The 128187-nt window shown below is 46.7% G+C and overlaps 1 protein-coding gene across 1 annotated transcript; it reads right to left on the reverse strand.

Moving 5' to 3' along the window:
* Positions 1–18982: 18982 nt before the first annotated feature.
* On the reverse strand, positions 18983–88166 carry AIFM3 (AIF family member 3). The gene is made up of 21 exons (XM_077835342.1): positions 88153–88166; positions 87509–87561; positions 85399–85612; positions 78419–78528; positions 76328–76437; positions 75595–75639; positions 74175–74271; positions 71623–71735; positions 66860–66946; positions 64011–64102; positions 55762–55892; positions 53771–53886; positions 53218–53289; positions 52141–52204; positions 45445–45521; positions 42699–42816; positions 38954–39052; positions 35892–35967; positions 26336–26440; positions 19847–19867; positions 18983–19022 (listed from the first exon to the last, which is right to left on the reverse strand). Exons 1-21 carry the CDS (start codon positions 88164–88166, stop codon positions 18983–18985), a joined length of 1854 nt encoding a protein of 617 aa, XP_077691468.1.
* Between the last annotated feature and the right edge of the window lie 40021 nt (positions 88167–128187).

Raw genomic sequence — 128187 nt, forward strand, 5'->3', positions numbered from 1 at the left:
GGGAACAAAATAAAACCACAGCCATATGAAGAGTTGTTAGGTTGTTTGATCATCTCAAAGATTCTACTGTCCATTGAAGTCAGTTGCCTTGTAGGAAGAGAGGTGCTAGAATAGTTGTAAATAACATTCCACACAAAGATGGACTACAAGCCATCAGGAACACTATCCCCGATAACATCACGGCAAACCTGGTGGCTGAACTTTGTGACTTTGTCCTCACCCATAACTATTTCACATTTGGGGACAATGTATACCTTCAAATCAGCGGCACTGCTATGGGTACCCACATGGCCCGACAGTATGCCAACATTTTTATGGCTGACTTAGAACAACGCTTCCTCAGCTCTCGTCCCTAATGCCCCTACTCTACTTGGGCTACACTGATGACATCTTCATCATCTGGACTCATGGCAAAGAAGCCCTTGAGGAATTCCACCATGATTTCAACAATTTCCATCCCACCAACAATCTCAGCCTGGAACAGTCCACACAAGAGATCCACTTCCTGGACACTATGGTGCTAATAAGCGATGGTCACATAAACACCACCCTATACTGGAAACCTACTGACCGCTATTCCTACCTACATGCCTCCAGCTTTCACCCAGACCACACCACACGATCCATTGTCTACAGCCAAGCTTTACGATACAACCGCATTTGCTCCAACCACTCAGACAGAGACAAACACCTACAAGTTCTCTATCAAGCATTCTTACAACTACAGTACCCACCTGCTGAAGTGAAGAAACAGACTGACAGAGCCAGAAGAGTACCCAGAAGTCACCTACTACGGGACAGGCCCAACAAAGAAAATAACAGAACGCCACTAGCCATCACCTTCAGCCCCCAACTAAAATCTCTCCAATGCATCATCAAGGATCTACAATCTATCCTGAAGGACGACCCATTACTCTCACAGATCTTGGAAGACAGGCCAGTCCTTGCTTACAGACAGCCCCCCAACCTGAAGCAAATACTCACCAGTTACCACATACCTCACAACAGAACCACTAACCCAGGAACCTATCCTTGCAACAAAGCCCCTTGCCAACTGTGCTCACATATCTATTCAGGGGACACCATCATAGGGCCTAATCACATCAGCCACACTATCAGAGGCTCGTTCACCTGCACATCTACCAAAGTGATATATGCCATCATGTGCCAGCAATGCCCCTCTGCCATGTACATTGGTCAAACTGGACAGTCTCTACATAAAAGAATAAATGGACACAAATCAGATGTCAAGAATTATAACATTCAAAAACCATTCGGAGAACACTTCAATTTCTCTGGTCACTCGATTAGAGACCTAAAAGTGACAATTCTTCAACAAAAAGACTTCAAAAAACAGACTCCAACGAGAGACTGCTGAATCGGAATTAATTTGTAAACTGGATACAATTAACTTCGGCTTGAATAGAGACTGGGAGTGGATGGGTCATTACACAAAGTAAAACTATTTCCCCACCCTCACTGTTCCTCAGACGTTCTTGTCAACTGCTGGAAATGGCCCACCTTGATTATCACTACAAAAGGTTTTCTTCCCCCCGCCCCCACTCTCCTGCTGGTATTAGCTCATCTTAAGTGATCACTCTCCTTACAGTGTGTATGGTAACACCCATTGTTTCATGTTCTGTGTGTATATAAATATCCCTACTTGTATTTTCCACTGAATGCCTCCGATGAAGTGAGCTGTAGCTCACGAACGCTTATGCTCAAATAAATTTGTTCGTCTCTAAGGTGCCACAAGTACTCCTTTTCTTATTGCGAATACAGACTAACACGGCTGCTACTCTGAAGAAAGCAGCATTTTATGTGTCTCTCTGTATGCGCATGTAGTTAGTACTGTAAGTCTAAAGAGTGCCATCTGCTGGCACAAACATGAGGTCTGCAGTATCTATTTCAATAGCTTCCACCCCACCATCAACTTCAGCCTGGACCAAGCTACACGGGAGGTCCACTTCCTAGATACCACAGTGCAAATAAGTGATGGTCACGTTAACACCACCCTGTCATAAATGTAAAGGGAAGGGTAAACCCCTTTAAAATCCCTCCTGGCCAGAGGAAAAATCCTCTCACCTGTAAAGGGTTAAGAAGCTAAAGGTAACCTCGCTGGCACCTGACCAAAATGACCAATGAGGAGACAAGATACTTTCAAAGGCTGGGAGGAGGGAGAGAAACAAAGGGTCTGTGTCTGTTGGTATGCTGCTTTGCCGGGGATAGAACAGGAATGGAGTCTTAGAACTTTTAGTAAGTAATCTAGCTAGGTATGCGTTAGATTATGATTTCTTTAAATGACTGAGAAAAGAATTGTGCTGAGTAGAATGACTATTTCTGTCTGTGTGTCTTTTTTGTAACTTAAGGTTTTGCCTAGAGGGATTCTCTATGTTTTGAATCTAATTACCCTGTAAGGTACCTACCATCCTGATTTTACAGGGGTGATTCCTTTACTCCTATTTACTTTTATTTCTATTAAAAGTCTTCTTGTAAGAAAACTGAATGCTTTTTCATTGTTCTCAGATCCAAGGGTTTGGGTCTGTGGTCACCTATGCAAATTGGTGAGGATTTTTACCAAACCTTTCCCAGGAAGTGGGGTGCAAGGGTTGGGAGGATTTTGGGGGGAAAGACATGTCCAAACTGCATTTCCCAGTAAACCCAGTTAGAGTTTGGTGGTGGCAGTGGTTATTCCAAGGACAAAGGATAAAATTAATTTGTACCTTGGGGAAGTTTTAACCTAAGCTGGTAAAAGTAAGCTTAGGAGGTTTTCATGCAGGTCCCCACATCTGTACCCTAGAGTTCAGAGTGGGGGAGGAACCTTGACACACCCATACTGAAAACCCACCGACCGCTATGCCTACATTCATGCCTCCAGCTTCCATCCCGGACACACCACACAATCCATTGTCTACAGCCAAGCGCTGAGGTACAACCACATTTGCTCCAACCCCTCAGACAGAGACCAACACCTATAAGATCTTCACCTAGCATTCTCAAAACTACGATACCCACACGAGGAAATAAGGAAACAGATCAACAGAGCCAGACGTGTACCCAGAAGCCTCCTGCTGCAAGACAAGCCCAAGAAAGAAACCAACAGAACTCCACTGGCCATCACATACAGTCCTCAGCTAAAACCTCTCCAGTGCATCAGTGATCTACAACCCATTCCTGGACAATGATCCCCCACTTTCACAGGTCTTGGGAGGCAGGGCAGTCCTCGCCTACAGACAACCCGCCAACCTTAGGTATATTCTCACTAGCAACGACACACTGCACCATAGTAACTCTAACTCAGGAACCAATCCATGCAACAAACCTCAATGCCAACGCTGCCCACATATCTACACCAGTGACACCATCACAAGTCCTAACCAGATCAGCCACACCATCACCTACACGTCCACCAATGTAATGTACGCCATCATGTGCCAGCAATGCCCCTCTGCTCTGTACATTGGCCAAACTAGACAGTTCCTACATAAAAGGATAAATGGACACAAATCAGATATTAGGAATGGCAATATACAAAAACCTGTAGAAGGACACTTCAACCTCCCTGGACACACAAGAGCAGATTTAAAGGTAGCCATCCTGCAGCAAAAAAACTTCAGGACCAGACTTCAAAGAGAAACTGCTGAGCTTCAGTTCATTTGCAAATTTGACACCATCAATTTAGGATTAAACAAAGACTGTGACTGGCTTGCCAACTACAAAAGCAGTTTCTCCTCCCTTGGTGTTCACACCTCATCTAATAGAAGAGGGCCTCATCCTACCTGACTGAACTAACCTCGTTATCCCTAGCCTGATTCTTGCTTGTATATTTACACCTGCCTCTGGAAATTTCCACTACATGCATCGGATGAAGTGGGTATTCACCCACAAAAGTTTATGCTCCAATACGTCTGTTAGTCTATAAGGTGCCACAGGACTCTCTGCTGCTTTTACAGTATCCATATACTAGACTACAGAATTGTCACTCCGAAGCCCAAAATGTCTGTTGAGTCAGTCTGAAGTGATAGAAACAGCAACAAGAGTGAGAGCTCTTCTCATTCATAATATTGTTGCCTGTTTTAGATTTGAGTGGCTGGTCAAATGTTGGGGCTTTAGGGATGTTCCAGGTGGAAGCAGAATATTGTCTTTGATGCAGTCGTGTTTACTTACAAGGAACGTACAAAGTCCTTCTTCTCTGAGCACAGGACAAAATGAACGGTTCCTTACAGCCCCAAGCATCTTTAGCAACACACCAAAAAGAACAGGAGTACTTGGGGCACCGTAGAGACTAACAAATTTATTAGAGCATAAGCTTTCGTGGGCTACAGTCCATTTTATCGGATGCATAGAATGGAACATATAGTAAGAAAATATATATATACACATATAGAGAAGGTGGAAGTTGCCATACAAACTGTAAGAGGGTAATTAATTAAGATGAGCTATTATCAGCAGGAGAAAAAAAACGTTTGTAGTGATAATCAAGATGGCCCATTTAGACAGTTGACAAGAAAAAAGCTCTCTCTAGCTTTTACCAGGAATACTCGGCTTTCTTGCTTTTTGCCACTTCCTCCTCTCCTCTAGCCCCTTGTCTGTTCCGAGTTTCTGCACACACACACACGTGCACACACTCCCACCTTAGCCCACATTGGTGGTAGTTTCCGGGCTGATTCTATTTGACTTGTTTCAGATGTGGCCCCTGAACTGTCTCTTACAACTCTCTCAAGTGAAGGGTGTGTTTACACGTCAGTCTGGACGAGGTTTCTAACGCAACCCATAACAAGGTTTAACTCAGCTCACGACAGTATCAGCAGGTTCAGATATCACTGGGTTTTGCAGTCTGCTAGGTTCCAATTTTTAAGTTCTCAGCCATTTGACTTTACGCATTACACCCCTGTGGTGTACAGCTACAGTAATGCATGTACCTGTGCTAGGACAAGAGTCCTCCACCATTGTGGTATCAGAGAACTCAGCCAATCACCATCATTACTCTACAGCTAATTTGCATGCAACAATTTCATTGGTTGTATGAGGGCGACCAGGGCTGGCTCTAGGCACCAGCAAAACAAGCAGGTGCTTGGGGGGCAAATTTCGAGGGGCCGCATTCTGGTGCCAGCCAGGCCACCCCTAGAAATGTGCCCTCGCCGCCCCAGCTCGCTTCCGCACGCTCCCCTGAGCGCACCGCCACCACTCCGCTTCTCCCCCGTCCCTCCCTCCCAGGCTTGCTGCGTGCAGAACAGCTGTTAACCCTGGGAGGGAGGGAGGAGAAGCCGAGTGGCGGCATGCTTGGGGGAGGCGGTGGGGGTGGAGTAGAGGTGAGCTGGGGTGGGGAGCGGTTCCTCTGCCACCCCCCATTACTTCCTGCACTCCCCCCACTCCCCTGAACGTGCTGCCTCTCCCTTGCCGGGGGAGGGGGAAGAAGCGGAGTGGCGGCGTGTTCACGAGAGCAGGCGGAGCTAGGGCGGGGGAGCCACAGGAAGCAATTGGGGGGGCAAATGCGGCACATCCGGGGAGGAGGCAGGGCCGAGGATTTGGGGAAGGGGTTGGGGATGGGCACGAAAAAAAAAGTGGGGGCGGCCAAAATTTTTTTTGCTTGGGGTGGCAAAAAGCCTAGAGCCGGCCCTGAGGGTGACTGCACAGTTTATAGATTACGTGGCTCAACTGCCACACCTGTGTGCCCAACTGCCGCCCACACAAATCAACACAAAGAAATCTCCCAGCACAACCCCTCTCACACACACACAAACATCAACACAACCTCACACAATAATGCCAAATATCACTCTGAAGTCTAGAATGTCTGTAGGGTCAGAGTGAAGTGATGGAAACAGCTACAAGTAAGGTCAAGGGCTCATTTTGTTCACAGTATCATCAGTGTGACAACCCGTTCCTCCCATCCAGCCCCCAGATGAACAGATGTCACATATATAGACAGACCTGGTGACTCTTTATTTGGTACCACTGCTGCCACCATTCCAGTATTCACTCCTTGTCTCTTCAAAAAGAAAAGCAGGACTTGTGGAACCTTAGCGACTAACACATTTATTTGAGCATCAGCTTTCGTGCATCCAATGAAGTGAGCTGTAGCTCACGAAAGCTTATGCTCAAATAAATGTGTTAATCTCTAAGATGCCACAAGTCCTGCTTTTCTTTTTGCAGATACAGACTAACATGGCTGCTACTCTGATCCTTGTCTCTTGTAGGCTTTCACTTAAGGGTTTTAGCATTTTCTCCCCAGGAACTGGAATCCCAGAGATGCACTCTAGCAGGTGGTAATTATTATGTGGCATCACTTTGAGAAGCAGCAGTCAGGTGTCTAAATAACTTAGTAGCACATATCAGACTTAGCCTGAGAGCTAGTGAAAATAACATCTTATTTATTACAATAAGAACAAATCTCATCTAATATGGAACTAGAAGCATTAAAGAAATAGTTCTATACACAGAAACTGCTCACAGATGTCTATGTCAGTCTGTCTTGAGTCTTAATTATTTACAGATCTACAAACTTTGTGCCATGACCTGTCTGTCCTGAATAAGACTCTAGGGACGTACTCTGTGCAGATAGCCACTCCTAATGCCACAGCCACACTGTTGTTTTTAGTGTACTAGCTCAATCAGAGCTAGCGTGGGTACGTGTCAGTGAGCTGGGAATTATAGCTCCAGCACCAGTGTAGACGGTAACCTTAGAATCCCTTTCAGCACCTAACTCTCCCCATACAATACGTTGGGAGCTTGGCTGCCTAATTCAGGCTGTGAATCCCACTGGACAGTAGGGTGCTTAGATGTTAGGTGTTGCAATGCCTACATACCTTTGTGCATCTAACCCTAGTAAGCTCTGCAGTGAAGGGACTGTCTATCACTGTAGGTCTGTACAGTGTCTAGTGCAATGGGACCCTGTTCTTCATGGTTTCCCTCCTAGGGTAGATGTGTGAGGCCGTGCTCAGTTATAAGGTTTGTGAAGTGCAGAGAGCTACTCCTATGAGCCAGCTGCAAAGCTTACTAAAGGGTAGGAAGGACAGCCCAGTGGCTAGGAAGCTGACTTGGGAGATGTAGAATCAGTTCCCTGCTCTGCCACAGATGCCCTGTGTGGCCTTGGTCTTGTCATTTAGGGCCAGATTTGTAAGGTATTTAGGAACCTAGTGGGATTTAAACATTTTTTTTTAAAATACCACCAGGCACCTATGTCTATAGGAGCCCAAACATCTCACAAATCTGGCTTTAACACTCTGTCAACCTCAAAGAGCCATCAGTTACATGGAAGGTGAAATAACCAGGATGATAAACCTGGTTCGCTCCCAGAACAGATCAGATAATAAGTGGACCATGTGAAAGGAAAACAGAGGTGTGGTGGGTTGCCCTACCCGCACTGCAACCTAACCTGGGACTCAGATTCAGGGAAGATGCTATCAGAGGTGATTTGAAACCAAATACAGCAAGCTGTTCTGGTCCAACTTCAAAGAGGGAATCTAGCTGCAGGATAGGGATTTATATTAGCTCAGTTCTGAAGACGCTGTCTTCCTGCAATGCTGGAAAGGAAAATCCCTGCTCTTTTAAAGTAACTCTGGCGGTTACTAAATCAGGCTTTCCAAAAACTCTTTATCCAATGTTTTATTAAAATGTCCTTGTTATTTTTAGATTACTAGGTTTTAAAGCCAGAAGGGAGCATTCTGATCATGCAGTCTGACCTCCTGTACATCACAGGGCCAGAGAATTTCACTCAGTGATTCCTGCATCACCCCCAGTACATCATGGTTGAGCTAGAGCAGACCTTTTTGAGGAAAAAAAAAAACCCCTCCAACATTCATTTAAAGATTCAGGTGATGGAGAATCCACCAAGTCCCCTGGTAATCTGTTCCAACAGTTAAAATACACTCTGTACAGAAATGGCAATTTCCTGCAATATTCTTGAAAAAACATTATTGAATTGAGGTCCAATGCACTAAATGCAAAGTTTAGGTATTATTGTGCCTCAGGCTTGCAAGTAACCTCTCTGGGGGGAAGATGGCATATAAGGCCTGGCTGATCAAAGGACTATACTGAACAAAATGCCAGACAAGAATGGACTTTTGGGGCAAACAAAGTCAAGAGGTTTGCTTGGGGAAATCTCCATGGGGAGGTGAATGCCAATCCCCACTCCACACTGTTATGCAAAATCCCAGCCTTTAGAAGCTACCTTGTGAAGAGTGAGCCCCTGTTAACTGATCACCTGTTTCATGAGGCCAAAATCAAAGCCACAAGCTGCATCAAGGAAAGAGATACCTGTTCATGTTGGTTCTGGTTCAGAATCAGAGATAGTTGTGAACTTGTAACCATAGGCAAAACCCATTGTGGGTTTTGAAGGACTGACACCTACTAGGTTGGAGTTATGGGGGAGTGTCATGGGTCAGGTACACCGGATCAAAGGGCATCAGGTTGTGGGAGGATCAAAGTAGAGATTTAGTGGCCCAGTGGCCTGAGGCCATGCAGCTGCCCCTCGGTGCAGGGCAGCGTGGCCCGAGCAGCTATGGTCAGTAGGACAATCCTTCTGCTGTGCAGTTCACCCCTCTAGGTGTCAGCTGCCCCAGCGGCAGGGCAGGGGGACCCAGGCCCACCACGCTCCACCAAGCGCGTCTACAATCAGTCTCGTCACTTGGTACCTTAGTCCTGATCCTTAGGTCGCTTCCTCTCCTTCCTTCCAAGGCTGGTAGTCTCATGCCCTCTGCTGTCTCTCCGGTGTTGGCAGAGACAGTGCTTCACTGGAGCCTCAGCCAGGTTGGCTTCTGGAGCTCTGGCAGTCTCCCTCAAAGGACCTGCAACACACATCTGTTCTCACTAATGGCCAGCCTAGACTGACCTGAGCTACTCCCTTTTATACTCTGGTTCCAGCTAGAGCATGCACAGCAGGGGCATGGCTGCCTCCAGCCACAGAGTGTGGTTAATCCCTTCTGAACCAGTTCAGGATAAGTACACCCCATCACAGGGTGATCTCTGGTAAGCTTATTAGCATGAGGGTATGTTCCTTTATTGCTTTATTATGTTTTCTTTGTAATGTTTTCACCTTAATAAATATGCTTGCTTAAAAAAGAGCTGTGTGGTAACTTGTAACTGGTGGCAATTACACTACTTATAGCCCTCTAAGAGCAAGCAAAGCACAGACACTGGTCTATTTAGGCAATCTGGCTTGCTGGGAATATCACAGTGCAGGCAGGGAACCATGCAGTCTGGGAAAAACCGCAATCATGAGGGAGAGACACATGGGTCTCTACTGAAAAGAAGTGATGACTGAAGAGCTGGGAGCTTAGAGCAGGTGCCCTTGTGGGACCAGACAGGGGGAATACACGTGCAGTTGCCCTGGCCTGTGACACACTCATTAAAACTTTGCCACGTTTATTTCCAAATTGAATTTTCCTGACTTCAACCTCTAGCAGTTGAATTTTGTTAACTCTTTGCTGGACTAAACCAGTATTGTTCTCCGAGCGGCGGCGAACCAGCTGAGCAGCGGGGGACAGCAGAGCAGCTCACAGCAGGAGTTTGCCTGGGACTGGTAAGTATCCGAGTGTGTGTTTGTTTGCTTGCCGAGGAAGTATCCGAGCGTGTGTTTGCTGGGAGGGCAGTGTGAGAGCCTGAGTGAGTGTCTGATTGGCTGCTAGCCTGCAGGGGGCGGGCATTAGGGTGTCTGTTTGTTTGCGTCAGGGAAGCCTGGCTGTTTAAAAATAGCCAGAGCTTCGCGAACCAGCTGAGCAGCGGGGGACAGCAGAGCAGCTCACAGCAGGACTTTGCCTGGGAGTTTGCCTGGAGTGAGCCCAGTGAGGCTTACATCTTGCAAACTGCTCTGAGGAAGCTCGTAGTAGGAAGGTGATATGGAAGGGGGGAGGTTCAGCTGTTGTGACCTGCACTGGATGTGCCATGTTTGTCTTTCTTCCACAGGACAGAAGCGACTTTGTCTGTACAAAGTGCAAGCTGGTCTCCATATTGGAAGAGAAGATTGAAGGTCTGGAGCAACAGATAACGACCCTGCGTTGCATACGAGAAACTGAGGATTTTCTGGACAAAACTCAGGATAGGCTTCTACGGGCACAAAGCTCTAAAGATATAGAGCAGGTTGCACAGAGGAGCCAAGAGGCCAGTGAAGAAGCTTGGCAACATGTGACCTCCAGAAGAGGTAAGCGGAATGTCCGGGTTCCAGTAACACAGACACAGGTAACTAACCGCTTTCATGTTCTCTCCGCAGGTACCATTGCGGAGAGTGGACCAGATGATATGTCTGGGGCGAGAAAGCAGAAGGAGACTCCGCTGGTTGGAAGGCATGAGATGCAATGTCCTGAGGTTGGGGGTTCCACGACCACCACTCCCAAGAGGAGAAGGCGGGTGGTGGTGGTCGGGGACTCTCTCCTCCGGGGGACTGAGTCATCTATCTGCCGCCCTGACCGGGAAAACCGAGAAGTCTGCTGCTTGCCGGGGGCTAAGATTCACGATGTGACGGAGAGACTGCCGAGACTCATCAAGCACTCGGATCGCTACCCCTTCCTGCTTCTCCACGTGGGCACCAATGATACTGCCAAGAATGACCTTGAGCGGATCACTGCGGACTACGTGGCTCTGGGAAGAAGGATAAAGGAGTTGGAGGCGCAAGTGGTGTTCTCGTCCATCCTCCCCGTGGAAGGAAAAGGCCTGGGTAGGGACCGTCGAATCGTGGAAGTCAACGAATGGCTACGCAGGTGGTGTCGGAGAGAAGGCTTTGGATTCTTTGACCATGGGATGGTGTTCCATGAAGGAGTGCTGGGCAGAGACGGGCTCCATCTTACGAAGAAAGGGAAGAGCATCTTTGCCAGCAGGCTGGTTAACCTAGTGAGGAGGGCTTTAAACTAGGTTCACCGGGGGAAGGAGACCAAAGCCCTGAGGTAAGTGGGAAAGCGGGATACCGGGAGGAAGCACAGGCAGAAATGTCTGTGAGGGGAGGGCTCCTGCCTCATACTGGGAATGAGGGGCGATCAACAGGTTATCTCAAGTGCTTATATACGAATGCACAAAGCCTTGGAAACAAGCAGGGAGAACTGGAGGTTCTGGTGATGTCAAGGAACTATGACGTGATTGGAATAACAGAGACTTGGTGGGATAACTCACATGACTGGAGTACTGTCATGGATGGTTATAAACTGTTCAGGAAGGACAGGCAGGGCAGCAAAGGTGGGGGAGTAGCACTGTATGTAAGGGAGCAGTATGACTGCTCAGAGCTCCGGTACGAAACTGTAGAAAAACCTGAGTGTCTCTGGATTAAGTTTAGAAGTGGGTGCAACAAGAGTGATGTAGTGGTGGGAGTCTGCTATAGACCACCGGACCAGGGGGATGAGGTAGATGAGGCTTTCTTCCGGCAGCTCATGGAAGCTACTAGATCGCATGCCCTGATTCTCATGGGTGACTTTAATTTTCCTGATATCTGCTGGGAGAGCAATACTGCGGTGCATAGACAATCCAGGAAGTTTTTGGAAAGCGTAGGGGACAATTTCCTGGCGCAAGTGCCAGAGGAGCCAACTAGCGGGGGCACTTTTCTTGACCTGCTGCTCACAAACCGGGTAGAATTAGTGGGGGAAGCAAAAGTGGATGGGAATCTGGGAGGCAGTGACCATGAGTTGGTTGAGTTCAGGATCCTGACGCAGGGAAGAAAGGTAAGCAGCAGGATACGGACCCTGGACTTCAGGAAAGCAGACTTCGACTCCCTCAGAGAACGGTTGGCCAGGATCCCCTGGGGGACTAACTTGAAGGGGAAAGGAGTCCAGGAGAGCTGGCTGTATTTCAAGGAATCCCTGTTGAGGTTACAGGGACAAACCATCCCAATGAGTCGAAAGAATAGTAAATATGGCAGGCGACCAGCTTGGCTTAATGGTGAAATCCTAGCGGATCTTAAACATAAAAAAGAAGCTTACAAGAAGTGGAAGGTTGGACATATGACCAGGGAAGAGTATAAAAATATTGCTCGGGCATGTAGGAATGAAATCAGGAGGGCCAAATCGCACCTGGAGATGCAGCTAGCGAGAGATGTCAAGAGTAACAAGAAGGGTTTTTTCAGGTATGTTGGCAACAAGAAGAAAGCCAAGGAAAGTGTGGGCCCCTTACTGAATGAGGGAGGCAACCTAGTGACAGAGGATGTGGAAAAAGCTAATGTACTCAATGCTTTTTTTGCCTCTGTTTTCACTAACAAGGTCAGCTCCCAAACTGCTGCGCTGGGCATCACAAAATGGGGAAGAGATGGCCAGCCCTCTGTGGAGATAGAGGTGGTTAGGGACTATTTAGAAAAGCTGGACGTGCACAAGTCCATGGGGCCGGATGAGTTGCATCCGAGAGTGCTGAAGGAATTGGCAGCTGTGATTGCAGAGCCATTGGCCATTATCTTTGAAAACTCGTGGCGAACCGGGGAAGTCCCGGATGACTGGAAAAAGGCTAATGTAGTGCCAATCTTTAAAAAAGGGAAGAAGGAGGATCCTGGGAACTACAGGCCAGTCAGCCTCACCTCAGTCCCTGGAAAAATCATGGAGCAGGTCCTCAAAGAATCAATCTTGAAGCACTTGCATGAGAGGAAAGTGATCAGGAACAGCCAGCATGGATTCACCAAGGGAAGGTCATGCCTGACTAATCTAATCGCCTTTTATCATGAGATTACTGGTTCTGTGGATGAAGGGAAAGCAGTGGATGTATTGTTTCTTGACTTTAGCAAAGCTTTTGACACGGTCTCCCACAGTATTCTTGTCAGCAAGTTAAGGAAGTATGGGCTGGATGAATGCACTATAAGGTGGGTAGAAAGCTCGCTAGATTGTCGGGCTCAACGGGTAGTGATCAATGGCTCCATGTCTAGTTGGCAGCCGGTATCAAGTGGAGTGCCCCAAGGGTCGGTCCTGGGGCCGGTTTTGTTCAATATCTTCATAAATGATCTGGAGGATGGTGTGGATTGCACTCTCAGCAAATTTGCGGATGATACTAAACTGGGAGGAGTGGTAGATATGCTGGAGGGGAGGGATAGGATACAGAAGGACCTAGACAAATTGGAGGATTGGGCCAAAAGAAATCTGATGAGGTTCAATAAGGATAAGTGCAGGGTCCTGCACTTAGGATGGAAGAATCCAATGCACCGCTACAGACTAGGGACCGAATGGCTAGGCAGCAGTTCTGCGGAAAAGGACCTAGGGGTGACAGTGGACGAGAAGCTGGATATGAGTCAGCAGTGTGCCCTTGTTGCCAAGAAGGCCAATGGCATTTTGGGATGTATAAGTAGGGGCATAGCGAGCAGATCGAGGGACGTAATCGTTCCCCTCTATTCGACATTGGTGAGGCCTCATCCGGAGTACTGTGTCCAGTTTTGGGCCCCACACTACAAGAAGGCTGTGGATAAATTGGAGAGAGTCCAGCGAAGGGCAACAAAGATGATTAGAGGTCTAGAACACATGACTTATGAGGAGAGGCTGAGGGAGCTGGGATTGTTTAGTCTGCAGAAGAGAAGAATGAGGGGGGATTTGATAGCTGCTTTCAACTACCTGAAAGGGGGTTCCAAAGAGGATGGCTCTAGACTGTTCTCAATGGTAGCAGATGACAGAACGAGGAGTAATGGTCTCAAGTTGCAGTGGGGGAGGTTTAGATTGGATATTAGGAAAAACTTTTTCACTAAGAGGGTGGTGAAACACTGGAATGCGTTACCTAGGGAGGTGGTAGAATCTCCTTCCTTAGAGGTTTTTAAGGTCAGACTTGACAAAGCCCTGGCTGGGATGATTTAACTGGGAATTGGTCCTGCTTCGAGCAGGGGGTTGGACTAGATGACCTTCAGGGGTCCCTTCCAACCCTGATATTCTATGATTCCTTGTGTACGAAATTACAGACAGTGATCAAGTCACCTCTTAGCCTTCTCTTCAATACACTAAGGGTTAGGGAACCAGAAGGTAAGCAGTCTTGCCTAGTGGTCAGAGCAGGAGTCCTGGTCAGGGAACAGCACTGAGGGACAGCATTGACAGATTTATCTGCCAATGACCAGAGCCAGGGGTTGAGACAGAACCAAAGCTGAGGGCTGGAGCTGGGATCAGATACCAAATGTCAAAGCCAAGGGTCAAACCGAGAGCTGGAGTTAGAGGTCATAGCCAGGATATGACAGACTAACACGGCTGTTACTCTGAAATAGCCAGGATTGGTAACCGATGGTCACCAGTGAGCTGTAAGGCCAGGAGCTGGAGGAGAGGCAAGGATCAGGGGCACGGTGGGAATGGGGAGTGAAGGCAGGAGTGAGGCAGGAGCCAGGAGCAGAGCAGGAATCAGGAACAGGGTTGGGTGCAGAATGCAGGCACGAGCAGGGTCCAATGCAGAAGCAGGAAATCACCTAGTAGCTCAACTTCCTGTGCCTTTTTCTGGCTTAAACAGCCTGCTTGGACCAACTGGTGGAGCTGGGTGATCCTCCAATCAGGGCTCCCATGTGTGGTGCCTTGGATGAGGCTATAGTCCTGCTAGCTCCTGGGACCCCCACATTTCAGCAGACATTGGGTGGTGGCCAAGATGCGACAGCTGTCTGGGGATGCGCAGGCCTGCATTTGAGACCCAGGGCATTGCATCCATTACACTGAGCTCCTTTAATCTGTTTTCCAGACTCTAAGTCACTCTTGTAGTTCTTCTCTGGACCCGCCCCAATTTTTCAGCAACCTTCTATAACTGGGCATTGTATACAGGCTGTGGTCTCACCAGGGCCTTACACGAAGATCATATAATGTCCCTACTTCTCATTGATATTCCCTCTTCATACGTCTAAGGCTCGCATTAGCCTTCTTAGCCACAATATCATACCCGAAATGAGCACGTATTCTCCTTTTCAGCCACTGCTTTCCAGGGTACAGTCCCTCCACCAGTCAGCATTCCTAGATGCATGACCTTGCATTGTGCTGCATTACAGCTTCTATTGCTTGCTTGCATCCAGCTTATCGAGCAATACAGATTTCCCTCTATCAGGGACCTGTTCTACTCATTATTTGCCACACACCCCAATATTTGTGCCATCTGCAGACTTTGCCGGTAGTGATTTTAAGTTTTCTTCCATATGACTGACAAAGACACTGAATAGCGTTGGGCTGAAAACTGATCCATACAGGACCCCACTAGACAGACCCCACTCTTTGATGACTCCCCATTTGTAAGAAAAGCTCCTTGGCAGGAAAATGGAAGGGTAGAGGATCTGGGGGTAGCTTAATGGTAGGCAAATAAATGACAATAATAATCTGCTGGAAGTTTGGACTTTATTATTCAGGTTATATTTATATTCATCCATGCAGAGCACTAGATGAATATGCAGATTCTCCCTATAAGTGTCTACAGTGAGGAAAGGAAGATTAGCCAACTATAATCAGAACATTTGTCAGTACAGATGATGACAACAATAGATAAGACGTCTCCTCATCTCCCTTCTCACACAGATCCTCACACACTGCCCGCTCCTCCCCTCACACTCCTCCTACAGTTCACAGTCACTCATTACCCTCTCAGGAGGGGCTTCATTATAATCATTCTAATTATTGCTAATTTAAAAATTCTGAAAGGAACAAAAGGAAAAAGGGAAGGAAGGGAAAGAAAGGCACCATGGGAGTGCCCCACTTGAATGCCCTATAACTGATTACAGTCAGGCAGGATATAATGTCGACCTGGGCCTGACTCTCTCACATTGTGTTGCACCTAGTTCCTGTTAAATCCAATGGCAGCTGTGTGTATGTAACTGCAGGAGAATCAGCTCAGAGATCTGTTCATTATGCATTGCAAAGTGCTGATGGCATTCACAATAAATAAGATTGTCAAAGTCCATGCACATCACTGCGTGTTAAGCTTGGATTCTCTTTCCATGCCATACACAATTGCTTCTTCCTCAGGGTAGGTTTTGGCAGCTCTGTTTTGCACAGTGATGATGATGATGATGCTATATATCGCCCACTAGCAGAACACTATTCTTTGAACAGCAAACGGATCTGGTCAAAAAAGGAAAAAACACAATTTCACAACAAATTTATTTTGGTTTGAAATGAAACCTTTTCCAGTTTTCAGGAACTTTGTGCATCGTTTCAAATCAAAGTTCTATCTAAATTTTTATCAAAACCAATATTGCCCTTATGTTTTGCCAAAACCTGACTTTTCGATAAACAAAAAATTTTGATTAAAAAATGTCAGTTAAAAATTTCTCCCAAAATTCCAGCGAAAATGAACAATTTCAATAATGACAATGTTTGTGACATATTTCACATGGGGAAAGAGGCTATTTTTTCAATAGAAAACCTTTTATTTAAAAAATGGTTGTCCATCTTTGATAGCAAAGAAGAACAAATGGCAATATTTTCAAATGTTGATGCCTACGGTTTGGCACCTAAGTGAGATTTTTTTTTCAAAGGCACAGATGGGACCTTTCACTTGTAAATGGGCAGGTCCCTGCTTTCTTGTTGAAAATCTCCCCCTTCAGAGATCTAATGCTGGCCACAGTTCCTGCCCCAAGGAGTTGAGCATCCACATACACTTCCTGTGGCCTGGTGGACCAGTTTGGTGTGAGAAGAAATGAGTATCAATGTGTGTGGGACAAAGGTGGGAAGGGGCTGGTGAGTACAGCTAATGGAAGCAGGGGCAAGGGGTGCTTTGCTTCTTTATTTTTATTCCCAAGAGCCCTTTGAACAAGGCCAAGCCGGTGAGCCGAGGAGACCAGAAAACACATGGAAGAGGCAGACAGTGGGAAGTTGGAAAACCCAAGCAGGATAAAGGATAATTAGTTATTGACAAGCTGAGAGAGGTAGTTTGTAACTTGGGGAACACAGAATAATTAGCTATGAGGTAGAAATCAGGAGGAGAAGTTAGTGAATCCAAAGAGGAAGAGGACGCTGCAGACCCTGGAGCAAGAAGGGTCTGCTGGGCAAGAGGACAACAGCAGAGACACCCCCAGAGGAGGGCACTATGCCTGGCCAGAGCTAATCCCCAGGACAGCTAGGAGGTGCCACTAGCAGGGAGTATACCCTGTGACAACAACACAGTTCACTAGAGAACTCTCTGCCACAAAATATCATTGAGTCCAAGGATTTATCAGGATTCCAGAATGGACTTGACACTTAAGGATAATGAGAATAACACTGGTTACATCAAACAGGATAAATAATATGTAAGATATAAACTCTCCTGCTTCAGGGCATAAAGTATGATGGATTGATAGGATTTGGGAGGAAATTTTCCTCAGGGGCAGGTTATTTCAAAACTGTCCGTTATAGGATTCCAGCAATTTTCTCTGAAGCCTCTGGGCAGTGGGTACTGACCGAAACAGAATGCGAGACTACGTGGGCATTCTGAAGTGATGTGGCAATGCCTTTGTTCCTAAAAGGGGGATAATAAAGCAAGACACTGAGAAGGTAGGTTTAGCGCTGCCACTGAATGACAAGCAGAATAAATAATAGATGACAAGGCACAGTCAGAAATCTCATTCAATAGCTACTTTGCCCCACTTTCCAGTAGGTAGGATGACAGCAGCAGGATGACTTATGCAAAACAATTAAAGAAGAAGGGAGTGTTCATGAGGCTGGATCAGGCAGAAGCAAGTTAAAGGGACCAGGATGACTAGATCTGTATTCAAAACAGGATGCTCTGAACATTCACCCTGGGATGCTAAAGGAATAAGCTGAAATGGTATCAGAACCATTGGCAATTATACCGGAGATCTTCTGGAGATCACAGGGCTTGTTCTGGACCCACTTACATTGATGTAAATCAGGAGTAACTCCATTGGAGTTGCACCAGCATCATTCCAGTGTAAGTGAGGTCAAAACTGGTCCCTGGGGAACTGGTAAAGACTGAACCTAGCCCAGGTGTTTAAGAACTGAAAAAGGGAGACCCAGGTCTTTACAGAACAGGGAGTTTAACTTCAACACCTAGCAACTGACTGCAATTAACACAGGAGTCAGACTATACATTCCAAGGATACCTGCTGGGCTCATGCTCCAAAAACAGCTGTGTCGACATTGCTTGGACTGGAGATCGGGGAGCCCAAGTTTCAGTCCCAGCTGCAGCGGTGAAGCACTGTCTACACAGCTGTTTTCAGTGCGCTAGCCCCACAAGCCGGGGAGTCTGTCGACCTGGGCTGGGAGGCTTGCTCCTGTGAGCTGTGTACCTCAGGAGCTCTGTGCTTACGGCTGAAGGCGTGGACAAAGGTGAAGCTCTATGACTCGGACTGTGCAGGTAAGGATCTGAATGGGAGCACGTGGATGTGGTTGAAACTGTGTAGGTGAGGATGACACTGGGGGTGGAAAGCGAACCTGGCTGAGGAGGATGCAGGGGGGCAAGCAGTTGTGTGAGGGTGTCTGGGAGAGTGTGGCAGGGAGGGGGTGTTGGTGCAGGTTGGAGAGCGATGCAGGGTGTTGGTGAGGTCATGCTTGGATGTGAGTGGAGTGTGGGTGAGGGGTAGGCTAGTTGGGTGCGTATTATGGGTGAATTCGGGAGCATGGGGTGCAGTGAAAGGCTGTGGCATTGTTTGTAGGGGGAGCAGATGTGTCCCAGGGTGGGTAACTTTAACATGCTGACCAGGATGACTAGTTTGCCCTGTTTTTGCAGGCGGTCCCTCCCTACCAGAAGAAAGTGAAGGTAAGCTCCATTCTACTCTCCCCATGCCCCAGCAGGGTTCATGGAGAGATGCAGCTGTCGGTGCTAGAGCGTATGTTTGCTTCAGACTCTGAAGGCCCATGCAGGTCAGCGCTTTCTCAGGGATCCTGTGTTCTCCTTGCATTTCCATAGGATTTTTAAACTCTGCAGAGCCCAAGCATGCGGGCTGCCACTGGTGCTTCAGAACCACCGGCTGTGTGTACAGAGGGCATTGGTGGGAACATAAATGTTCAGTGAAAGATGCTTCAACGTCTGAGGGAGGCAATGACTCAGCTGACTAGATTTGCATTTAGCAGCGGAGCCTCCTGGTCATCCCAGTCTCCTCTCTGGCAAGTGCAGCCTCAGCAGAAATCAGTTCCTTCCCATGTTAAGAGCCTTTTCCAGTTAACCAAGACATGTCTCCAGTTCTAAGGCAAAGACAAAAGCAGGACAACAGGATTAACCAGATCTGCTCACCTAGTGTTTCTGAGTTTGCTTTCTGCACCGGCCAGGATTGCTAGCTATCATGCAGCTCCAGTTTCTCTGCAGCAAACACCCTCTCTTCACTGAGTTTCCTGCAACCCTGCTGGAGAAGCTGGGGCAAAATATTGATCTGATATAGCCAAATGCAGTGAGGGGAGCATGTCCAGGCTTTGTGTCATTAAAGTCTTGTCTATATCCCAAGTTGCACTGGTTTAAATAAAGGTGTGATTTTTTTAAAAAGTGATTTAGTTAAACCAGTACAAAACCCTGTGTAGAGGCTCTTAATTCAACTGAAATTTGGTTTAGGTTGTTTTAGCTGAAATTGTTAAAAACCAGGTTTAAACTGAATTCCGAATGGCCACACAGGGTTTTGCACTGGTTTAATAGAATCAGTTGTTGAACCAAGTTACAGGTGAACCAGTGCAACTGTGAATATAGACCAGGCCCATTGGTCTAGCGGTGCAGTGGCCCAGATTCATGAACATGCACAAGCTGAGGAATGAGCACTATTGTGAGTACACTTTAGCAAATCCGGCCCCATGTGTCCAAACTCCCTTTCCACAGAAGCAATAGATTTATCAACTGCTCTATGCAGAGGGAACAAACCACAGTCAAACCACTTCATTCAGTCAAACACAGTAAATAACATTTCTGCAGGAATTAGGAACATCTCCCAAACCAGGGCTTCAGAGGCTGATAACTTAAAATCTGTCACTTTAACCCTCCATTGCTAATATGTGGCAAGTTCAAGACACAAAAGGAAACATACTTGCCATGACGAACTAAAAGCCTTAAATACGTGTATGCAGCAGGAAAACAAGGAGAGAAAGTTCGGTTAGTATTAAGTGTCCTGTTCCTGATGCATGGCAGGGCCAAGAGTCCTCTCCCAGCTCCACCCCTACCCCCAGGAGGGGCAGAGAACAGGCTGTGGCTCCTGACAGGTTGAGCAAAAAGCAGCCTTTGCACTCTGTGGCCAGAGCAGTGAGACTGCTTTCTATGCTCTGCAGGCAATGAGGGCAAAATGCCAGACTCCCCACTGTGGGAAGGGTCACTGCTGACCATGATGTGGCACATCGCAGGCCCCAGAACCTTACCCACCCACTCCTGAAATAGACCCTTAACCTCTGGCTGCATGACTGAAGTCCTCAAATCATGGTTTAAAGACGTCAAATTCCAGAGAATTCTCCATTTACGCTAGTTTAAACCTGCAAGTAACGTTTACCTTTCAACATGACATTTTTCACCTCTGGTGACTGAAGGAATGTAAACTTTTTTAAAAAAAAAGCTTCAGCAAAAATAAGTTGGACACTTTTGAGGACAAAGAAAGGGGCGGGCGGGGGGGGGCGGGGAGGAGACACATTTTGGCCATTATAAAAATGCAACTTTTTGTTAAAGCCCTAGCTCCTTAGTGCTTTGAGCCAGAAATCAAAATTTGTCAGTCTGGTGTGATTTGGGGCATATCCATTTCAGTGTGGTGGAGTTAAAGGGTTTATATACGCTGCTGGATTTTCATTCAGTAGAAATCAATCTTCCAATATTTTCTTGGCATCCCCTATGCAAGTTGAGTGGAACTTAGGTCTGCCTTCAGAATGCTCCCCCTTCTCCTAGGGGTACGCACTGTGCCACATTCCATTCATGGTCCATCCACATGCTGTTTATATACAGGCTCCCTCCTCAGTCACTGTGGTTTGGTCAGTGCACAGGCAGGGATCCTGCAGGACTGGGCCTGCATGGCTAATTTCCCCTTGAGGCTATCAATGTGTAAATGTGATGGATGATGAATAGTGACTGAGCCCTGGTCTATACTACGAGTTTAGGTCGAATTTAGAAGCGTTAGATTGATTTAACTCTGCACCCATCCACACAACGAAGCCATTTTTGTCAACTTAATGGGCTCTTAAAATTAGTTTCTGTACTCCTCCCCAATGAGGGGATTAGCGCTGAAATCGACATCGTCGAGTCGAATTTGAGTTAGTGTGGACGCAATTCGATGGTATTGGCCTCCAGGAGCTATCCCACAGTGCTCCATTGTGACCGCTCTGGACAGCGCTCTGAACTCGGATGCACTGGCCAGGTAGACAGGAAAAGCCCCACGAACTTTTGAATTTCATTTCCTGTTTGGCCAGTGTGGCAAGCTGATCAGCACAGGTGACCGTGCAGATTTCATCAGCAGAGGTGACCATGGAGTCCCAGAATCACAAAAGAGCTCCAGCATGGACCAAGCAGGAGGTACTGGATCTGATCGCTGTATGGGGAGATGAATCCGTGCTATCAGAACTCCGTTCCAAAAGATGAAATGCCAAAATATTTGAAAAAATCTCCAAGGGCATGAAGGACAGAGGCTATCACAGGGACCCACAGCAGTGCTGCGTGGAACTTAAGGAGCTTAGGCAACCCTATCAACAAACCCAAGAGGCAAACGCCCGCTCGGGGTCAAAGCCCCAGACATGCCGCTTCTATGATGAGCTGCATGCAATTCTAGGGGGGTGGCCCTACCACTGCCCAACTCCTGTAGTGGACTCCTGCAAGGCGGGAGACTCACGCAACAGGATGAGGATTTTGGGGACGAGGAAGATGATAAGGAGGGGGAGGTTGAAGATAGCGCACACCAGGCAAGCGGAGAAACCGTTCTCCCTGACAGCCAGGAACTGTTTATCACTCTGGATCCAATACACTCCCAACCCAGGCTCCCAGACCTTGAAGGCGGAGAAGGCACCTCTGGTGAGTAAATATAATATAAATGTAAATATAATACGCGGTTTAAAAGTAAGCGTGTTTAATGATTACTTTGCCCTGAAGACTTGGGATGCATTCGCGGCCAGAACAGCTACTGGAAAAGTCTTTTAACGTGTCTGGGGATGGAGTGGAAATCCTCCAGGGACAGCTCAATGAAGCTATCCTGGAGGTACTCCCAAAGCCTTGGCAGAAGGTTTCTGGGGAGGGCAGCCTTATTGTGTCCTCCATGGTAGGACACTTTACCACGCCAGGCCAGTAGCATGAAGTCTGGAATCATTGCATAAGAAAGCATGGCAGCGTGTGGTCCCAGTGTTCTCTGGCATTCAAGCAACATCTGTTCTTTATCTCTCTGTGTTATCCTCCGGAGAGTGATATCATTCATGGTCACCTGGTTGAAATAGGGGAATTTTATTCAAGGGACATTCTGAGGTGGCTGTTCCTGCTGGGCTGTTTGCCTGTAGCTGAAAAAAAATCATCCCCACTGTTAGCCACGTGGTGGGGGGAGGGGTGAAGCGATCATCCCAGAGAATTGGATGTGTGGGGGGATTAGTTGGGTTTGTGCTGCACGTTAACCTGAAAACATCAGCCCCTCCTTTTAAATGGCCAATGTATCTTTTTCAATTTTAATCTCCTTTTTTTCCCTCCCACAGCTGCAAATGTTTCAATGCTGCAACTAGCATCTCTGTCCCAGAGGCTAGTGCAGATAAGAATGCAAAAAAAATGCACTCACGATGAAATGTTCTCTGAGCTCATGCAGTCCACCCAAACTGAAAGAGCCCAGCAGAATGCATGGAGGCAGACAATGGCAGAGTTCAGGAAAGCACAAAATGAGCGTGAGGACAGATGGCTGGAGCAAGAGGAGAGTATGATGAAAGGAGGCAGGATGCAATGCTGAAGCTACTGGAGGATCAAACTGATATGCTCCGGCATACAGTTGAGGTGCAGGAAAGGCACAGACCGCCACTGCAACCCCTGTGTAATCAACCACCCTCCTCCCCAAGTTCCATAGCCTCCTCACCCAGACACCCAAGAATGCGGGGGAGGGGCCTCCGGGCACCCAACCACTCCACCCCAGAGGGCTGCCCAAGCAACAGAAGGCTGGCATTCAATAAGTTTTGAAGTTCAGTGTGGTCTTGTCCTCCCCCCCCTTTCCGGGCTACCTTGGCAGTTATCCCCCTATTTGTGTGATGAATTAATAAAGAATGCATGAATTTGAAACAACAATGACTTTATTGCCTCTGCAAGCGGTAATCGAAGGGGGGAGGGGAGGGCGGTTGGCGTACAGGGAAGTAGAGTGAACCAAGGGGGCAGGTTTTTATCAAGGAGAAACAAACAGAACTGTCACACCATAACCTGGTCAGCCATGAAACTGGTTTTCAAAGCTTCTCTGATGCGCAGTGTGACCTGCTGTGCTCTTCTAACCGCCCTGGTGTTTGGCTGCGTGTAACCAGTGGCCAGGCGATTTACCTCAACTTCCCACCCCACCATAAATGTCTCCACCTTACTCTCATAGATATTGTGGAGCACACAGCAAGCAGTAATAACAATGGGAATATTGGTTTTGCTGAGGTCTAACCGAGTCAGTAAAGTGCGCCAGCGTGCTTTTAAACGTCCAAATGCACATTCTACCACCATTCTGCACTTGCTCAGCCTGTAGTTGAACAGCTCCTGACTACTGTCCAGGCTGCCTGCATACTGCTTCATGAGCCATGGCATTAAGGGGTAGGCCGGGTCCCCGAGGATAACTATAGGCATTTCAACATCCCCAACGGTTATTTTCTGGTCTGGAAAGTAAGTCCCTTGCTGCAGCTGTTCATACAGACCAGAGTTTCTGAAGATGTGAGCATCATGTATCCTTCCCGGCCATCTGATGCTGATATTGGTGAAATGTCCCTTGTGATCCACCAGTGCTTACAGCACCATTGAAAAGTACCCCTTGCGGTTTATGTGCTGGCTGCCTTGGTGGTCTGGTCCCAAGATAGGGATGTGTGTTCCATCTATCGCCCCACCACAGTTAGGGAATCCCATTGCAGCAAAGCCATCCACTATAATCTGCACATTTCCCAGAGTCACTACCCTTGATAGCAGCAGCTCAGTGATTGTGTTGGCTACTTGGATTACAGCAGCCCCCACAGTAGATTTGCCTACTCCAAATTGATTACCGACTGACCAGTAGCTATCTGGCATTGCAAGCTTACAGAGGGCTATCGCCACTTACTTGTGAACTGTGAGGGCTGCTCTCATCTTGGTATTCTTGCACTTCAGGGCAGGGGAAAGCAAGTCACAAAGTTCCATGAAAGTGCCCTTACGCATGCGAAAGTTTCGCAGCCACTGGGAATCATCCCAGACCTGCAACACTATGTGGTCCCACCAGTCTGTGCTTGTTTCATGGACCCAGAATCGGCATTCCATGGCATGAGCCTGCCCCATTGCCACCAGGATGGCCAAATTGCCGGGGCCCGTTCTTTGAGAAAAGTCTGTGTCCATGTCCTCATCATTCTCGTCACCACGCTGCCATCGCCTCCTCGCCTGCTTTTGCAGGTTCTGGTTCTGCATATACTGCATGATAATGCGCGAGGTGTTTACAACTGCCTCATGATCTGAGTGGGCTCCATGTTTGCCGTCTGGTATGGCATCTGCAGGAGAGCAGAGTTGCAGCAGAAGCAGGAGCCCATGAGAGACAACATGGAAAAATTCACTATCGAGACAAGAGCAGGAGAGCAAAGTGGCAGTGGAAGTGGTGGTTCGATGACGAAGTTAGCAGTCCTACTGCACCGTCTGCTGAAAGCAGTATGGTGCCTGCACAGAAAAAAGGCGCAAAACGATTGCCGTTGCTTTCACGGAGGGAGGGGCGACTGACGACATATACCCAAAACCACCTGCAACAATGTTTTTGCCTCATCAGGCAGTGGGAGCTTAACCCAGGCATTGGGAGCTTAACCCAGAATTCCAATGGAAGGCGGAGACTGCAGGAACTCTGGGATAGCTACCCACAGTGCAACGCTCCAAAAGTCGATGCTAGCCTCGACGCACTCCGCCAACTTAATGTGCTTAGTGGGGACACACACAATTGACTGTATAAAATCGCTTTCTAAAAATCAACTTCTATAAATTCGACCTAATTTTGTAGTGTAGACATAAAGGCAGGGAGGCAAGGGACAGTGCATGGGGGAGGATTAATGAGTTTAGTACAGAGGTGGGCAAACTACGGCCCGCAGGACCGTCCTGCCTGGTCCCTGAGCTCCTGGCCTGGGAGGCTCATCCCCAGCCCCTCCCCCGCTGTCCCCCTACCCCCGCAGCCTTAGCTCACTGCACCCCCAGCACAATGCTGTGGGCGGGGGGCTGCGAGCTCCTGGGGCAGCTCAGCTGAAGAGCCCAGCCTGACCCAATCTCTGGGCTGCGTGGTGGGTGGCTGGCTCCAGCCGGGTGGGGCGTGGCTGCCTGACCTGGTCTCTGGGCTGCGCGGCGGGTGGCTGGCTCCAGTCGGGGGGGCGCGGCTGCCTGACCCGGTCTCTGGGCTGCGCGGCGGGTGGCTGGCTCCAGCCGGGGGGGCACGGCTGCCTGACCCGGTCTCTGGGCTGCGCGGCGGGTGGCTGGCTCCAGCCGGGGGGGCGCAGCTGCCTGACCCGGTCTCTGGGCTGCGCGGCGGGTGGCTGGCTCCAGCCGGGGGGGGCGCGGCTGCCTGACCCGGTCTCTGGGCTGCGCGGTGCAGTTGCCTGTCCTGGTGCAGCCGCGCCGCCAGCCACTGGTGCTCCAGGCAGCGCGGTAAGGGGGCAGGGAGCGGGGGTGTTGGATAGAGGGCAGAGGAGTTTGGGGGGTGGTCAGGGGCATGGATAGTGGTCGGGGCGGTCAGAGGGCGGTGAACAAGGGAATTGAATGGGAGCAGGGGTCTGGGGGGGCAGTCACGAAGGAGAGGAGTGTTGGATGGGGCGGCGGGGGGCAGTTAGGGTCGGGGGGCAATTAGGGTTAGAGGGTCCGGGGGCGGTCAGGGAGAAGGGGTGGTTGGATGGGGCAGGAGTCCCGGGGGGGCAATCAGGAAGGAGAGGGGGGGTTGGATGGGGCGGGGAGGTCCAGGGGCAGTCAGGGGACAGAGAGTGGGAGGGTAGATGGGGCAGGGGTCCCGGGGGGGCTGTCAGGGGGGTTGGATAGGGGGCAGGGGCCTGGCCACGCTTAGCTGTTTGGGGAGGCACAGCCTCCCTTAACTGGCCCTCCATACAATTTCAGAAACCCGATGTGGCCCTCAGGCCAAAAACTTTGCCCGCCCTGGTTTAGTGGGACTGGAGGAATGAGTGTGTTTAGGAAGTACAGCTGACAGTAGCAAACAGCAGTGGATATGTATGGGTTGCCACTTGTCATTCACCTGAACTAAAATGGGATGAACCATTGCTTCTAGCCCAGGCCGTGTTTCTGCTCTAGCACCTGCCGGCTGATGGATCACTCACCCATTTGGTTTTGATTTTATTTGGCCCGATTTATGTCACAATGTTTGTATGTTCAGTTGTCTTTAGCAGCTTCTACTTACTCCACATCTCGTTTTCTGATCACTCTCCCAGAGGCCATGACCTCAGCGACTTTGGACACAATTGGATCATAGTTCATACTAGCCACAGCAATCACCTCCTCGTTCCTACAACAAAGATCAGAGGCATGAAGGAGACACTGTGGGTAGTGAAGTGAATGGCTTTAGATGGACACTTTTTTCCTTCACAAAAGGGTAAACTTGATGGAACCACCAGGGATTATGAATTTATAATCTCTTCCCAGCTTCAGGAGCCCCCTTTACCCCATGTGCTTCCTACCTCAGGCAACAGCACCTGGCAAGGGAGAGCGGTCAGTGAGCAGCGTGCAGGCAGGCACTGGTAGGAGCCCTGGCTCCATGCCTGGTCCCAGCTTTGCCCATGGGACAGCATAGCTACACCCTGCCCCTAGTCAGGGCAGTACGGTCTGACCCTATGGCGCTCTGACGTGGCTTTAAATACTAAAATAACCCAAAACATTTTTTTGAGGTGGAAAAAAAAATGTCCAGCTGCCTCTGGAGAAAGAGGGCAGAACTTAGACAACATGATAGATATTGTACTAAAGATGTGATGCCTTCTAGTATGCATAGAAATCACAGTGCTGCGGGTGGTGGGAAAATTAGGTGAATGTGATTCTAGCCTTTTATTTTCTTTGCCGGTATGTTAAAAAGTGCCTAGAAACAAAGTGAAATGGTTCATTGCAAGTTGAACAAAATGGTTTGTCAACTTTTTCCAATCATCACATTTTTTCAGAGATTTTGGATTAGGTCTGGTTGAGCTGAAATGTAAAAAAAAAAAAAAAGCTTTTTTAGAAATGCCAGCAAACTGAGAAATCATTTATTCTCCCAGCTCTAATAAGGACCACACCTAATAATGTACAATGGTTTTTCACTGCTAAAAAGAGTTGGGAAATGTCATACAGACAAAGAGACATGCAGTCTGTGCAGAGCACTTGAGCCTAAATCAAAATGAACCCGTGCAGCATTCAAGTGACTATTACGCTTCTGACAAGACTACAGAGTGTTCATGACTTCTCTGAGACCTGCAAAGCCATTTGTGAATAGAACAGCATGAAAAGCAATGCAATCCCTGCCCAGAGTAAAGTAAGAAATATTCCAGTAAGAGGGTCCTTATGTATCAAAGTGCAGGGACGGAGTGACGATGAAGTACTTAAAACTCATTGATTCACCAGAGTGGTAACAACAATAGGGATAGAAGAAAAATCAGCTGGATTTAGATACTTTTGAAAATCCCCATCATCCACCTATTTAGCTCGTTGAAAAGAAGCATAAGAGGTGACAAGTACCTAGATTAAGGATTCTGACATCAAACAGCTCTTTAATCTAGCATAGTCAGAACAAAGGTCCAATGGCTGGAAGCTGAAGATCTACAAATTCATACTAGAAATATGGCACTATGGCAAATTGCTGGCACTTCTATGATGGGTCTTGTGCTTTCTCTTCTGGGGGGGGGGTGGTTCAGGGCACGATTTCTTGCCCCTGAACTAGGGTATTAACTGCCCCACTAGTGTCCTAGAGGAGGGGAGTGGAGAGGGAGGGACCTGGGCCCACCCTCTACTCTGGGTCCCAGCCCAGGGGCCCTCGGGATAGCGGTAAACCACTAGAACTAGCGGTTCCTTCGCCTGGGCTACTTCCCTCTCCTGCCCTTCAGCTTGTGGGGCTTCCTGCTCTCCCTCTGCACAAACCAGGTGTCCCTTTACCTAGGGTCTTGATCTTCTTAGCCCACCGCAGCACTTCTCCAAACTCGCCTTTGCTTCCCTCCAAACTGCTCTCTGCTCCAACACCAATCCACTCTGCTTCAACTCCTCCCCTTGTCTGATTGAAGCAGGGGGTTTTATCATGTGAGTGGCTTCAGGTGCTTTAATTGGCTTCAGGTGCTTTAATTAATTTATAGCAAAGTTTCTTCCCTCTACAGGGAATAAGGCTCCCTTCTAACACTCTCCTGCTGCCCTCTGGCCATGCTGTATCACACACACATTTTTACCAGTGAGCGTAATTAAGCTTTGGAAGAATTTACCAAGGGATCTGGTTAATTCTCCAGTTCTTTGCAAGTGTCCCACAGGAAATCGGACATTGAATGGGATGATGGATAAGCTTGAAGAGGCAGTTGTTGATGCTATTGAGCTGAATAACATTCTGTTTTGAGATCTCAAATACACTGATGGCGTTGTCCTGTTGGCTCAGTTGGGTGAATTGCTGCAGCCAGGCAAGAAGTAGTGCATACAGGTCTGATTATTAATCTGGATAAAATTCAGTCCTGGCCCCTGCTATCAAGCATTCTCCAACTCCAGATTTCAACCAGCTCACTATTAACCAGTCCAGACTAGACATCGAGCAGGTGGCAACTGGCAAATACTTGAAGTGTCACAGACAGTGCTGGAGGTTGCTCAAGAGAGGTGGGCACTTGTATAGCAGCAGCTGCTGCCATGTTTCAGGCCCTTCATCAGCCTCTGTTGCAATGTCATGACATTAAACTTGCTACAAAGCTGTGGCTCTATAGAGCCACGGTTCTACCCACTCTGTTGTACGCCAGTGAAACGTGAGTGCTGAGGAAGGCTAATGAGCATTTGATTGATGTTTTCAGTTCTTATCGTCTTCATCAGTTTCTCCTTATTAAGAGGCAGGACAAGATCAGAAATGAGGATATTTGAAGCTGAACCCAGCAATGGCTTCCATCAGCAATGGTTTGGTTTTGGTGACTTTCTTGGCACAGACATGTTATTAGGATAGAAGACCAACAAATCACGAAGTGTGTTTACCCAGGAATGCCACTACTCAGCTAGTGGTCATGTGGTCACCTGAAGCTTTGGTGGTGCGATAAGATTGCCAGTGATGGGCATAAACTGAACATCCAGCCAGCCTGCAAGGTGGCGCTTGTTCTTCAAGGAGGTCATGTCCCTTTGGGATTTGCCATGATGGTGATGATGACAGGAAATGCGGGAGGGGCTTCAGGAAGCCACTTATACCTACTGGATTCTGAAGGTGCATCTGCACTGGCCGGGCACAACAGTGCAAAGTTTCAGGGCTGCTGTAACTTTCACCAAGTGAAACTTTCACCAAGGTCCTTATGGGACCTTGTACCAGTTATGCATTGGCCTGGTGAAGTAATCTCCATCCGTACCCCTCTCACTCTCAACACCCCTCAGCCCCCATCAGAATGTTAATGGTCATTGGTCTAGGAGCCAGCTATGACATTTTATGCCAGGTGAGAGCTCCCCACCACTCGAGATTTTCTTAGCCAACTAGCTGAGGCCAGAGTATGCAGGTGGCAACAAAATGGTTTGAACATGAGGAGAGCATCTGGGCCTTTAAACCAAGATTGGATGCCATTATGAAAGATACCCCCTACCTCAGCCACTAGTTACTGGGCAGGATGCAGGAATCACAGAGTGAAATTATCTGGCCTGTGTTAAGCAAGAGAGCAGACCAGTTGATCAGAATGGTCCTTTCAGGCTTTAACATCCCTGAGCCAGATTCTTAACCCGTGTAAATGGGCATAGCTCCAGTGAAGTCATACTTCAGTCACCAAACTGTCTCTCTTCTCCCACCTCAACAGCATGTTTGCAGCAATCACTTTAAAAACTATGTTGAAAAATGATTTTTTAAACACAGTAGAAACTAGTGTGGACAGGCCTTAGAAGAACAGCAACAGAGCCTGATTAACCTACATTAGACTCCAACACTACTCCCATACCTCCAGGTGTCACAGCAATGACACCCAGATCTGTGTTGTACACAATCTTGGGTGAAAACCAATAATCCTCAAGCAACTAATCCAAACACTAGCAGGCTAGTACCCTGCCTGCTGGGAATGCCAGACAAGTTACAAACTAGTTTGTAAACAATTAATTCTGGGAGACTATCTCACTACAGAGAATGTAGTCTCTTATCTAAATATCAGATCAATGTACAAAACTAGAAGTAGATACTGACACGTATAAAACTTCTGGAATGTCACGGGCACCTAATTACGTAGCTGAGATGAAAGGTAAGAATGAAAAATGACAATTTCTACTTCACTGTTCAAAGACAAGGAAGTAAGAGAGAGACACTATCAATCAGCGAGGGTAAAAGATTTGCTATTCTGAAGCAAGGAATAAACTATGTATATATTTGGGAGAAAGAAAAGAGATCGCACAAACACTTTCCAAATAGGTAGCCTATCGTTGACTGAGAATTGGTTGACTGAGAATGATTGAGACAATGGCAGAACCATTATCAATGGGGAAATCCTATTCTAGACTCACACACTTGAATTATTAACTTTGGAAACATTTCTAGGTCTTGTAATGTCAACAAAGTTATGTACAACTAGGTCCTTTTATGGTGTCTCAAAAAGGACATCCTAAATACGTGTCACTTTTGAAAATCTTGGCCATAGTGCGGTATGGGCAGGAGAAACTATAAGAAATGCCTCTTAACAAAATCAACTGGGGCACCATTTCTGAAACTGGGGTGTGGAAGAATTAGGAAACAAGGTCCACACACAGAGGACATGAAATCCTGATGGATCTCCACCACCTTTGCAGCATCATTCTTCCCTTTCCAACAGGAGCCCTTCAGTGGGGTTGGGGAATCTGTATGTGGGGATGGGATTGGCTGGAATGGGAGGGTATGAGTTTGGGGAAACAGGGATTACTACTGTGGAGGAGAGGTTCTGGGGAAAGGCAACAGCAATGATCCTTCATGGTGGATCCTCTGGGACAATAATCAAGAGATTCCGCAGGGTGAACTGTATGGAGGGCCCTTTCTTCTATGTTTCCTCTCCTGGGGGTGATCTAGCACCAACATATTTGGTGATAAGAAACCAATCTCCTTTGTGACAAGAGCACTTCAACCTTTGCTCTAGCAACACCAACCAGGGGTCCTGGAACAATGTGTATAGTGGGGGTGCTGAGAGCCATTGAACCAAACTGTAAACCCTTGATATGATGGAAACCACTTCAAGTCAGGGGGTGCTGCAGCACCTCTAGTTTCAGCACCTATGGCACCAACAGGGGCTTTGCTTGTGCTGGTGCCCTGGCTTTTGTAGCCCTGTAACTGTGGGGTAACAGGCAGGTTTGGTGTTTGTGGGTTTTTTTTTTTGTTTGTTTTTTTTTTACCAATTGTATAATTTCTTCTTCAATCTCTGAAAAAATAATGTTAGTTTAATTGTGAAACTGAGCGATGAGAGCAGGCCCTGGAACGTAAGCCATCCGCATTTCATTGCAATGAATTAGACAGGGGAGATCAAAGGGCAAAAGGGGCCCTTGGTACCTTTCCTTGGTACCTTTGACTAGTGGTAGAAGAAGTCAGAGGAGAGTCAATTTATGACAGTGGCCTCTCTCCCAACACCAGCACTGAACCATACTGAGTTGCCATCAAAGGTTAGAAAGAAGAGACTTTTTCAAGCACCTAGAAATAACTCCTAGGGCCTGAGAGGCAAAGACTGCCCTTGATTCCAAGTAATTGGATATAAAGAGATAAAGAGAAGGTGACACTAGTCCCAGGCTTGGAAGAACGCCAGACTGATTAACCAGTGCAGCCCCCCCACTAGCTAGAGCTGTTCAAAGTTACCTCAAGGACTCTATGCAGGTGATCATCCTATTATAGAAAAGCCAGTTCCTGTGGGCTTTCCTAAGTCTCAGAATAACACTCATACTTTTAGCAGCAGACTCCCACTTTCTATCTGGTTTACTTAAGGCTTATTTACAACCTGTAATATTTACATTAAGGTTGGCCAGCAGGCTCTGTTCAAGCAGCTCTCCTTTCTGTGACATTTCACTGCTCAAAATCCTTTGCCACTTCCTTGCTTTACTGAGTGTTGAACACAAAGTGATGAATCAATTACCATAATAACATGCTGTCATTATTCATATTAGCTATCCGTAGCTTTTCATCTTCAAAGTACTTTACAGATGTTTAATTAAAGAGATTTGACATTTCCTTCCTAATTAGGGATGGAATAAATACCAAAATATGCCAAATATTTTCCTGCGGTATTGAAGGGGAGGAATATAATGAGGCTTCAAAGAAAGCCCCATTTTGAGCTTCAATATGTGAAAGAATGATGTCACCATACAACTTTTATTGAGCACTCCTGGAATTGTGCATTCAGTTCTGACCACTTCACTAGCAGAGAGATCTTGACAAACTGGAGACTGTTCTGAGAAGAACAACAACAACGATCATGGGGTTGGAGGAACTGGTTAAAGGACTTATTTGAAAAGGTTGAAAGAGCTATATGTGTGTAGGTCAGCTAAGGAGTAGCTAAGGAGGAACATAAGTCTGTCCATATTAGTATGACCAGATAGCAAGTGTAAAAAAATCAGGACGGGGGTGGGGGGTAATAGGAGTCTATATAAGAAAAAGCCCCCAAAATCAGGACTGTCCCTATAAAATTGGGACGTCTGGTCACCCTAGTCCATATCCGAAGTAGAGTTGGTAAGAAATGTTTTGATGGAAGAATTTTCTGTTGGAAAATGCAATTTCATTGAAATAAAAATGGTTTTTGGGAATGTCTCAATTTCAACAAAGTTTTTGATGAGAAAAGTCTAAACAAATCGTTTAGACTTTTCTTATTTCATTTAAGTGTCAAACTGTTTCATTTTGATAATGTAAAACTGTTTCTTTCCAACTTTATCATTTCAATGCATTTTGTTTGAACCATTATAACAAAATGTTAATGTTAATATTACATGTTTATATATTGTATTTAATATATATAATTGTGAAGGGTCATGCACTCACTCTGCTGGGGAGGAAACCAACGAGTTCTTCTGGGCTTATTCAGCACCTGTAAGTCTTGCTCTGCCTGGAGGGGAAAGCTTAAAAAGCGAAAACTTGCCACAGGATGGGGTGGTGAACTGGAAGAAGACTGATACACCTCAGAGACTGCTGACAACAGAGACAGATCAGCCAAGAGGGAGACAGTTGCAGGCCTCACTGCTCCTGAAACTGCATTGACCACTTGTAAAGCAGGATGCTCCAAGAGGAGGGGCTGGAGGTAGACCCTAATTAAAGACAAAGACTAGTTGATAAGCCAAGCCCCAAAAGGGCTGACTCCAGAAAGATTGCCAAAGAGAGGGGCCGCAATTGCCTTTAAATTCTTTCACTCTATTCCCTGTTCTTGTAAAGGAAAGAGAGAGAAAAGGAGCTCTCTTCTGTTGGTTTTGCTAGGAGAACCCCTCAGCTGGGGGAGGGCATTAGAAACACCTAGACATTTAAATGATATGGGAATCAAAATGAATCAAAATGATAACGTTGGAAAGAAACTTTTTTTCACATTATCAAATGGAAACCATTTGAAGAGGGGTCTGGCAGAGATCCACGGGAGCCCCCGCCCCCACAATGATATATTTTATTGCATTGACATTGTCAGAATGGAATGTTTTTATGTTTCCAAATGGAGTTTCTTAACATTTTCATTTCATGGGAAATTTCTGAAATTTCAGTTTTTTATTCCGATTCAGAATGAAAACAAATTTTAAAGGGTTGAAGTTTCCCACCGAACAGAAATTCCATTTTCTGACCCTCGCTAGTCTGACAGGTGTGAAGCGCGAGCAGGGGGAAGGCCTATTGTGAGTGATAGACAGGGGGAGAAGGAGGAGATCTGGGATGATGCAGTCCATCACTAATTTCTAGGATTCTGTTATATGTGGAGCAACATTCTACCCTCTCCATCACCACCATCAGCTCTTCACTCCCTTTCTGCCCTGTCCCAGGCCCTCCCCTGTGGGCCAGTGGAAGTGGGGTCCACTTTGTAATCACAGTGTTCTTAGGTGAACCCAGGTGCTATGCCTGCCCTTAGCACTGACTCTGTGAGGGGAGCACTATCTGAGAGATTGTAATGGTTGCAGAGCCTGTGGCCTCCCAGAGAACTCAAGATGCAAAGGAAGGACTTAGTTTTCATTCTCTCTCTCACTTTTCCTTGTTAAGTGCCTTGTAAACACAACTGAGGCCCCCCCCCGACCCCAGCCAGGCTGGCACCTGGAGCCCGGCTGGGGAGCTCAGGCAGCTGTGGGGCACCAGGCCCCCCACCCGGGGAAGGTGCAGGGTCCACAGCTCCCCACAGCTGCCCATGCAGCTCTTACTATGGCCAGGTCAGATAAGAGCTGCGCAGGCAGCAGGGGGGAGCCATGGACCTTCCTGCCCTGGGCCAGGGGGCCCCCGGGTAGGGACATGGGCCGGGGGCTGCTCTTGGCTCCCCCACCCCAGTCAGATGGACGGTCTGCGGCTCCCAGCCCGCTCCAGCTTCCGGCTTGGCCAGAGGTGGGGCTTTGGGTGAAAGACACGGGACAGGGCACTGAAGGGGTGGGGCCCCCTGGCCCCCTCATTTTTGGGAAGGCTCCGCTGCCCCTGCAGTGCAGCCCCTAACTTTTAGGTGCCCTGCCACCTTGTGCAATTCACAACTCTGAGTTAGGTGCCTAGGCCCCTTGCACAAAGCATGGGGAGAATTAAGTATCTAAGAAAGTGTCCCCATGCTCCCAAAGGGATTTAGCCACTTAAATCTGAGCTGGAGGTACGTGAATGGGGCACCTATGCCAGGTGGAAAGCAGGGGTGATGGTTCCCCACTTACAATCTTTAGCCCAGGATGTGGGAGACCTGGGCTCATATCCCCCCACACTGCCTGATGTAGAGGAGGAAATTAAGGTCCCCCACCCCTCAGACGAGTGCCTCAAATGTATAAATAATTATCTATCCACTGGAGCAGGGGGACTGAAACCTGGACCTCTGACAACAGTGCCCTAATAGAGTCCCACAGACCCCAATGAATAGTTAGTATTTATATATAGTGGAAGTGTGTCCACTGGAGAGACTCAGCAAGCCTTGTTCTTGGCTACCCTATAGCCCAGTGGTTAGGGCAGTCCTCTGGGAGGTAGGAGAAAAGTTCAAATCTCTGCTCCATATGAAGCAGAGGGGGGATTTGAACCCAGCTTTCCCTCATCCTGGGTCTGTGCTCTAACCACTGAACGTAAGGGGACACCTCCTTCTCCAGTGTCCTCTCAGCATGCCTATTGCATCAGGCCTTGGAGGCAAGATCCGTGAGAAATGCCTAGTTGCAAATCCCACTGGGGCTTAGGTGTGAGGTAGGTGCTGACCTGCTGGGAGATGTCAGGAATGAGGTGGCTCCGTGAAGGACCAGCTGCTGAAATGGAGGTGCCTTGGGGACTTCAAAGGTGGGAAATTGGTGCCTACAGGCCAGTGGCAACTAAATGTTGGATGGAGATGCCTAAAGTGAGTTAGGCACTTAAATCACGCTTAAGAATCTCACCCATTGCACCTAATCCACCCTCCCGCTCTGAGGTCTACGTTGTGCTGGGCATGCCTAGAGAACATTCATCGTGCAGAACAGACTGAACCTAGTGCCCTCATGCAGCATTGGCCTCAAAACTCCTCTGATTTCAGATGTGTCTTTTTATTAATGCACAGCAACCTGAATCCTTGGAGGGGGGAAACCTGATGGCTAGTGACTTCAGCAGAAATATTTCCTTCTACTCTAACTGAGCAGACAGATTAATGTCCATGTTGGGATATCTCAAAGGGAAGAGAAACACTTACTTGGTGTAAAATGCCACAAACTTCAGTTCATCTAAATCACCTTGAAAGACGACATCATCAAATCCTTCCCCATGGCCTGAAAAACAGGGGAAATGTCAAAGCAGTGCAGGAGACAGGATTCTGCTCCCTTTGCCCTGGTTCCACATTACACAATCTTATGTGCACACAGATACACACACAGGCGAGCACCTACGGATGTAGACACCCCCCACCCCTTTGTGTGGCACTGCTCTGGATTATAACACATGCCATACGGCGGTGGTCTGTCTTACAGCCACAACCTCTTTTTGGACGACAGTCTACAAACCATACACACCATGTGCTGGAGTTGGTGTGACAGTCGTAAAATCCCAGCATTCTTTGCTCAGCCATCTCCCAAATGATTCAATCATAGTGCTATGGGAAGCCACAGTCTGTCCACTAAGAGCTAGAGTCAGTAAGGAATTAAGTGCATAAGTGTCACTTTAGGTGCCTAAATCCCAGAATCTGGCCCCACTGGGATTCACACAACCACTGCTCAGCTGCCACCAAACCCTGTAGGCTCCTAAAATTGCTCAGTACCCATGTTTCTGCCTCTGGGCATGTGTACTGCAGCACCATGCTGGGTGTCCAGGGAGAAGGAAGAAGACCTCCCCCATAACTTTTAGCCCAGTGGTGAGGGTACTCAGCATTTCTATAGGAGACCCTCAGTTCAAGTCACCCCCTATGCCTGTGGGTGGGAGCAAGGAATTGAACAGGGATCTGCCACCTCTCAGGTGAGCGCCTATCACTGTGGTATGGGATAGTTGGATGTGGGGCTCCCTCAGTGTCTCCGGTTGAAGCTGTTGCACTGAGGACAAACAAGGAAAGAGTCACTGGGACAGAGGGAGTGTGTGTTTTTTGGATAAGATCCTTGCCAAATTCCAGACAGCACTCACAAGCCCCTGTTTGTTCTCTGAGTGAGATTGGCCACATATTTCTTGACTGCCTAACTTTTTGCTGGGTTGGGAAAAAACTGGCTGTTCTGAAATCTCAGCAGAACAGACTGGGAGGGTAGAGGGACTTTTCGGTTGATTTGGTGTGTTAATATTTTGAGTGAATGTGGTGATAACGATGCTTTAGTGATCCATGTGTAATGTTTGCTTAAGACACATTTTGCTTTCATATTCATCGTTTGGTGTATATATTACAATTTTATAACACTTCTAAATCGTTTTAATGTAATTTTATGTGAATAAAGGTGTTTTTCATTTCTCTCTCTCTGTCTCTCCCTGGACCAGTGATTGGTTCATTAATTATCCACAGAAGCAGCTAGTCCCTCCTGCCACTTGCGCTGCTCACGCTACATGTCTATTTTTAGCACACTAACACTCAGCAAGCTAGCACAAGTATGTCTAGCTGGAAATGCCACCTTCCAGCACCAGCATAGATGTACCCTGACTGATGCAGGAGGCACTGGAGGTTCAGAATAAGGTTATGAGCATAAGGATCTCAGCGGGATAAACCAACAATATCAGGTGACTAAAGAGAGAAGGCATAGCTGAGAGAGAACATAGCAAAGAAACTGACTTCTTGATCTGAAGGCCAGTTCTGTTCTAGCTTTGGTGTACTTCAGAGAGGCCTTGGGGCTCCTCTAACCTATACTTGCTGACTCTGGCTCCAACTGGCCAGTACATGAGCGAAGAACGGCCAGAGCAAAGTAGCACATTGGTCCCCTATGCTAGAGGCTGCAGGGGGTGGTGAAGGAGCCAGCTAGCTATTCTAGCTCTATCTCTGCTGGGGATTGCTTCACAGTGAGGGAAATTCAGTGGCTTTCTAGCCCCCTTGTTGAGGCTAAATGGGAAGAAGAAGAGACTCAGACCCAGAAGTGATGTCCAGATTAGCACAGTGGTTATCTTCCCTATTTGGACGGGCTCGGACCTCCCACCAGTAGAATCTACTGCCAAGCCGTTGAACAGGCAAATTTACCTTCACGTGTTATTCAGATGTTTTAGAATGGGCTTACCCAGTGCTATGTGTGCAGGTATGAAATATACAAACGATGTGGTAACTCAGGCTGGCATTTTGAATTCATGCACAATATGGGTCCCAGGAAAACTTCACACTATAAATACATTTTCCATGATGAAAAAAAACAAAACAAATCTCTTGTATCATCTGACCTGGGACCACAGAAACTGAAACGCCTCAATCGTCAGGATCATATGATTATTTTAACTTGTTTGGAATTCTTTTAAATTAAACTTTAACTCTGAATGTTGTGGCTTTATAATGCTTCTTTTGGACAACACTGCCGTCATGTATTTCACTTGAAATATGCACTCTTCACTTTAACTCCCTGTTAGCATAGTTTTTGTCTGGGAATTCTCTCAGAACTCCTCATGTTCACACATCAGCAGTGCCAGCCATGGGCGCCCACGGGAAGAAAAATAGCAGGTGCTCAGCACCGATCAGCTGTTCAGCGGCTGGTGGGAGGCACTTGGGGAAAGGGGCAGAGCAGGGGCGGGAAGAGACAGGGCGAGGGCAGGGCCTCGGGGGTGAATTGAGGGCGGGGCCTCGGGATGGAGCGGGGGTGAAGCACCCACCAGGAAAAATAAAACTCAGCGTCTGTAATACCAGTCATCACAGTCCAGCTACCTCACCCCTCAGCTTGGTTACCCTCACACCCTCATTGGGTCCAGGTGCCATTTCCAGTTCAGGCACTGCCCCCTGAAAGAGTTTCGGGCGTTGCCCCTCCCCCGAGTCAGATTCAGCTGTCACCCATCACCCCTAGCCAGGTTTAGGGATTGCCCCTACGCCTCAGCCAGGGACAGGCATCTCCTCCCCACTGAAGGTCGGGCCCTGCCCCCAGTCAGGTTCAGCACTGCACCCTCAAAGCCATCTCCCGTTTGTAAATCTTGGGACGCTGGGGTCTCCTCCTGTTCCCACAGTAGCACGTGTGGCATTTTTTCCTAAAGCGCAGACATCGGTTGCTGGTGAGACCCCTCCAGGGAGCTGGGTGTTATCCCCCCAAGACTTCTCTAAGGCTTCTGTCCGGTTCAAGAGGCTGCCTTGCTCCTCAGGCTCACATTAATATGTCTGACCTGCATATCGTATGCTCTTCCCAAACACAGCCGTCCATAGATACGGGACCGTGTTGATCTCCATGCCATGGGCCAGCATGTTCAGAGCTGCTATGCGGCCTAGAAAACCAAAGAAACAGAGTGTAAGAAAGGAAATCGTGTGGGAGTCTTGTCACATGCTCTGGGCCTCGGCAGGCCCAGAGTACTCGGATTGCACCCAGGGCTTTGGGATGGTTTAGAGCCTTTTGCTACCAATTGCTCTAATCACAGTTTAAGTGGAGTCTAAGGCCTGGTCTACAGTATGTGGTTATTTTGGAATTAGCTGAGTTACCTTGAAATAAAACTGGTTCCGTCCACACGACCAAACCAGTTTTTTCGATTTAAAGGGCTCTTTACCCCGATTTCTGTACTCCACCTCGGCAAGTGGAGTAGCTCTAAAATTGAGATCACAGTTACCGGTACTGTGGACGCAAATCAACGATATTGGCCTCCGGGAGCGATCCCAGAATGCTCCCTTGTGATCGCTCTGGACAACACTCTGAACTGCGATGCACTAGCCAGGTAGGCAGTAAAAGCCCTGGGAACTTTTGAATTTCCTGTTTGGTCACCATCAGTACAGGTGACCATCAGCACAGTCCACCATCACAGGAGACCTTTCACCTTAGACTAAAAAACTCCCATCAGACAACCAAGCAGAGGGACGACAGCAGAAGTTACATGAACCACAGTGCTAGCAAGGTCATGGTGAAGCCCCTCAGTTACCTGCCTTCAAAGGAAGGCTGTGTGGCTCTTGTTCACATATAGACCCTTAATCTGCACGTTTAGAGGGTGCCCTCCCACCTCCAAGAAGACTGGCTATCAGTAAGGATAAGATTATGTCACAGAGGTCACAGATTCCATGACTTTCAGAGACCTCCCAGACGTTTTCTGCTTCAACCCCAGGATGGCAGGGCCAGAGTTCTCAGCTGCCATGGGGGGGCCCCAGAGCTCTCAGCTGCCTCAGCGGGACTTGGAGATCCGAGCCACCGCAGATGGTGGGGCCCCAGAGCTCTGAGCTGCTGAGGTTGTGGCAGAGGGATCTGAAGCTGTTGGCAGTGGCAGGTGCTGGACTTCCCCCTTCCTCCTGCAACAGATCTCAGGCTCTCTTCCCCTTCCTCCCCACCCCCCACTTGGGCATCAGTCAGTTCCCTGTCAACACCCCCCGACTCCATTATTTTTAGTAAAAGTCACAGACAGGCCACAAAAAGAAAAGGAGTACTTGTGGCACCTTAGAGACTAACCAATTTATTTGAGCATGAGCTTTCGTGAGCTACAGCTCACTACATCTGATGAAGTGAGCTGTAGCTCACGAAAGCTCATGCTCAAATAAATTGGTTAGTCTCTAAGGTGCCACAAGTACTCCTTTTCTTTTTGCGAATACAGACTAACACGGCTGTTACTCTGAAACCAGACAGGCCACAGGCTTCCACGCCTGGCACCTTTCACAGATATTGAAAAATGAACAAGGAGAGAGGGGAAGAGGAGGGGCAGTGGATAAAACACTTCTCAAGAACAGAGACCTTTATGGGCAAAGTATCACTGCCCCTCCCCAAAATCTGTACTGGCACCATGGTGATTCAGGGCTTCATAGACTGAGAATGGCATTGCTGTAGGTAAAGAAGAGCATGTTTTTAGTGCCGATGCTTGTTTAGGTCATGTAATGATATTCAAATCCTCAAAGCATGTTTAAAACAATGCTAACCAGAGAATTGTGTTCAAAAGGAAGGGTAACCTGGGTGATAGAACTCCAAAAACTGACCACTGGGGCACCTGGCTGGCAGACTGGCAGTGCCACAGTGGGAAGCATGAGAATGGGGGGCGGGGAAAAAAGGCTGATGCAAAAAGGAGAAAGAGGCTAGTCTGCAAGCAGGGAGATGACTGAGTCCTTCAACTTGACTGGGGGGAGGGGGAGGAGTTCCTTTTTTCTGGATAAACTGTTGGACACTGAGAGAAGCCAAATGTCTAAGGCCAGTAGGTTAAGGACAATAAAGGTATTTTTAAATATATCGGGAAGAAGAGGAATTCTAGCAATGGTCTAGGCCACATTTGATTATGTTCAATATGGACAAAGAGAAGACAGTCGCAGCCAGAACTATCTAGACTTGGTGCTTGAAAATCGCTCATTTCCCAACACTGAGAACAATTATGAGCCAAACTGAATAAGAGGAAAAATGTGAATGAAAAATAGGAGTTTATTAGAGGGCCAAAAAGCCAGGATTCCACACTCAGGAAGGATGACTACTTGGGCTAAAACCCAACCTGGTTCCGTGTGAAGTGAAATCAGCATTAGAAATAAAAAAGAAACAGAACTAATGGAAGAAAAGGGAAATACAAGGAAATCAATATCAGTTAGAGGCTATGAAGTGCAGAGAATTGATAAGGGAAGTGTCACAGGGTGGCTGACCCCCTTAAATGAAGCAGATCCGGTGCCCCTGTGCCAGTTTGGCCATTTAAGAGGATGAGGCAGTGCTGGAGGCTGTAAAGGAGCAGGGCAGCAGGGCCTTAGTGGGGAGACAGATCTGCTGAGTTGGGGATACCAGCTTCATTCGGAAGAAGGCAGGTGAGAGCTAACTGTAACCAAGAGACTACAGGAGGTCCTCGTAGGAAGCAGAAGGTATTTACTGGGAGAAGGCTGAAGGCAGGAGCAATGAAAGTGGGTTTTGTTTGCTGCTCTCCCTGAGCCAGGGCTGGAGAGGGCGGAGGGCAGGAAGAGGAGTGGCAGCAGCAGAGAGAGGTGCCTGCTGGCTCTAAGCCAGAAAGCTGAAGGAGGAAGCAGGCTAGAGGCAGGGAAGCAGCAGAAGGGCTTGCAGCTGACATGCTAGAGAGCTGGACCCAGGGAACAGCGAGAGGGTTGGGGGAGTGAGGGATGCTCCCCTGCAGAGGACAATCTCGCAGCAAAGGGGTTGTGGGGTTCCCTCTGGGAAAAGCAGGGTTATGCTCCAGCTGGAAGGAATGGGGTGGCTGTCCTGGGAGAGGGCCAGAAGGGGACTGACAAGGAGCAGAGATGTTGGTGAAGACACTGCAGTATGAGTCCCAGCAGCGAGGTGAGGTTCCTGCTGGAAAGAGCAGGGTTTTAAGGACTACATGCACTGCAGTGATATGGACTATGTGGGGGACTTTCGATTATGGACTGATTTGCACTATGTTTTGATAATAAACTGGCCCCAAGGAGGGGTATTATTGAGGCAAGAAAGCTTGTGTGAAGTTACTGGGGACTCTTAAGGAAGGAAACTGAGGCAGGTGTGCCTGTCATGCCACAGCCTGATGCAGGAGGGCGCTCCACGAAGGATTGTGCTATGGCAGGAAGCTAAAGGCATCACGGAAAAATTCCTGGCTTGCACAGCTAAGGTCTAGAGCTGTATCTGGGGGCCTAAAGAGGAAGGTGGGCACCTAGTCAGATTTACAAGCACTGCAATGAGAGTTAGGGACTCAACTAGGTTACGTGCTTTATTAAGTCCCACTAGGCACCTATTTGCATCAGTATGTGCCTAAATACCTTCAAATCTGAAAAAAACCCCATTGGGTAAGGACTACTGGCCAATCTAAGACAAACAACCCATGAAGGAATAATGAGGGATAATACTGAACAGTCAAGTGAATGGTGAATAATAAATCCCCATTCCCCAACTGCCTCTCTATCTAGCCAGGTCTGGCTGGCCATCTTCAAGATGTGCTTGTCCCTAAGTAGTTCAGGAGCCCTAAAGCGAAGGGACTGAAATACACCCACCATGCATATGTGCCATCTGCCAGTGAGGGATGTTCACCTTCTTGTTGTTACGCAAGGCCAGTGGAAACATGACAGCATCACCAGCTGCAAAAACTCCTGGGGTGTTGGTCTGCATCATCTGAAAGGAAGCAAGGGGCCGTTAGCACTGTAGTAGGGAAAGGGCCTGAAACATAAGCCCATGTATCAGAGACCTGACCTGAGGCCTGGGCTAAAGTAGTCAAAACTTTGCTGATATAAAGTTAAGTTGTGAGCAAGAGGCAGGCCAGCTGAGGGGGGAGTGGAAAGTCCCGCCATACACTGAGCTGTATCCATTGTCATGGGCATACATGTGCTAGTGTAACTGTAGACATTGATCTGGAGAGCTAGGACCATGCTTCATTGACAATAAACCTGACCAAGTGCCTTTGCACCTTAATGGATTTTGTGGTCACTGGGCATTTGCTCGAGGTCTGCTGTGCCAGCTAACTGCGCAGAGCTGGGGCAGCGCACAGAGGGAACACACACGCAGCCAAAAATCTAATCACAAGCACCACTGGTGATTACGCTGCAATTGGCATTATAAGTTCAGGGTCAGCAGCAGCTTCATGCTGCTGACTTAGACATAGCAACAAACAACCCCCACAGACTGAGTGTGCAGATTTATACGTAGCAACTACTCTACCCTTACTTGGATGGCAAGACTCACTGGATTTGGACTATACTGGTCACCTCCATAGGCACGCCTGCCTCTCGCCTTCCCCCACCTCCCAGCACTAGCAAAGCACAGGTCCCGAAAGTACTCAGCTCAGTGGAGTGGTTGGTGATGTCACCGTGGTTACAACACTGAGCCAAATCAGGCAAAAAGAATCCAAGTACTAGAGGAGAAGGGAAGGGATGAGAAAGAGAGAGAAAAGAAGTTGCTTCCCCATCTACACCCCAATACATTACTCCCACTTCTCCTTTGCCAGCTGTACCCACATCAGGCTCACTGGATGAAAGGATAGCAGGCCCTGGGCATCTGGAACTCAGCCTCCCCCACAGTGTCTAGTGTCAGCACTACGAGATGTCTTGCAAAACCATACCATACCATAGGAACAGTCCTAATATCAGTACCTTCGCAGAGACAGTGAACCTGTCCTGTTCCTGCTGATGGTGAACTTTTATACGTAAAGATGTCTTTTTACGCTCACAGGGGTCATTAACTAGGTTTGACCCACAACCTTCATCTTCACAACACAGACCTTTTTCACCTCACCTACAGGAGCAATGGGCGGTGGTTCTTGGGGGGGAAGGGGAGTGTATAAATGCTACTGCTCTCTGTGTGGGGCATGTAGGGAGTCACAATCACACTTTGTTACTAGGTTACACAGGATTTGAGAGCGCAGAGGGACACTAGGCATCAAGATTCTAGGTGTGTCTTCCTGTTTATGCGAGCATGGTTCAGACAGCATAGCCAAAGGTAACAATGCTTCTGTGTCGGTTGTCTGTGATGACTGAACCCAGAACCTCCGGCTGTAGAAGCACAAGCCTCTGCCACTTGAGCTCAAAACCACATCACATAACACACAATGCGCAGTACAGCCATAAACCTTGATCCGTGGTATAACTTCTATAGCAGGGGTCGGCAACCTTTCAGAAGTGCTGTGCCGAGTCTTCATTTATTCACTCTAATTTAAGGTTTTGCGTGCCAGTAATACATTTTAACATTTTTAGAAGGTCTCTTTCTATAAGTCTATAACATATAACTAAACTATTGTTGTATGTAAAGTAAACAAGGTTTTTAAACTGTTTAAGAAGCTTCATTTAAAATTAAATTAAAATGCAGAGCCCCCCCGACAGGTGGCCAGGACCCGGTCAGTGAGAGTGCCACTGAAAATCAGCTCGCATGCTGCCTTCGGCACACGTGCCATAGGTTGCCCACCCCTGTTCTAGAGGGTGACCACTGCAGAATCATATTGTTATTGTGGGTTATACATGCATCTGATTTGGCAGGCTGCTTTTTGAAGACTGTGTGGCAAAGTGGATGAGAGTTGGCTTGGTCATATGAGAGACATAGACCCAGGTCCTCAAAGGTGTTTCCCATTGAAGTTGATGGGAGTTAGAAGTCTAAATACTTTAGAGGATCTGGGTCCTGGGTTCTATCCTGGCTCTGTGAAATGGGTGCATTCGAGTCAGCCTCCAAGGCTACAGTAACACAGTGAGGGTTCTGCATGGCACAGAAACATTAATAACAGTTAGTGTATGTTCTGCGAGTAGACCTCTTGGTTACTGGGTGTGTACTTTTGTGCAACTGCCAATACACTCCAGGAATTTGTGAGAAGGGATGGGAGCTCTCCCTCTCTATTTTTTCTCATTTTGCATCCCCAGAATCATTTGATGTCTCAAGCTTTTCACATCCTCATGGGACAGTCCACAGCAGGGGCCAAAATCGCATCCTCTCACGCAATTTTATTGTGAGTCAATAGTCATAAGAATCTATTAATCTTAAACCACTCACATTGGGGCTACTCAAGAATCCCTTAGCTAAATGACCCCATATTTATCCCACATAGTCTAACCATGTCCTTAGTGAGCTACAGCAATTTTCAAGATACTCTAAAATACACATGTGTAGGCAGATTACTTTGAAAATTTGGCTCTAAACAGCTACTGCACTACAACCTTAACTCTGGATTTGCTCCCACTCCTCCGCTATATGGCTGTCTCCACACCTACCATCAGAGCCTGCGTAGGGCCTTGCAACAGTCAGTGCTTTGACAGTATTTACCTTGTTGACGACAATGAAGCCTTTGGAATCCATGTTAATGCCGCTCTGCTTCAGAAATCCTGTTGCTGGACTTGCACCTGCCAGAAAGTCAAAGGACATGGTGTGAGTGGGTCTGACTCCCAAACACTGGCTCTCTCATGAAAACAGATGTCAGAGCGAGAAAGGACCTGCTAACACCAGCAATCACTCTCCTGCCAATGTCAGCTCAGTTCCATGATACCAGGTGCTGCTCAGTTAACATCTTCTGTTGGGTCCCACAAATGCAGCTGTGCTTGGTGCCAGAGGGGGCAGCAAATGAATGATTGACAGGGGGATTCAGAGCCTTGTTGGCCAAGTTCAAAGGATGGGGAGGATTTGGCAGAAGCGAAAGTACAGTGGAAATGCACAGACCTAGGGATAAACTAATTAGAATATGTACAACTTGTGCAGCTGCATTTGGAAACCAGGTAACTCTGTTCTTATCAGATGGCACATGGAGAGTGCTCCTTCTGTCCCTGTTTGCCCTCCTCCGCAGTACTGTCCTTCCCTTCCAGACTCCTGTGCTCCAATTAACTCACCCCACTCCCACTCAATATACAAATTTTAAAAAATATCAGAACAATTTCCTTCGAAAAGTGGAGCTAACACGCTGATTGCCACCCATCCGTGGTGATCACTGTGCCTGTAGACTATCCCTGCCCCTCTAACCTTTGCCTGGCTTGTACGTTCAAGCCCCCATCCTGCAACGAGTTCCACATGGGCAGAGGGGTCACCTTCATGGAGTGCACCTGCAGGACTGAGGCTTTGTCCAGGAGGAGAGCACAAGGAGGTGGCATAGCTCCCTGAACCCGAAGCATGGCCATAAACAGAGCACCTAAAGTGCCGGCCATGATTTTTAATCTTAAAATGTTTTTGGTTGTAGCTTTTTAAAATATCGATACAAAATGCAAATAAAAGAGGGGAAATAAAAGCTAGGCCGTCTAGACTGCCTAATTTGTACAAAATGACGCACAAGTACATTATGTCAATATTACTGCCTAGTTAAATGAGAGAAGGGTTTTGTGGGAGTCCTAGAACAGTGGTCAGGGGGTCTTGTTATGGAAAAGTTTGAGAACCACCAAGTATTGGACTCCACATACTACATAATGAATATTATCATGTTTTAATGCACTTCAAGTTTAAAATTCATAAGGGTGTTGAATTGGGGGAGTCTTATCAATGCTTGAGAATAGTTTTAGTCTGTTTCTCTATCTACCACAAATATTTCAAAAGTGATGGTATCTAAGCACCAAACAATCATTAAAATGGCAGGTTTCAGAGTAGCAGCCGTGTTAGTCTATATTCGCAAAAAGAAAAGAATCATAGAATAACAGAGTTGGAAGGGACCTCTGGAGGCCATCTAGTCCAACCCCCTGCCCAGAGCAGGACCAATCCCAACTAAATCATCCCAGCCAGGGCTTTGTCAAGCTTGACCTTAAAAACTTCTAAGGAAGGGTTTCAGAGTAACAGCCGTGTTAGTTTGTATTCGCAAAAAGAAAAGGAGTACTTGTGGCACCTTAGAGACTAACCAATTTATTTGAGCATAAGCTTTCGTGAGCTACAGCTCACTTCATCGGATCCGATGAAGTGAGCTGTAGCTCACGAAAGCTTATGCTCAAATAAATTGGTTAGTCTCTAAGGTGCCACAAGTACTCCTTTTCTTTTTTCTAAGGAAGGGGATTCCACCACCTCCCTAGGTAACCCATTCCAGCGTTTCACCACCCTCCTAGTGAAAAAGTTTTTCCTAATATCCAACCTAAACCTCACCCTCTGCAACTTAAGACCATTACTCCTTGTCCTGTCATCTGCTATCTCTGAGAATAGTCTAGATCCATCCTCTTTGGATCCACCTTTCAAGTAGTTAAAAGCAGCAATCAAATCCCCCCTCATTCTTCTCTTCCGTAGACTAAACAATCCCAGTTCCCTCAGCCTCTCCTCATAACTCATGTGTTCCAGTCCCCTAATCATTTTTGTTGCCCTTCGCTGGACTCTCTCCAATTTATCCACATCCTTCTTGTAGTGTGGGGCCCAAAACTGGACACAGTACTCCAGATGAGGCCTCACCAATGTCGAATAGAGGGGAACGATCACGTCCCTCAATCTGCTGGCAATGCCCCTACTTATACACCCCAAAATGCCATTGGCCTTCTTGGCAACAAGAGCACACTGTTGACTCATATCCAGCTTCTTGTCCACTGTCACCCCTAGGTCCTTCTCTGCAGAACTGCTTCCTAGCCATTCGGTCCCTAGTCTGTAGCGGTGCATTGGATTCTTCTGTCCTAAGTGCAGGACTCTGCACTTGTCCTTGTTGAACCTCATCAGATTTCTCTTGGCCCAATCCTCCAATTTGTCTAGGTCCCTCTGTATCCTATCCCTACCCTCCAGCATATCTACCACTCCTCCCAGTTTAGTGTCATCTGCAAACTTGCTGAGGGTGCAATCCACACCATCCCCCAGATCATTAATGAAGATATTGAACAAAACCGGCCCCAGGACCGACCCTTGGGGCACTCCGCTAGATACCGGCTGCCAACTAGACATGGAACCATTGATCACTACCCGTTGAGCCTGACAATCTAGCCATATTTCTACCCACCTTGTAGTGCATCCATCCAGCCCATACTTCTTTAACTTGCTGACAAGAATATTGTGGGAGACCGTGTCAAAGCTTTGCTAAAGTCGAGGAATAACACGTCCACTGCTTTCCCTTCATCCACAGAACCAGTTATCTCATCATAGAAGGCAATTAGATTAGTCAGGCACGACTTTCCCTGGGTGAATCCATGCTGACTGTTCCTGATCACTTTCCTCTCCTCTAAGTGCTTCAGAATTGATTCCTTGAGGTCCTGCTCCATGATTTTTCCGGGGACTGAGGTGAGGCTGACTGGCCTGTAGTTCCCAGGATCATCCTTCTTCCGTTTTTTAAAGATGGGCACTACATTAGCCTTTTTCCAGTCTTCCGGGACTACCCCCGATCACCATGAGTTTTCAAAGATAATGGCCAATGGCTCTGCAATCACATCCGCCAATTCCTTTAGCACTCTCGGATGCAACACATCCGGCCCCATGGACTTGAGCACATCCAGTTTTTCTAAATACTCCCGAACCACTTCTTCCTTCACAGAGGGCTGGCCACCTCCTCCCCATGGTGTGCTGCTCAGTGCAGTAGTCTGGGAGCTGACCTTGTTCGTGAAGACAGAGGCAAAAAAAGCACTGAGTACATTAGCTTTTTCCACATCCTCTGTCACTAGGTTGCCTCCCTCATTCAGTAAGGGGCCCACACTTTCCTTGGAGTACTTGTGGCACCTTAGAGACTAACCAATTTATTTGAGCATAAGCTTTCGTAAGCTACAGCTCACTTCATCGGATGCATAAAGTGGAAAGTACAGTGAGGAGATTTTATATACACACAGACCATGAAAAAATATACATTGTAAGGAGAGTGATCACTTAAGATGAGCTATTACCAGCAGAAGTGTGGGGTGGCAGGAGAGAAAACCTTTTGAAGTGATAATCAAGGTGGCCATTTCCAGCACATTTCCAGGAATTAACAAGAACATCTGAGGAACAGTGGGAGGGAGGGAGGGAAGGGAGGAATAAACATGGGGAAATAGTTTCACTTAGTATAATGACTCAACCACTCCCAGTTTCTATTCAAGCCTAAGTTAATTGTATCCAATTTGCAAATTAATTCCAATTCAGCAGTTTCTCATTGGAGTCTGTTTTCCAAGTTTTTTTGTTGAAGGATAGTCACTTTGAGGTCAGAAATCGAGTGACCAGAGAGATTGAAGTGTTCTCCGACTGGTTTATGAATGTTATAATTCTTGACATCTCATTTGCGTCCATTTATTCTTTTACGTAGAGACTGTCCAGTTTGACCAACGTACATGGCAGAGGGGCATTACTGGCACATGATGGCATATATCACATTGGTAGATGTGCAGGTGAACGAGCCTCTGATAGTGTGGCTGATATGATTAGGCCCTATGATGGTGTTCCCTGAATAGATATGTGGGCACAATTGGCAACGGGCTTTGTTGCAAGGATAGGTTCCTGGGTTAGTGGTTCTGTTGTGTGGTGTGTGGTTGCTGGTGAGTATTTGCTTCAGGTTGGGGGGCCGTCTATAAGCAAAGACTGGCCTGTCTTCCAAGATTTGTGAGAGTGATGGGTCGTCCTTCAGGATATGTTGTAGATCCTTGATAATGCATTGGAGAGGTTTTAGTTGGGGGCTGAAGGTGATGGCTAGTGGCGTTCTGTTATTTTCTTTGTTGGGCCTGTCCTGTAGTAGGTGACTTCTGGCTCTGTCAATCTGTTTCTTCACTTCAGCAGGCGGGTATTGTAGTTGTAAGAATGCTTGATAGAGATCTTGTAGGTGTTTGTCTCTGTCTGAGGGGTTGGAGCAAATGTGGTTGTATCGTAGAGCTTGGCTGTAGACAATAGATCATGTGGTGTGGTCTGGGTGAAAGCTGGAGGCATGTAGGTAGGAATAGCGGTCAGTAGGTTTCCGGTATAGGGTGGTGTTTATGTGACCATCGCTTATTAGCACTGTAGTGTCCAGGAAGTGGATCTCTTGTGTGGACTGGTCCAGGCTGAGGTTGATGGTGGGATGGAAAATGTTGAAATCATGGTGGAATTCCTCAAGGGCTTCTTTTCCATGAGTCCAGATGATGAAGATGTCATCAATATAGCACAAGTAGAGTAGAGGCATTAGGGGACGAGAGCTGATGAAGTGTTGTTCTAAGTCAGCCATAAAAACGTTGGCATACTGTGGGGCCATGCGGGTACTCATAGCAGTGCCGCTGATTTGAAGGTATACATTGTCCCCAAACGTGAAATAGTTATGGGTGAGGACAAAGTCACAAAGTTCAGCCATCAGGTTTGCTGTGACATTATCGGGGATAGTGTTCCTGATGGCTTGTAGTCCATCTTTGTGTGGAATGTTGGTGTAGAGGGCTTCTACATAGTAGTCAGGATGGTGTTTTCAGGAAGATCACTGATGGATTGTAGTTTCCTCAGGAAGTCAGTGGTGTCTTGAAGATAGTTGGGAGTGCTGGTAGTGTAGGGCCTGAGGAGGGAGTCTACATAGCCAAACAATCCTGCTGTCAGGGTGCCAATGCCTGAGATGATGGGGCACCCAGGATTTCCAGGTTTATGGATCTTGGGTAGCAGATAGAATACCCCAGGTCGGGGTTCCAGTCGTGTGTCTGTGTGGATTTGTTCTTGTGCTTTTTCAGGGAGTTTCTTGAGCAAATGCTGTGGTTTCTTTTGGTAACCCTCAGTGGGATCAGAGGGTAATGGCTTGTAGAAAGTGGTGTTGGAGAGCTGCCGAGCAGCCTCTTGTTCATATTCCGACCTATTCATGATGACAACAGCACCTCCTTTGTCACCCTTTTTGATTATGATGTCAGAGCTGTTTCTGAGGCGGTGGATGGCGTTGTGTTCTGCACGGCTGAGGTTATGGGGCAAGTGATGCTGCTTTTCCACAATTTCAGCCCGTGCATGTCGGCGGAAGCACTCTATGTAGAAGTCCAGTTTGCTGTCTCGACCTTCAGGAGGAGTCCACCTAGAATCCTTCTTTTTGTAGTGTTGGTAGGAAGGTCTCTGTGGATTAGTATGTTGTTCAGAGGTGTGTTGGAAATATTCCTTGAGTCGGAGACGTCGAAAATAGGATTCTAGATCACCACAGAACTGTACCATGTTCGTGGGGGTGGAGGGACAGAAGGAGAGGCCCCAAGATAGGACAGATTCTTCTGCTGGGTTAAGAGTATAGTTGGATAGATTAACAATATTGCTGGGTGGGTTAAGGGAACCATTGCTGTGGCCCCTTGTGGCTTGTAGTAGTTTAGATAATTTAGTGTCCTTTTTCTTTTGTAGAGAAGCAAAATGTGTGTTGTAAATGGCTTGTCTAGTTTTAGTAAAGTCCAGCCACAAGGAAGTTTGTGTCGAAGGTTGTTTTTTTATGAGAGTATCCAGTTGCACAACCATGTTCAAAGAGGGCTCTCCTCTGTTTCTCTGCATTACAGATCGCTTTCCCCCTTCTTTTCTCCTTTTCCTCCCCCCATTTTCCTTTTTTCATTCTCACTTTTCAAAACTTCACCAACTTTGGAAAAGTCAACAGGCAGCAAAAAGGGAAATGGAAGGCTGTCACTTGGTGACTCTTCCAAAGCTCAAGATGGTTTGGAAAATTATAGAGAAGAAAAAGGGAAAAATACTCTACACAACATCCATTCTACCACATCAGACTGCAAAGAAAAAAAATGAATCAAATAAAAAGATCAATTTGAAATTTAATGAATGTTCTCCTGAAAACAAAAATCACATGAAAATGTTGAGGGAAACATCAAGTTACTATTACCTACCAAGGTTATAACAAGGGAGTTTGACACAGCAATTTCTCACTGTTCTCTTCACATCCCTTTGGCAAGGATCAATTAACCACCAGCTGAAAAGGTTCCCCTTGTTCGGGTGTTGATGGTGGATTTGATGGGTTGCAAAGGGCTGGACTCATTGACCCAGGAGGTCCCTACCAGTCTTATGTTCCTATGATTCATGGCTACAATGTGGCACTCTTATAGTGTAGCTATCAGCATTCCCAGCCCAAGCGCTCGCCTCTATCTGGGGAAGCAGAAGCCACATTGCTGCCAAACGCTGAAGCTTTGCATGTTAGGGTTCATTTACCTATGCCGATGACACAGACATCTGCACGGAGGACTTTCCCACTCTTCAGGACAACTTCCTTAAGCTTTAGGGGACACAGATGAAACTCATGGTTACTTTAAGGACAAAAAAAAAGAACCTAGCAGTACCCAGCTGAGTTGGAATCTCACTCCAGTTCATGAAATAAGGGGAAATGACTCAATTATAATTCTGCTTCAATGAAGAGATCATCCTGCAGGATTCTCACTCTTGTCTCCCTATTGTAAACCCTGTAGCTATGCAGGATTCTTAGTCCCTAATGACACACAGTGGTAATGCATGATCTATGTCACACCAACCTCTCCTTTGGCTGGTGCTCACCAGCCATCCTAGATCCTAAATGCTGTCCAGACCCCCAGAATTGAAATCTCTCCACAGTAAAATCCAGTCACAAAAATACAGCGGGCTGAGATGTCTGTTGCCCTCACAGACATGCTGGTGGGTGTGATGAGAGAATGTGAATTTAATAGAACAGAAACGAGAAGAAACAATGAACCAGCAATGCAAGTCCGAACCTCACCTCTGACAGACAGACCTCTGGACATGCACACAAAGGGGGCCAAATTAGGACTGCACGGGCAACTTGATTTCTGGCATTGCTAACTTCTCTGTGCTTTTCTCATGCAGTATTTCATTAACGGATGGGCTAGGCACCCTGATTGCACAAAGGGCATTTGGGCCCTCTGAGTGATGTCACAGGATAAGCCCTGTCTCAGCAGTGTACAGTGTGGAATCACCAAAAACAGGAGAATCCCTCAGCCCATAATTACTGGAGGCTCGTAGTGATCGCTATATTTAATTTGAACCCAGTTCACTCCGCAGGCTGGGAGGAGGTGGGGCTGGGGGGCATAGACTGGCCTTCTCCCCAGCTCTCTCCCCACTTTGGAGTCATAGATGCTCCTAGGATGCAGGTTGGGAATGGTTCCTGCACTCCTTTGAGCTCCTCACACTCTCCCTGTCCTTCCACACACACATGCACAGGTCAGGTGCAGTCTGGCCCCCAGTCCCATTCCCTTAGCCCCACAATGCTCAGCTCCTGTGGAGCACCAGCCACTGTACCTTGCCCTCCTGCTCCCGCAGCTCAGACACTTCAGTCTGCATGTAGAACTTCACCCTGTTGTTTTCAAACATCTGTGCAACAAGAGAGAGACAAAAGTCCTTACGCTCTGGAGCTACCACCATCTTCTGGCTTCTCTGACTTTTCCTCCACAATCCCATTCCCTCCCTCTTGAGCTACAGCTCTCACCTTGGCTTGAGGGTGCACTGAAAACGGGCTCTCTGAGCATCTCTGCATCTCGCCTGCTCAGTGGGGTGTCATAATTTTGCAGTGTAGGAACACAAAATACTTGAGGATATTGCAATTAGGCCAATGGGGGAGGAGATGACCAATGTTTTCTTTTAGGTGTCAACCACCATGCATCACTTTATAGCATCAGAACACTGTATTCTCATTCATACATTAAATAAACCGAACACAATGATACGATTAACTGGTAGTGCCAGCAGGGAGGTAAGACGTACACAGCTGTCCTCCGCACAGCAGGAATCAGGGTCACTGACCTGCTTGCTTGATCCAAAACAATCCTCTAAGAGACTGGTAAGTCATAATCACCTTCATGAGAGCTTGGCCAACCTTCTCCCCAAAGAACTTCATGAAAGGCACTTCTTCCAGCTCAACCACAGACACAGAATGGGCCTTCTCTGTGAGGTAGGCTGCCACCTCCATCCCTGGGGAACAGAAGCAGGTCAGAGACAGCGCGTGCCACTCCCTGCACTTCAGTGTGGTCTCTGGAGCTGAATTCAAGAGCTGTCAGATGGTGGCTAGAGATGTGAGAACTTTCAATTCACCCTTTCAGGGCTGGGAAGAGCTGCCACGGCATGAGCAGCTGCTTTTGGGCTCAGCAGAAGGATACACTGCAGATGGTATGAAGAACATTTTCCGCTCGCTCAGTCTATTGTAAGCACTGGGGGCAGGGACCATCTTTTTGTTATACATGTGTAACGTCACCCCTTTCCTCCTAGCACAGTCAGGATTTGATCCTTACTGGGGTTTCTGGTATGACTGCAATTTGAGGACTATTGCTGGTATGAATAATGATAATTGTGGCTCAGCATGACCTGGTTTGCCTCAAGCAACCTGATTCCCTGTGATGGGAACTGGAATTGCTATTTTGGGATATTAAGTGTATTCATAGGTTGGGCAGAAACCAAACCTTCTGCTCGCCAAAGGGTTTCATAGTGATTGTTTTTGTTCTTCACCCCAAGACCAATTATTTATTTGTGAAATTCTTACAAGGAAGAAGCCACAAAAAGGATTTGAAGACTGAAGTGATGCACTGTAATATACTTAGTAAATGGTCATTGAAAACCATCACTGTTTGCAGTGGTGATGTAGACATGCTGGTCCTGGGATATGAGAGACAAGGTGGGTGTGGTAACATCTTTTATTGGATCAACTTCTGTGGGTGAAATAGACAAGCTTTCAAACTCCACAAGCCTGAAGCAGAGCTCTGTGGAGAGTGAAAGTTCGTGTCTCTCACCCGCAGAAGTTGGTTCAATAAAAATATTACCACACCCACCTTGTCTCTCTCATTTAAAACCGTAACATTATGAATAGAAGAACTAGGAGGAGCATACACTCTGTGGCTGGGATCATAGTCAAGCTTACTGAACTATACATTGCAAATAAGAGTCATTGTGAATTTAGCTCTTTTTTTCTAATCATGAATCAATCCCGATGTCTGGGAATGTGTTTGTTATTTGGAAGCACTGTTCAAATAGCCTGGCCAAGACATTTTCAACCTATCCGTTCTTTGTGAATTGTTCACTTTGACTATTTGCAGTTTGTGATTGGTCACCGAGGTTGCATGTTATAGTTTCTGCTTCCTGACTGGATGGATTACATCTTGAAACCAGGAAACTGACCCAAACAATAAGTATCCAATATGTGCATGCAGTCCATAGACTGGTCGGCCTAATTGTTCAGTCTTCTATACAATTAATTAAATTAATTTACAAGTTGAGGTCAGGAGGGCTGTATCCTAGAAAGTATTATAAGAACCTGAATAAAATGGAAGGTTACCAATACAAGTAGACAATTGTGGCAATAGCCACAAATGAGTCATAAGAAGGGAATTTTTCATTTAAAGGATGTCATGTGGCTGCATACAAAAAATAAAACAGCCCAGAAAATTCACTAGCTTCATGAACTAGCTATATCTTTTAAGGATCTACAATAGATTATTCTGGCCAAAAAGATCACAAGAAAATTCAAGGGCTAGGCACAGGTCAAAAATAGGATTAACAGATGTTAAGGTCTGACCGCATGAATAACACATGACATCAAATTTCATCCAGCGATTCCTGCATCCAGTCTAATAACGTCTGACTGAGCTAGAGCAGATCTTTTAGAGAGACATATTGATTTAAAGATTTCAAGGGACAGAGACTCCACTACTTCCCTAGGTAAATTGTTCTAGTGGTTAATTAACCATGTGGAAAATGGGGAATTATAAAGAAAACTATAACATCTCAAAGGGAAAATTCTGCCCAAAGGCCCCTGAATGGGATTCTTGAGATGGTCTGCCCAAGACCAAATCTCACCAAGGAAAGAGGCCCCCACTATAACTGCATTCTTGCTGCTGGCCAGTTTCACTACCCGGTTGGCATCTTCAGGAGTTCGGATGTTGAAAACATTCTCAACTTCTTTGCCTTTACAGCTAAGAGCTTTGGGCCTGAAAAACACACATTTAGGAAAAGAATTTGTCAGGTTTCAATTGTGGTTTTCTTATCTGCATCCTTTCTGTTACTAAACATGTCTCTGCAAGTGCTGCACAGAGTGACTCAAGGAGCCAACACACTGTCTAATATAACTGCAAGTGATCTTCCGGCCGGGCACTCTGACACCGGCCACTACCCGCTGTTGCAGAGGTAGGTGTAAAATCTCCATAATAGAGGTGGCCACATAGGAAGTTTTCTGATCCCCAGCAGTTACTGATTGACTGGTGATCTCAAGAAGGGGTTCTTTCTCTCATAAATGTTTGTCCCAAATCAGTTCCTCCATCTGTGCCGGTGACAAGGGGCCTGGTGCTGTGGGACGGGTCAGAGATTGTAGCCACACTGCAGCAAAACAACAAATTGTACAGCAGAAGTGCTGAATCTGGTGGCATCTTGAAAAAAAAAATGTCAATTACTGCAGCTGCCCCAGGGACCCTGACTGAGATGAATGAGACAGTTCAAATATTTTAGAATTATTGTTGCAGGCTTTCTGCAGACTCAGGCATGGGGCATGGGACCCTGCCTCAGTGACAGCTGGTCCAGTTTTCAAGATTGTCTCCAGTACCAAAAGAGCTGGAATCAAATGACCAACTAGAGAAATGAGAGATTCTGGGGCCCAATGCTGCAGCAATGCCTGTGTCATTATTCATACACAGCAGAACAGAGATTGAGAAAGAGACATCCCAAAACAGCCCCCAGACTGGTGATTTGGGCATTCCCCTTGGGAAGTCGGATGCCCACGTTCAAGTTCCTGTTCCACATCAAGAATTTGAGAACAGATTCATAGATACTAAGGTCAGAAGGGACCATTATGGTCATCTAGTCCGACCTCCTGCACAACGCAGGCCACAGAATCTCACCCACCCACCCCTGCGAAAAACCTCTCACCTATGTCTGAGCTATTGAAGTCCTCAAATTGTGGTTTAAAGACTTCAAGGAGCAGAGAATCCTCCAGCAAGTGACCCATGCCCTATGCTACAGAGGAAGGTGAAAAACCTCCAGGGCCTCTTCCAATCTGCCCGGGAGGAAAATTCCTTCCCGACCCCAAATATGGCGATCAGCTAAACCCTGAGCATGTGGGCAAGATTCACCAGCCAGATACTACGGAAAATTCTTTCCTGGGTACTCAGATCCCACCCCATCTAACATCCCATCACAGGCCATTAGGTCTATTTACCATGAACATATAAGGATCAATTAATTACCAAAATCATGTTATCCTATCATACCATCTCCTCCATAAACTTATTGAGTTTAATCTTAAAGCCAGATAGATCTTTTGCCCCCACTGCTTCCCTTGGAAGGCTATTCCAAAACTTCACTCCTCTGATGGTTAGAAACCTTCATCTAATTTCAAGTCTAAACTTCCCAATGACCAGTTTATATCCATTTGTTCTTGTGTACCCGTATGCTCATGTGAGTGCTCTAATTGTTATTAGATTATTGACTCTAGGTTATTGACTCTATCTCTGTTTTTTCCATGAGAAAGGGCTGTTCTTGCTCAGCCACCTAGCACCAGGAGAAGGGTCACAGCTGCGAGTCCCCAGGGGAGAAAGACAACTTTCTTCCAGCCTGAAGTTAGATGAAGGCATGTGTTTGGGCCCCTCCTCTGCATTTCTAATTGGCTAGCTCAGGAGGCTCCCCATTCCACTTGCTGGGGTCTGCCAATCCCATTCTTAGGCCCCTAACTCTCCCCCTGCATTACACAGGGAGTCTGGGTACTGTGATACAGCAAGGCCAGAGGGCAGCAAAAGTGTAATAGAGGGGAAGTATGTAAGCCCCAGGATGATCAGAGCCTTATTCCCTGTGGACTAAGGAGAGGTTACTACAGGTTAATCAGAGCACCTGGAGCCACAGTAGCGTTGGCCATTTGCCACAGCACCTAACTCAGGTCTGAGGAGTCCGCTGGGTGGCAGGCAACTAAAAATTAGGCATTGCAATGCTCACCTCTGTGACATCTAAGTCTCTATGTGGATCTAGCCCTAAGGGATCTTAGGTAGATACGGGCTTAGATTACATCTGAAAATAGGATTTAGGCTCTTACGTAATTTTGGTGCTTTTGAAAATTTTACCCAGGAGCTTATGTAAAAGGATTTTAAAAGTATTTTCAAACAATATATTAACATATAAACATTTGGGACTAGATTCCTGAAGAAACTTGGGCATGACAATGCCGAGTATCACCTGCCTAATTTTTAGGTGCCTGGAAAAAAATCACTGGGATTCACAAAGCCTAGGTTAGGTGTTATGACCCAACAGCCCTAGTTTGGCAACAGACTAGGGGTACAGAGTTACTACTCTGTAAGCCAAGACATACCCAGATGGGCATGCTTCCCCTACAATCACCATCTTCATGATGTTTCACCAAAGGAGGGGCATGTGGGGTCTCTGCTGAAAGCTAAGAACTTTCTGGTGGTCATGGTTATTGCGGGATGTATTTATGGAAAATATTGTAAGAGTTATGTGGGGTCCAGTGAGCTGCGGGATAGTGTCACAGAGGTGGGAAAAGGGAAATCTACCCATGTCTGTGAATCTCAGGGGGCACAATCTTGACCACATATCTTGATGTGGATTGTCCCACTGTGCTATTATACAGACCTAATGCTATCATATGCTATGGTAATGCAAGGTTAATGTTGTACATTTAAATACTCACAAACCAGGAACTGTGAACGTTAAGGACATACACACGAAAGGTAAGTCTACTAGTATGCCTTACAGTACAGGGCTAGATTCTGTATCATGACTTTCAGGCCCATAACATCTATTGGCAAGCCTCCATATCTTAGTCACTTCACTTTTATATTCCTGCTGTCTATGCACATTCAGATATAGAGCTATTCAGAAAATGGAATTTCTGTCCCGGAAAAGTTCTGGTATTTCAACATTTGTTTTCATCCTGAAACAGGGTCCTCCTATTTCCAGGGTCAGAATTAGGGTCTAATTCTGCAAAACACACTCATAGGAGCAACCTTTACTCATGAAAGCAACAGAATAGTTAAGACTGAAACTGTGAAATAAGAAAAGGAGGACTTGTGGCACCTTAGAGACTAACAAATTTATTTCAGCATAAGCTTTCGTGAGCTACAGCTCACTTCATCGGATGCATTCAGTGGAAAATGCAGTGGGGAGATTTATATACACTGAGAACATGAAACAATGGGTGTTATCATACACACTGTAAGGAAAGTGATCACTTAAGATGAGCTAATACCAGCAGGAGAGCAGAGGGGGAGAGGTAAGAAAACCTTTTGTAGTGATAATCAAGGTGGGCCATTTCCAGCAGTTGACAAGAACGGCTGAGGAACAATGGGTGGTGGGGAATAAACATGAGGAAATAGTTTTACTTTGTGTAATGACTCAACCACTCCCAGTCTCTATTCCAGCCTAAGTTAATTGTATCCAGTTTGCAAATTAATTCCAATTCAGCAGTCTCTCATTGGAGTCTGTTTTTGAAGTCTTTTTGTTCTAATATTGCGACCTTTAGGTCTGTAATCGAGTGACCAGAGAGATTGAAGTGTTCTCTGACTGGTTTATGAATGTTATAATTCTTGACATCTGATTTGTGTCCATTTATTCTTTTACGTAGAGACTGTCCAGTTTGACCAATGTACATGGCAGAGGGGCATTGCTGGCACATGATGGCATATATCACATTGGTGGATGTGCAGGTGAACGAGCCGCTGACAGTGTGGCTGATGTGATTAGGCCCTATGATGGTGTCCCCTGAATAGATACGTGGAAACAGTTGGCAATGGGCTTTGTTGCAAGAATAGGTTCCTGGGTTAGTGGTTCTGTTGTGAGGTATGTGGTTGCTGGTGAGTATATGCTTCAGGTTGGGGGGCTGTCTGTAAGCAAGGACTGGCCTGTCTCCCATGATCTGTGAGAGTGATGGGTCGTCCTTCAGGATAGGTTGTAGATCCTTGATGATGCGTTGGAGAGATTTTAGTTGGGGGCTGAAATGATGGCTAGTGGCGTTCTGTTATTTTCTTTGTTGGGCCTGTCCTGTAGTAGGTGACATCTGGGTACTCTTCCCGGCTCTGTCAATCTGGCATTGGCATTGGCACCCTGGACAATAGGATTGTCTGGCTATGTAGACTCCCTCCTCAGGCCCTATGCTACCAGCACTCCCAGCTATCTTCGAGACACCACTGACTTCCTGAGGAAACTACAATCCGTCGGTGATCTTCCTGAAAACACCATCCTAGCCACTATGGATGTAGAAGCCCTCTTCACCAACATTCCACACAAAGATGGACTACAGGCAGTCAGGAACACTATCCCCGATAACGTCACGGCAAACCTGATGGCTGAACTTTGTGACTTTGTCCTCACCCATAACTATTTCACTTTTGGGGACAATGTATACCTTCAAATCAGCGGCACTGCTGTGGGTACCCACATGGCCCGACAGTATGCCAACATTTTTATGGCTGACTTAGAACAACGCTTCATCAGCTCTCGTCCCCTAATGCCCCTACTCTACTTGTGCTACACTGATGACATCTTCATCATCTGGACCCAGGGAAAAGAAGCCCTTGAGGAATTCCACCATGATTTCAACAATTTCCATCCCACCATCAACCTCAGCCTGGACCAGTCCACACAAGAGATCCACTTCCTGGACACTACGGTGCTAATAAGCGATGGTCACATAAACAGGTTTCAGAGTAACAGCCGTGTTAGTCTGTATTCGCAAAAAGAAAAGGAGTACTTGTGGCACCCCACCCTATACCGGAAACCTACTGACCGCTATTCCTACCTACATGCCTCCAGCTTTCACCCTGACCACACCACACGATCCATTGTCTACAGCCAAGCTCTACAATACATTTGCTCCAACCCCTCAGACAGAGTCAAACACCTACAAGATCTCTATCAAGCATTCTTACAACTACAATACCCACCTGCTGAAGTGAAGAAACAGATTGACAGAGCCAGAAGAGTTCCCAGAAGTCACCTACTACAGGACAGGCCTAACAAAGAAAATAACAGAACATGTGCCAGCAGTGCCCCTCTGCCATGTACATTGGTCAAACTGGACAGTCTCTACATAAAAGAATAAATGGACACAAATCAGGTGTCAAGAATTATAACATTCATAAACCAGTCGGAGAACACTTCAATCTCTCTGGTCACTCGATTACAGACCTAAAAGTCGTAATATTACAACAAAAAGACTTCAAAAACAGACTCCAATGAGAGACTGCTGAATTGGAATTAATTTGCAAACTGGATACAATTAACTTAGGCTTGAACAGAGACTGGGAGTGGATGGGTCATTACACAAAGTAAAACTATTTCCCCATGTTTATCCCCCACCCCCCATTGTTCCTCAGCTGTTCTTGTCAACTGCTGGAAATGGCCCACCTTGATTATCACTACAAAAGGTTTTCTTTCACACACCCCTCCCCACCCCGCCCCCGGCTCTCCAGCTAGTATTAGCTCATCTTAAGTGATCACTCTCGTTACAGTGTGTATGGTAACACCCATTGTTTCATGTTCTCTGTGTATATAAATCTCCCCACTGCATTTTCCACTGAATACATCTGATGAAGTGAGCTGTAGCTCATGAAAGCTCATGCTCAAATAAATTTGTTAGTCCCTAAGGTGCCACAAGTACTCCTTTTCTTTTTGCGAATACAGACTAACAAGGCTGCTACTCTGAAACCGTGAAAAGAAATGCTAAACTGTATTATACTGTTTAGCCACTAGGGAGCTCCATCTGACATACCTTAAGCTCACAACAGCCATTCCTTCCTGGCAGTGCATTAAAGGATTTTATAGTGAACACATCTTGTGTGTCGTTCCTTGTGAAGGAAGGTTTGTAGATAGTCCATATCTGACACAGAAGCCTGACTTGCTAGTAGCAGTCAGGCTTGTACTGAGTACAAGGTGTACATGACATAAGCATCACAAGTAATCAAGTGCCAGAGGAGAGCAGAAACAAAGGGCACAAAACAAAAGTTGTCAAATCTTATCACCATACCACTCTTCAATGCTCCAGAGAACTTTAGCTTTGATGGCGCTTCCACCAGGACCCTGGAGATATCCAGGTATAGTCTTTAATTTATGCTATGGGGAAACCATTAGAGCACATCTTTAAATCCTTTGACTTTACTGAAGAGTCACAATGATGACTATGAAAGAGAGTTTTGGCTATGTTTGATGCATACTTTATAACTCAGAAAAATGTGGTTTATGAAAGAGCAGGTTTTCACCAGAGAATTCAGAAACAAAGAGAAAATTAAAATCTTTTATAAAATCCCTGCATGCATTGGCTGAGAACTGATTTTGGGAATGCAAACCATGAAAGTATCAGAGATAGGCTGGTTACTGGGTTAACTGACAAGAACTTCTCACAGCAATCACAATTAAAGACAGACTTAAATCTACCCACAGGTATGTAGATAGTAAATCACTCTGAACTAGTCAAACAGCAGGAGCAACCTGAAAAACCTGAAACTTAGAAGCTGTAAACATGGACAACATGAATGCTAAAAAAACTAAGGAGTCTGGTAGCACCTTAAAGATGAACAGATTTATTTGGGCATAAGCTTTCGTGGATGAAAAACCCACTTCTTCATGTGCATGGGGTGAAAATTACAAATACAGGGAGCCACCTAAGCTAGCCAATCGGAGATGTCAACCAGAGAGGTGTTTGAACCCCTACCTGCTCTGCTCATGATTTACCCACTGATACTTTGGTTACACTCATTTATTCATCATTCATAAATAGCTTCTGTGAACATTTTAACCTGTGCATTAGTCATCAATTAGTACTTCAGTAGTCACTATGCACAGTTAACAACTTCTGCTGCCTAACTGGTAACATGATATTGGTTTTGCTTCCTGGTTGGATTGCTCCAAAACACAGTTTTCAGGTTTGGCTGCACAAACCTTTCCAGCCTGAATGGCTAGTCATGTGAACGTATATTCAGACCAGGATTCATAGATCCCCACTTTCCTTTTTTGCAAATATTCTTGCGAACAAAAATTCCCCATTCAAATGGTTAAGTCATGTTAGGTTGCTTGACCTAGATTCACAAAGGTGTTTTGAGGTGCCTAGAAAATCAAAGTCTGAGTTAGGCTCCCAGGCTTTGAATGGGGAGAGACAGATGCCTTAGACTGTGGTTCACAAAAGCTAACATGCTAGGCAGGGAGTTGACTAAGTTAGCCAATGGGAGATGCCAACCAGAGGGGTGTCCTAAGTCCCGCCCCTCTCCTGGAGATAGATGTCTGAGTCGGGGCGGCTGGGAGGCTGGTGATTCTCAGCTATAAACTCTCTTTGGAGTTAGCTGCCTCGGGAATGTTGTGAAGAGGCAGACACTTCCTCATTGGGCTAGAGAGACAGACAGACTCACTCTCCTGATAGCTAGTATATCAACCAGGATGTGGGAAAGCCAGGGTCCCATCTCCCTGCACCACAGTGGCACAGCTTCAACAGGAGAGCGTTTGGGAGCCCCAAAAGAGAATAGCCCACACGCACCTGAGAGGTGGCAGATCCCTGTTCAAATTCCTTCTCATCAGGCTGGGGGGAGACTTGAGCTGGGGGGTCTCATATCCCAGGTGAATGCCCTAATCACTGGCCTAAGAGTTGGGGAGCTCCTCCTTCCCTGCCCCTCTCACGGTCTGTGTGCCAACTCACCTGAAGGGCACAATTTGGGAGGCATGCTCTGAGCACACCTGCCTGGCCGGGCTCTGGCCCAAATAAGGGGGCCAAATGCTTATCTGCCCCCAGTTCATGAATTGCTCTGGGGCTCAGGTGGGAGATAGGCCTCCAGACACCTAGAGGGAGGCAACTTGTGCCTGCCCGGAGGCAGAAACATGCATCAAGGTAATTTTTTTTACTGGAAAAAAAATGTAGGTGCCTAGTGAGTTGAGGCACCTACAGGATTCAGTGGGAGTTTTGTGGGTCACAGTGCAGCCGAAAAGTGGGATTTAGGCCCTAAATTTGGGGGTTGGATGCCCAAGAGCCTTTGTGAGTCTAGGCCTTTATCCCTAGGCACAAGCTCCTTAGGTTCTCCTAAGAGTAGGATATGTCTTGGGGTGGATTATGTTTGTTTGTAACTTACGTGTTTCCGGTTGCTATCAGCAGTTTGTTATAGTCCATCTTAAATCCGTCCTTGAACACGGCTGTCTTGTTCTTGGTGTCCACAGCTGCAACCTGCAATCATTCTAGATAACGTTACGGGGCAAAATCCGAGGTGCTTATTGAGATACCAAAGGGTTTAGCTCCAAGTGGAATAGCCCGGAAGGCGCGAGGGCAAAGGGCTGGTCTCATCTCAAGGCACACTGACAGCCTCGCCTGGTACTCTGGGCTGAGTTTTCCATGGATCACATTGTATTAGCTCATGCAACCAACTCATTCATTTGGACTAATCATTTTAGATTAATCGTGACTTAAATTTGTTGCTCAAAAAAATTAGGGAGAGATGCATAGTACTGGTGAAAGCAGCGAAGGCTGAGACTGGAGGAGTTCTGGACAGAAGTCTCCAGGCAGCTCAGACAGACTTGCTTGCAGCGCTACTTGTTATTCCAGTCTTGGGCCCATTTCGAATGGGGCAGCTATAAAACGGGTGCTTGTTTCAGTGCTATTTGTCGTTCAACATTCAATTTTAATAGACATCGGCGGCCATGTCTGTGACAACCTATCATTCCTAATCCAACGGTTTGAGGAAATTACCATCCTTATTTTAAGTGTACCTATTTTCTGTGGCTAAAGACCTGTGCCTAGAGCGGTCTGTAGTATTGATTAGTGCACTGAGAAGGCACTGACAATAGGCTCTTCACCATTTTAGGGCCCTACCAAATTCATAGTCCATTTTGGTGAATTTCATGGTCACAGGGTTTTTTAATTCGTCAATCTCACATTTTCAGATGTTCACATCCGAAATTTCATGGTGTTGTAATCGTGGGGGTCCTGATCCAAAAGGGAGCCATGGGGGTGGGGGGGGGGTCACAAAGCTGTTGTAGGGGGGTTGGAGGATTGCCAACCTCACTTCTGTGTAGAAGTGAAGGCAGCAGTCCGGAGCTTCCTGCAGCCGGGGACAGTACCCAGAAGTGGGTCTGATCTCCTCCCTGAGAGCAGCCATTCAGGGGAAGAGGAAGTCCTGTCCCTGCCCAGCCCAGCTGGGACTAGTAGCTTGGACTGGAAAAACCAGCCCCATTGGTTTTGGTTTGGATTGGTTCTCAGGAGCAGGGGGTCTTTACCCTAGGCCTCTCCCACAGCAGCCATTAAATCCTGAGCTGTCCTGGAAGAATCATCATCATCTGTGTGCACGTAAGGATACCAAGAGCAAAGAACCTTGACAATTCCAGTGTGACCACAGACAGGAACCTGGCCAGCTGTAACACTAGTCCTGCCTTAACCCCATCCCAGGTATGTCTCTGAAATCTCTCTCTCTCTCTGTCTGTCTCTCACACCTCACACACACACACACACACACACACACACACACCATTGCAGCAGGAAATCTGCATATGAGGCAGCAGATGGAACTGGCACAGCAGCACCACTTCCTTGAATGCCCCTTCTAGACTCATAGACACCAGGGCCATGAAGGGACCATGGTGATCATTAGTCTGACCCCTTTAGAACAGAGGCCAGAGAACTGCCCCCAAATAATTCCTAGTGCGGATCTTTTAGCAAAATAGCCAGTCTTGATTTTTCAAATGGTCAGTGATGGAGAATCCACCTTGACCCTTGGTCAGTTGTTCCTTACATGAACTGTGTTGTCTATGATCAAGTGGCAGCTGAGCCAGCACCAGTCCTGCAGGGTCATGCAACCAGGTCTTTGTGATAAATGAAGAATCAGGGCTGCATCCTTAATTACACTGTGGATGGTGCGAACTCTATAAGCTACTGACCTCACATTAAACAGCATGAAGTGAAGAACAGGATTCCAACATGCTGAGAATTAATACAAGGAAAAAGCAATCGGTCTGAAGTTAGAGGTGAGCTGTCTGGGGTAGGGACTATTTGTCTTTTATACTTGTGTATACTTGGAACATTGCAACCCTGATCCTGGGCTGGAGCCTCGGAGTGCTGCTGTAATACACATAAATAGAATAATAAAGATCCTGGCCCAGGTTTATGCCCAACATGCAGTTTGGTTTCCCTGTTTTGTCTCTTCTACCCAGTGCCATGGGGAACGAGGACTCCAAGCACCTCATGGGCCTTTTGGCACCCTGGCACTCAGCAGAGCTACGTCACTCGCTGACCATAGTAAGGTGGCCAGCAAAGGGGCGGGGAAAGGAAACGTGAACAGGTAGGAAGAAGGAGTCTGTAAAAACAACTTGATAAAAAGCCAGCAAGGCAATGATTAGAAAATCTAGATGTACAAGAGAGCCAGGATAAGTTGCCTCCAAGTGTATTAAGACAATAGTTAATGGCTTATTGCATCACTGACACTGACTCTGGAAAAACCACAAGCAATTTAGGAGATCCTGAAAAACTGGCTCACAAAAGAAGGAATTTGGGTCCCTGTATGTCTAACTGGTATCCTTGGTAAAATAATACAACCAGTCTTGAGTGGTCTAAGTCAGGGCCCAGTTCCTATTGCTGGGTAATTCCTATTGCAATGCATGGAGCTGTAGTGCTCAGCACCGAACTTCTGTAGGGTGACAGCCATGAGCATGATCAGTGTGGGAACAGCCACAATTGTCCATCTTGTAGCTATTTGCTAGCCAAGCTAACAGCAGCTTTGAACAGAGACATACAGCTGGGATCTTGTTATGAAGTGGGGGCTTTAATGCAGCTTTTGGTAATATTTCTGTAGAGGCAATTTGACAGTGCCAGCTAGCAAAGCTAGCTTTTTCTTTTACTAGCCACATGCAGTCTCTGTGTTCGATAAAGAAGTTCCGAGATGCACACTGTATGCTATTTTGTATGACTGCACCATGCAAATCTTGTTCTCCTTACCTGTGTTTCAGTCAGGACCTCAATGTCATTTGTACGGAAGAATTCCTTAGGGCGCAAGGTGATTTGATCTAAGTGTGAATCCATTGACTGCAACAAAGAAGCAATTTTGCTGTCAATTACGCAGTTTACAGTGTGAGAGATGTTTGTAAATTCCCAGTTACATCCTTTATACATGTTCCCAGTACTTTTCAGTGATAACCTGAAATCTGTCCTTGTAGTAACCTGGTACACAGGAAATCTGTGCAGGTGACCAGGGCTAAGGGCCTGAACCAAAACTCATTGAAGAAAATTGAAGGATCTCCATTGACTTGAATGGACTTGGTATTGGGCCTTAATTCCTTTTATATTAGCTCACACTGCAGTACAAGAATTGGCCTACTAAGAAAGACAGGAAGGGAAGGCTTTTGAATAGCTGTAAAGTGGAAGTTCAAAAGACATAACATGGAAGAGCACAGAGACAAACAAAGGGGCCAAGAAAAGGGTTACTTTTGGAAAGAGAATCAGTTATCCACCTGAGGGCAGAATTTTCAAGAGCAGCTAAGTTATTTAAGAGCAAATGTCCCAGCAAGAGTCAAAACACAAGCTCTTATCTAGTTCTTTTTTTAACCTACTTATACTTTTGACCTTCACAACATCCCCTGGCAATGAGTTCCACAGGTAAATTGTGCACTGCATGAAAGAGTATTTCCTCCTGTTTGTATTAAACTTGATGCCTAGTAATTTCACTGGATTGTAGCCAATTAATTTGTAGACAGTGATACAAACATATATACACATAGGTAAGGAATAAGTATGAATTAAGGCAGTAATGCAAAAGCTTATATGTCCCAAGCCTGTAAGGCAATAACTTACAAACTAACTGAGGCCAAAGGCTTAAAATCTGGACACAAGTAATTAACCTATACATGACCTTGTATTACAAGATGTCACAAGATAAAGTGATGTTATAAGTAAATGTTGCTAAATTGCTGAGAGTTGACAGCAAAATGCTAGTTTATACCAGCTTTAGATATTTTGAGTTATGAACATCAGCAGATATTCAACCACAAGAATACCATAGAAACTTATTGACATGTGGCCCGTTGGTGACTGCCAGTAGCAAAAATCCCCAATTGCTGGAGACGGGACACTAGATGTAGAGGGTTCTGAGTTACTACAGAGAATTCTTTCCCAGGTATCTGGCTGATGAGTCTTGCCCACATGCTCAGAGTCTAACTGATCACCATATTTGGGGTCTGGAAAGAATTTTCCCTCAGGCCAGATTGGCAGGGGCCCTGACAGTTTTTCGCCTTCGTTTGCAGCATGGGACACGGGTCACTTGCAGGTTTAAACTAGTGTAAATGGTGGATTCTCTCTAACTTGAAGCCTTTAAAGCATGATTTGAGGACTTCAGTAATTCAGCCAGAGGTTAGGGATCTATTACAGGAGTGGGTGGGTGAGGTTCTGTGGCCTGCAATGAGCAGGAGGTCAGACTAGATGATCACGATGGTCCCTTCTAACCTTAAAGTCTATATTGATTTGTTCCTGCACAACATTTTGATTAAAAGACTAGAACAATATAAAATTAACAGGGCACATATTAAATGAATTAAAAACTGGTAGCATAGGTCTCAAAATGTCATTGTAAATAGGGAATCATCACAGGATGGGTCTGTTTCTATTGGGGTTCTGCAGGGATCAGTTCTTGGCCCTATGCTATTTAACATTTGTATTAATAACCTGGAAAAAAACATACAATCATCACTGATAAAGTTTGCAGATGATACAAACATTGGAAAGTGGATAAATAATGAAGAGGACAGGTCACTGATACAGAGCGATCTGGATTGCTTGGGAAACCGAACGTAAGCAACCAGCATGTATTGTAAGACAGCTAATGTATAGATCTGGGAACAAAGCTTGCAGGCCATACTTACAGGATGTGGGACTCTATCCTGGGAAGCAGTGACTCACACAGACTTGGGGGTTGTGGTGGATAATCAACTGAACATGAATTCCCAGTGTGATGCTGTGGCCAAAAGAGCGAATGTAAGGGTGGCCCCAGCAGCCTAGGCAGCCATGGACTGTCCACCTGCCCAAAGTGGGGGGGCTCAAGAGCAGCAGATGGAGGCTCTGCAGCTCCCCACAGTTGCCCATGTGGCTCTTACCACAGCCTGGCTGTAGCTCTTCGGCCCCCAAGGTGCCACTCCCCCGGCCAGGCCAGAAGCTGGAGCCAGGTCAGGGTAAGAGCCACGCAGGCAGGTGTGGGGAGCTGTGGACCCTTTGCCCTGGGTGGAGGGTCTGCGGGGGCAGGGACATGGACTGCGGGGTGTTCTCAGCCCTCCCACCCCCACCCCAGGCAGGTGGAGGGGCCTAGGCTCCCTGGCTCTGCCCACAAGTCCAGAAGGATGTTGATAAATCGGAGAGGGTTCAGAGAAGAGCTGTGAGAATGATGAAAGGATTAGAAAACCTGCCTTCTAGTGACAACACCCTCCCGTCCCCCTCCTGGCTCTGACGGGGTGATGTCAGCAGAGCACACACACAAACCCTGCAGTGTCCTCTGCTTGGATCCTATTGGGTTATGGAGAGGTGGGCTGGCTAAGGGACCCTCCCCAAGCTTATGGGGAGGATCCACAGAGCCTGGAAAACTCACATAATTATGGGGGACAACAGAAAAAATAACAAGGATGGGTGTGAAGGTCAAAGGGTCAAAAAAAGGAAACCTGAAGGAAACACTGAGCAGAGAACCCTGGACAGCGCACACTGCTCCTCGAAGGTGTCAAGGGAGCCAGCGGATGCTGCCCAGAGGAACTCTGCCCAGATGCATGAATGGAGGGAGGATTGGAAATAGGTCCCACAGTCACAGAGAACCCTCTCAGCCAACATCCTTTCCCTGGGGTTATAGACGGCCACCTTGGCCACCGCTAGGAAGAAGTTGACTGGGAGGTCCCGTGACTTTGTGGGGCCATGACAGGGTGTGATATATAAGGAGGTGGGGGGAGAAGTGCAGCCAAAAACGTAAAAGGGGGTCCAGGAGGAGCCCAAAAAAGGGCTGCAACCTGGCACCCTCAAGATACACATGCTCCAGGATCTCCCTCACATCACAGAAGGGACAGGCTTTGGGGACAGGAGTGAACCGCGCCAAATCCACGCCTGTGCTCACAGCTTCGTGGAGGAGCCACCAGCCAATATCCCTGGTGGGCCGTGGGACGAGGATGGAATATAGACTGGCCCACCTCGACAGATGACATTGGGTCCCGCCACTTGGTATTGGGGCGGGACACGAGGGTGAGGAAACAGAGTATGGAGCACAAATGTGTACAGATGTGCCCTTGGTGTGGTTTGAAAGCCAAACGACTGCAGGTCACACAGCTGGTTTCAGGCATCAGGGTGGGGTGGCAGGGGAGGCTCACGGGACAGGGGCCCGATGAAAAGATCCATAGGGCCCGGGGTGGGCGGGGAGCACTCTCCCTCAGGACCTGCTTGAGGTAAGCTCGAGAGGCGGGCGACAAGGCTGTCCTCACCTCCTGAAGTACGCACCGGGGAGTCGGAAGGGTGGAGAGCCCCATGAGTGAGCTGAGCTGAGCCTTTGCTTGGATGGGTGACAGGCTTTTAGGGATAGATCAGGTTTTGTCCCAGTGACTAATGCCAGCTCCAGAGGAGCAGAGTTAAGGTTCTGCCGGGGTGGGAGACATTTTTATCTCTGCGTTCTCTGGTTTCCAGAGGTTTAAATTTGTCTTCACTGATCTCTTTATTTCCTGCTTTCCAGAGATTAAACGTTACCCATTCTCCATGTTCTGGAAGGGTGTACCACTAATTCGCCCACTTTAGCTCTGTGAAAGAAATATGGAGGCAGTGACTATCATTCTTTTTTTAAAAAGAATTTATGTTTACTACCTTCACTTCATCATTGTAAAGATTTCTGCCTAGGAATATATTAAAGAATTAAAGGTAACAATATAGAGATTAAATTCAGTTCTCCCTGTATATGGATTTGCTTTGGGAATATTTACAATTTTCTCATTTTTATGCAGACAGTGCAATACTATGATTGAAAGTTGAACATCAGGGTTTTGTATTTAATATCCTCAGTTGTTTGCAGAAAAGAAAATTCAAGCAAAAGAAGAAACAAGAGGTCAAAATGAAAGAAAGGTGCCAGTATATTTAGTTAAACAGGCATCACTGCAATAAATTCTGCTACTCCCGCTACAGCCATTTGGCTCGATCGACATCAGGTGAAAGTGTAGTTGCTGCTCTACCCCAGGCATATGAAAGACGAAGACGATTTAATAAAGTTGGGACAAGGCCCCCAGCCAAGCTTTTCTAAAACAGGTTATGTAACCTGAGACCTAGGTGACCTGATTGTGCAAAGTGCTGAGTAGCCAGTAACTCTCTCTGGTTTTAGTGGGAACTGAGAGCTACTCAGTACTTTTGAACATGAGGCCACTTATTTAGATACCTAACTATGGACTTAAGAACGGGACATAAAGCATGTACATTGGGAAATCTCGGCCCCAGCTTTCATCAGGCTCCTTCCATTATTGGTCTTAGATGATGATATGACTAGGTAAGAGGAGGGTTCACGGGTTTGCCTCCGAAAACACACACTGAAAAGGTGACAAGCTCCAGAAGTCCCTAGAATTAATTTTATCGACAGTGCCTCAGTGCAATAAAAGGACAAGCTGGCAAAGTTTCTAGCAACTGGGACACCCACTGTCTAGTGAGGGAAACATGAATATAGAATACATGAAATAAGAATATGAAACATTCTGGATGATACAAACCTTACTTAACTTGGGTCGGTCATAGGGTAAGTGTCTGTCCATTGTGCACATTACGATCCTGTCGGAGAAACCTTCCTGTCTTAAGGTCTCTGCACAAACCAATCCAGCAGCACCTAAAAGGCATAAGGCCAGTAATTGCTACATATGTATTTTATTTAACAAATGAAAAGTTTAGCATCCATCCAGTAAAGGACTCAATAATCTCTCAGACTTTTTTTTTTTTGTGAATCTAGCCTTTCATTTCTTTTGCTTTTATGAACAATAAAAAGGTTGCCTAGTGCTATTCCAGTCATTGATACCTTGGGACAGGGAGTGGATTCCGAATTGCTCCATTGGGTAGCAGGTCTACTCTGTCCTCAGAGCTTCTGCCTCACTGTTTAGGGTTTGAACCCCTGCCTTTCTGGCTCACCAGTTAGAACTGGAGCATTAGGAGGGCTGTAAAATGAGCTGGCTGAAGCCTGGAAAAGCCATTAATCAAATGCATTCTTTGATTAAATCATCATTATCTGATGAGTAACTTGGGTCCAGATTCTGATGTCCATTCCCATGTGTAGATGTGCCTTGCTCTAGGAACAGACCCCTTGAAACCAAGGGACAGGAGTTTCAGAATTTGGCTTTTATCCAGCAAAGCACACCGGCACAAAGGGAGTGGGTAATGCAATAGGAGAAGAGCAGGCATAGCTGGCTTCTATCCTACTCTTCCCACAGCACCTGGGGCAGGAAGCAAGGGGACAAGGAGTGGTGGAACATGGTGTGCTTTGGCTTTCACCCATGGCATATGGCACCTTAGGGACTAGAGACATCTGGCATATGCAGGGGCCAAGCAGAGAATCAACAGTTGGCTCCCTGATAGCCCTGCTCTACTTCGCTAAGCATGATCTGAATAAACCGTGAAATCTGGCCTAGGATTTGACTAGCTCCAGAGGTAATCAAATACCACAAAAGGTACTTGTTCCATTACATAGTCATGCCATGGCAACATATGCTGAACAATGTCTTGGCCAAAAATATTGAACCAGTTCTAGGTGTATACTTGAAGCTTTGAAAAATGAGTAGAAATTTCTCAGCCTCGGGGCTCTTCTGCAACTAAGCCTGCAATAATGGTGTCATTACAAACAATGAATAGTCCATGCTAACCATCATTGGAAAGGCAGCATCCACCATGACTCCCTGTTCTCTGTAGAAAAGCAACAGCAGGGAAGTTTGTTGCTGCCTACAGACTGGTGAGGTCTTCTATTCTGTAAAGTTTTGTTCCATCCACAAAACACATTTTAAGAAAAGCACAAAGTACCAACACAAATGCAACTGGCCCCTCCTACTCACACTCCTCCTCCAATTTGTCTCTGGTAAGTTTGGAACTAAAGCCATGTCTACACTAGGGAACTGCTGTAAAATGATCTCATTGTTGCTATCATCATTTCAGCTTGGCTGGTGCTAATTATATTGGGAGCACTAGTGTCAAGGGGCTGTTTTAAGCACTGAGCTGATTAAACATACTCAGAGCTGCGTATAAGACCCAGTGCTTAAAGTAAGTACTGCAGCCAGTAACCCATCTACGCTAGACCAATAGATTTCAAGGACAGAAAGTAGCACTGTGGTCATCTAGTCTGACCTTCTGCATAACACAGGCCATAGGACTTCCCTGAATTAACTCCTGTTTGAACTAGAGCAGATCTTTTTGAAAAACTAGGTTGTGAAAACCAATGCAGTTGAACTGGTGACAGAGCAGAGTTTTGCAAAATTTTCTTACTGTAGACAAAGCGTTAATTCCAAACTTAACACACAAGAGAGATTGTGGAGGACAGCAGGGACAGAAGCTTTGCTATTATATACCTGTATTTTATATAGCCTGGAAGAGTGGAGGTTATCAGCAGCTCAGGAGCATGCGGGGGAATGTCAGAGGAACTGGGGTGGTGATTAGAAAGAGAAGTGCCTGGAGTGTCTGGTGATGGTTTAGGAGGAAATGACTGTATTCACAGAGTGGGAGAATTAAAATAGATCAGGTGCAGGAGTTAGGGGTTACTTATACACAGGACATCCACATTTCCCATTATTGCTCTGGAGCTAGGGTGTGTGTTATCTCAATACAGACCAGGAACATAACTTACTGGGCTAACTGTGCAGTGAAGAAATACCCTGAGAAACTTGCAGTGGGAGCGGTAGTTAGTTACCCAGTGTGGGAGGTTGGGGAAGGGTTTCCACAAAGTTTGGGAGCAAATGTCTATAAATTAGGCACACGGGGACATTGTACACAGAGTCCTAGATTTTCATCTCGTCTGACTTGCTGCATAGCCCAGGCCAATGGTTAGCGTAGTGGCATACACAGATCTTGAGCTTAGTTAATAGTTCTGTATTGGTGGGTCTGGCTGTGGGTCTATACACATTAGGAGAATGGACAGTTGTGTACCCAGACTGGGAGTGGGATGGGTGTATCCACAGACTGGCCAAGAAGATGAAGGGTGTACATCAGTTAGCATATACTATTCACTGTTCTCTTTATATCCTTCACTGAGATGACAGATCTGCTGCTGTCAGCAGGCACATCTCAATACCTGCTCCGATGATCAGCACGTTGGTGCTACTGATATTGTAGTTGCTGAGGGAGATGCATTTTGCCATAACCTTTGTCCTTCTTTGCGTCAGAAGAGCCTGTGTAGCAATTAATGAGATGACTCATTAACAGTTCAAAGCTTTAACTTTGCCAGGTACAAATGGGAACAGCTATGAGTTATTTTGTAAAGCAGCTTGGATGAAAGCTTCACTCTTATTGCCTGAAGAGGATTCCAAACTCAGACCCAACAAAAGCATGATGGGACTATAAAACCTTTCTACCAGACATGTCACTATGCCACTTCCAGAAGGCAGTTGAAGAATAAACCCACCACCAGCCACAAATTCATCCAGGTCGGAAAGTTTGGGTGCCGAACAAAGCTGTGGCAGTGCTGGTTCAATGTTCTTTAGCTTTACAACTATACAGCAGCAAGTCCTAGCAAAGCAAAGTTCAGTGTAACTTCTACCACCCACGTACGGCCCCCCACATTGCCAATGGAGAACTCAGCACAGGATGGTAGGGATGGGAAGATGTTATCCCTTTTCATCAAACCCCAACATTCACGTGTGTAACCTGGGTAGATGGGACACTGCATCACAAATCATCTGTCCACATGCTGGCAGCCACACCTGATATTAGTGACCTCTTTGGGCCAAATCTTTGAGTCACTGGAGCTCCTTAAATGTATGGGTGGATATCAGAATGTGGCTCCTAATAGATAGAATGTGCATAGAATCATAAGACTTGAAGGGACCTCGAGAGGCCATCTAATCCAGTCCCCCGCACTCAAGGCAGGACTAAGCATTATCTAGACCATCCTTGACAGGTGTTCATCTAACCTGCTCTTAAAAATCTCCAATTACAGAGATTCCACAACCTCCCTAGGGAATTTATTCCAGCGCTTAACCACCTTACAGGAAGTTTTTCCTAATGTCTAACTTAGCCCCCGGGCTGCAATTTAAGCCCATTGCTTCTTGTCCTATCCTCAGAAGTTAAAGAGAACAATTTTTCTCCTTCCTCCTTGTAACAACCTTTTATGTACTTGAAAATTGTTATCATGTCCCCTTTCAGCCTTCTCTTCCCCAGACTAAACAAACCCGATTTTTTCAATCTTCCCTCATAGCTCATGTTTTCTAGACCTTTAATAATTTTTGTTGCATATCTGAGCAGTCTCTAAAAGCAAACCTAGAGCATTCCTTGTGGTACTCCCTAGGGGGCAGCAGATAACCTTGGTAACTTGAACCCCATTGTAGCTCTGGGGATGAGGGCTGGAGGGTTTGAGTGTGGAAGGTCTATTTATTTCCTGTTTGGACATTTGTTTACCTAATCAAAGGGCCAAAGGATCAAATCACCCTTGCCTCCCAGCAAGCTGCGATCCCCAGTCCCTGTGTTTGGATGCCAATGGAATCTCTCCCCCTCACCTGCTTGCTCGCTCGGATGTACACCTTCTCCTTCTCGATTTTCACCTGGGGCGAGAAGACAGCAGCAGTTTGCAGCACAGTTAGCGTCTCTGGGTTTAAAGGGAGTGTTCTTGTCTAACAGCTGCTGAACTAAACATAGCTCAATGCAAAACAGGTTCTGTCCACTCAGCCACATTGCATGCTCGCTGTATTCTCTGCATGGCCCATGTAAGAGCTGGGTGAGCAGCACCCAGGGCTCTCCTACACCCAGGGACCTGGGACTTTCTCTGTTAACTAGTATCAGGTGTACAAGGATCTTTAGCAGAGTGTCCATCTCTGTTCGTCTGGATTCTTATCCCACATGCCTAAGTGTCTTCTCAGCACCGTGTCCTGGGGGGCACCTGGATGCCCTTCTCCCCTCCTTCTTCCTCAGCCCGACCACTCTTCACCAGCAGCAGCCTTTGTGTAACAAGCCCTTCCCATGTATGTGCCCCCTCCCTTTCTCTCTCCTTCTTCCTTACCCTGGAGACTCAGTTTCACAGGAGCTGGCTGGCACTTGCAAGATGGGTGCAGGGCAAAGGGGTCAGCTGGAATCATGGGGGTCAGGTGGAGGGAGCAGTGAGTGGGGTCACATGAAGTCACCACCACTCTCACACTTGGGAGACCCCAGCTCTGCACTCTGAAAGGAAAACACTTCCCCTGCCCCCTCCTTCCCCAATGGTCATTTCTTTCTCTGCAGATTGAAAGATCTCACCTGGAATTTGGGTAAGCTGTCCAAGCCAGGAAAGTCCTCTATATCACCAGTGCCGATGCTGAAACAAGCCCCATGCCAGGGACAGCGCACTCTTCCTTTGGATAAAACCCCTGCAAAAGGCATGGCAGGAGCGAGTCACACCTCACCGTAGATCCTTCCCTACCATTTCCTAGCAATCCCAGCGAGAACTTAGTGCAGCAACATCCTGGCAACATTACTGATGGCCAATGATCAGGTGTTGGTCCCCTTCATGCTGGCTCAGTGACAGTGCAGAAGCATGTCAACATATATTCACAGATCTGGAGGCCACTGTATTAGCCTCTGTCATTGATCCTGGAGGGGATGGAACTGCAGGTGCTGAGGATAAGTCAGTTCTGCTGAGGTGATCATGGTTGATTGCAGGGGGATGCAGTCCAAGGCCTGGTTTGAGAGTGGAATAACTGTGTGATACCATCCAGAGAGGTGATGGCTCGAGGCCTGAGAAAGGGGTGCCCTCAAAGAGGCCAGGAGGGGTCAAAGGTGCAGCTAGCCTGGGAACTGTGACAGGGCTCACTGGACTTTAAATTGTGCAGCCCAGTGCTCAGGCATGGGACCCAAGTTGCGGCGTGAAGGTTGTTATATAGACTCTTGTGCTCCCCTATTGCAGGGGTGGCAGGGGTTGGTTCAGCCCCTGATGCTAGTTAACAGCTGTCTCCTGCAAAGGAGCTAGAGCGGAGCTGAAAGTCTGGTGCCTAGGGACCAAAGCCAGCTCTCCCACGAGCCCAGCAGGTAAACAGACAGCAATAAGCTATAACTGTATAAGCTCCTTTGTAACAAGAGAACTGTATCCACACCAGGGGGTGCACCAATTTCACCTGGAATAGTTAAATTTGCTGCAAAAATGGCCTGTAGAGCAGCTCTTACTGTTTTTTTGAGGTAAGAATGTTTATGTGGTGTGGCTGGTTATGTGCAGAACCAGACTGTGAGCGTGAGGTGGGTGGGAGGAAGAGCTCTGGCTTCCAGGTAAGAAGCAGGACCAAAGCAGAGCCATCCACATAGAGGATGGAATTTCTAAATGCTCTGTCGTAGAGAAGAATAGTTCCCCTCCACAGCAGGAATCACTGGGTGAAAGTCTCAGACCCCTGTGTTAAGTGGGGAGTCCTGGAGAGATCCCAGTGGATCGATGATCGGCTGGCAGGGAGGCCAGCGGAGAGGCATGGCGACTGGCCAGCAGGGCGGTGAGTGGAGCCTGGTGGAGAGACGTGGCGATTGGCCAGCAGGGCGGCCAGTGGCGAGGAGCGGAGCACTGATCAGCTGGGCAGCGGAGCAAGTGAGGTACCTTCTTACTCTCCCCCCACCGCCCAGGGTGAGAGGTGAAATCTGCAGATGAATCTCTCAATTCTGGGTCTGCCCTGACCAAGGATAACAACTGTGAGTGGGCTGCAGAGAAAGGATGGGCATGTTAAGGGGACTTTTGGTTGCTGGACTTAAGAACCTGAGGGGAAAAGGACACTGCCCAACTTACTTGGGAGTGGGCCTTTTGCTAATGGTTTATGTTTGTGAACCCTGTTTGTAGTGTTTTCCCAATTTAATGCCGGGTTACTTCCCTCCTTTTATTAAAAGTTTCTTTGCTACATTCAGACTCCGTGCTTGCGAATGGAGAAGTATTGCCTCTTAGAGGCACCCAGGGGGTGGTGTGTAATTGTCCAAGTCACTGGATGGGGGCTCAAGCCAGTTTCATGATGTATTGTTGAAAAGGAACCCTAGATACTGAACCCAGCTCTTGTTGCTGTCAACTTGGACTGGCAGAAAGGTTATATTTCTATTCTTCAAACATCATTTTAAGAGACTTCACTCAGAGATATGCTGCATAGGCTAGCACGAGATCTGTTAGCAAATCAAACATGGACAGAGTGCTCTGCAGAGGATTTTGATCCCTTTCCTGGATTAACAGTGTATGTTTATCTCAAAGGCAGGATGTCTCTATAGACCTGAAAATTCTGCAATGTAGTGAATGATACCAAATGGCTCAGATTCTTCATACGGATCCATTGTCTGTTGTGACTATCTGATTCAGGTTCATATTCTTACACCAAGAGTGTACAGACTAACCTTTCACCAGTGGGGCTCCGTAGTGAGGGCATTTGTGTCCCATTGCATAGTAGTCTCCATTTTCCTTTATCAGCAGAGCCTTCCCACAACCCAGGTCTACTTCTCGCATCCTGGAGTTAAAAAGCATGAAAAATATAGTATACATAATAAATAATAGTAACAATAATAAATATCTATTATCACTGCCTTTTGATCCGCTCGGGCTATCACATGTCAGAGAGCCAGTCCCAAGCTTTCACATTAGCTAATGGTTTCTTTTTAGCTATAAGCACAGTTACTTACTGTCATTGGAGGTTCTTCAAGGTGTGTGGTCTGTAGCTGTACTCCATCCGTGGGTATGCACAGGGACGTCCTTAGGATTTATGGGGCCCTGTGCAGTATTATTAAACTGGTGCCCCTATGCCCGATGGCAGCCCAGGCTTGCATGTGTATTTTAGATAAGGGTGGTCTTTTGAAGGATTTATTTAGAAAACTATATGTCTGAAGATCCAAGCATTTAAGGCTAAAGATGAATACTCAGATTGTGCATCTAAAAAAATCTATGCAAGGATTTTTTAGAGATGTGATTTTGTAATCTTCAGCAACACACTAATGAAATATTTTTAAAGCAAATTTTAAACTAACGTCCTGTAGACTAAACATGTTCTGAGTAAATATTACAGTAATGCACAACTGTTTTTGTCAGTAAATTCAGAAACTGACAATGTACAGCCGGGGGTTGGCAAATGCCTGTTAAATGGCTTCATTACCACTTGAATGGGAGGTGGGATGCGAGTCTGCAGCATTCAATAATGCAGCCAGAAACCCACTTAGAAATCCTCTGAAAGGATATAGCCTAACCATGGGATCTCTCTGCTATCACAACAAAGTCTTGGAGACTTTGGTAGACTTGGTTCTTTGCAGGTCAAAGCCAGTGCACACCTGATGTTGAGGGAATGAAGTCTTTTCTCTTCATGTGAAGCATGGATTTTCGGAAAAAGGACAGGTAAGGAAATATACTGGTGAAGGTAGAATTTGGAGATGACATTGGGTAGAAATTTAGAGTGAAGGAGAAGGAATAATTTGATATGTCAAGACTCCTTTACAGTATTTCACAAGAACAGAGTACAATCCAAACCAGTGCAGGGTGCGTCACCTCTGCCCTGTGACCTGGGGTGCCTTGCAATGCCTTGCTGCTGTAGCCTCCAACCTGGACTGCTCACAAACAGCCACCAGCAGGCAGGTCACTCCCAGATGTGTTTGTGTAACTGAAAACTGCCAGTCACACCCTGGCTCTTACCAGCCTCGGTTATACTGCGGAGTGACCCCAAAACACTCCCAGTCCTGGATTGTCCCCCAGAAATGTATGTCCTGGACAGTACAAATATATTAAGTTTGTTATTCCTTTAAGGGAATAATATCAGCTACCATAAATAGAGTTACCCTGTCACTTCTGCTTAAACAATAAAACAAGTTTATTAACTATAAAGAGATACATTTCAAGTGAGTACAAGTCATGAGGCATAAAAGTCAGAAATGGTTACAAGAAATATAAAGATAAAATACTTTCTAGTGCCTTAACAAAACGTCTCACCGAATGCTTCCATCAAGATTACGGACCAAACATTTTAAGTCAGAACCCCGCCCCTAGAGGTCTTGGGGGAAACGAGCAACAAATGCTGCACTTCCCCAAGACGCGCATCTCCCCCAGACAGTAGAGGCAGCGTTGGTGTTGTTGCTGATGCAGAAGGATCTAGGGCAGGAAACACAGTTTTTGAAGCCCAGAGTCTAGGCATTGTCCCCGACTACGGGGAGGGAATCCCCAGTCCGGGAAAACAAACTACACTATCTACACTAGGACTAACTGAACTAAGCTAAAGAATAACTGTTTACAATCTTATCTCCAGGTTTTCTGAAAGGCTGAAGCAGGAGAGGACACTGCATTCTAACTCCAGCCATATAGCGACATTATCTCTTTCTGTAGCTGTGCTAAACAGCATTGCAGATCCAGTCACTGCTGTGCTGGCCACTAGGACAGCTTTGCCAACCATGCATCAACGCTGCATGATCCCCCTCTCCCCCACATGTCAAACATTGAATCAAGTGCATAACAATGTATTCAGCATCTGTGTTAGATCTTCAGTAAATATTTTTCACACAGTTGGCTTGATTTGAATTGCTGGGGGATGCTGGCGACACAGATCAACAGTATGGCCATCGGCGCAGCTTAGACTGACTCCTGATCAAACCAGGGCTCTAGAAAGCTCATGGGCTAAATTCCTCCCATCTTCCCTTTCCCATTTGAATCGACTTATGGTAGCAGTAACATCTGGAATGGATCAGTTTCATTTTTGGTACTGGTTACCTCAATTTAATGTGCACTTTTGATTTTAAAAAATGGGCCAGTTCTCAGCGGGCATAAACTGATGTAGCTTCATTAAATTCAATGGTTGCTCTGGCCAATTTACACCATTTGGGATTTTGAGCCCATTGACTTCAATGGGACTGTGCTGTTTACATTGAAGCCAGTAAGACTAATTCCCCTTTCAATGAGGTTCATAGATTCCAAGGCCAGAAGACCTCCTGTATTACACAGGTCAGAAAACTTCCCTAGAATAATTCCTTTGAACTAGAGCATAAGTTTCAGAAAAACATCCAATCTTGATTGAAAAGTTGCCAGTGAAGGAGAATCCAACATGACTCTGAGTCAAGGTTGAGCTGACTGACACCAGCAGGGGGTCTGGTCCCACTGCTACAATGAGATCCAATTGCTTTACACTGGCAGAGGATCTGGCCTTACTGGTTTCCATGGGGCTGCATGCATTATGCTGGCTAAGGAACTGGCGGAAGATGTTCAGCAGCTTGGCAGCAGGTATTCCATTCTTGACTAGTGCATTTACACATGGAATGCTGCTTTCCAGGGATTTTTGGTGCAAGGATCTCTTTCGTCTCAATCTCCTGGGTATGGTGAGCTGTTGCCCTTTCTATGGAACCCAGCTGTGGCCTGTCAGCTTGCCCACAGGATCACTGGGAGCATATTTAGTGATGCCGCCAAAGCAAACGCTCTCGCTTGCAGAAGGGAGTTTCCAAACACTGTCACTTGCAAGAGGGAGTTTTAGGATGCAGCAGTGAGGTTTATTCAGGTTTTTGCAATTAAAATAAAAATGAATAATCTTTATTTATAACCAAACAGCTCTCCTCCATTGTGGAGGGCAGCTCTGCAACACATTATCCTACCATAGCAAAATATACATTCATCAGTGTCATCATTTCAGATGAACTGTCCGTAGCTTGTACAATCATTAACATAAAGCCACTTAACACTGTGTCTCACCATTGGCTTCATCCCCAAATACCTGGGAGAAGAGATGGGTTTTGCGGCATGTCAGGAAGAATAACTGGGCTTTAGCAGACTAAGAGGGAAGCAAGTTGAAATGCCTGCCCTTTACAATGAACAAATCCCTCCATGTAAACCCAGGGGACTGCAGAAGGTGCTCTTCCACCTCTCTCAATGACAGCATACAGGGAGAGAGAGAGAGAGATCTTTATATCAAGATTAGATCTCTATCTACAAGTTCTGCTTTAAGTCAACCACAGGTTACTGAGATCCATGCAGGAATCGCAGGGTGAGCTCCCTGGCTAGTGTTATGCAGTTCAGACAAGATTAACACAATGGTCCCTTTTGGCCTTAAACCCCTAGCAATCTATGAAACCATTACTGCCTCTGCTGCCAAAAACTTATCCTGTAGGACAGCATATGAATCAAATCTCCTAAGAGACCTACCCTTCTTCTTGATTGTCCCTCCTCTGCCCACACCACAGACAGTCATGGTGATAAAGGTTCACAGGGGAATATTCAAAACCTTCAGACTATCCAATCCTTAAGATGCCCAGCAGATCCCTGTCCCTCTGTTAAGGACCTTTATTGAAGCCTTTAATGAGCTAAATATACTTCAGCAATTGGTTCTAAATCTGCGTCCACTCCTGACAACTGCCATCCCAGGTGGGTGGGTCTGCTCCTCATCTCTCAGTCTATTTTGAACCAGGCAGCTGGCAGATCTCTCTGGGCCAAGTGCCCTTGATTGCCATGCTCCATCCCAGAGGAGTGGCAGAATCCCCCATGGCCTCCTCGTTTTATGCTGCAAGTCCCAGTTATCCTAGCTGACCTATTTTTGGAAGTTAGGTGCCTGAATACCTTTGTGAATCCCACCTCTCTGGCGCTCTGTAGGTCTCTGCTGGGGTCCTAGCTAGAATGCTGTGCTCCCATAGGACATCACCAGAGTCCCCCTGCTGTGCAACGAAGTGGAGCACCTGCCAGACTTCAGTTCTGCACCTGCCTACCTTTACCCAAGAATTGTCCCACTGGAATAATTCTTTTTGGCATGTGCTTAGACACCTTGCTGATGGGGCCCTAAGCAGCAGTATGGGCTACTGCTAAGGACATACCGCAATTTTATTGGAGCAGAATGCTACAAGGGCTCTGCTCCCTCCCATGTGCCTGTTTAGTCCTTGCAGTAAGCACAGTCCAAATGGAATAAAGAGATCAATGCATTCTCATGCTTCACCACATGCAAAAGGAACAAGTCTTGCTGCATTCTTCGGATGGATTTTATTTCAGACCAACCCCACAGTTCTTGTTAAATGACAACTTCAGAGTTATGAAAAGATAAGAGAAATGGTTTACAGCCACCCGAAGGAACCACTTGACCTGAGATAGATAATCATCAGCACCTGATGTCTTGAAGCAAATACAGAAACCTTGTGCAAAAGATTTCAAATGACACACTCATTCCACAAGTGAGTGAGATGGCTATTTACAACCAAGGGCTGTTAGAATGAAGCAATCTACTCATTTAGAGTCATTCCTATTAAGATTTTATTCCATATTTTTAAAAAAGGGGGGAGGGTTAAGGTTAGTCATGTCTGCCCAGCTTGCACTCACAAGCCAGGAAATGCCAGTTAAAATGCAGGTCTGTCCTGAAAAAAAGCCTTTGGAAAACCAGCCTCTGTCTGTGTGTTCCCTATTCATTTTGTCTCACTGACCACACATCGGTTTCTAAGCACAACAATGTTTTTTTAAAAACTTACTCAGCTAGACCACACTGAAGCAATGCTGGTGAGACAGGGTTAGCAACTTGAATAACTCATCCCTCCCACCAAAGGCATTTACACCGCAGTCCACAGGTATAAGACCCTGCACTCCCATTTCCTTTGCAATTGGTCAGAATATTGCACCTGATCCCATCGCACTCAGACTGGGTCACGGCGATCCATGCATTTACACTCGGATACTGCAATTCCCTGTATCTAGGAATGAAGGCCTATGCTCAGAGGAAGCTCCAGTTAGTTCAGATTGTGGCAGCCTCAGGCTCAGCAGTGGAGGGTCACCAGGAAGAACACATCACTCCAATATGCCACTCTGCACTCGTCCCTATTGAACAGAATCCTGTGCAAGCACTTGACCTGATTTTCAGAGTTCTGCCTGGAATGTCTCTCTGTCTCTACGATGACAGCTTTGCTTGCTGCAGCAATGAAGCTGTGGATGAAGAAGAGGAGCTTTATGACTGAGGGCGGCAGTACTTTCATGGGAGATAACCCAAAACTATGGACTTGCTACCAGATGAAACAAAAGTGGCTTATACTTACAAGCCAGGCTGTAGGTGCCACGAAAGTAAGGGAACATGATGTCAAGGGATGCACTCGCCGATTGCAGCACCTACTGCTGGCCATCCTGGGGATTAGCTCTGCCAGTTTATGCTCTCCCTCCAGTGTTGTCTTCTCCTGTCTTGTCTCACTCTGCTGCCCTGCTCACTTCTGGGTCTGCAGCTTCCTCCCTCTGGCTTGGCCCTCCGGCCAGGTCACTTAAGTCTTCCCCTTCTGGAGAATCTGCAGTCTTTCCAGACCTTCTGGCTGGCAGGCATCTCCAATGCCTTTTGCCACTCCCCAGAGGCTGGTAGGGGAACCCAGGCCCATCTTTTACACTGGGTTCCAGCCCAGGGACCCTAGAACAAGCAGCCACAGTCCCTGTGCAGTCCAACCCCTTGCTGCTGTTTCCCTGGGCTTTTTCCTACATATCTGGTTTCCCCCCTCTCTGGGTTGCTACATAATCTGTTGTTTTTTGTTCTGGTTTGAATATGTGTTTTCATCAATATGTACCAGTGATCTATTGTCTGATATCCTAACAGATTCCATTGTTACATGAAAAATCAGGACTGTGAAATTGCATGCAAAGTGTGTTTCCATTAGCACAAAAGCATCAGAAAATTCCATTCTTTGTGAGAGAACAAATTGATGAGGAACCAGATCAACTAGAAAAACAAGACAAGGTAGAAGTGCTATGGGGCCTACTCCACAAACTCCATGCGCTTGTTTTACTTAAACTAGTTTGTTAAAATGCTAAGTCAAGAACTTTGCAAATAAACTTACAAATCATTAAAGAAGCAACTAAAGGATACTAGGCAAGGTCTATTGGAAATTAGTGTCGCATCTCCCCAAAAAGGAGTTCCACAGGCACAGAACATGAGAGAATTTCATGTATCCAAAAACATTAAAGAGGAGTTGTCACTTGTACAAGATTCTATTGTATTCAAACTGGAGGAAGATAACAATACCCATATTACAAAGATAAATTACACTAGCCACAGATGGTCCTATCATCTTGGATTAGTCAAGACTAAAGAGCTAGTGAGAAAAAAGCAACAGTTTCCATGACATAGGCCTGATTCAGCAAAGCAGTTAAATACATGCTTACCTGCATATGCTTAAATGCTGTGCTGACTGGAGATAAATTTAAGCTTAAGCACAAAGTTACAGTTGAGCACATGCTCAAGTGTTTACATAAATTGGGGTCATAACATGCCACATTTCACAGACGTGTGCAGCCTTGCTGTTCAGCTCCAGCACCATGCTGGCAGCATTTCAGTTATGGTAATAGTATATGGTAGCATGTATAAAGCCCTCTGGGATCCTTCAGGCTAACTGTAAAAATGTTAAACACTTACTGTCCATTCTCAAGGTCCTTCACGTGGCACACTGAGGCTTCAACTACATCCTTCACGTTCTGGTAGGGGTTGATGGTGATGGGATGTTCTTCAAGGTGGTAATGTCGGGCAGTCCCATTGACTTTGTAAACAAGTGGACTGGCTTTCCCATTGGGTGACATCTCTTCCTTCGCCCTCTCTTTCTCTGGTAGGACAACTTCAATTTTCACTTCAACTGCAGGAGCGAACAGAAATCTTCATTCAAACTAAGCAGCAGTTTTTTCAGTCAAATTATATAATTTTTCCAGAAATCTGCAGATAATGCTATTATGGCCTTGAAACATTACTTCCAGCTTTCCTAGGAACACTGGCTTTCAGGAAATTCTAGGTGACCTGACGCATACCATTCAGATTGCCATCTTTGCTGCCTTGGCTGGGAAGGTGGCATATTAAATCTCAGTCTTGACTAAGTTTTAACAGCCATGACCCCTATATTCCCTTTTTAATCACAACCCACCAGTTTTCCTTAATATGTACCAACCAAGTATTCTTGCAAACAGAAATATTAAAGCTTGTGAAACCCCACCCAATCAATGTTAGTCTTGTTCCCTGTTAATGAAATACAGCTGCTAGCAATCAGCTGTAATTTATGTTTAGGCTTAGACGCTTCAGTTTCTAGTCATAAATGGGTCTCTGTTCATCTGAAAACAGATAAAGAAAAATTGTCCATCATTAATAACCAATATTAAATGGGAGGTAAAGCTAACCCTATACAGTATGGTATATTAAATCTGTACACAGCTGAGCAGGCTTTTGCTACCACTTCAGATGGCAATTAATAAAAAATTGATGTTATGAATTTCAACTATTATTTGAGTTCTGATTCTTATGAATCCTGAGCATTAAATGGGAAAGGTTCACAAATTTGGCAATAGAAGATGAAAATCATCCTGGGGATAAACAGCAGTATTTTCCAGCAACATTGGCTGATTTTCAAATTTGAATTTTTGACAGAGCTGCTAGAGGAGAAAGAGCCTTCCTAGAAGCCATGTAGCCCCAAGATCTGTGTCTAACGCCAGGCGCTGGCAGCATCTGAGTTCTAGTCCCAGCTGTGCTGCTAACTGGCCTTAATACTTTGTACTTGCAAGTGTAAATGATATTGCAACTGCAAGCAATGTCTTTGGGGACCATATTTTATTAAGTGTTGAATGGTTTATTTATCGTTATGGGCCAGGGAGCATTGCAACTCCAAGGGGGAGGGTTACTGCCACTCCTCCTGGAGCTAAAAGCAATGGAGGTGATTAAGGCAAGTCTCTGAAACTGCCAACATGTCCAAAGAGGTGCCGCCTCCTGGGGAGGTGTGCATACACTGGTCTAAACATAGTTTTTCAGATGAAGAAAGGGCTTTCTAGATAAAAGGACTACATTTAAATTGACAAGGGACCTTCTTTCTGAACCAGCAGCCAGGACATTCTCTCCAAGGGGTCCTCCCACCAACCCTTGTGAAAGTGTTTGAAGGACTTTGGCCTACTAAGGCCCCATAAGACCTATGAGGTGACCTCTGTTAAGCTTTTAGCATGTGTATAGGAACCTCTATTGATTTTATGCTTTTCTGTGATATTTTTACCTTAAGAATAAACGTGTTTGCTTAGAAAGACCTGTGCGATAACTTGTAACTGCTGGCAACACACTGCGCAGAGCCCTTGGAGAGAAAGCCATGCACAAGCGCTGACCGTTAGGCAGACTGGGGATATCCCTGTGTAAGGCAGGGAGCTGTGCAGCCTTAAAACCTGTAGTCAGAAGGGAGTGGGGCAACACTCCCTTCTCAGAGACAGGTGATACCTGAGACCTGACTGGGCACTCCTGGAATGGGCCACAGAGTGCGGAATACAGGGGCAGTTACCCTCACACTGTGGTGGCAAACATTATTTGTTTATGTCTCATAACATAAGGAAATGATCGTTGTCTGTATTAGCAGCTGGAAAATGGGGAGATTGATATTCCTGTGACTTGTACAGGAATTCCCATAGCTGCCAGGTTTTGCGTGAGATTCAAGTGAGGACAATCATGACCTTTTCTTACTAGTGAGGAATGTCACATGGAACTGCACAAACTCCCTTTCCCCACAAACCAGTCAATTGCTGCTGCTGCTGCTGACCCATCTCCCCCAACAGTTGCTTATCGCTAGATTCACAAAGGAACTTAGGGGTGGTGACATGCAGGGGCCTAGAAAATCACTGGGATTCACAACACTTGAGTTCAGTACCTGGGCTCCCTGCACACTGGAAAGGGAGAGATAGGCACCTCAGAATGGGATCCACAAAAGCCAGCATGGGAGGTGGCTCCCCGCCTCAGCTAGTTAATGGGAGTTTCCAGCCCTTGGTGCCCCCTAACACTCAATGCACCTGAAACTGACCCAGGCCAGCTGTAGAGGAGGAAACCTTCAGCCAGGACCAAGCAACACACAGGAACCCCAGCTTCACTTTGCCAGGAGAAGGAGCAGCAGCAGCCAGGGAGGTGGGAGAGGCCGGGGAAAGGACAGAATTGCAGACAAAGGGGTGGGAGAGGGAGTTGCTGCCAGAGGCTAGGGGTGGAGTAGCTCAGCTTTCATATTACCACTGGCCCTTAGCTGCCAAATGGGCAGTGTGCGGCCACAGAAAAGGGGGCCTATCTAATGCCTCCAGATAGCAGTGCCTCTTCTGCAGCAGCTGGGAGAGTTGGAGGGAAAGGGAGAGAGCGGCTCAGATTTACAGCAGGGTGCAGCTTGCTCCTTACCTTTTGCCAGCCATGCTGGCATAGTGAGGGGGGCAAAACCAACACACTGCCCTCTCCATTTCTATTGCAGCACTCCTGCTCTTGGTCCTAAGCTTGTTCCTGCAAACTGCCAACAGGTGGGGTGGGGCCTTATACCTCCTCATTCCCCTGCATTAGGATCAGTGAAAATCTGGGCCAGTTAATAAAAAGATAAATGAAAATGACTCTACTTGGGGCACAGAATTGCAAATGCATGTCAACCTGGGAAGACAGTGGCTGGAAAGTAGTAACAGAAAAAGAGTTTGGTTTAATAGGAGTTGAAATGTTACAGGTATTTAAAGTGGTACTATCTTCATAAAGAAAAATACAGTCTAGCAATGGGTAGCTTGCAGGATGTCATGCAAGAACCTGGAGGTGAGTCTCCTTTACATAATTAGGTTGGTTAGATACCAGCTGATGCATGGGCACAGGGGAGCTCTTTGGGGAGATGTCTCAGAGATCACTGTTGGTACCAGCTTAATTGAACACCTTTACTGGTAATCTAGAAGCAGGGAATAAACATTAATTAATTAAACTTGCCAGGGTACTTCAGGGTAGGTAGCACCCTGGGAAGCTGTGACAATGAAAGAATTAAGGGTGAGAGCAGACAGCAAATTAGGTAGTACTAGTTTACAAAGAAAATGCGAAAAAAGGCAATGACCAGATATTGAAAGGTAAGCAGCTAGTGCAGTGGTGCCCCAACTTTTCCTGTTGTATCCTCCCCCCCCTTACCTGTCCATGCACCCCTCCATTATTGCACAGTTGGCTAAGCAGAGGAGCTGGAGGTAGAACTGGGATGGGGGAGGAGATGGAGCTAGATGTGGAGCTAGCCTTGGGGCGGAGAGGGAATGATGCCATGGGGGTGCAGCAGGGGCTGGAGTGGAGCTTGGGCGCGGCACAGGGTGTAGTGGAGCTGGGCTAGGGGCAGAGTGGGTTTGGGTGTCGCTCCCTCCCTGCCTCCTGTGGGGACTGGCCTGGGACCCACTGCGTGCCCCCTGAATGTTTCTCTGTGCCCCCCTAGGGGCCCATGCCCCATATTTGGGGAAGTGGGATTTTCTGAAGCACCTATGCACCAAATTCTTTCCTGGGTATCTGGCTGGTGAATCTTGCCCACATGCTCAGGGTTCAGCTGATGGCCATATTTGGGGTCGGGAAGGAATTTTCCTCCAGGGCAGATTGGAAGGATTCTCTGCACCTTGAAGTCTTTAAACCATGATTTGAGGACTTCAATAGCTCAGACATAGGTGAGAGGTTTATTGCAGGAGTGGGTGGGTGAGATTCAGTGGCCTGCGTTGTGCAGGAGGTCAGACTGGATGATCATAATGGTCCCTTCTGACCTTGGTGTTTATGAGTCTAAATTCCCATTGATTTTAGTGCTTTTTTTTTAGCATTAGCTATTATAAATCTGGAAGTCTCATCATCCATTTAAATGTCCAAGCCCTCTTTGACAATGCCAGCCAATGGCAATGACTTCCACAAGCTGTTCCATGTGAAAAAAAATTATTTTTATCACTTTAGAATTTGCCATCTTTCCATTTCTTTCTATGTCCCCTTGTTTCTGTTATGACACAGGGAGACCAGATGCTCCCAATGTACCTTCTCTAGCTGGAAGTGACAGAAGAGGAAAAGGATCTGAGTGTATTGATTGATCACAGGATGACTATGAGTTGCAGTTGTGATGTTGCCTCAAAAAAAGGCTAATGCAGTCGTAGGATGCATTAGATGAGGTATTTCCAGTAGAGACAGGGAAGTGTGAGTACCATTGCACAGGGTGCAGGTGAGACCTCACCTGGAATACTGTGTACAATTCTGGTCTCCTATGTTTAAGGAAGAGGAATTCAAATTGGAACAGGTGCAGAGAAGGGCTACTAGGATGATCCAAGGAATGGAAAACCTATCTTATGAGAGGAGACTCAAAGAGCTTGGCTTGTTTAGCCTAACCAAAAGAAGCCTGAGGGGAGATATTACTCTCTATAAATACATCAGAGGGATAAATAACTCCTCTCCTTCCCTCATATTTAAGTTAAATACCAATGTGGACACAAGAACAAATGAATATAAACTAGCCATCAACAAGTTTAGGCTTGAAATTAGATTAAGATTTCTAACCATCAGAGGAGTAAAGTTCTGGAACTGTCTTCTAAGGGGGGCACTGGGGGCAAAACACCTAACTGACTTCAAGACTGTGCTTGGTAAGTTTATGGAGGGGATGAGATGATGAGCCTGCCTACAATGCCATGCAACCAATCTATGACTGCTAGCAGCAAATATCTCCAACAGCTGGTGATGGGACACAGATGGAAAAGGCTCTGAGTTACTACCAAGAATTCTTTCCCAGATGTCTGGTTGGTGGGTCTTGCCAACTTGTTCAGGGTCTAACTGATCACCATATTTGGGGTCAGGGAGGAATTTCCCCCCCACATCAGATTGGCAGAGGTGCTGGCGGAGAGGCTTGCCTTCCTCTGCAGCATGGGGCATGTGTCACTTGCTGGTTTGAACTAGAGTAAATGGTGGCTTCTCTGGAATCTGAAGTCTTCAGACCATGATTTGAGAACTTGAGTAACTCAGCCAGAGGTTAGGGATCTATTACAGGAGTGGGTGGGTGAGGTTCTGTGGCCTGCAATGTACAGGAGGTCAAACTAGATGATCATAATGGTGCCTTCTGACCTTAAAGTCTATGAGTCTATTATTTTATAAACATTGATCATATCCATTCTTATTTGTCTCCTCTCTAAGGTAACAATCCCAGTCTTGTCACTCTCTTTTCATAAGACACCTTTTCCAGGACACTGATCCTTTTCATTGCTCTTCTATCAGACCCCTCTAGTTCTGCAATATCCTGGGTGAGACAGGGTGACCAGTCCTACCCCTAGTATCCTGATAAGGCTGGTCCATTGATTTGTATAAAGGCATTGAATATTTTCTGTATTATTCACCATCCTATTCCTTATGCGTCTGCTGACCACTCTTCTTCCCGCTACCCAGAACACACAGATTCACAGACAGATTCTTGAGCTGAAGCAGTATGTAGTTTATTTGCTGCTTCAGTGAGTGATCAGTTCACTGAAACAGGGCACAGCATAGGGTTAAATGCAAGTGCACAGCCTCATTCAGTTACTCAAAAATATATTATTACAAAGTTACTCATTATGTATTGTATAAACACTTTTCTGCCTAATGCTAGGATTAGTTTGCTAACTCAGTTGTTTACCTAATTGAACTGCTGACCCAGGTGTTCACCTGATCAGATTGCTGGCTCAGCTTTTCACCTGGCTGTTCTCCCTCCCTGCCAGACAAGCAGGCATCTTTTCACATACCCAAACACCAAACATATATGTCTACATTTCACATATCCTAGAGCATCCCAACATCTGGCTGGCCTCTTTGGCTGCAGCTAGCTACCCACTGAGCCAAGGTATCCGTTGAGCAGTCCTCAGTGATGCCCAGGTGACTGTCCTGATTTGAGAGAGTGCAGTCACATACTGTTTGTGGGGTTCTCCTTGTCTGAAGGTAAGAGAGTCCGATTACTGCTGTAGGTTAATTTGGGATGTTAGATGGGGTGAGATCTGAGTTACTACAGAGAAGTCTTTCCTGGGTATCTGGCTGGTAACTCTTGTCCATATGATCAGGGTTTAGCTAATCGCCATATTTGGGGTCGGGAAGGAATTTTCCTCCAGGGCAGATTGGAAGAGGCCTTGGAGGTTTTTCGCCTTCCTCTGCAGCATGGGACACGGGTCACTTGCTGGAGGATTCTCTGCTCCCTGAAGTCTTTAAACCACGACTTGAAGTGGTGTCAATAGCTCAGACATAGGTGAGAGGTTTTTCGCAGGGGTGGGTGGGTGAGATTCTGTGGCCTGCGTTGTGCAGGAGGTCAGACTAGATGATCATAATGGTCCCTTCTGACCTTAATATCTATGAATTTATTAATTTATACATCTGGTGCCCTCAACTCCCATGCTTTCCTTTCTATCTCTGGTCCCTCCCTTTATTATTATTATTTATATTAGTGTCCGGTATATGTTGGGCACTTTCCAAACACTCAGGGAGTGCAGTCTCTCCTCGGAGAAGCTCCCACTATAAGGGCAGACGGACAGGTAGACAGTGGTTAGGAGAAGGGGAAGAGCATTAGGGCAAGGTGCATACAAGTCACCTCAATTCACAGTAGTGGGAGCATGTCAGAGATTGGGCAGGGTAGAGGCCTTGCAGTTGAGCTCAGGGAGGTCCTACCATGAAGTCACAGAGAGGATTGGGCACGAATCTGACAAATGGAGTGCCAATACTAGGGGCACTGGCAGAGCGGGGGGGTGGATCTGAGATGAAGCAAAGCTTGGCAAGAGAATATAAGCAAGGAGGGTCTGAGTTCTGTATAGTTTTAGAAGGTGCCTGTTCTAGAGGTAAAGGGGAAGAGAAAGATGGAGGGGCAGCAAGAATCAAAGACTATTTTGAGGGTAGGAAGAACAAGGCATATTTATATTTTAAGGGGTAGGGACAAAGAACAATGAGAGGTTGATAAGCAATGTGAGGGAAGGGGTGGGCATGGAGGCGATGGAGCTAAGGAGGTGGGTAGGGATAGGATCACTACGGCATGGGGAGGCATTAGAGGTAGAAGACAAGTCAGGGAGAGGGAGGAATCAACAGATTTTGTCAGGTTTTTTTTCTTTGGAGAAATCAGCAAGATCCTGTGCAGAGACAGAGGAAGAGGCAGGGCCAGAAACCACAGATAAGTGACAGGACTGTGGGCATGGGAGGCCGTGAGGGGCCAAAGTATTGGTTTTGGACAGGGAGGTGCCAGAGCTAAAGCAGGAGAGAAAACACCTGTTGTAGAGAAAGTCTCTGAGATCATGGGACTCCCACCAATAGTGTTCAGCAGCAGGAGCACGGGGAGTGAGCCAGGGCAGTGGGTTCATGTGGCATGGGAATTAAGCCAGGGAAGTGGGTACACGAGAGCAGAGTGCTGGCAGAGAACAACTGTGTACTGAAGAGAGGTGAGGGCACTGAGAGGAGTGAGCTGAAGTCGGCTGGGAAGTCAAGGGCCTCAATAGACTGGAGGTTGCAGAAGGTCCAGGTGGAGGGGTAGAGTGTCACATTTTGAGCTGCAACCCAGACCATTGAGAGGTTGTGTTACCACCTGTCCTGTAACCCTGAGTGTCTTAAAAGGCTCTGCTGCTGTAGTTCCTTAAACCCAGGGTTGTGAGTTCAATCCTTGAGGGGGCCATTTAGGGATCTGGGGCAAAAATTGGAGATTGGTCCTGCTTTGAGCAGGGGGTTGGACTAGATGATCTCCTGAGGTCCCTTCCAACCCTGATATTCTATGATTCCCTGTCTGGATTCTCCCAGCCATCAGACAAGCATGCACTGAATGTCTGTGTGATAAGCAACCCTGCTTCAGCAAATCTGACTCCAGCAGCCTGCATGTTACATCACAGTCATACACTGTGGGGGTTACTACTAGCCAAGTGACCCCAACACACCCCCAGTTCTGAATTTCCCCAAAACTGTTTGCCCTGAAGTATCCAGCCCTGTCCTGGACCACTCAGAAATAATGTTTGTTTGCTCCTTGAAAGAGGCAAAAGCACATTACCCCAGTTAGGTTAATAAGCTGTTAATACACCCTTCCCTTCAAGCACCGCACTGAGTTGGTTCATTGTGAAAATAAAACAAATGCATTAACAAAAGGACATAGGTAAGTGATACCAAGTAGAAGGAATAAAGTTAGAAAGAATTACTAATACAGAAAAATAAAGATTTAATTCAGCAAACTACAGCCTTGGTTCAAGATAGATTTCTTACCATTCTTTTTTTTTCCTAGCCATTGCTGACTTTCTCAGAAGCCCAAGGTGCTGGTTTCTCTTGTCTTCCTTGGTGAAAGATCTTTGCTGAAGCAGGTTACTCTCCCAGAGATGTCAAACCCCTTGGCAGAAGGGCCCATCTTTCTCATCTTGCTAGAGCTCTGGCTCCTTGTGTCTGTCTAGTGATGGATGCCAGGACCACGTCTTCTCTCTCCTTGTATCTTCCCTAACTCACTGTTTTTTCCCCAGTCTCAGGATGACCTCATGCTGTTCTTCCTTTCCTGTGGGCTTCCCATCCCCCTGCCAATTCTTGTGTAACAGGGCTTCCATTGTATTGATTCCACACTGCTACCTTCCCTCAAGAAAACCTGTTTCTCCCTGTGTTAGGTCACAGACTTTAAATCATTATATCAGCGAGTATCCATATTTCCTCACATAGCGTTAATCCATAGATTCACCATGTTATTAATCACCAGTATGTCATCAGCTTTCAGCAGAGACTGTACTCGATGCACTTTTATAATATTGTGTACAATCAGTTGATCTAATTACTTATCATTTGAGACCCCTGGTCTCATAGTTTAGAGGCTATCTCCCCCATTCAGTAGATCGATGGCTTTCATATGAGTGTGCTTTCATTGTCTCTGCCTAACAACCAAGCAGGTACAACAAACAAATATATATTCCTTTGCCTAGGGCAGACTGGGCTTATGCATTGCTTGCCAAACACATTTTAAGAACAGAATTCTAGCACATATCCATAACTCTTTGTAGACACACACTCCACACATACATGCACCTCCTGCAAGAATATTAATGATCATAGAATCATAGAATATCAGGGTTGGAAGGGACCCCAGAAGGTCATCTAGTCCAACCCCCTGCTTGAAGCAGGACCAATTCCAAGTTAAATCATCCCAGCCAGGGCTTTGTCAAGCCTGACCTTAAAAACCTCTAAGGAAGGAGATTCTACCACCTCCCTAGGTAACGCATTCTAGTGTTTCACCACCCTCTTAGTGAAAAAGTTTTTCCTAATATCCAATCTAAACCTCCCCCACTGCAACTTGAGACCATTACTCCTCGTTCTGTCATCTGCTACCATTGAGAACAGTCTAGAGCCATCCTCTTTGGAACCCCCTTTCAGGTAGTTGAAAGCAGCTATCAAATCCCCCCTCATTCTTCTCTTCTGCAGGCTAAACAATCCCAGCTCCCTCAGCCTCTCCTCATAAGTCATGTGTTCTAGACCCCTAATCATTTTTGTTGCCCTTCGCTGGACTCTCTCCAATTTATCCACATCCTTCTTGTAGTGTGGGGCCCAAAACTGGACACAGTACTCCAGATGAGGCCTCACCAATGTCGAATAGAGGGGAACGATCACGTCCCTCGATCTGCTCGCTATGCCCCTACTTATACATCCCAAAATGCCATTGGCCTTCTTGGCAACAAGGGCACACTGCTGACTCATATCCAGCTTCTCGTCCACTGTCACCCCTAGGTCCTTTTCCGCAGAACTGCTGCCTAGCCATTCGGTCCCTAGTCTGTAGCGGTGCATTGGATTCTTCCGTCCTAAGTGCAGGACCCTGCACTTATCCTTATTGAACCTCATCAGATTTCTTTTGGCCCAATCCTCCAATTTGTCTAGGTCCTTCTGTATCCTATCCCTCCCCTCCAGTGTATCTACCACTCCTCCCAGTTTAGTATCATCCGCAAATTTGCTGAGAGTGCAATCCACACCATCCTCCAGATCATTTATGAAGATATTGAACAAAACCGGCCCCAGGACCGACCCTTGGGGCACTCCACTTGATACCGGCTGCCAACTAGACATGGAGCCATTGATCACTACCCGTTGAGCCCGACAATCTAGTCAGCTTTCTACCCACCTTATAGTGCATGATCAGTGAGTAATTCATTTTCCAGTGATATCTTACATGCCACCGTTTGGGTATATAGCATGAGAACAGTGTGTTAGGTGTGGAATGTCAGGCTTGATGAGTTGCTGACAGAGTAGTGAACCACCAATGGGCCTCCGTGTCACACAGGGTCAAAGAGGTTTTTGGTGAGAAGCAGGCCAAATGACCATTTAGGAGAGTGGATCCAGGACTGATGATCACAGAAGGAAATGAGAGTGAGGAGGGAGCTGCTAATGCGCAGGTGTGGCATTGATGTGGAAAGGGAAGTCTCTACGGATGCAGGGTGGGGAGAGTGAGAAGAAAGGAAACGGGTAAGCCAGGTGTTGAAATCCAAGGGGAAGCTGTTTGTGGAGGAGATAGGGGAGTAGAGAAAAGCCATAGGAAGCAGGAGGGGAGAGTATAGCCTGATGGAATGCAACTCAACCATAGGAGGGGAATGGAGAAAAGGCCAAGAAATGTCAGGATGGGGAGGAGTCGGACATGCCCATAATGGTCCTTAGGGAGACTCTGGTGTGTGTGACAACAGAGCTAGTGCTGGGGTGATGAGCGCTATGGGTGCGGGCAGATGACTGCTGCCCTATTCTGCCCTCTACAAAAGTGTTGGTTCTTCTCACCACTCTTGGTCCATGAGTCCTTTTGAATTCAATTATTATTCATGTCCTAGAAGTTACATATTCATTTATTCACTTGACAGTTAGATGGAGGCACCTCACTGTATGCAGTTCAGGAGGAAAGCAGGCTGAGACCTGCCATTGGATCCCGGAGCACAAAGAACCCATTGTTCTAGCCTAATGGGGAATCACAAAGTCCCTTGGAATGGAGAAACTGCCTTGGCTGGGGACCAGAGGTGCTCCAGGCGAGGGCTGTAAATACCCTGATTCTGTTGCACTCTGTGCGACCTCCCCTTTCCTATTAGATTTCCTGAAACCCCTCCAGGGTTTGCAGTTTGTCTGGGCATTTTGGGGCTGCACTGATGGTGTTGATGGGGAGATTGAGGCCCCTGTGCAGAACTGGTATTTCTCCTAGGGCAGAGCTGATGGTGAGAGCAGGGGGATTAAGGACTATGTACCTTCAGAGTTTTTGAGCATGCAGGGCAGGTTTCCTCTTTAAGGAACATTTGCCGCCTCCCCCCCCCTACCCCCATCTTCTCCCCGCCATTAAACTGAGGGCAGCTACTTGTCCCGATCAAGCTGTGAGTTTCTATCTTTTGTAAAAAGAAAAGGAGTACTTGTGGCACCTTAGAGACTAACCAGTTTATTTGAGCATGAGCTTTCGTGAGCTACAGCTCACTTCATCAGATACATGAAGTGAGCTGTAGCTCACGAAAGCTCATGCTCAAATAAACTGGTTAGTCTCTAAGGTGCCACAAGTACTCCTTTTCTTTTTGCGAATACAGACTAACACGGCTGTTACTCTGAAATCTATCTTTTGTGTTTTTCCATACCAGGAACAAAGGGTCACTCAATGACTTAACAACAGCCCACAAAACTGCAAGAAATTAAGGAAATACTTCATTACACAGTATGTGGTCCTGCTGTGGAATTCACCGCCACAAGAGCAAGAGGTTACAAAGTCCAACCCTGCTGCTTGATTTTAAAACAGGGCTGTGTACTTCTGACCCATAATATTTGTAGTCATGCATGATTAAACAGGATTAATCCAACCTTATGCTTCAGGATATGAAACTGATCGTTCAGGGTCCAGGAAGGGAACTTCGCTCCCATCTCCAGCACGGCAGATGCATGAAAGTGGGGTTCACCTTCTGCTGAAGTATTAGGTACTGGCATTCAGCAGAGGAAGGACACTAATTACCAGTCTTGATGGTCTGACCCAGTTTAGCAGTTTCCACGGCCTGAATGCACAAGAGGAGTTAGGTACCTAAGTCCCTGTTTTGGCACCACTTCAGTCAGGAGCAGTGGGAGCTCCCTAAAACTGAGGGGCCACCGGTGCCTGACCTTGGTCCCTACCCTTTCCTCCCAAGCCCCCGCCCTCACGCTGCCCCTCCCCCTGAGTCCATGGCATTGTGCTGCCCATTCCCCCTAGGCCTACCCCTCACATTGCCCCCCCCAGGCTCCGCCTCACGTCACCCCTTCTCCCTGAGCCCCTGCCCCTGCACCGCCTCTTCCCCAAAGGCCCCACTTCTGTGCCATGTCTTCCCCCCAAGATCCCACCCTTTACTCACGTCTCTCCGCCCCTCCCCCATCACTCATCCTTACAGCCCGTAAAAAGTGCTCTTTTAAAAGGGATGGGGCCATGGCCTTCTGGCCCCCTCTGTTCTGGCGCCCCTGACTTCAAGACAGAACCCATCCCATCCCACCTGCCCACTGCCAAACCATGTACTTTGTAGTCAGAGTTCCCTAGGTATCTCTGGGTATGCGCCCTACTGCCTTCCTGTGGGCATCCGGGCACCTGCCTCCCACCTAAGGCCCAGAGCGATTCACAAAACGGGGGGAAGACATACATTCAGCTGACCTAGTCAGGTGTGGGGACTGATTTGGCAGGCATGTTCAGAGGCTACTTATTGGGTCGGGCCCCTCAGGTGAGTTCACACAAAATGATGGAGGAGGACTTTTAGCCCAGTGGTTACAGCACTCAGCTGGGATGTGGGAGACCCTTGGTTCAAATCCCCTCTCTGCCTGATGGAAAGAGAGGATTGGAACAGGAATCTCTCACTGCTCAGGTGAATACCCTAACCATAGGCGCCGACTCCGTGGGTGCTCTGGGGCTGGAATACCCATGGGGAACAAATGGTGGGTGCTGACTACCCACCAGCAGCCCCCAGTGCCTCCCGCCCGCCCGCCAGTGGGCCCTGTGGATCAGCGCCTCCCCCTCCCTCCCCATGCCTCCCTGTTTCGTGGCGTGCAGGAGGCTCTGGAGGGGAGGAGCGAAGATGTGGTGTGCTCGGGGGAGGGGCGGAACTGGGTGGGAAGAGGTGAGGTGGGGTGGAGCGGGGGTGGGAAGTGGCAGGGTGAGGGTGGGGCCTTGGGGGAAGGGGTGGTGTGGGGGCAGGGCCTGGGACAGTGACAGGGATTGAGCACCCCCTACCACTTTGAAAAGTCAGTGCCTGTGATCCTAACCATTGGAATATGGGATGTTCTGAGATTGGGAATCCCTCAGCCTCTCCTGCTGAAGCTGTTCCACTGTGGAATAACAATTAAGAAGAGTCAATGGAGCAGGGGGAGTATCTGGATCTCCAAACACCGGTTTATAGCATCATTCTCATGCCTGTTCTCTCCCTCAGGCCAATGTTTCCATGTTGACTCACTGGAAGAGATGGATTGTGAACTTCTTTCACATTATTATAACTGACTGCTGCAGTAGTCAATCAATCAAATGTTCCAGACTTTACCAATTTAAAAGTCTCTGGCTGTGAGCAAGTTTCTTTGCAGGGTTCCAAGTGAACTTCATTGACTCATTCAGTTCACATCAGTGGCACAGTGAGCTGATTTTTTCCTAAGCTAAAACACTGTGAAGGGCAAACGGGGATTTTCCAAAATACACTTATGTAATATAATTATTGGCAATCAATGTGGTTTCCTGGAAAATAATTCTTGTTAAATAAGTTTGAAAATTGTCCTCTGGCAAGATTATAAATTAACTGATAAAGGAAACAGGTTTGATATAATATTGCATTTTTGTAAAGCATTTGATTGTAAAACGATCAATAGCACATATAAAATGGACTGAAAACAGTCTGTCACAGGCCAAAGGTAAAGAAGACACATCATTGGAATGTGTGAAAATGAAGTGCCCCTACCGCCTCAGAACAAGATTACCCACAGGCTGGAAGTCTGTCTGGGAAGCTGTGAAAGGTGACCTGCCCTGGCTGTGGAGCCTAGTGGTCAGGCAGGGTATGACCAGAGATCCGCCTTTCATCTACAGCTCCGTCCTGTGGGGCTAGTCCCTTCTTTTGCAGCTCAGCTCTCCAGCCAGGTCACATATTCTAGTTCAGCCCTTTTGGGATATACAGAGAGAAAAATCCAATAGCAGAGATCTTTTTGTGCCCACAAGGGCTTCAGGACTTCCTCCTTAACTCTGGGACTGGGGATCTGGACCCTTGTGTATTGAGGGCCTTTCCCAGCTGGATTTCCCACTGAAGAGTAGACTCCTGTTGTCATCCCACCTTCAGGGGTTGGTAGGGGAGCCCAGGCCCACACTCTCCACCAGGCCCCAATCCAGGGCCCAGCAGTGGGTAGCTAAGTTCTGACCTTGGGGGGCTAAATAGGATCACTTCTTACCTGAGTTCCCCTGGAATATACCTTGACTAGCTACCTGGAATTAAAACTACTGTGCCTTGTCTCCACACTGATTTTACAGCAAGATGGCTATCTTGAGTTTGCTATCTCCATGTAAAAACACACTTTTTGTAATAAAGACATTGCCTAGATGTGTAGGCTCTGCTACCCAGCTAGGTCCCTGGGGGAAATATCCATCCCTATCTATGGTACAGAAACACCATGCAAGTATGGGACCCAGATACAGCGTTGTTACTGCTTTTGACCCGAGTGGTTAGCCAGTAATTAGGGTCTAGCAGATTATTTTTGTGAGCCTAAGAAATTGATGCAGTCAGGTATTTCTTGGATGCAATCCTGTTTACTTACAAAGAATGCATACAGTCCTGTTTCCCAGAACACAGTAGGAATCAAACAGATGGAGACAGATTCTTTGCTCTCAGTGCCAAGCCTTTTTCCAGCTCCAGCCCTTTATCCACAAGCTCTCTTTCATCTTTTCTGAAGGTCATGCTACAAGACCTTCTCCAGATGTGGCTAGGGCTTCCTTACTGCCTTCTCTGTGCGCTTCAGTGGTGTTTCTGCTGCTTCTCTCTTTCTCTCACATAGACATACAGCTGCAATCCAGTCAAACCCCTGCCCCAGCATTTGTTATCAGATCCCCTGGAAAACCCCTTGGACCATATGGCACAGACACTGCCCAGGCTTGCATGCAGCCTAGTCCCTGTTTCAGCTTTCACTAACCAAAGGGGCATGTAATTGTTCCCTCACTTGACCTGAATGGAAGTCAACTATCCTGCCCAACAACTTCCATGAGGAGGTGTGATTGCCCAACACCCAACATGACAACACTCCTGTCTCAGCTCCGGTCATCATCTCTATGGAGTCCCAAATGTGACCCATCCAACTATTGACGTGTTTACGTAGTGTTTTTCTGTCAGGCTATTTCCACATCACAAACCCAAATTGGTTTTTACTCCCATACAAACCTCCTCTGAGTTCTTCTCTTCCTGCCCAATTTCGTTTCACCCACCTGAGAGGGGCCTCTTTCAATGAGCTCTTGAGGAACAAAGACCTGCGCACACCCAATCGCACTTTCCTACTACAGTACAAAGGCAATAATTTTTGCAAACCTCACCTTTGAGCAGAGCTCAAAGTCTGTAGACAGCCCTCTCTTCAGTCCTTCTGTAGCGTGGTGTACATACCGCGTACACAGTTCAGCACTGAAGAGGTAAAACCAAGAAATGGGCCTGTCTCATCATGCAAAGACTACATTAGCTGCCAGCTCTACAAAGAAGGACCTTCATCTTTTTTTTTTTTTTCCAATGAAGGCTTTATCAACCCTAGGGAACTTTAGTAAAAAAAATTCTCACTAATGTTACCACTGGTTCAGCTGCACCAGTAATTGCACTGACGGGAGGCCTAGTATAGAAAGTTTTCCAGCTCAGCAGCAGTGTTCAGGATCTCGACATTTAGACTTACTCTCCTCAGCAGTGTTAATTGACACTGAAAAAAACTGCCAGAGCCTGAAAGCCGTCTACACTAGGGCTCTTACCAGTGCTATTACTGGTGTTACCAGAGGTAGCATCTGTGGCAATTTTTTAGACATGGGCTAAGAGACCACCCAGAGCTTTGGTGGAGCAAAGCTCTGCTACCCTCCACAATGGGTATTGTACATAATGCATGGCTCAGTCACGGTAAAAAATAGATAATTTCACACTATGGTCATGCAGCCTTGTGGAACCTTCTGCAGCACATTAACTGCTGGTTAGTTGGAAGTGTCTGCACCCAAATTTCACTCTCGCTGACATAACTGCCCCACTACGCTGACATAATAACTCCATCTTCATGGGTGGCGTAGAGTCACGGTCAATGTAGTTAGGTTAGGTCAACACTGTGTTGCGTATATTGACCGTTACTGGCTTTCAGGAACCGCTCCACACTGACAGTACAATCGACACTAGTGCTCCTGGTGAGGACATGCACCGCCGACACAAGGAGCGAAGTGTAGACATGCACAAGCAATATAATAACTGCAGCTGTTATATGCCAAAAGGTGTTAGGTCAACTTTATTTTATAGTGTAGACATGGCCTAAGGAACCCATGCAAATATGAGTCTCTGTGGACAAAGGAGGAGCCTCGTGAGCAGATATGTGGGAGTACGTACTTCCCTATCTGCTGAATTAACAGGCAGAGCAACACATCGATGGCACTTTACAACAGTGGTTCTCAACCTTTTTTCATTTTACAGACCCCTAAAAAATTTTGAATGAAGGTGTGGGCCCCTTTGGAAATCCATGGTCTGTATATATAGTAGAATTCTGTTCAGTCAGTTTTCAATCTGTCTTTTGCAGACCCCTTAGACATAGTCTGGGTCCATGGACCACAGGTTCAGAACCACTGCTATGCAAAACCAGTTGGGCAGTATATGACACTAGACAGCTCCAGAAGGTGCTAACTAGTGCAGCACTTCACAAAAATCTGGTGGCTCACACAATAATCAGTATCACTAAAGTAATTTTCAAAACAATTGTCCCTAGCAAAAAGGTACCATGGATGCTTCATCTGTCCCTTCCATTACACAGCACCTCTCAGCTCCCCCTCATTCCTCTTCCTCAGAACACCTCCCAGCTCCTCCCCCCACCCCCACTGCACCTTTCAGCTCCCCCTATCCCTCTTCCTCAGAACACCTCCCAGCTCCCCCCCACTGCACCTCTCAGCCCCCCATCCCTCTTCCTCAGAACACCTCCCAGCTCCTCCCCACCCCCCGCTGCACCTCTCAGCTCCCGCCCATCCCTCTCCCTCAAGACACCTCCCAGCTCCCCCCCACTGCACCTCTCAGACCCCTCATTTCTCTCACTCAGAACACCTCCCTGCTCCCCCCCCACCCCGCTACACCTCTCAGCTCCCCCCATCCCTCTCCCTCAAGATACCTCCCAGCTCCCCCCCCACACTGCACCTCTCAGCCCCCCTCATTCCTCTCTCTCAGGACACCTCCCAGCTACCCCCCCTCAACACACACACACTGCACCTCTCAGCTCCCCCCCATCCCTCTCCCTCAGGACACCTCCCAGCTTCCCCCCCGCACACACACACTGCACCTCTCAGCTCCCCTTCATCCCTCTCCCTCAGGACACCTCCCAGCTCTTCCCTCCCCCCACTGCATCTCTCAGCTCCCCCTCATTCCTCTCCCTCAGGACACCTCCCAGCTCCTCACTCCTCCCCAGCTTCAGCTCTCAGCTCCCCCCCATCCCACAGGACACCTCCCAGCTCCCCACACACACACACTGCACCTCTCAGCTCCACCTGCTCCCTGTGCCTCATGGCTCCACTCCCCGCCATGGTGCCTCTGGGCTCAACCCCAACTCTTTACAGTGTGGCTCCATTTCACCTCCCCACACAACCGTCCATCTTCACCCCACCCACTCCTCTTTATGGCATCCCCCTGGTCCACCTCACCCCTTCCCCATCCTGGCAACTCACTGCTTCACCCCACCCTGCCCCACACTGGGTGCCTCTGGGACAGCCCCTTTGCTCTAGGTAGGGAGCTGTGTTCCCTTTTGCTGTGCCTTTCTGAAGTCTGGGGCTCCGTGGTAACAAGGTTTGTTCAGAATGGATGCAGGTCTATTTTGGTCAAGGAAAATTAGATTTCTAAGAAATAAGGGGTTTATAAACACCAAGTTTCTTAACTTTTTTAATCCGATTGGCTTGATGTACTTGGACTGCATTCCAGCATATTTTAAGCCCTTTTTAACCCTACTAAAAGAGGTTCTTAAGCTTAATGTGAATGCGATCTAATGTTTTGCAATTTTTTAAGCAGTCACATATGACTGTACTTCTGTTTACTCAATAACAGGTGTTCTGAGGCGGACTTCTGTTGGACTAACAAAAGGGGGAACTTTTGTACTGAAGACCAGGACTCTTGCCATCTAAAACCTGAGATGGTCAGGAATGAGAAATCAGTTCTCTCTCATGGCAAAGCAACTACGGTTCTGCTGGTACATATAATGGAAGGACACATGAATTAACCCGATAATTTGAGTATTTTTTAAAGAAAAATAAAAAAGTAGATGAAGTGGTTTATTTATATTATTTGTGAATGCTAATATTGTACAAAAGAGCACCACCTCAATATATGCCATGCTCAGAATTGCCAGCTTCAAGAATTAAAAAATGATGAATCAGGCCCTCACAATTAAAGATCAGCTTAAAATAATGACATTTTTAAAGATGTGCTAACTAAAAGAATAAAGACTATGTGCTAACTACTTATGTTAAACTATCTGTTTGATCTTGTAATTAGCTGTGACACTATACCTACCCTTCCCAGATCTGAGGAAGAGCTCTGTGTAGCTTGAAAGCGTGTCTCTCTCACAAAAAGAGATGTTCTTTCAATAAAAGATATCACCTCGCCCACCTTGTGTCTCTAAAATCCTGGGACCCACATGGCTACAACAACAGTGCATACAACTATGGAAGATCTTCCAAAAAGGGAAGATTTGAGGCTGGTCAATAATTGATGGGGTTACTAGAGCTGAGATTGTTTCTTGAGCAAGGTCACAGTATTGCCTGTTTTAAGGATGGTTGTCACACTGCTCTTTTGAAGCAATTTACAGTCCTTGTCCATAATGGACCTATTACTCCCCACAAGTTTTCACTCATCATGAGGATCCGGGGGGCAGATGGAAAGTGTATAGCGGTGCCTTCGGGGCTGAGCCTGGGAGCAATGCAGTTCTGAAAGGGGGGTGAGGGAGAATACAGTAGTGTTGTGAATCTGGCAGAGGATCAGGGACAGGGGAGCGTATAGCAGTAACCTCAAGGTGAGGCAAGCATATGGGAAGACCACACCATAATTTTGTGGATGTGAGCCACAAGGGGACCGTAAAGCTGCTCTGTGAGGGCATGTACAGGGCAGCAGGATGTGAGTGTGCCATTTATGTGTGAGGGCAAATCAAATGGGAAATGTACTTATAGATTTTGAATCTCTGTCTTTCAAATCAAGGCTGGATTCTTACCTTTGTCCCAGGCTGCGACTGATACCCCAGCGAGCTTTTCTATCTCTAGTTTACTGAGATTTGAGTTTTTCACCCTACCCCTCAGCACTTTGAAAGGTTTTACACAATTCACTGCATGTGAATGAAAATGAAGTGGAATGTTCTGTGGATTAACTGCCCTGTAATCCTCCGTGTAAGAGCAGAGAATTAAAATTCTCTGAAGCAGTCTCCCCATGGAGCACCTCTGCGTGCCTGACCTAGTTTCATCTGCAGCTACTTGGGCAAACACATGACGATTAGAGGAACACTGAACAGCAGTCACCTGGTTTTGGTTTGGAGAAGCATCCTCCCATGGTGCGCCGAGTAGAAGGAGAGAATCACAGCAGGAATAGGAGGCAAGTCAGCTAGTAGATGCTTCAGCCCAATCTCCAGAAGGGATAGACCATTAGGGCTTAAAGTGAGCAATCAGCTCACGAGGATGACTGGCATGTCCTTTCATGGTAAACTGGCCAGTCATTCCAGCTCGGGTATTAGGCTGCCTTCATAACCTACATTAAATGGAAAAGCTCAATTAAAAATGAATAACTGGAATACATTCACACACATACTTTATTTTTCTTGTTTTTAAGTCATCCCAGATGTTGTTTCCTTCACATCATCATGCACCCATGGGCTAGGCAACACAAATCCACAAGTCAGAGGCACTTCCCTTACATGAAATAATGGCTCACAAATCATGTTCAAGTAAGCCTCATGAGTCTTTTTGTAAACTGATTAACACGTTGGAGATTGGGGCCTCCAAATCAGAGACAAACTCATTTCCAGACATCTAGTGCTAGATTCACAAAGGGATTTTCAGTCACCGACAATCCCTGGGATTCACAAAGTCACAGTTAGGCATTCAGGCTTCCTCTCCAATGAATTGAGGGAGATAGGATTGGCCACTGTCAGAAGACAGGATACTGGGCTAGATGGACCTCTGATCTGACCTAGTCTGGCCATTCTGATAGGTATCTAGGGATTCACAGAAGCCAGCATGCTGGGCGGGGAGCTGGCCATGCTAGCCCAGGGGAGATGCAAAGCAGAGAGGTGTTTCTTAAGCCCTGGCCCTCTTCAGGAGTTCAGCACTCTTTAACTCGCCATACAAAAAGGAACAGCTTCAGCAGGAGAGACCAAGGGAGCACAACATCAGAATGTCCCATAGCCCAGTGTCTAGGGCATATACCTGAGAAGTGGCCGATCCCTGTTCAAATCCCTTCTCCCCCAGGCACAGGGGGTACTTGACTGACCTTCTAGGTGAGCACCCTAACCACTGGGTGAAATGTTGTGAGCGAACTGTCGTTCCGTCCACCTGGCTGTTTTGTGTGGAGTTAGGTGTGGCTCTGAGTGCACCTACTGGCGTGGGCCTGGCAGGGAACTTCAGCAGAGCAATGCCTGTCTTACCTGGTTCATGAAAGGCAGCCAGTCTGGATTTGAAGAGCCCACAAGATGGAGACTCCCTAACTTCCCTTGGTAGTTTGTTTCAATGGTTAATCATCCTCAGGGTTAAAAAATTATTTCTAATTTTATTTTGTCTAGCTTCATCTTCCAGCCATTGGTTCTTGTTATGCCTTTCTCTGCTAGATTAAAGAGCAGAGGTGGGCAAACTATGGCCTGCAGGCCACATCTGGCCCACAGGACTATCCTGCCCGGCCCTTGAGCTCCCCATCAGGGAGACTAGCCCCCGGCCCCTCTCCCACTGTCATCCCCCGCCCCCGCAGCCATGCCACTGTGTGGGCAGCACTCTGGGCGGGGGTCTACATGCTCATGCAGGGCAGTGCATCTGGCTCTGGCCAGGCGGCGCGGCTGCCAGACATGCTGCTCTGAGCGGCATGGTAAGGGGGCTGGGGCTGGGAGGCCCCAGGGGGCAGTCAGGGGACAGGGAGCAGGGGGCGGTTGGATAGATGTGGGAGTCCCGGGGGGCCTGTCAGGGGGTGGTTGGATGGGGCGGAGGTTCTGGGGGGGTGGTCAGGGGATGGGGAACAGGGGGAGTTGGAAAGGCGTGGGAGTCCAAAGGGGCCTGTCATGGGGCAGGGGTGTGGATAGGCGTCAGGGCAGTCAGGGGACAGGGAGCAGGGGGGTTGGATAGGGGTGAGGTCCCGGGGGGGTGGTTAGGGGCGGGGGGGCCCCAGGGGGCCTGTCAGGTGGCAGGGGTATGGATAGGGGTTGGGGCAGTCAGGGGACAGGGAGCAGGGGGGTTGGATGGGGTGGGGTCCCGGGAGGGGGCAGTCAGGTGGCAAGGAGCGGGGGGGTTGGATGGGTCGGGGGTTCTGAGGGGTGGGAAGTGGGAGGGGTCGGATAGGGGGCAGTGCCAGGCTGTTTGGGGGGCACAGCCCAGGCCCTCCATACCGTTTTGCAACCCCAATGTGGCCCTTGGGCTAAAACTTTTGCCCCCCTGTTAAAGAGCCTGTTGGGACCCATTATTTTCTCCCTGTGGAGTTACTTATCCACTATAATCAAGTCGCCTAACAATCTTCTTTTTGATACTCTAAACAGACTGAGCTCTGTATGTGCATGTCTAAATTACCACAGTTCTGACTCTAAGGGGCTGTGACTAACAGTGTGCACCAAAGGGCTGCGCTGTAACTCCCGTGTGTGGACGCTGCGAGTGTGAATGTAAAGGTTTCAACTACCTTAGCGCCAACTCTGGACTTGTAAATTTATGCCCACAATGTTACACTTTGGTGTGCTCTGCTATTCACACCCCTTTAGTCACAACCGTGGGGCAATTCAGGCATGCCCCAAGTCTCTCATTGTAAGGTATTTCTGGCTTTTTTCTGCATCATCTCCAATTTTTCAAAATCCTTTTAAAAATCTGGACAAAGGAACAGTCTGCACTATTCCATCTGGCTGTGATGGAATCTGTGGCTGCAATTATAACTTCTGTTCTTTGTATTGCTGTCAATCTGTACTTTTCTTTGTTGATTTTTAAACTAAGAGCAAGGACGAGATGAAGAATATGATGAATGGAATCTTTCATCAGCTCTGTGGGGATCTTCCCCAGACTAACCAATTATCCAAATATGGATGGACTATTATGTCCTGTCTTCTTAGCTGCCATGGCTTGTTAAATACTCCCAGTGCTACAGAGAGTCTGAAAATGAAAACCTAGTATTGGTAGTTCTTCTGGCTGATCAGGAATCTTAAATCCAGCTCAATCACAACGTGCAATTGTGCATTTTGCAAGTCTAGAGTTGCAAACTAGTCTAGCAGATCTAGAGGTGGAATCATTGATGCTAGGGTCACTATTCTGAACTTGATGTGATGAATGAAGATGCTGATCCTGCTCATATGCAAAATGGGATGCCACCCTTCTTTGGTATCAAGAAGGAGTTGGAGTAGAAACGTCTTCCTCAGAATTGAGATGGAACATCTTTTATTGCTGTGAGTGACAGAAGTGAATGCACCTCCTGATGGCACAGTCTCTCATGAGATGAGTCCCTGAAGAGGAATGTGGAAGGGGATAGGGGATTGGCACAGTATTGCAGGCTGAGATGTATGAATGTCTAAGGCAAAAATTCTCTTTCTGGTATTGCTGACTCTTCCTTGGGGGTTACTGATGATCTCTGGTGATAAAAAGTACCCGGCCTACATCTCTGTCTTGAAAAAGTTTTTGGATTTCCCTGTTTTTTTCCATGGGTGGATATATACCCCATGAGATCACAATGTTGCTTGTGAGTCATTCAAAGTACAAAGGGTATCATCAGTATGTTTAACTAAACAGATCCCGCAAAAGGCAAATAAAGCACAAGATGGGTTATTAGCTGGTGTCTTCTAGAGACCACCAAATCACACTAGGGAACAGGATGACAGGCTCCTTATGCACCTATCTATAGTGTGTAGGGAAAAGAACTTTGTGATCATGGAAGACTTCAATTTGAGTGATGTATGCTGGAGGTCTCATGCTGCCAATACTAAAACATCCCTGATATTTCTAAACATGATAGATGACAATTTCCTATCTCAAAAAGTGTAGCATCCAACGCAGGGGAATTCTATATTAGACCTTATCTTGACAGATAATGAAGTATTGGTCACAGAACTTAAAGTTAATCATAGCTTAGGTACAAGTGATCATGACTTTATCATGTTTATAATATGCAAACAGAATAATGTCCGGAACAGGAATATTTAAACTGAGTGCTTTGAAAGGGCCAGTTTCTCAATGCTGAAAACAACTGTGAGTCAAATTAGCTGGCAGGAAGAATTTAATCAGAAAAATGACTGATAATTGGGAATTGTTTAAGAACACTTTACTAGATGCCCAAAAAAGCACAATCCCACAACCAAGGAAGAAAGCGGTCTTGATTTAAAAAATGTACCTGGTTTAAAGGGAAAGTGAAGGCAGCTATTTAAAAAAACCCTAATATATTACAAATGGAAGAAAGGAGAAGTTGATTGTAATTAATACAGATCAGAAGATAGGAACTGTAGAAAATTGATAAGGAAAGCAAATGGACAGAAAGCGAAATCTATGGCCAGCAGAGTTAAGGAAAATAAGGAGGCATTTTTTAAAATCTATTAGGAACAGAAAAAATCCTGACAATGGTACTAGTCCATTAATAGATGGAAATGGTAGAATTATCAGTAATAATGCAGAAAGAAGGAGATGGAGGTCAGCTGGAGGGATGGAAACACGGAGAAGGCACAAGGTCAGTTGGAGGAGTCAGATTCATCATAAACAAGGAATGGTCTTCGAAAATTGTCTCATGCCATTTGAAATCATCACGTATCGGGGTGCTTTACCTCCAATTGAACTGAAATAGTACCCTCAAAATCATCCCGATCTATGCTCCCTCAAGTGCATGCGAAGATGATGATGTGGAAGGATTCTATCAGGAACTGGAGGAAACCCTCGCCAAGAGTTCCACATATACGATTGTGATGGGAGATTTTAACGCCAAGGTTGGAAGAGGGAGAGAGGGTAAAAAGTTCACAGGAAGGTACGGTATCGGAGAATGAAACACGCGAGGAGAACGACTAGCTATATTGGCAGAGACGAGGAGAATGTTCATTGGTAACACCTGGTTCCAAAAGAAGGCCAACAGAAGATGGACCTGGATCGCACCAAACAAAGACAAAAATGAAAATTGATTACTTTCTGATCGATAGACGACGCATCGTGCAGGATATTTCAGTAGTGCCATCATTCAATATCGGTCGCAATCACCGCCTACTGAGAGCCAGACTCACATTCACTGTGAAGGTGGAGAAAAAGGCGCTGTGTATGGCGAACAGAAGGCACCAACCGGTAGCTTTCGATGAGGCAATCCTGAAGGAAAACATTTCTAGGGAAAATTGAAGCCTCCTGGACAACTGCAATGACGATTATGAGAACTTCAGTAAGAGACTGAAATGGTGTGTGAAATAAGCTGAGTGTGAAAGACCAAGAAGAGCTAGCAGAAGAATCTCGGAGAATACAAAGACTTTATTGGAGAAGACGAGGAAAATGAAAAGAAATGGCAGTGACAGGCTTGAGTACCATCACTTCAACAAACCGATGAACACATACTCCCAGTTCTCATCAGCGAAGTCCGTCACGCAATCCATCAAATGAAAGAGCGGAAGGCTCCAGGCAAAGAAGGTCTGACAGCAGAAGTGCTTAAGGCGGGAGGTCAAGAACTTTGGAAAGCTCTTACCCAAAGGTTCAGCCGCTAACTGGAAATCCAGAAAATACCGTCCAGTTGGAAAGAGTCCAATACCATCTTGCTGCATAAGAAAGGCGATAGAGAAAATCTAAAGAACTATCACCTGATCTGCCTGCTTTCGCATATCTATAAGTTGTTCACAAAAATAATAACAAATAACAAATCGACTGTCGCGAAATCTGGATGAACAGCAGGCCGGCTTTCGAAGGAACTACAGCACGATAAACCACATCTTCAGGGCTGAAGCCCTGAAGCACGAGATTTTAGGAACGTAAGACATCATGAACTGATAAGAACCACCAAGCCCTGCCTCCCAACCACAACAGAAGCCCCACTCATAAATGAATCAAGCTCTATCTTAAGACTAATTAAGTTGTTTGCCCACAGAACTCCTATTAGGAAGCAGTTCCAGAACCTCACTTCTGTCATTGTTAGAAACCTTCTTCTCTGCCCCGTATGTAATTATAGGGCACAGTCAGATCCCCTCTGCAGTGAATGAGGCAGGGATCTTGTGGAAATAAATCATGTGTGATCACATACTTAAAGATTGTATGATGTGTACAAGGGGACCAAATTAAGGATGCATTAGGATCCTTAATTCTAGCATTTCTTAACATTGGAGTGCTTGACTTTCCATCCATAACATTCTTTTAATGTAGTTTTTTTAAATGTAATTTCTTATACTTTTAAAAAGCAAATGGATTAAAATGGAAAGTTTATTACGTGGAACCATACTGATCCCTACATGGGACAACAGCAGGATTGGGTCCTTTAGCCTCACAGCACAGACCTCTACCACTTGAGCTAATGGTAACTGATAGCAGTAGCAGGCTGTTATCCTCTATATAGACCATTCAGTACAACGGGATGAGATACACAGTGATTTTTACAGCTATTGGCTAACAGCAGAGGAATGTAGAGACCTAGGGTACTTGGCTTCATTCCTAGGGAGCCGTTAACAGGGAATTTCGAGAGGGAGTTCTCCAGCTGAAGGAGGAGCAAATATGGGACCCTTGGCGTAAGTGGCTGTCTGTAGTGTGTGTTTGTGTTTGGGGGTTATGTGCTGTGTGCTGAGCTTGTATTTGTCTGTCTGTCTGTTTGTTTTTGTTTGAAGGACCGTGTGCTGTGGGTGGCAGTTGGAAGCTGTGAGCTTCTAAACAAGGTTGGAAATCTAGAAGCCTCTGTTCATTGGCTGAGCCTTAGTCAGGGGGTGGGGCTATCAAGGAGACCAGGACTTTATAAAGCAGTGAGCAAGCGACCAGGGAGCTTTGCAAACAGGGGCCGCTAACAGGGAGTTTCGAGAGGGAGTTGGGAAGGGGGCAAGGTACACTTGCCATTCTTTAAAACCTTTACACTAAACTATAAACAAAACTTCTTAATTTAAACAAAACCCCTATCATTAACCTAGGTAATTGTAGGAGAGAATGCAGGCAGAAGCCCAGCGGCAGAGTGGGCGTTATCCTGTTTATTGCACTCAGTGTAGCATGTATGATTACCTGCCCTGTGGGTGGGTGGCGTATGTATGCATTCGGTGCAAGGAGCTCCTGGCCCTTAGAGACTGAGTACGGGCTTTGGAGGCCAGGGTAACGGAACTGAAGGAGCTAAGGGAGGCAGAGAGGTATGCTGATGAGGCTTTCCGGGACACTGTAGATTTGTCCCACCTCCGGTCAGACAGCCCCTGCGCTGTTAAGGAGGATGAAAGGCTCAGGGAAGGAGAGCAGTCAATGGGAACAGAGGGAAACCTTCCCATAGTTGGGACCCTCCTTCCAGATGATGTTGGGGTATCCTCTCGCACTGAGGTTACCTCTCCGGGGGAGGGAACTCCAGTCATTAGGAAAAGGCAGGTGTTAGTAATGGGAGATTCGATCATTAGAAACATAGATAGCTGGGTTTGTGATGATTGGGAGAACCGTATGGTGACTTGCCTGCCTGGTGCGAAGGTTGCGGATCTCTTGAGGCATCTAGATAGACTTATGTGTAGTGCTGGGGAGGAGCCGGCGGTCGTGGTACATGTAGGTACCAATGCCATAGGGAAGGGTAGGAGAGACGTCCTGGAGGCCAAATTTAAGCTGCTAGTAAAGAGACTGAAATCCAGGACCTCTATGGTGGCATTCTCAGAAATACTACCAGTTCCACGCGCAGGGCCAGGTAGGCAGGTAGAGCTTCAGAGTCTCAATGCGTGGATGAGACGATGGTGTAGAGGGGAGGGGCTTAGATTTATTAGGAACTGGGGAAACTTTTGGGATGGGGGAGCCTATACAGGAAGGGTGTGCTACCCCTAAACCAGAGTGGAGCCAGCCTGCTGGCACTTCACATTGAAAAGGTTGCAGAGCAGTTTTTAAACTAAGAAATGTGGGACGGTGGTGGGAGCCGATTGCTGCAGAGGCGCACGTGCATCGGACAGAGACTTCTCTTAGAGTCTATTGAGAGAGATTCTCTAGGTTTTAGTCAGGAGGAAGGATGGAGGAGGATAAAGTAGGGGCCAGATCAGACGAGAAACATTCACATAAAGAATCTGACACATCAGAAAAGGGCAGACAAATAAGCAGTGACAAATTTTTAAAGTGCTTGTACACAAATGCTAGAAGTCTAAATAATAAGACGGGTGAACTAGAGTGCCTTGTGTTAAAGGAGGATATTGATATAATAGGCATCACAGAAACCTGGTGGAGTGAGGACAATCAATGGGACACAATTATTCCGGGTTACAAAATATATCGGAAGGACAGAACAGGTCGTGCCGGTGGGGTGGGGGGGGTCACTATATATGAAAGAAAATGTAGAATCAAATGAAAATAAAAATCTTAAATGAATCCACATGTTCCATAGAATCTCTCTGGATAGTAATTCCATGCTCTAATAAGAATATAACAGTAGGGATCTATTATCGACCACCTGACCAGGACAGTGATAGTGACAATGAAATGCTAAGGGAGATTAGAGAGACTATCAAAATAAAAAAACTCAATAATAGCGGGGGATTTCAATTATCCCCATATTGACTGGATACATGTCACCTCAGTACAAAATGCAAAGACAAAATTTCTTGATACTTTAAATGACTGCTTCTTGGGGCAGCTGGTCAGGAACCCACAAGGGGAGAGGCAACTCTCGATCTAGTCCTGAGTGGAGCACAGGATCTGGTCCAAAAAGTAACTATAACAGGACCACTTGGAAATAGAGCCCATAATATAACAACATTTAACATTCCTATAATGGGAAGAACACATCAACAGACCAGCATTGTGGCATTTAATTTCAGAAAGGGGAACGATGCGAAAATGAGGAGGCTAGTTAAACAGAAATTAAAAGGTATAGTGACTAGAGTGAAATCCCTACAAGCTGCATGGACACTTTTCAAAGACACGATAATAGATGCTCAACTTAAATGTATACCTCAAGTTAAAAAACACAGTAAAAGAACTAAAAAAGAACCACCGTGGCTTAACAACCATGTAAAAGAAGCAGTGAGATGTAAAAAGACATCTTTTAAAAAGTGGAAGTCAAATCCTAGTGAGGTAAATAGAAAGGAGGATAAACACTGCCAAATTAAATGTAAAAAGAAATAAGAAAAGCCAAAAAGGAGTTTGAAGAACAGCTAGCCAAAAACTCAAAAGGTAATAACAAAATGTTTTTAAAGTACATCAGAAGCAGAAAGCCTGCAAAACAACCAGTGGGGCCCCTGGCCGATTGAGATACAAAAGGAGCACTTAAAGACGATAAAGTTATTGCAGAGAAACTAAATGAATTCTTTGCTTCAGTCTTCACAGCTGAGGATGTTAGGGAGATTCCCAAACCTGAGCCGTCTTTTGTAAGTGATAAATCTGAGGAATTGTCACAGATTGAAGTATCACTAGAGGAGGTTTTGGAATTAATAGAGAAACTTAACAGTAACAAGTCACTGGGACCAGATGGCATTCACCCAAGAGTTCTGAAGGAACTCAAATGTGAAATTGCGGAACTATTAATTATCGTTTTTAACCTGTCCTTTAAATCAGCTAATGTACCCAATGACTGGAAGATAGCTAATGTAATGCCAATATTTAAGAAGGGCTCTAGAGGTGATCCTGGCAATTACAGACCGGTAAGTCTAACATCAGTACCGGGCAAATTAGTTGAAACAATAGTAAAGAATAAAATTGTCAGACACATAGAAGAACATAAACTGTTGTACAAAAGTCAACATGGTTTCTGTAAAGGGAGATCATGTCTTACTAATCTATTAGAGTTCTTTGAGGGGGTCAACAAACATGTGGACAAGGGGGATCCAGTGGACGTAGTGTACTTAGATTTCCAGAAAGCCTTTGACAAGGTCCCTCACCAAAGGCTCTTACGTAAATTAAGTTGTCATGGGATAAGAGGGAAGATCCTTTCATGGACTGAAAACTGTTAAAAGACAGGGAACAAAGGGTAGGAATAAATGGTACATTTTCAGAATGGAGAGGGGTAACTAGTGGTGTTCCCCAAGGGTCAGTCCTAGGACCAATCCTATTCAACCTATTCATAAATGATCTGGAGAAAGGGGTAAACAGTGAGGTGGCAAAGTTTGCAGACGATACTAAACTGCTCAAGATAGTTAAGACCAAAGCAGACTGTGAAGAACTTCAAAAAGATCTCACAAAACTAAGTGATTGGGCAACAAAATGGTAAATGAAATTTAATGTGGATAAATGTAAAGTAATGCACATTGGAAAAAATAACTCCAACTATACATACAATATAACGGGGGCTAATTTAGCTACAACTAATCAGGAGAAAGATCTTGGCATCATTGTGGATAGTTCTCTAAAGACGTCCACGCAGTGTGCAGCAGCAGTCAAAAAAGCAAACAGGATGTTAGGAATCATTTAAAAAGGGATAGAGAATAAGATGGAGAATATCTTATTGCTCTTATATAAATCCATGGTACGCCCACATCCTGAATACTGCATAGAGATGTGGTCCCCTCATCTCAAAAAAGATATACTGGCATTAGAAGAGGTTCAGAAAAGGGCAACTAAAATGATTAGGGGTTTGGAACGGGTCCCATAGGAAGAGAGATTAAATAGGCTAGGACTTCTCAGCTTGGAAAAGAGGAGACTAAGCGGGGATATGATAGAGGTCTATAAAATCATGAGTGGTGTGGAGAAAGTGAACAAGGAAAAGTTATTTACTTGTTCCCATAATATAAGAACCAAATGAAATTAATGGGTAGCAGGTTTAAAACAAATAAAAGGAAGTTCTTCTTCATTCAGCACACAGTCAACCTGTGGAACTCCTTGCCTGAGGAGGTTGTGAAGGCTAGCACTATAACAGGGTTTAAAAGAGAACTGGATAAATTCATGGAGGTTAAGTCCATTAATGGCTATTAGCCAGGATGGGTAAGGAATGGTATCCCTAGCCTCTGTTTGTCAGAGGGTGGAGATGGATGCCAGGAGAGAGATCACTTGATCATTACCTGTTAGGTTCACTCCCTCTAGGGCACCTGGCATTGGCCACTGTCGGTAGACAGGATACTTGGCTGGATGGACCTTTGGTCTGACCCAGTATGGCCATTCTTATGTAGGTTCCAGAGAGGAACATATAGACTCTTCTGCACCTGTGTCCTAACCTGTCCCTGACATCCCCCTCTGCTCCTATTCTCCCCCACCCCTGATTCCTGTCACTGTCCCCTGTGCTACCATCCCGCCACCCCTTCTTCAACTCCTGTCCTACACCTATGCATTCCAATCAGGATGCAGGCAGCTTCCTTCTTTGCCTCCATGGTGAGATCCAGTGGACCAGACAAAAGATAATTTCCCTGCTTCAGTTCTGGCATCACAATAACCCCCAGCAGCCAGGAAGAGCAATTACACAGAAAGTCCTGCTTGGCCACTGTAGCCCACAGCCAGAATCTTCAGAGAATGTAGCTCTGCTGAATTCTATTAAATTTCTACTGATCGTCCTTACAGTGAGAGACTCACAGAGCTCCATCTGTTTAGTTTATCAAACAAGAAGATTGAGAGGTGATTGATTACAGTGTATAAGCACCTTCATGGGGAGAAAATACCAGGTAGTAAGGGGCTCTCTAATCTAGCAGAGACAGGCGGACCAAAAACCAATGGCTGGAAGCTGAAACCAGACAAATTCAAATTAGAAATAAGGCACCAGTTTTAACAGTGAGGGTGATTAACCATGGGAACAAAATACCCAGGTGGATTCTCCATTTCTTGATATGTTCACTCAAGACAGGATGCCTTTTTGGAAGGCATTTTAGCCAAACGCAAGTTACTGAGCCCAGTGCAGGGTCAAGTGGGTGAAATTCGCTGGTCTGACTGGCTTTGAAGCTGCACACTATTATTTATATAATTTGGCTACATTTGGCTGGATTGTCACAGGAGCAGCAAAAGGCACATACCTGATATCACTGTGACCCTGCTGCAAAATGTAAAGTCCCTGCTCCAAAGACTGGGGGTGCTAGAGCTTCTTAACAAATGGGCTGTAAATATTTTTAAACATGGACAAAATGCATATTTCCCCCTATAATCTCAATCTGGGAAGTCACTGAATAACTCTATCTGAAATAAAAAAAACGATCTGAGGCAGATACCAAGCATGGGAAATTTCAGCCCAAAGGATTAAAGTTTGGCAAAGTTCTAAGCAATGGGGTGTCACAGGATGACATTTGTCCTTTAAGAGGAAAAAGTTCAGCTGACCCCAATTGGGCTTTAAAAAGGGCAGTTGGGCCTCAGAGAGTCTGCCAGGCAAAGATCAGGTGAGAGCTGTCTTGCAGTTAATAGGTAAGAGCTGTCTGAGACCAGGAAACTGCAGGAGGCCCTTGAGGGCAGCTGAAGGCTGGAGAGCAGCAGAAGGAGTTGCCTACTGACTCCAAGCCAGAGAACCAAAGCCATGGTCTTGAGAGGGCAGAAGGCCTGGAAGCAGCAGAGGGGCTAACCCACTGATATCTCCACACAGGGGACTAGTGAGAGGGCCATGGGGAGGAGGGGGATACTCCCCCGGTGAGGATGATCTCCCAGCCAAGAAGCTGCTGTGAAGAGAATGGTGCTGGGGTGGCTGTCCTGATAAAAGGCCAGGAGAGAGCTGAGGAAGTGCATGGATGAGGTGCTATGTCAAGGGACTAGAGGGTGTGGTATTTCAGGACTACATGGCCTGGGGTGTATGTTTGCAGACTCTTGGTAATGAAACTAGTTTGAATTATGTTTTGTAAGCAACTGGCCCCAAGGTGGGGAACTACTGAGGCAAGAGAGCAGTGGGGGAGTTACTGGGGTCCATAAAGAGGGAAACCAAGGTAGGTAAACATGTCATATCATGACCTCCTGCAAGAGGGCATCCCAGGTGAGGCTACCCTGTTAGGCAACCTTGATTATAGGTGTCATTACCCATGCTGCCTACAATATGGAGTAAACATGGATGCTATTCTTGTGTGACTAATCCTTGAATGAGTGAAGTGTGTCTTTTGGACACAAATACCCTTTGTTATCTCCAAGCTAAGTGCTTAGTACATGGTTATCTTTACAAGATGGGTGAGGTGATTTAAAAAAAAAAAAATTAGTGTGCTGAAACTATCTAGCCTGTGAAGTTAGGAGTTGCACTGTCACTGGGTTTAACTAACCAGGGTCACTTATAAACAAGTCCGGGTGATCTCCCAGCCTCCAACACCCACTCCCAGCCTCGACGCATAGCCGGAGTCAGATAGCAAAGACCATATGCAAAGCAATGGTGGCTAACCTGGAGGCCAAGGCAAAGAAAGCCCTGCATAGTATGAACTAGGGCTGTGTCTTCAGGTTCAGTGACACAACAGAGTCCCAATCTCCAGGGAGCAATTGGCCTCTGACCTTGCTGACTCAGGACAAGTTTTTAATTAACAAGTTGCAGAAATCCCACCTCCTCCCTGCACCAAATGTGTTCACAACACTCATTTCCTAGTAAGGATGTCCCACGCCAGTGCTGCACTAGCCTCCCCCATAGATAGCAGGAGCTGTGAACAGGCACCCTGCCAGGGAACTACAGGTTCCATGGGGGAGACCAAGAAAGAGGTCACTCCTTCCTTTGCCACCCACCATCACTAGCTTACTCCTCAGCGGAAGAGGAAACCCTGCCCCATGGCAACAACACCCACAAAACACACACTTCCCTGCCCTTCAGCTGCACACCACCCACAAAACACACACTACCTGCTCCTTAGCTACACGCAATCCATCCCTCAGCTACACACAACCCCATTCCTTAGCTACAAACAATCTCCAAAACACACACAACCCCATTCCTCTGCTACACACCACCTACAAACACCAAAATACACAAACACCCTGCCTCCTGAGCTAAACACCACTATAAACACACCAATCTGTGACCCTTCACCCACACACCACCTCCAAAACATACATACACACCTCTTCCTCTCTGTTACACGGGGCCCCAAACTGACAGCATTCCCCTCCCCCCTCAATGCTAATGTCCTCAATGCTTTCTTTGCCTCTGTCTTCACGAACAAGGTCACCTCCCAGACTGCTGCGCTGGGCAACACAGCATGGGGAGTAGGTGGCCAGCCCTCTGTGGCGAAAGAGATGGTTAGGGACTATTTAGAAAAGCTGGACATGCACAAGTCCATGGGGCCGGATGCGTTGCATCCGAGAGTGCTAAAGGAATTGGCGGCTGTGATTGCAGAGCCATTGGCCATTATCTTTGAAAACTCGTGGCAAACGGGGGAAGTCCCGGATGACTGGAAAAAGGCTAATGTAGTGCCAATCTTTAAAGAAGGGAAGAAGGATGATCCTGGGAACTACAGGCCGGTCAGCCTCACCTCAGTCCCTGGAAAAATCATGGAGCAGGTCCTCAAGGAATCTATCCTGAAGCACTTACACGAGAGGAAAGTGATCAGGAACAGTCAGCATGGATTCACCAAGGGAAGGTCATGCCTGACTAATCTAATCGCCTTCTATGTTGAGATTACTGGTCCTGTGGATGAAGGGAAAGCAGTGGATGTATTGTTTCTTGACTTCAGCAAAGCTTTTGACACGGTCTCCCACAGTATTCTTGTCAGCAAGTTAAAGAAATATGAGCTGGATGAATGCACTATAAGGTGGGTAGAAAGTTGGCTAGATTGTCGGGCTCAACGGGTAGTGATCAATGGTTCCATGTCTAGTTGGCAGCCGGTATCAAGTGGAGTGCCCCAAGGGTCGGTCCTGGGGCCAGTTTTGTTCAATATCTTCATAAATGATCTGGAGGACGGTGTGGATTGCACTCTCAGCAAATTTGCGGATGATACTAAACTAGGAGGAGTGGTAGATACGGTGGCAGGTAGGGATAGGATACAGAGGGACCTAGACAAATTGGAGGATTGGGCCAAAAGAAATCTGATGAGGTTCAACAAGGATAAGTGCAGGGTCCTCCACTTAGGATGGAAGAATCCAATGCATCGCTACAGACTAGGGACCGAATGGCTAGGCAGCAGTTCTGCGGAAAAGGACCTAGGGGTGACAGTGGACGAGAAGCTGGATATGAGTCAACAGTGTGCCCTTGTTGCCAAGAAGGCCAATGGCATTTTGGGATGTATAAGTAGGGGCATAGCCAGCAGATCGAGGGACGTGATCGTTCCCCTCTATTCGACATTGGTGAGGCCTCATCTGGAGTACTGTGTCCAGTTCTGGGCCCCACACTACAAGAAGGATGTGGAGAAATTGGAGAGAGTCCAGCGAAGGGCAACAAAAATGATTAGGGGTCTGGAACACATGACTTATGAGGAGAGGCTGAGGGAACTGGGATTGTTTACTCTGCAGAAGAGAAGAATGAGGGGGGATTTGATAGCTGCTTTCAACTACTTGAGAGGTGGTTCCAAAGAGGATGGTTCTAGACTATTCTCAGTGGTAGAAGATGACAGGACAAGGAGTAATGGTCTCAAGTTGCAGTGGGGCAGGTTTAGGTTGGATATTAGGAAAAACTTTTTCACTAGGAGGGTGGTGAAACACTGGAATGCATTACTTAGGGAGGTGGTAGAATCTCCTTCCTTAGAAGTTTTTAAGGTCAGGCTTGACAAAGCCCTGGCTGGGATGATTTAATTGGAGATTGGTCCTGCTTTGAGCAGGGGGTTGGACTAGATGACCTCCTGAGGTCCCTTCCAACCCTGATATTCTATGATTCTATGTATAAACCACCCCCTAAAATACACAACTTCCACCCTCATCTACACACCCAAAATCATATGAACAACCCTCCCCCCTCAGGTACACATAACCCTCCAGAACACACACAAGTACCTCCCCTGCACACTATCCACTATCTCCAAAATACACACACACCTACACCTCCTAGAACAAACATAAACCTGTTCCCTCAGCTACAAATAATCCACCAGAACACAAACTCAAAAGCAACCCTCTCCCTTCAGCTACTGAGCACCCCCAAACACACAACCCTCCCCCCTCAGCCATATCTATTTAGCTTATGAAAGACAAAGTTAAGAAATGACTTGATCATATAAGTACCTACATGGATGACTGAAATTTGAAAATAGACAGCTCTTCACTCCAGCAGACAACACTGTAACAAGATCCAATGGCTGGAAGTTGAAGCTAGACAAATTCAGACTAGCAATAAAGTGCAAATTTTTAAGGGAGGGCAATTAGCTATTGGAACAACTTACTGGTGGTGGTGGATTCACCTTGGGAATTTTTAAATCAAAATTGGAGGTTTTTCTAATAGAAAGGATCTACTTCAGGCACAGCTATTGGATTCAAAGTAGAAATGAATACAGGGAAGTTCTCTGGGACCATTGTGATCATCTTGTCTGACCTCCTGAATAACACAGGCCATAGAACTTCCCCAAAATAATTCCTAGAGCGGATCCTTTAGAAAAACATCCAGTCTTGATTTAAAAATTCTCAGTGATGGAGAATCCACCATGACCTTCAGTAAATTATTCCAATGGTTCATTATTCTCACCTTATTTCCAGTCTGAATTTGTCTAGCTTCAACTTCTAGCCATTGGATCTCTGCTAGATTGAAGAGCTCATTCTAGATGTAAGCAGAGTCAGGATGAGCTCCACCCTGACATCTGGTGGTGAGGTGTGGCAAGTTGTGGAAAAGAACTTAAGGGGCCGATCTCATTTGCATAGGCACACCCACCCCGCCTAGAATGAGACCATAGCTGCCCAAATGGTCACTTTGGCTGCTGTGGGATCCCCAGTGTCTCTGTTATTGGGGCAGGAAGAATAAATTGTTATTACCCTGATTATGGGAACTGTGCTTGGAACTGTACGTGGCCTTTTGTTATGATGGAGGGATTCACCATCAACTAAGTAGCACTCGCTAGGCAAAGGTCATGGGTTCCAAAACTGTGTGAATGGAGAGAGGCTGGGGACAAGTATTAATACTTGGTGGCATGGGCCCCTTGGTGAGGGCCTTACATGCTAATTGCACTTCCTCCTCTCTCCACTGTGGAATATCAGAGCTAATTTTGATTTCATTAGAAGTCTAATTATAGGCTGCTGAGCTCACTTTGGGCTGACAGTGCACAAGCACTAGGGCTCCCCTACTACAAGCTGAATTCACCTAAGAGCTGAAATCACTGAGTGTTGTGTTAAGTATTGGGGGAGCCTGAAGATATATTGTGGAGCAGTTTGCGGGACGGCTGGTGAAGCAGTTCGACGCGGAGCAGTGTGTGGATGGCAGGAGCTGCTTGTGGGTCGTGGAGCTGAGCGAAGGAGTTCGTGGGGCGGCTGGCGGAGCGGAGCGCAGCTGAGCGAAGGAGTTCGTGGGGCGGCTGGCGGAGCGGAGCGCGGCGGGGCGGAGCGGAGCGCGGCGGAGCGCAGCTGAGCGAAGGAGTTCGTGGGGCGGCTGGCGGAGCGGAGCGCGGCGGAGCGGAGCGCAGCGGAGCGAAGGAGTTCGTGGGGCGGCTGGCGGAGCGGAGTGCCGCTATGGGGCGGTCAGCTTCAGATCATGTAAGGTGCCTCTTACCCCCGTCCCATTTCCACCCAGGTTGGGAGGTAAAGCTCCGCAGATAAACTTTCGAACTCTGGGGCTGCCCTGACCAGGGACAGAGACTTTTGGGGCATTGGACTTTTGGGACTTTGGGTGATTTGGGGTTGCTGGACTCAAGAACCAAAGGGAAAGGGGCATGCCCCAATTTGCCTGGGGTGGGTTTTTATGCTCATAGGTTGTGTTATGAATCCTGTTGGTGGTGTTTCCCCAACATAATGCCACATTGTTTCTCTCTGTTATTAAAAGGCTTTTGCTACACTCAGACTATGTGCTTGCGAGAGGGGAAGTATTGCCTCTTGGAGGCGCCCAGCGTGGGTGGTATATATTTGTCCCAGGTCACTGGGTGGGGGCTCGAGCCGGTTTGCATTGTGTTATTGGAATGGAACCCCTAGATATTGAACCCGGCCCTTGTTGCTGCCAACTCTGATGGGCAGAAGGGTTACATTTTTGGGGGCTCGTCCGGGATGTGTTGCAGAAGCTTTGGGCCTGCCCCCTGAATGCATGCCTTCTGCTTCAGTGAACTATATTGCATTAGACCAATCTCCTTTGCCCATGCTCAATGCGGCTGACTGGCAAGAAGCCCAACGGCAAGATATTGACATTCGTGATACACTACTTGCCAAAAGGGAGGGGCGAAGCCCAGCTGCGGTTGTCCCACCTAACCCGGAGGGTAAACTACTATTGAGAGAATGGACCAAACTAAAACTGATTCAGGGAGTGCTACACCGAATGACCACTGACCCTTTACAAAAACAACGAGCACAACTAGTACTGCCAAAAAAGTACAGAGCCCTGGCCATGAGGGCCCTGCATGATGACTTTGGGCATTTAGGGATGGAGAGGACCCTGGAACTTATTTGTAGTAGGTTCTATTGGCCCCGAATGGCTGAAGATGTTCGCAGGAAATGTGAGACTTGCGCTCGATGTGTTCAAAGGAAAACTCTGCCCACGAGGGCTGCATATCTCAAGAACATCACCAGCAACAAACCTTTGGAGTTGGTTTGCATTGATTTCTTGTCTGTAGAGGTAGACAAGAGGAATGTTGGAAACATTCTAGTAGTGACTGACCATTTTACACGGTATGCACAAGCATATCCCACACGTGATCAGAGGGCCACCACCGTTGCTCGAGTATTGTGGGACAAATATTTCTCAGTCTATGGATTCCCGGCTCGGATACACTCTGATCAGGGGCGGGATTTTGAGAGTCACCTTCTGAAGGAGGTGCTGAAGATAGCAGGAATTAAAAAGTCTAGGACAACGCCTTATCACCCCCAAGGTGATCCTCAGCCAGAGAGGTTCAATCGAACCCTATTAGATATGTTGGGAACTTTGCGACCAGAGCAGAAGGCAACCTGGAGCCAGCATGTCGCATTTCTGGTGCATGCCTACAATGCCACAAAGAACGATGCTACGGGAGTCACCCCATATCTCTTGATGTTTGGGCGAGAACCAAGATTACCCATAGATTTGTGCTTTGGTGTATCAGAGGATGGAGATAGCTATGAAACTCATCAGCAATATGTATCCCGACTAAGAGAAAAGCTGCGGGATGCTTATCGCTTAGCTACCGCTGCGGCTCGGAAGAACGCAGACCGCAACAAACATCGATATGATGCTAGAGTGCGTTCGCAGGAGCTCCAGCCGGGGGACAGAGTCCTGCTGCGAAATTTGGGTATTGCTGGCAAACACAAGATAGCTGACAGATGGAAGGCAATACCTTACCTGGTGATGGAAAAGCTGGGAGATCTGCCGGTCTACAAGATCAAACCTGAAGACGGTCCAGGGCAAATAAAGACGGTGCATAGAAACCTTTTGCTCCCTGTGGGGGAATTGGTAAGCACCCCTTATGAGATGGGCCACGGCAGGGCCGCCGGGCAGAACAGAGGTGCTAGACCAAAGCCGCCATCCAACACAGACAGTGGGCCCCCTGCAGCTAACTTACCCCTATTCTGCACATCTGAGAGTGAGTCTGAGGAGGAAGACACAACCCTGGTGTATCCTGGGATGGAGACAAGATTTCAGTCTCGATCAGCTGAACCAAACGAGAGTTTTCCCTCTTCCGCCCTAAACCCAATGGCGGAACTATTTAGGCCCCTTTCTGATACCCCGGTGCTGCTGATGAGACCCCCCTGTGATGACACACACAGGTTATTGGACAATGGGGACAGACAGGTAGAGGATGTCCTGGGCACCTTGGACCCTCCAGCGTTAGAACTAGGAGTGCAGGGGCCTACGCAAGTAGCCGAGGGACCCTCCAGGGAAGCCTCTCCATCCGTCACTCAAGAGGATGTTCCCCCTACCTCGGCAACAGAGATTCTCAATAGACGAGACAGGGTGACAAGACCAGTGAAACGGTTAACTTATGATGCACCTGGGGTGACTAGTGAGGAGCCAATACATTTAGCACACAGGCTTGTGGAAGCTAAAGTGGGCTTCCTGAGGCCCTTTGGAGGAAACCAATGAGTTGGTATAAAGGGAGTGTGATTTGTCGGGACGACAAAGTCTGGGCTGGGGGGAGGATGTAAGCAGAGTCAGGATGAGCTCCACCCTGACATCTGGTGGTGAGATGTGGCAAGTTGTGGAAAAGAACTTCAGGGGCCGATCTCATTTGCATAGGCACACCCACCCCGCCTAGAATGAGACCATAGCTGCCCAAATGGTCACTTTGGCTGCTGTGGGATCCCCAGTGTCTCTGTTATTGGGGCAGGAAGAATAAATTGTTATTACCCTGATTATGGGAACTGTGCTTGGAACTGTACGTGGCCTTTTGTTATGATGGAGGGATTCACCATCAACTAAGTAGCACTCGCTAGGCAAAGGTCATGGGTTCCAAAACTGTGTGAATGGAGAGAGGCTGGGGACAAGTATTAATACTTGGTGGCATGGGCCCCTTGGTGAGGGCCTTACATGCTAATTGCACTTCCTCCTCTCTCCACTGTGGAATATCAGAGCTAATTTTGATTTCATTAGAAGTCTACTTATAGGCTGCTGAGCTCACTTTGGGCTGACAGTGCACAAGCACTAGGGCTCCCCTACTACAAGCTGAATTCACCTAAGAGCTGAAATCACTGAGTGTTGTGTTAAGTAGTGGGGGAGCCTGAAGATATATTGTGGAGCAGTTTGCGGGATGGCTGGTGAAGCAGTTCGACGCGGAGCAGTGTGTGGATGGCAGGAGCTGCTTGTGGGTCGTGGAGCTGAGCGAAGGAGTTCGTGGGGCAGCTGGCGGAGCGGAGCGCAGCTGAGCGAAGGAGTTCGTGGGGCGGCTGGCGGAGCGGAGCGCGGCGGAGTGGAGCGCAGCGGAGCGAAGGAGTTCGTGGGGCGGCTGGCGGAGCGGAGCGCAGCGGAGCGAAGGAGTTCGTGGGGCGGCTGGCGGAGCGGAGCGCAGCGGAGCAAAGGAGTTCGTGGGGCGGCTGGCGGAGCGGAGTGCCGCTATGGGGCGGTCAGCTTCAGATCATGTAAGGTGCCTCTTACCCCCGTCCCATTTCCACCCAGGTTGGGAGGTAAAGCTCCGCAGATAAACTTTCGAACTCTGGGGCTGCCCTGACCAGGGACAGAGACTTTTGGGGCATTGGACTTTTGGGACTTTGGGTGATTTGGGGTTGCTGGACTCAAGAACCAAAGGGAAAGGGGCATGCCCCAATTTGCCTGGGGTGGGTTTTTATACTCATAGGTTGTGTTATGAATCCTGTTGGTGGCGTTTCCCCAACATAATGCCACATTGTTTCTCTCTGTTATTAAAAGGCTTTTGCTACACTCAGACTATGTGCTTGCGAGAGGGGAAGTATTGCCTCTTGGAGGCGCCCAGCGTGGGTGGTATATATTTGTCCCAGGTCACTGGGTGGGGGCTCGAGCCGGTTTGCATTGTGTTATTGGAATGGAACCCCTAGATATTGAACCCGGCCCTTGTTGCTGCCAACTCTGACGGGCAGAAGGGTTACATAAATACAGTATTTATTTCCCCTCTAGGTACTTACAGACTGTAATGAAGATACCCCTTAACCTTCTCTTTGGTAGGCTAAATAGCTTGAACTCTTTAAGTCTATTGCTAATGGCAGGTTTTCTAAACCTTTAATCATTCTCATGGCTCTTCTCTGAACTATCTCCAATTTATCAACATCCTTTTGAATTGTGGGCACCAGCAACGGACACAGGATTCCAGCAGCAGTCGCACCATTGTCAAATATAGAGGTCAAATAACCTCTCTGCTCCTATTAGAGATTCCCTTGTTCATGCATCCCAGATTCGGGATCGTATTAGCTGCTTTGACCACAGCTTCACACTGGGAGCTCATATTCAGCTGATTATTACGGCCCCCAAATCATTCAAAGAGTCACTGCTTCCTAGAATAGAGTCCCCATCCTGTGTAAGTATGACCTACATTCTTTGTTCCTAGAGGTATAGATTTACATTTAGCCATCTTAAAATGTGTGTTGTTTACTTGCACCCAGTTTACCAAGCAACCAGATGGCAAGGAAAAGCTGGATTTTAGAGATGTTGTGCAGGAAACAACCAGGAAGGTTTAGACACAGCTTGCATGTGAGGACGTAGAGAGCCCTGAGTAGAAGAGGACACCCAGGTTAGGGGTCTGATTGACAGAGAGGATATTGTGGTTGTCGTGCACATTGTGATTGAGAAAGGAGGGAGAGAGGAGGGCATGGAAGGAAAGATCAAGAGCTCTCTTTTGGCCATGTTGAGCTTAAGTTGAAGCCTGGATGTCCTTGAGAAGATGTCAAAGAGAAAGGGAAGATTTTAGTTTGGCCAGAAAGAGACAAATCCAGAGTATAGAAGGTAAATCTATGAATCAACTGCATATTGGTGATAGCTGGATTTCTGTTTGCAAGTGAGATATCGCTTTTGGTGTTCATGGGCAATGGAAGTGAAAGCCTTGCCGAGTGTTGGAGTGTTTTCCACACTACTGTAGGTGATGTGCTGTGGCATGAAATCCAAGAGACTTCTCCCTTAACCTTCTGCTGTGAAGGTTTCAGTGGATAGTGTCTTGGTGCAACCTTCACTGTACTAAATGTTATCATGCTGCCATTTAATGTGTTCAGATGTTTTTCTCAGATGTATCCCATGAACATTGTTTAAAGCAACAATCAATTAGTATTGTTTTACTGGTTGCTGCTTCAGCAGTTTACATTTTCCAGGGTCATTAACAGAGCTTTCAGTACAACCGCTTTAGTATGTTCTTTGCAAGATAGACTGGAAATGTTCTGACAATAATTAAACAAGAGATGCAATTAATATCTCAAAGGTGCATCAATAAACACAGAAACATTGAAAAGTATCACAGGTGTCAGATTGCACTATGTGGAACTGAAGGATTTCACAATGCACAAAATGATAAGAATGAAACTTTCATTTTGAAGCTGTGAATTATTTTCACATCTTTTTCACAGTTTTTAAATGTATCCTTTTGCACAAGAAAAGGATATTTCTGTGA

Source organism: Eretmochelys imbricata, chromosome 15 (genome assembly GCF_965152235.1).
Source record: "Eretmochelys imbricata isolate rEreImb1 chromosome 15, rEreImb1.hap1, whole genome shotgun sequence".
Taxonomy (NCBI): Eukaryota; Metazoa; Chordata; order Testudines; family Cheloniidae; genus Eretmochelys; species Eretmochelys imbricata.

Bases quoted from the DNA above. Each gene is read 5' to 3' on its own strand.
- AIFM3 (XM_077835342.1), bottom strand. The intron at 85,613-87,508 runs GTTTGTGGGGAA...TCGCTCCTGCAG, and splicing joins GCAGCAGCAGCAATTGACTG to TTGAAGTGAAAATTGAAGTT. The intron at 53,887-55,761 runs GTGAGATTTGGT...TCTGTTCCCCAG, and splicing joins AGTGGGGGCCTCTTTCCTTG to GGATGGAGGTGGCAGCCTAC.